Source organism: Poecile atricapillus, chromosome 17 (assembly GCF_030490865.1).
Source record: "Poecile atricapillus isolate bPoeAtr1 chromosome 17, bPoeAtr1.hap1, whole genome shotgun sequence".
Lineage (NCBI taxonomy): Eukaryota > Metazoa > Chordata > Aves > Passeriformes > Paridae > Poecile > Poecile atricapillus.
Window position 1 is genome coordinate 3224856 of NC_081265.1, and position 104835 is coordinate 3329690.

The 104835-nt window shown below is 40.3% G+C and overlaps 2 protein-coding genes across 8 annotated transcripts; one reads left to right on the plus strand and one right to left on the minus strand.

Moving 5' to 3' along the window:
- The first annotated feature begins 2723 nt into the window (after positions 1 to 2723).
- Positions 2724 to 11959, plus strand: CACNG1 (calcium voltage-gated channel auxiliary subunit gamma 1). Its single transcript, XM_058852576.1, has 4 exons — positions 2724 to 3163; positions 7991 to 8065; positions 10166 to 10303; positions 11007 to 11959. The coding sequence occupies exons 1-4, from the start codon at positions 2923 to 2925 to the stop codon at positions 11231 to 11233; spliced, it is 681 nt and encodes a 226-aa protein (XP_058708559.1). The 5' UTR covers positions 2724 to 2922; the 3' UTR covers positions 11234 to 11959.
- A 7291-nt stretch (positions 11960 to 19250) lies between these two features.
- HELZ (helicase with zinc finger) lies at positions 19251 to 103803 on the minus strand. Of its 7 annotated transcripts, none has more exons than XM_058852082.1 (31): positions 103739 to 103803; positions 86491 to 86718; positions 84703 to 84739; positions 81293 to 81417; positions 79099 to 79155; positions 78224 to 78272; positions 77729 to 77804; positions 74774 to 74972; positions 73639 to 73746; positions 73038 to 73335; positions 69611 to 69878; positions 64749 to 65082; positions 60901 to 61031; positions 58453 to 58632; positions 57852 to 57953; positions 51104 to 51282; positions 49431 to 49549; positions 47865 to 48010; positions 45263 to 45410; positions 42764 to 42947; positions 41581 to 41809; positions 38249 to 38453; positions 34203 to 34254; positions 33197 to 33390; positions 30611 to 30818; positions 30069 to 30145; positions 29282 to 29867; positions 28667 to 28907; positions 26993 to 27506; positions 23979 to 24228; positions 19251 to 20880 (listed from the first exon to the last, which is right to left on the minus strand). In XM_058852082.1, the coding sequence occupies exons 2-31, from the start codon at positions 86698 to 86700 to the stop codon at positions 20549 to 20551; spliced, it is 5838 nt and encodes a 1945-aa protein (XP_058708065.1). In that variant the 5' UTR covers positions 86701 to 86718; positions 103739 to 103803; the 3' UTR covers positions 19251 to 20548. The 7 variants fall into 7 exon arrangements, with proteins under 7 accessions (XP_058708065.1, XP_058708067.1, XP_058708062.1 ...); XM_058852084.1 differs by having other exon boundaries at positions 30611 to 30725; positions 57852 to 57956; XM_058852079.1 differs by having other exon boundaries at positions 57852 to 57956.
- Between the last annotated feature and the right edge of the window lie 1032 nt (positions 103804 to 104835).

The window sequence follows — 104835 nt, forward strand, 5'->3', positions numbered from 1 at the left end:
GAGCACAGAGCTGTGGGTCAGTCACAGGGGCAGCAGGGAAGGCCAGAAACACACAGCAGGGTGGGAGTCTACTGAAAAATAAAACAGCCAGCCAAAACACACACATTTAGCTCTTGCATCCCATGATTTCCACCCCACAATCGGGGAGTTCTCAGGACACCATCAGAGGCATTCCCAGGTTTTGGCTGTGCAGACCCCACCCGATCTCACCACACCTGGGCAATGTGGGTTGGGGAGCCCAAATATTACTGAGGAGACCCTGTTTGAAGAAAACTCTTTGCTGAACTCACATTTGAGGTGCTGCCTGCCCCTCCCTGGGTTGTTCTGACCTGGGAAGGGTTTTCTGCAGAGCATTGTTCTGCAAGCAGGGAACCACAGAGTGAGGTTAACCTGATTGTGGTAAATGCTGAGGCTGGTCTGAAAGAAATACAGAGGAGTACAAGTGCTGGGGAGCAGAGCCAAGTCACCACCTCTGCCAGGGAAAAAAAAAAACCAACAAAGTAGATGAGCTTCAGACGCCTCCTCTGACATTTTCTCCAGAAGAGAAACAGAATTGTGTCCCTCACTCGCTGCTGCTAAAGTGCAACTAATTGCAGCCCTCCCTGCCTTCCAACAGGTCCTCATTAATAGTCTGTTTATATTTCATGTGATATTGATTTTTAAATGTGAATATTTACCAGCTGTCACAGGGAGGCTGCAGGAACCATTCCCAGAGGATTAGATACCATGGTGTTCTGGATGTGCAGAAAACTTCCAGGGTTTGCTTTCGTCCTGCGCTCCTCCAGAAATCTGTTTTGTTTCTGCATTTTACAAATACCCCACAAATACCCCACAAATCCCTTTTTCTCCCATGGGCTGCCAGTTTGAGGTGGTTTTGGGGGGCTGGGGGGAGTTTTTCACCTCAGCTGCAGCTCTGTGAGCTTGGGAAGCGACTGCTGCCCATGCTGGGGCTCATCAAAGCCTGTTCACACCCCCAGCTCCAATCAGCCGTAGGGAAGGATCCATTATTCACTTCTGATTTCACTTCAGCTGTTTCCTGGGAATTAGGGAAACTCAAAGCCAAACCAAACCCATAGAACTCCAGAAAGAAGGATCTAAATGAGAACAAAAAGTGTGATTCTTGCCAGCACTGGAAGAGGCACAAAGACCAACACCAGGGAAAAAAATTAATGAGTTCCCACCCCTGCAGTCCTTGTAGGTTGTAATTAGTCTAAAGCAGGATCATTAGCACTTGATGCCTCAGCAACCAGAGCCTTGCTTTGTGCCCACATTTGCAAACACACGTTCACTTCCCTCTGCTCCACCTGTGGAGTTTGTAGCATCAAGGAATCAAAGTTGAGATGCAGCTCCTGAGATTGACTGATGTCTAGTGAAATTTAACAAGAGTCTGCTTCAAAGGAAAAGGCATTACATCTTTAATGCATTTCTTTTCTGCCTTAAAGTCTGCTCGCTTTAGGCCTTTCTGCTTTCATGACAGCTCTTGGTTCTGGTTTAAACGGAAGCCTCTAATATCTCTGTCAGCCCCATCCCTGGTCTCTGCCTTGCTCCATGTCCCCACTGCCCTCCCTGCTCCCCTTCCCCTCCAATTCTGCACCAGGTGCCTTCACTCCTGCCCACAGTTCCCACATCCCAGCAAGAAGGGGGCTCCAGATGCCATCCTGGGTGCCCACATGCCCCTCTGCTCCACAGGGTGCCTAACCCATCCCTGTCACACATCAAGGAGAGTAATGACCCCTCTAAGTCATACTTCAATTACAGTTATTTTAAACCAATATTTTTTAACTCAGACTTTATTTTCTCCTTCTTTCCCATGCTCTCCCTACACTTTAATTCCTTGCTCCACATCGTCCTCATCAACTTGAGCTGACACCTCTGCACCTTTATTTTGACATCAAGCTGGGGTGTTAATAAAGCAGGACTGGAGTAGCTCTGACATTATCTTGACACAATGATATTTGCAGCTTTCCACTGGCACTTTTTTAACCATTCTTTTAACATTCAGGTACTGGCACCTTCCTCAGTTTGACATCACAATTGTAATGTCACCTCCACAGTGGCCTCTGCATTGACATTGCCATCAAATTGGCTTTACAATCAGCTGAAATATCAAAGGGAAGGAGAGAGGCTGGCCCAGCCCCAGCAATCTGGGCTTTAGGCAAGAGAAGTCACTTCTGGAGAAAGGAATGGATGTGTTGAGTGGCTGTTGGAGTTACTGCAAGCATCAAGGGGAATCCAGTTGATAGGAAAGCAAACAAGTATTTGAGAGATATTGCATTAGAAAAAGAAAAAAAAACAGACACAGAAAAACCTAACAACAAAAACAAAACAAAACTAAACATCAAAAAAAACAGACAGTACAAAAAACCCCCAACTACTCACAACAGTTCAGAGTAAATAAAACGTACTGTAATAAAAGCTTGAAATAAAAATAGCTATAATAAAAATAAATAATAAAATAAACTAGTTGGCTTATTTTATCACTTTCTGCCACAGTTGTGGGCTCTGGAGACACGTCCACCTCTGAGCTCCTGTGAGGCATGGGGTGAGAGGGCTCCAGGGCTATTAAACTGTTTAGGATCAGTCTGAGCCCAGGCCCAGCACTATTATAAACACAGATGTTTTTATAACCTCGCTGAAAAGTTAATCATCCTATTAATGCCTATTTCTGGGCATGCTGCAAGTCAAGAGATCTCAGCCCCTGCGCAGCGGCTGCGGCCGCTCCGGCAAGCGCCCGCCTGGCCGGGCGTGGGAATCCAAAACAACCCGGGTGGGACGGGGCCGAAAGCTGAGCTGAGCATTGGGATCCTCCTGACACAGCCCAGCAGCTGCCTGCAGCCCCGGGACTGACATTTCCAGGCACTCGGATGAGCCAGGATTTCGGGAGCCCTCGCGAATCCCCCGCGAGCGCCGGTCCGGAGCGAGATGGACGAGAGCAAACCCCTGAAGGTCCGGCTGACGTTCTCCGTCATCCTGGTGGGCATCTCGCTGCTCTTCGCAGCCGTAGTGACTGACCACTGGGCCGTGCTCAGCCCCAGCCTGGAGAAAAACACCACCACCTGCGAGGCAGCTCATTTCGGGCTCTGGAGACTCTGCACCAAGCGGATTTTCATGCAGGAGCAAGGTGCCAAAGAGAGGAGCTGTGGGCCCATCAGCCTGCCAGGAGGTACGTGAGCATGCACGGGAGAAAGCACCAGGACTCTCAGCTGGCTTTGCTTAGGAGGTTGGAGGACACGGCGAAGGAAAATAGGCTCCAGGTCCCCCACAGCAGAAGGAAAACAGGCACAGAGGTGGGGATGGGGCGCACGGGGCTGTGCTCTGTTGGTGTGCAAACACCTCGTTGCCATCCCTCCCGCTGGGGCTGCTTTGCTGTGTTGTCCTGGTCTGTTTGTGACCATATTTGAGTCTCCCGTGCGGCAGCAACCGTGGGGAGAAGGGGAGGAGGATGGGGGAATCACAAAGGGAGATTGGGATGGAGGGAATCCTGCTGAACCCCAGCCAAGGGTCCTACAGGCATGTTGACAGCAGCAGGCAAGAGAGAGAATTTACGGGTCCACCAAGCAGAGCTGGATCTTTAGGATTTCCAGATCCATATAACCCCAGAGGAACAGCCCATCCACAGCACTGCTGTGTTGAGCTGCCATTCCTCAGGGCAGGGCAGGGAGAGGGACCTGCAGGATGGTTTGTCAGCTTCCAGAAAAAGAGTCGTAAACGGAGTTTAAATCAATTTCTCAAGGACTTAGGGAGCCTCCTCACCTCTGACCAGAGGCACCTGCTCCCACACACGTCTCCACCTCCAGTTCAATCGATGGGGAGGGCAGTGGGCACGGCAGCTTTCCGGGAAGGCTGCTCCATTCCCGTGGTTAAAGGAGCTCATTATGTTTTTGCTGATTGCCAAGTCAGCAACATCCATGCCGTTTGCACTAATACACTGCCTCTGTGACTGAGCCACGCTGCTTTTTTAGAAGGCTTATAGGGTACTGGAAGCTTTCCAGAACAGAAATAACAGGATTGCCTTCGTGTTAGACTCACTGCTTGAAATGAAATATATGTTAACACATATTTGAAAATTTCCTGTGAAAAATCTTCCTGCTTGGGCTGACGGTATATTGCCTGTATTACTGCAATTCTTTATCTCTTTGGCCAAATTACATGTTGTGAAGAGAGGAGCTGAGCCTCAGCATGTGGATCTGCCTCTAACCAAACTTGGGAGTGTGTCATCCATATGCTTAATGTCTCTCAGGAAGGTACTTACGTGCCTGGAGACGTATTCCTCGCTGCACGCCTTCCCCCGCGCACAGAGAACTCCCACAAAAGGAAAAACAATAGAAATTAGTGGATAAACAGCAAAACTGCACGGCCCTGGGGTAAATATAAAACTCATAAATATCCAGCTGTCTGCACAAAGCAGATTCGCAGGCAGGGCACAGGAAAGCAGCCACTATCTTTGACAGACATCAGCATGTGCTTGCACGGACGTTGAATCACATCCCAGCGCCGCATTCCACCAGGCACAGAATAACTGGGAATTGTGGAGGGGCTGGACTGTCCCCCACACCAGAGCTGGTTCATCCAGGTTTTAAAGGTATTTGGGAATTCGGATGACAGCTTGGTCATAATCACGTTCCAAAGGGTGAAATTCGCACCTCAATTATAACATAAATACCTTCATCCCTGTTTTAGCTGGGAAAGGATCAGAGCAAGGGGAGGGAGCAGAGCCCTGGGGCTGGGGCTGCTGAGTGAGGCTGTGGCCACAAGGCTCCTGTTAGATTGATTTCACACTTCTGGGAAGGGATGTCGGCAGGGAAACACCAGGGTTGTGAAAGCTGCAGCAGCCGAGAAAATGTGAATGAACAAACGCGCAGTAAAAGAGCAGATGCAGGCGCTGCTTTTCCTGAAAATCATGAGATATAACCAGACATTACTGCCAGGACTGGGAAAGAGGCATCAGAATTTATCACTGAATTAATAACCATTTACCAGTCGCTCCCTGTGGAGGAAATGGATGGCATGATTAACGTTATTTATTAGGTTTTGAGCTCAGCACAGCGCAGAATGGGGAGGATGACTTGGCTTGCAGTCCACAAAGCAGGCTGTGATTTAGGCAGAGCTTTAAAATTTTACAGCACCCATCCAAGGGTGTTGACAAATTGAAGAGGGTTCAGCATCCTGCTGTAACAAATAAAAAAATCAGGGAGATGGTTGTTAAAACCAGACAAATTCAGATTAATACTGAGACATTTTTAACTGTGGTCAGTGGGCACCGGAGCATTTTACTACCAGCTGTAAACGGAGTTTAGCATCACTGCCCGTAACTCTGGTGCTGGTGCTGTCCTGAAAAGTGGCTGCTGTGATCTGGGCAGCAGCAGGGATGTTCAACAGCTTAAGAAGGTCCTTGTAAATACAGGAACCTGAGTGCAGGCAACTGGAGAGGAGAAGTGCTCAAGCAAATGGGTTGTCAGCAGGGCTGTCTGTTCCGTGTTTCAGGGGACTCACCCTGCAAGGCAGCTGTGAAATTGAACTGCTTGGAGAGACCATCTCCAAAACTCTGTGTGTATCAAAGAGCTCAGGGCCTGGCCCCCTCCATGGCTCAGCCCTCACCTCAACATCTCCTCTAAGGTCCTGTCTCCCAAACTCATCACAAGGGGAAACACCACGCTAAAAGCCAGGATTTTCCAAAACCACCAACCCACTTGTGTGCTGACCCCTTTTATCATACATTGGCAGAGCTTTGCTAAGGGCCACAAGGGACAGAGGCAGCTCCATCTCCTGCAGACAAGTCCACTCTGGAAGGTTTATGGGGATGGAGGGTGGACTGGAGTGGTTTGGTCCCCTGCAGTGGACACAGAGCTGTGCTGTGCTCCCCACCACACCAAGTCTGGATGCCTCCACATTTGTACTGCACACCTGGGGGCTCCTTTGAGTTCAGGCTTTTTAGAGAATTAATGAAAAGCTGAACCAAACAATCCCAAAATAAAGTGTCCCAGACACAATGCTCAGCCTCAGCCACCGCTCAGTCACTGGTGGAGGCACACAACCACTACTTTGAGGCTCAAAATCCACAATTAGAGTCACAGAGGGCTGAGATCAAATGTGTTTCTTCCAGTCATTTGCAAGGATAATAAAGAACAGGTCAGGAGATGCCAGAGCTGAACATTAACCTTCTCTCCAGCAAGGAGAACCTGCAGATGAAATAAAAGTCAGCTTATAAACTTAAGCAGATAAGAGTGTCTCGAAGGAATCTTCCCCTAACAGGCCCAAAACCGCTGCTTTGCAATTACCTATCTCCTGGGAGAGGGAAAATAAATCCTCCCTGAGTCACTAACTCCAGCAGCCACCATTTACATGACGGAAAAAAACCCACAAGAACCAACAGGTAGAACACAGGGATCTTCTGCCAGAGAAATTAATGCTGCAAGGAACCACTGAAATGCTCACAGGCAGAAACCCACAGCAGACCCTGCATGGCCCTGCAGCAGGCCTGGCTCAGGCTTCACCCTGTGCTGGAGCAACCTGTCCCAGCCTGGATGTGGAGAGGGCCACAACTTCTCCCAGGCTTCTTCCCAGCATCTTCTGGAAGCTGGTGCTAACTCCGTTATTTAACAAAGAGATGCCCCTAAGGGAAGGGACCCCTATTTTTGTGTTTCAGGCAGCCTTGGCTCTGTTTCCTGGCCCCTTGGGAGCCCCCTGGGTGCTGCAGGGATGCTGGGGCAGGTGCTGAGTGTGTCCCCCCAGCTCAGCAGTCAGGGCTGGAGCTCAGCACGTCCCCACCAGTGCACCCTTCCAGCCAAATTCCTGGCGAGCAACTGTTCTCCCAGCTCCACACCCCTTCAAACCCTCAATTAAATCAGTTATAAATAGCAAGAACACCCTCCACCCTTACCCTGCTGCTGCTGCCAAAGCTCCGAGTCAGCAGGTCCTCACCAGACCCTTCCCATCCCGCTGGGAGGCCGAGGCTGGAGTCTCCTGTGGGTCTGCTGACAGCAGTGACATTGCTCCCCCGGGTCACCCTCACCAGGCAGAGAAGAAAAAGGATCGTGGCCATCAGCTAACAACTTCCCTCATCTCCATCTCCTCCTGTCCCACAATCCTGATCCTTCTCAACCCCCCTACAAGCACCCCGTGCCTGGCACAGTGCTCATGTGAGGTCCAGACAGAGGAACTTCATAAAGCTCCCTCTATCTAACTCTGCTGTCTTATCAAATTAACTTAATAGACTGCTCTGATGGGATCAAACTTGGACAAAGCCCTGCATGAGAACCTCTTTGCCCTTGTCTCATACGGCCTTCCCTTCCCTGGGCAACTGCTTGGGCTTCAAAAAGCTTTGGTCTTCTTTGCTTTGTTCCTTTTTTACTGACAGCCAAAAAAAAAAACCAAGCTCTTAGCATTCCTATTTTAGTAAAACACCATGTGCTTTGCTGCATTGCAGCAGCCTCATCTCTGGGACCCCCAGATCAGCAAACCTCCTGCTGCAGCAAATCCCCCCCACTGCCACACAGGGATCTGGGAGCTGCAGAAGGGAAGAGCCAGGAGGGAAAGGTGGATGAGGACACTCCATCCTCCCTGTTTGCACTCCAAGGTCACCAAACCCCGCTGGGGTGATGCCACTGTGGGTGGGTTGGAGCTGCCAGCTCAGCTGTGGGCACAGCAGGTCCCATCCCCAGGAAATGCTGCAACACCGAGAGACAGAAACGTGACATGGCCAAAGACAGAACGAGAAAAATCATCTGTAATTTATATTTTAAACAGAAGAGCAATCAGCTCTGAGGGGGATACAAAAGGTATCAGAGGGACTTCAGCTTTGGCTGGAGCCTGGAGTCCTCATCTGCTCCCAGGAAAATCAGATCCAACTCCAGTTCCTCAGTATCACCAAGTGTAGGGAGCCTCAAAACCACTGCAAGTTTGGTACATCAATAAAAAGTTAATTCAGTTTTACTACATTTTATCAGAGGCTTCCAAGAGCACAAAATTGATTTTTTTTTTTCACTTTCAGACCACAACTGCTCCTACTTCAAGCACTTCACTCCAGGAGAGACCTCAGAGATATTTGAAGTAACCACCCAGAAAGGTAAGAATGATTCCAAAATATTTTCCTAATGTTATATGAAGAGATGAGCACACAAGATCTAATGGAAAGGGGTCACCAAAATAAGAGGTTCAGCCCTGGTTCCACTGAAAGCAGCAGAATTTCTAACAGGCACCATCAGCTGGGAAAAATGTGGAAAATGCCCTGGACAAGGTCAAATCCCAGCATCCTGGGGACAATTATTTTTATATATGATCACACCCATAAACATGATTTTACATAAGTTGTCCCACAAATATATAACAATGTCAATACCCAGGAAAACTGAAAAAAGTCCTTCCAGCATAAAAATGGCTTTACAACATCGGCACTATCTGTGACACTCAGCCTTTGCCACTGAAAAAAAAGATATTAATAAAACCTAAATGAATAAATCATACCCCAAGCAGCATCTTGACCCTGAAAAGAAGTGCAGAGGCTCTCTGAAGACCATTAGGAATTTTATGCTTCATATTGATTTTATATGAAAGTCATGTAAAAAACAGAGCGATCGATGAATGGAAGGAACAGGGATCCTACAAAGACATGAACTGTCAGTGTTTACAGCAAAATTGTCTTTCATGGACAAATCTCATATTTTTAATAAGTCCAAATATTTTGAGGGCTCCCCTAACACGCTCCTCTCTCTTTCTCATCCTCTCTTTGGGGACAAACCCCTTCATAGTTTGCAACACAACATTTTTACAACATATGAGCCATTGAATACATTACATGTATTAATCTGCTTTGCTTCTAGTGGAAATTGCAATGGTGGAAAACCCTGAAGATAGGTTCCCTAAAAAAGTTGCTTCCTAAGACAGGAAAGAAAGGAATTTTAACTGGATAGAAAAGCAGATATCTGAGTCACTTGCTTTTGCTCACTTTTCTGCTATCTGATCCAGCCACCTGATCTTCAAAATGCACCCAATGCCTTCAGGGCAATGCAGGAAAAAAATCAGGAAGAACTTCTTCAGAAAAAAAAAATATAAATCAGGAAGAACTTCTTTTCTTTGGGGCAAAAAGAAAATTCTTAAGCCCGGCAAAAGATTTTACAATGAAATGAACACTTTCAGGCAGTTCCAGCACAGAGAAAAAAGAAACATTTAGAAAATTATAATAAAACAGTGATATGAAAAGCACTGAGAACAAAGAGTGATCTGCTGTTCCCCTTCACAGAAATAGCTCATTTGGATGGGAGCTAATTAGTAACAGGCAAAAAAATTCTTCATGATTTTGCCTGGGAGATATTTTTTTTTAATGGCTTGAAAGGCAAATATCATCAGGCAGTGTGATGTTCATGCATGGCTACATGTGTTAAATATTAAACTAATCTGAAAACGAACACAACATGCAAATGAAGGCTTGAATTACTCAATTAGCAACTCTCCCCCTCCACCCAGGCACTGAGCAGTGCTGGGCTGGGGGAAGAGTCCAGCACATGGCTTAGCAAAGACCAGGACTTTTGAGGAGGGTTTAATCCCGTGCCCTGAAGAATCTGGCTTTTCACAGAGCTGGAAATCACTGTTGTAAAGGCAAAGGAATAAAAATGAGCTGTGCAAACCCTTCTCCCCCAGCCTGCTGTGCCCGCTCGGGGGCTGAGCCCACGCAGCACTCAGCTCTCCAGGCACTGGGACAGCACCAGCACGGGCCAGGGCCCTGCAGAAAGGGTGGAATAAAAGTAGCAGAGAAATGTCTATTTACTCTGGGAGCAGAGGGTGGGGTGATGGAAGGGATGAGAGCACGGAGCCCAGCAAGGCTTTGACAATAACATTTCCATGGCAGAGCCAAAGTGGCTCCAGCCCAGCACTCCAGCAGCCACATACAGGTGGGCTGATGAGCAAAGGTGCTCTGGGCTATCTCAGGGGGTGTTCAGAAAGCATTTTCCCCTTCCTGCTCTGCTTTTATACCCTTAACATTCAAAAGCTACTTGGCCAATACTTTCCCCTGTTTTTGCTTGAGGGAAATAATTCACCAAAGCCACTTCTCTCCCAGCATCAGGGGTGCAGTTCTCAGAGTGAGCTACTGCAATGTCCCCACAGCTGATGGCAGGGGCTCAGAATGTGCACACCATGTCACTTTTGGTGATTTTTGTTCCTTTGGCAGAGTACAGCATTTCAGCTGCAGCCATTGCCATCTTCAGCGTTGGCTTTGCGATCATCGGGACGATCTGCGTCCTCCTGTCCTTCAGGAAGAAGAGGGATTATCTGCTGAAGCCAGCATCCATGTTCTACACCTTCGCAGGTACGAGGAGGGCTGCTCACATTTCTGCACTTGGTTCATAGGACAACACAGAGAAACTTAAGATAGAGCCCAAGGGGACAGAGACACTTCTAAAAAATGCCCTGAATGCATTTTCTTCCTGGCCTCAAGACTACAGGTCCCTGTGTGGTGTGGGAATGTCTTGTTCAGCAGCTGGTCTGTGTTTTCTCCAACCCCCTTTAAGAGTATATTCACTCCCTTCTAGTCTGAACCAGGGACACACAATATTCTATCTCATTTATTAAGTTTCAAACCAACAAAACCTGGCTAAATCAGTCCCAAAATACACAACTGTCTCCCCAACACACAAAGACTGCACTTGTACATGAACCAGGAATACTCTGACATGCCACAATGAGCAAAAGACAGAGGTGCAAATTGTCACCTCGATACAAAACCTTCCTCAACCTCTGAAAAAGCTCCCCAGGGAATGCAATTATTCCTCCTCCACTTTGAATTTCCCATCCAAGCCTGCCTAAAAGATCCCACTCAACAAGTGTGGCTGACCTCAGTTATGGCAGAGCTCCTGGCAGTTCTGAGCACTGGTTCCTTCAAACCCTGAAGTCAGTGACTCACCTGTGAATCTCACTGCAGCTCCTGTATGCAAAACAACAGATGAGGCGGTTAATTAGGGATGAAAAATTGACAGCTGGTTATTCAACCCACTGCTCCTATCTTCCTTCAGGTCTCTGCATCATCATCTCTGTTGAAGTCATGAGACAATCCGTGAAGAGGATGATTGACAGCAAGGAGACAGCCTGGATCAAGTACAGTTACTCCTGGTCCTTCGCCTGTGCCTGCGCCTCCTTCGTGCTGCTCTTCGTCTGCGGCATCGCTCTCCTCCTCATCGCGCTGCCCCGCTTCCCCCAGAACCCCTGGGAGACCTGCATGGATGCAGAACCGGAGCACTGATGTTCCCTGCACCCATAAAAAATACCCAGAAAGTGCTCTGAAAAGATTTGTATTTTTTAAAATGTCCAGGTCTCTCTACACAATGCGTGCTCCATCACGTGAGGCATTACTGAACCAAGGTCCGATTGCAATCGTTGCTTTCTTTTTCTTTTCCTCTCTTTTTTCCCTTTCTCTTTTTTGATTCTTTTTTTTCTTTTTTTAAGAAAGCAGAAAGACCACTCAACACCATCATGGGTGTGTGTGAATGGTGCTGCTCTGTGCCCTGTGCTGATGCAGTTGAGGGGAAATCTGTGTCTGAGACAGCTCAGGCCACAGAAGAGACAGTTTTGTTATGGAGAAGATGTTTGGTGTAGTTGGGCATAGATCCATGAGGGATATCAGGCTTTTATACCTTACTTGGTCAGAGAGACACTCTCTGGGGAGTCAATGTCCCCATTTATGCCTCTCCTTCCCTCAGAGGGGTTAGCTTGTTCCCCCAGGGTAAGTTGGAGATCCTTATGCTCATCTATGAAAATGTTAGCATTTGATAAAAAACAGAACTTTGAGTAGCATTGGGATAAAAATCCCCCCTCCAAATTTACACCCTGCAGTTCCATCCGTTTAAATCAAGCGTGAAACCCCACAAAACAGAGTCTTGTGTTTTGCTTAAACTTCAGTGGTGAAGCCAAGAAGTACTGAACATGAAGAGTGATATTTTCCTTTAATAAAAACCATCATCTTCCGGTAGCACGATTTTCTGGAAAATTATTTTGATGGATGAATCACTTGGCCCATCAGACTCTGCCAGGTCCACGATGGCAGCAGGGCTGGCTGGTGGCTGCTGCACCGAGCTCTCATTTGCTCCCCGTGAGGGGATTTTTAAGAGCACCCTGCTTTGCTCACTGCACGTGTGTTCACAAAGCTGCATCTCAGGGAAAATCCTCCGAAGCAGCTGCTGAGAGGGAAAGGATTCTGGGTGGAAGAGCTGGGAGAGGCAGCCCTGAGAGCGCCTCGCCGGTGCCTCACTGCTGCTGCTGCTGCAGAATCGCAGAGCCCAGGCAGTGCTGGGGGATGCTGCAGGTGCTGCTTTGCTGCTCAGATCCTGCAGGGCTCAGCCTGAAGCACTTTGGGGGCCGGGGGTCCCCCAATCCAACCATCAGCAGCACTGGGGGTCCCCCAATCCAACCATCAGCAGCACTGGAACTCCCCCAGTCCAACCATCAGCAGCACTGGGGGTCCCCCAGCTGCACATGCTCCCCCAGCCCCTCCAGCCAAACCCTTTTCACCCTCACAGTGCCCCAGCACCAAGAGGTGGGAGGTTTCTTCTTTTTTTTTCTTTTGTTTTTTACAGTTCAGTTTTCAGAATCTGCTCAGCATTTTTCCCCCAAGCAGGAAAAAGTATGTGGCTTACAGGGTACTCTTTTCACCCTGTAATTTAAAAATCAGGAGAAAGGGGAACCAAAGTGCTCTTCCCTCTGTGCTTATATGTCCACAACCCTAAAGAAAAACAGAATTCCTAACAGAAGACTCTCTGGTCAGTTGGAAGAGGTCTGAAATCATGGCATGTTCAAACATTTGCAGAAATTCTGCAGCAGTTCCATGCAGGCTCGAGGGGCTGCCCTTGGCCCCACTGTCGAGGCTGAGCCCCAGCCAGACTCAGGCTCATCTCCATTTTCCCCATCAGCAGAGTGGCAGCGAGAACAGAAGCCTTTTGTGAAGTTGCATTAATGTTTTCCAAGCTCTTTGAAGTTGAAAAGCACTACAAATAACACATATATTATAAAGTTTTGGGATAAAACACTCATTTGGTGCTCAGATCTGAGTGTGAGCTGAGGAGCTCTGCCTGTCTCTCATCATGAGAGACAACTGCAAGTCTTCACGTTGTCACAGAACCACTCTGAAATGCTAAATGGTTTTGAAACCTTATTTTTGGGTACAGAGCTGACATCCTGAATTTGCATTTTCATTGTTCAGGAAAACAGAGGCTAGTTTCTAGGGAGAACCTTTACATGCAACAACAGGAAGAAAAGTAGTCAGTGTGACCACTGGGGTGGCAGATCCTGGGTTGGGACATCCAAACCAACACAGCAAATATTAAACAGAACAGCTGGCAGGAACAACAGCATTCCCAGCTCAGCCATCATCATCATCATCACCTCAGATCATCATCAGACATGCCATGGGTTGAGATAAGCAAGGTTTGGGGACAGAGGTCTGAGCTCATCACCCCACACGGAGCAGTGGCACATCCTGCATCCCTGGGAAGCCCTTCACCCATCCACATCTTTCCTGAAGTGCCATCCCTCTCTTTCAGTACCTCTGCTGGGAGAAAGTCATTTCTAGCTGGGTTCTTACGCTGATGGGCCAACTTTTTACCCAGCCAAGATGCTGCTTAGTTCCATTCCTGATATTCAAGAGCAAGACGTGCACATTTCAGATAAACACACCCTGGAAGGTCTCACCCATCTCCTGCACACTCCTGACACGCTTCATCCAAGCCCCAGTGAGGGCAGTGGAAAGATTCCTGGTGAGTGCTGGGCCTTGGCCTGGACCCAAGGTTTTACAGCCTCTCTGAGATCACTTTACTCACGAGGCAGAGAAAACACACAGCTCACAGCATCGAGATCCTACACCCACAGCCAGATGCCTCCTAAAGCCCTTAAGACTCAGAGTTTATTCTCTTTCTGCTCCAGGCTGAGGCTTTGTGATCATTCCCTGTTCTGTATGATCCCTGCCAGACTGAGAAGCACGTGGGTAACTTCATTTTTCTTCTTCCAGATATTAAGAACTGCTGAAGAGGGACCCATCCATTAAATCGGTCATTGGTATTCACGGTGGGAAGGGCTCTGCTCCTGCAGCAGGTTTGTTCTGCCAGAGAGCTGATAATGTGTTTTAAGAGAGTTAATAAAAGTAATTGGCCTTCATAAAGGAAAAGGAATATAATGTTAGAGGGGGGAGCTGTAACCAGTTTCAGTTTTCATTCTCTCAGCTGAGCAAACAGCAAGGAAGAGCCACCAGAACCTCAGGAATTGAGAATGTGAAGGAAATGTCCTCACCAGCAGGGAGTCACCAGAGCCAAACAGGGATGGGAACCTGGCTGCTACACATCCAACAGGAGCACTCCTGGGTTTGGGACACAGCCAAAGAACTGAGTGGGAAACAGGCACCAGAGAGAGGGAGAGGCAAATCCATTTGCAGAATAAGGAACAACTACCAGCCACCAGGAGATCCTGAGTGTTGGCCCTGTCACAGACAGACCCACGGACACCTTCAGTCACAGGCACCCCCTGATCCAACACCAGTGCCTGTCCCCTCCCCAGACAGCCACAGAGAGGTGCCCCAGGGCACTGCCCAAGCCAAGTGCTGAGATTTGGGCTGCTCCACTCTGCCCAAGTGTTAAATCACAGTCAACGCAACAGAAGACGTGAAGGTTTTTTGTTTATGTAAGATTTGCTGTGAGGCGTGGAGAGAATCTGCTTCCCTTGTTTTTAAATGCTGTGCTGTGTGAATTTAATGTGCAGAAAAGGTGTCAGACAAGCAACCCTGAAGAAGAAAACTGCGTGTTTAGCAGCAAGCTGAGCTCCTGAACACCCTTCATCTACTACCAGGTTCTGCAGGCACAGCCCAGCACCAGCGGGTGGGGGGAGAGGAGCTCAGCACACAAGGCAGCACAGATGGGTGCATGAGAGAGGATTTCACCCCAAAATCCTGGCACACACCCCTATTTCTCCTTTAGTCCAAGCACATGCAGGAAACTCAGGTGTTTGATCACCCTAACATAGTTTACAAAGGCACAAGTATTTATTAATTTACTTTGGTTTTCACTGATCCCTTTCTACTCTGTGACTTCCTTGTGGCCATCACCTTTTTCTCCTCACCCTGACAGCTGTGGAAATGATTTCCAGGAAGTCCCAAAGATCTGGAAATTTCCCCCCCACAATGAGATCCCTGAGGGACACCTCCTCATGGGCCTGACAGCTCTTGAGGAACACACCTGACACAGGAGTCAGGAGAAGTTCGCAGCTCTGCCAGCCCTGGGGGAGCCCTGGGCTCCATCCAGAGCTGCAGCTGGGCAGTCACATGCCAGCAACCTGGCCATGGCCAGACACTGTTAGAGAATAAACCTCAGCCTGAACTTAATTTAAAATGTCCTCCACAGTAGTAGTACCCCTCAGAACACTGCATTACTTTATAACTTAACTACAGGAGTATTAGGCTGCTCTGTACCATAAAACACACACAGCAGTGGGACCTGCTCTAAAAGCATCCATTCCAATTATTTCCCCTTTCCACTGTCACCAAGGGACAAGAAAACAGCGTCACAACTTCGTTTTGACTGAAGTAGAGGATGAGATTGTCATTGTTTTGTCACACTTGATCGATGCTCAGGCTCCATTGAAGCTATGGAACATAAATTCAAGGCATGCAGACACCACAGATTCCCACTCTGCATCAGACACTGAGCTGCTTTCTTCAAAAAAATGCAGAGAAGGGAATGAACTCGGAATTCTGGACTTTTTTCTGTGTAACAGAACCAGCAGCACAATTCTGTCTGGCAAGGCTGCACCCCAGGCTGTGGCTCAGCTTCGTGCCCAGTATCACCAGTCTCACTGGGAGCACCTCAGTGGCTTTACAGCTGGTCTTGTTGAGGTATTTACCCTCCAGCAGGAAGCCAAGTCTTCTGGAAAAGGGACTGACAACATCTTTTAACCAGTCTTGGATAATTCATATCACCGAGCGTTCTGTAATTTGTCAGAAGCATCTATTAATCCTTAATGAGGTAAGAACTCCTCAACATTTCTCAGCTAAAGTTGCCAAAAAACCCCCACACCGAACTGACATTTCCATTGCTGCTGCTGCAAATCCTGTTACTTCTCTTGAATGGAAGAAAAAGAAACAAATTTAGAAGGATTCAGCCCTTGCTCCCTGATACAGCCAGCAAAAAGAGACTGGCTCAAGTATTGCTACACCAACAGAAATAGCCCATATTTCATGTCAAGGAATACGATGTGCAAATTTTTATAGGCACCATAGATCATCACCATCTGTCTTGACAAGTTAATTGTCTGCAGTTTTTCTAGGAAAACCAGAACCTTTAAAAACTAACAAAACAAATGAGTTGAAGGATGATATGGGCAGGGCACGAAGCATCGTGGGCTCACTGCCCTGGAAATGTGCAGGTTCTGATATGCCCGAGCTCAGTCTAAAAAGAAAATTTGGAGTGGTCAAACACTGCTCTTGGTGCTACTTATAGCACTGAGGTACTACATACATAGCAAAAGAACTGCTTATAGAGCACGTTCTCGGCAAAAAAAACAGCTGAACTTGACAAATCTGGGAACAAAACATTAATTAATCAAAGTAGGGAACGGCACTCACAGGGTTCGCAGTCAGCGGCAGGACTCACATCCTGCAAAGGGCCAGCAACACCACAGCCCATACAATTAAAAATCCAGGACAATCTGTATTAGATGACAACCTCCAGGAGAAAATATGGATGCTGGGGCCTTGGTTCTAACCTGCCAGCTTTATGCAAAACAGCAATTTCTGAGCTGTCTTGTGGAAATATTCAATATGCCACGTGAGCACCAAGGGGGATGGAGGGGAACTGTCCCTACGACTCACGCAGGGCTCTGAGGAGCCTGGCACTGCTGAGACACACTGAAGCCATCCTGGGGACACCCTGTGCACTGCAGGGTGATTCAGAGGACACCAGCACAGCGTGGAGGGTCCCCAGCAGCCACAGCACTGCCAAGGAGAGACAGGGACGTGCCACCAAACCTCTGCCCGAGCCTGCCAGGTCCTTCAGGCTGCAGGGCCAGGAGCAATCCAGGCTGGGGACAAGCACAGCCACGTGCCATGGCACAGCCCAGATGAGGCAGGACAGCAGGGGCAGCTCCTGCAGCCTCAGGAGCTGTGAATTTTACCTCACAATCAGCTCCAGGTCAGGCTGAGCTCACTGTGGAGTGGCAGCACCTCCGGCTGCTCCTGACCTAGGATGGCCAAGTGGAAAGCTCACGGTTTCATAAGAACTCAGTCCTCAACTACACCCAGAAAAACATGCCAGCTGCATTCACTGTGTCTTTTTAAAGGGTGAAGGCTGTAACTGAATTGCAAAAAAAAAAATTATTTTTTCTTAGAATCCAAATAATTTATTTCTTTAAATCTTTCCCTTCATTCTTCATTAGTTCTTATCACCACCCTGACAACCTCCCATGAGGCATCCAGATTTTTCTCACCAAAAATTGGAATTAAAGAAAACAAAACCAGAAATTATTCTTGTTATCAAATACAAGGTTACTAAATTTAGATCTGTCATTCAAATTCTCCACAGACAACAATGGGGAGTTTATTTCTGGACAAGGAGCATGGGATTTGGCACTAACTGAAGCATAGAAATGTCAAGGAACCACATACCTAGTTGGTGCATATGCCCCAGCCTCCACTCATTTCCCCCAGATTGAGATAATTTACATAAACTCAATTTTGAATTTTCCCTGTAATTGCAACAGGTCCATATTTACAGTGCAGCCTGAGCAGTGCCCACTGGAGCCATCTGTAAGGCTTAATTTCATTTTAATAAGAGTTTGACTGAAGCCCTAGGAGAGTTGAAAATACAGTTTTGGGTTTTCTAAACATGACTTCAATAAACAATGGATAATCTGCTCCAAAAACCAAAGATCTCACTCAGGGTTGTATACGTGACATACAATTGTCAGACAAAACATTTCAAAAAAGTATAAAATTTTCAAAAAAAACTAAGAAATCCAAATGATTCACATTAAAGCTGTTAAGTCAGATCATCTCTATCATCCTCAAATTCCTGGGTGAGAGCACTTATGAAAATTTAGCACCAAAACCAGCTGGGGTTTTCACAAAATTAAAGAACTGAAATTCTAACTCAAGAGAGAAAATGGGATTTTATCTGTAATATTTTCAGTGTAGATAAAATACCAGTGTAAAATAGAATAAAATGTGGTGAGATGCAACCATCTCCCCCCTTAACTGATTGACAGATAGCAGTAAATTAACAAGTGATGTTTATTAGTTTAATATTCAATATTAAATGGTGAACAGAATCAAAAGGCTGCTCCATAGAACTGAGTGACTTTGAAACCCCTGAAATTACAAAATGCTGACTTGGGGATGTGAAGTGCTTTGGATCCCCAGCTCTGCTCTGCCAGTCCTGCTCCTCCCTCCACTGGATGCCCACCTCAGCTCTGCCAGTGAATTTCCCAGGGACTGATTCCTGCAGCCAGCATCTTGGCAAAAACCCATTTAACAGCAGCTTTGCTTGATTCAAGGTTGCAGAATTTGGCCTCTCCTCGTTTTGGGGTCATCTGGGTTCCATGCCCTGTGCTGAAGTGCTGAGCAGAACTTGGCAGGGGCTGTCTCCTCCCCAGCATTGTTTGTTTGGTATAACATTAGGAAATAAATTAAGGAGTTACATGAGCTTTGCTTTACAGCAAAAAATAAGGAAAAAGTTTTTCAGATAAGTTTCTGACTCATAAACCAGCAAAGATTTATAATAAAAAATTCATATGCAAACCTCTGCAGTGTACTGAGTTTAAATCAACCCCATTACATAATGACCCTTGCCTTAACACATGAAGCCAAATGCAAAAAAAAATGAACCTGATTGATTGTAAATAGAGCAAAAATCTGATTGAACAGAGCAGCAGCCACTGCTCCCCAGTAAGGTGTCCCATGGACAGCTGTAAAATTCTGAGATCGCCCTCTCACAGCTCTAAAATTTCAATTCTTGCAGGTAATAAGTGGAGGAATTCTGAACTACACCCAGCTCATCCCTGTAAACCAGTTCTCAGATTTAAAGTTATTTCAAGTGTAAAAGGAGGATTAAGGAGAAATAAAGGAGAAACTCTACAACCTCCCACTGGAGCTCCCCAGTCACAAAGCAGGGACAGTGTGCAAGACCAGAAATCTTTAGCCACAAAATTTTTATCCTCTGAATTTTCATTCACATTTGTTTCTTTAATTATTATTTTTTTTTAAATATCCCATAATTAATTTTTCGGACTGGATTCCTTAAGGACCAGGTTCATGGAGATAAATAACCTGGTAACCACTCTGATCCCCAGAAGATTTAGATTAATTTGGATACAGCTTTGACAAACATTAAATCTCTTCTTTAATGATGTTCCTCAAACAAAACAGTTAGCAAAATATCTGAATTTCCTTGTATAATGTCACATTTTAATGTAAACATCAAATAATGTACCAAAAGTTTTACCGGAAAAAAAAAAAAAAAAAATTAAAGCGGCACAATTCTTTATACCACTGGAGAAGAGGGGAGGAAAAAGCCAGATTACAAACATTTACACATGCATAGTGGAAAAAAAAATTAAACAAACAAACAAAAAAGTATTTTACTAAATTCACGCATTTTTTTTAAAATAGTTATTAAATCTACTAAGCACCAACATACCTAAAAATTTATTTTCAGCTTCATGATTCATTTAAAAAACCTATCAAATTAACTTTTCAAACAAGCTTATATTATTAGCTTGTCCAAAAATAAAATGTAGAGTTTTTTTGGGTTTTTTTGTTAATTTTTTTCTACTTTTTTCGATTTTTTTTTATTATTTTTTTAAAGTATACCAATACTTTTATCTGAATGTTTCCAAACAATGGCATAGGTGTCTGCAAAGAATGCCTTTACTTTACCCTACAGTGGATGGAAAATACAATACCACATCATACAGAATCTAAAACTATAAAAGTCTGAGAATGCAGCATCCCTTCACAAAAAAGCTGATAAAACTGAAATTATTTAGAAGATGCTGCACCTTTATTAAAAAAAAAAAAAATTAAATGAATTTAAGCAGAAATAACATACATTTTTACATTAACTGGCCATTTCTGGTACAGAAACCCAGCATAGTATGCTAATGTTATTGAATAAATGTAAATGCTACTTACAATCTTCTTAAATACAATTTAGACAAACTTTTTTTTTCCTTTTTTTTCTTTTTCCTTTTTTTTTTTTCCTTTTTTTTCAAGTTGTACAGGTAATCTCTCAGCTGCTAGTTTAATGCAACATATCATTAACATTACACAAATTAAAAAATAACACGTGTGTGTCTTCCTACAGAAAAGCTTCCAAAAACCCGACCCACATCAAAAAATGCAAAATAATGGAATATAATTAAAAAAAAAAAAAAAAATTAGTTGCAAGTCTAGCAGCAAAGCAATTAAGTGAGGATATATTTACCAATATAAACAAAGGGAATATTTGCAACTACAGGTGAAGCTCCAACTATCTTAGATCTACCGACACAAATAAAAATTAAATTCTCTCTAAAAAAAATAATCTGATTATTTAAAATAGGAGTAAAAGCCATTGCTACCTGATGAACTACCTAGGCTAAGTTCCTGAAACAAGGACAGGGGGTCGCTGTTCTTTTTTGTCTGCTCAGGAGGAGGTTTGGGCTTGGGGGGAGCCCGCAGAGCGCTGGCGTAGGACATGACGGGTTTGGTGCCGCCCGCGGGCTGGGGGCTGCTGCTGTTGGACTCCACCAGCTGCTTGTTGGGCATCAGAGGGGGGAACTGGCCCAGATGCTGGAGCACGTTGTAGTTGAAGGAGTTGGAGAGCTGGATGTTCTCACCCTTCAGGTGTTCCTCCGGGGGCTTGGCAGCCTTCGGCGGAGCTGCGAAGGAGAAACCAGAGTTGGAGCAAACGAAGGGCTCTGACTCAGCCAATCCACCTGCAGCAAGCCCAAAGGCAGAGCTGCCACCACCCCTCTGGTAACCTCCTCCCACACCACCCATCTGCCGTGGTTAGTCACTGCAAACGAAGCTCACAGAATGACACAATCCCAGGATGGGTTGGGTTGGAAGGGATCTTAAAGCTCATCCCGCTCCATTCCCTGCCACAGGCAGAGAACCTTCCACTAGACCAGCACGCTCCAAGCCCCGTCCAACCTGGCCTTGAAGTGATCCAACTTCATTCCCAACTCTTGGATCACTCAGCAGCAGCACAAGACTGACATTGCTAAACAAATCCTCCGTGTGTTTGCACCCTAGAGCTGAAACCCCAAACCGGCAATTCCGCACAGCGGATTCTCCGGGTGCGCTGAAGGGAGGCCGCTCCCAAATGGGATCTACTCTAATTTAAGCACTTTATCCACTGAGACAGCACAAAGAGTATTTCATTCTTCTTGCTTTACAGCTTAATAGGCTAAAATTAAAATTTACAGCACCATATATAATTCATTCTCCAACAGCAATTCAGAGTCCTGAATGCCAACCAACTAATTATTGGTATTTCAGGCTGAATGCATTCCTGCTAATTGATATGTTCTTGCTCCACATTTAACAACTCCTGTAACTATCAGAAAAAATGGTGCTTTAAACCATAGGTATAAAACTGCTTTCAAGTGAATTTCCTGAATCCTAATGAGGTCCCTTACTTTTGTCTGGAGAATTCTACTGTCTTGCACAGCTAGAGAGACACTACACTGAAACACAGCTCCATGTTCTATCTGAAATAGTCTAGGAACTGGGCAACAGATATATCCTGTAATTATTTCAGTCTTTAATCATATAATGTTACTTTTAAAGTGCATGTACAAAAATGTACCACCAAATGACTGCAAAAGTAGAAAAAGGAAGTTTCTCCCTGGAAGGGTCACACACAGGCTTCTGCTTTTTATAGAGCACTTAAAAAAAAAAACCAAAAAAAAAACCCAGAACCAACCCATAGAAGAATGGGTCTGGAAAGAACACAAGTAAAGCAATTTTGCTAGGGTTGCTATGATTCAACAAAAAACAAACAACCCAGAACACGAGCAAAAAAACCTCCCAAAATAACCACAGCACTCAAGAGAAGACAAGTAATGACAAGCAGGACCAGAGGTGAAAGCTGTGTGTGGTAGAGGTGTCTAACAGAAGGAAAAATACGAAATACACATCTTGAATAAGAACCTAAATCATTTTCTTTCCATCAACAGAAAAAGCAATGCATATCAAATTCCAATTTTGGGAAGTGCCTGCATAGAACAACCCTGAGCAATTGACAGCAGCTCTCCCTGTGCTCCATAAATCCCTCCTGATCCAACCCAACACCGGTGCCACAGGCACTCCTGATGTGCAGGAGAGCCCTTGAACAGTCTGGAGTCAGGGCCACTCCCTCCCAAGCAACAAAAACAGGCACAGGACTTTCACAGCATCACATTCCCACGGGGTTTTATTTCACAGATAAAAACCAACAGTAACGAGAACACTGCAGTTACTGGTCATTAACCCTTAGCTCTATAAAACACACTTGGGCTGTAAATATGATCACAGGCAGCGAGCTGTAAATGTGGAAAGCCACTGCAGCCATAAAATGGAGATGTGTTTGCATGAACCATTAGATACAGGGCTCTGTTTCATATACATGTATTGACAAAACAGAAACCATGCTTAACTACAATAAAAAACATTTCATTGCAAATGCAGTTACCAATGAGAACTTGATATTTTCGCTTAGAATTTAGTATTTGACAGCAAATGTGTGTATATGGTACTTTTTACATGCACATCTGCTCTTGATGAGGACTTTACTCAAAAACTGGTTCTCAAGCTTTTCATTAAAGCAAAGAAATGTGGAACTGGCTGATCCCAACATAAACATGCCAGAGCTCCTGAGCTCCTCTCAGATAACCACAGAGTCTGTAGAGCAACTCTGTGTGAGCAATTCAGTGATGAATGTCACATAAATACTGTGCATTCAGCTCCTTGATTTTCAGTAAAAATAGAAATAGATTGAAGGAGGTGCCCTGAGCTTGAAGTTTTGAACTTTGCATGAAAGATGCTGCCATAAATACGGGTTTCCAAAATAACATTTTCACATTTTGGAAATTAAAAGGCACATTAGGAATTTCATTCTTGAGTGCTGTCACTGATATAAAGAGATTTTCTCATTCATTCTACACTGCATGTTCCTACTTCAGAATTACTATGAAATTACAAGATGTTTCACGTTTATGAAGTTTGGTGAAAAGCAATTAAATCTTTAAAGGCCAATAAAACCAGCTTATAAATATTTTTCCACATTATTAGGTGGTTTTAATATCAACACTGGAATACTGTTTGCATTTTTGTTCATTTTGTTTTTAAATTACCACTGCAAATTCTTAAAGCAAAATCACAGGGAGGAAACTGTACTATCCTGGTAATTTTGTTTTTCATAAACACAAGAAATACGGAGAACAGAAGAAGAGTAGTTGGACTGCTCCAGTTCTCTCCTTGCAGCTTTTTGTCATCCCTGAAAAGTTAATTTAGTTTCTGTCTGCTCAATCAATCAGCACTGCTGCTACCACCAGGGAAGCCACATTCCACTGAGATTCTTCCACGGTGAGAGAGAATTTAAACCCGTCACTCCTTTGATGAAGTACCAGAATTTACTAGAGAAACGCTGAGAGCACTAATTCAGTTTATGTGTTGCTCCCTCAGACTGTAATACCAACACAAAATATCACTGATTCTGGAAACAAATAATCTATCTTGCAAATAAATCCTACCAGTCACCTTAGCTCCCCCTCCAGCACAAATTCAGGTGCACTTGAAGCCACTGCAAGAGACTGGGCTTAGTGGAGCTTTTGGAGAAGACTAAGAAGCAGCATTGCTTTTTTTAGCTGAAGAGCAGGATGTTAACAAGAAATGGGATTATTCCAAGCAAACCTGTAACAAGTGAAGCAACAAATACTTCAAAAATCTTTGCTTAAACTGGTTTTGGGAAAGAAGCAGCTGCAGCTGTACCCACCTAGCAGCTCCCGGGGTGGAACGGCTCTGCTGGCTCCGTTGCATGGAATGTTTGGGTACGGGGCAGAGGAGGAGTTCACCCACAGCTCAGGGGAGGAGTAGTTGAACGATGACTGGTTACTGTGGTCCTGAAGCTCTTTACACTGACCAAGACTGTCTTGAGGAGTGTTTAATTCTTCAGAACAAGCCTGGACTGAACTAGAGGAAATTCTTCTTTGGTACAACGGCCTGCCTGGTCCTCTTGGTTCATACTGTGAACAAAAAAAAAAAACAAACTATAAAATAGCCTTTTGCTCTTTTGATTCAACTGTATGAATCCAATACTATTTTCCCATTCAATACTTTCCCTGAAATGTCCTACCAAAAAAACCCCTAGTTCTTCACATTTACAAAAAACCTAACACATTTCAAGTTATATGTTGTATATTGCAGTCACTGATAATGTATTTTCATCACGTAAAATAGAGAATTTCCAAGAAAGTGCAAAGAACATCACCTGAGATGTCTTAATTCTTATCAACCTTTACATCTCCCACTCCTACATGGGAGTTTGATCACACAGTGAGGAGGAAGGTACCCAGCATTTACACATGAAGAAAAGGAAGCACAGAAACACAAAAGCAAGAAAAGAATGTTCTTACAACGCAGTCAGGAAAAAAATGGCTTTTCCTTTTCCAAAGGATAAGTTAGTGACTTGTACACCAGGATCTGGGGAAGCAGGATACATTTGTATACTGGATTTTGTACATACAAAACAAATGCTCTGGAGAAGAGAGTGCCCTCAGGAGAAATAATGCAGAGAATTTTATCTGAAGCCACAGAAATTACTTGCTTCCATAAACCCTGTAGATCATGTAGATGAAAATGGCAGGAGCTCCATCAATTAACCTGTGGGCTTCAAGAGTTCAGATTTAAGGGCCCTCTAAGCTCTCTCAAGATTCAAAGCAAGTCTGTTTTATTACAGTTTATTTTTAACAATAAATACAGTATTTACTCCCATCTGCACTGACTAACAAGAGCACCAATAACAGAAAAGTCATTCAGGTAAATCTAGACTTGGTAAACAGGAAAAAAAAACATTCTAATGAAATGTCACAAGAAATTAGCTGAACAAACATCAAATAACTTGCTTGCAGAGTCCAACTATTGTTAATATATCATCTACAAAAAATAGGGAAAAAAGTGATGAAAGGAAACTGTTATATCTTATTTCAGTCACCACACTAAAGGGATCAACACTTGGATATCCTGACAATCCACTCCCCTGAGAAAATTCAACAACAACAAAAACAAACAAACAAAATTCATAAATTAATGCCCAAATCAACCCAAAAAGTATACATTCACTGAGTTTAAAAGGGCTATTTTGGTAAGCAATCAGGAATTTATCAGAGTTCTGGACACTTGCAAGTAGAGAACCAGACAGAATAACTCCAGTATTCCCTTTGATGTGCAGTTCAGATCTGGTTTGACTAAACACATGCAAAAGCTTTCAAGTATCAAGTCAATTAACAGCTTTATAAATAGTGATTGAGGATTTAGTAAGGATACCAAAAGTCAAGAAATCTGCCCTGACAGGTGCCTTGTCTGAGGGACGTCTATTAAAAATACACCTAAAACCCCCTCTTGATTTCTTTGTGCATTCAGTTCTACCTACCAGCTGCAGCAGCAGTTTTGGAAAGTTTATAAGCAAGTCTCTGTCTTGTAACACTTTTACTGCATTTGGCATTTCTGTCACATATTTTGAAAGGAAGAAGAAATAAGAACTAAACTGAATTTGCGCTAATTACATAAAGGCTCACTCTATTTGTCTTCAGATAGCAGGAGCTGTCACAAGCTCTATAGGAATATTTATTGGTTTATTACTGCTGAAAAGCCATTGTTCCCACGTCCTGCTGTACTGACAGTATTAACTGTTGTCACAAAGTATTAGATTTTATACAGGATGGTATGACTTAATGGACTGAGACATCAAATTTCTAAATGTCTATAAACCCAAACCTTACTACAGCTCTGGCTGGGCCTGAGGACTCCATTAACCTCTCTGGATCTGTGTAAAACAGAAATTTGTAAAATGCACTAGAATTCAATTTTACTTATTTTTCTCAGGCTCATATACTAAATATTTTCTGTTTTCAGAAGTTGAAAGACAAATTAAATATGTATTGTGTGAGACAGCGATGAGCAAGGCTCCCTCCCCAGCTTCTGTAAAAACCTTAATAGAAATGCATCACAGAACAAGCCACTTATGTACAAATATTGGATTACATGCAGTCAGTGAGAATATTAATTCTCACGTTCCTGAAATGCAACCTGGCTTCAGAATACTCCATGTTTACACATCATACACTCCTTAGAACCTCAGATTCCAGCAGGGATTAAAACCTCCTGTTCAAAACATGACCTGTCCTGGCTGTATGTGCTGGCACAGTCTGCATCTCACAGCACACCCCTGAGAGCCCAGCACAAGAGGGACAGAGCCAGCTCTGTGTGCTGCAGCCAGCCTCAGCTGGATGTCCCTGATTTCCAACACACAAAGCGATGGCTTTGTATCAAATTAATGCAGGCAGGGTGGGATTGTGAAATCAGGTTTTGGACCATGTTGGAACAACTGTACAGCTCTGGTCTCCAATGAGAAGTAACTCGAGCACATTCACAGCTCAACACCGAATCAATTGGCTGGGTCATCCCAGCTGGCTGTCCAGAGCTTCCACCTGTGGTTGATTTTCACTGCAGATGAATGACATGCAGACACAGAACAATGACTGCATGAAAACCCAGAGTAACATTCCAAAAGCCAAGGCTTCCCATTTAGCAGAGAAAATGTTACACCTGCGGCGACAAGAGCCACGCATCTGCTCAGGGTGAACAGCAGAGACACAGAGAACAATTCCACCTCACAGAAATTCCCACTGTGAGCTTTTAACGCGTGAGGTGTTTTGCTTGCATGACCACTTCACAACATAATTTGATATTAAAATGACAGGACAAGTGCAGAGCAGACAGAACACCCACCTCTTCTAAGCTGTGGAGCGAAGAAGCAGAAACTGCTCGAGATGCGAGTGGATGAAATGGCTCCTGACCGACTGCGTGCTGATGATTCTGGATTTGTATAAAAGGGCTCTGCTGTGACCTGTGGGGCAGTGGAGGTATTCCATAGTGAAAGCCCTGCCCCAAGAGGTGGTTCTGCTGTAGGTTGGTGTAAGTCCAGGAGCCATCAGGTTGCAGGTATTTCAAGGGAGACGGGGTTATGTGTTCGGATGGCATTGAGAAAGGGGGGTTGTACATTTGGGGTAAATGCTGCTGAAATGCTGGGTTAGTGGGCAGTTCAATGTCTCTGCTGTTGTCAGTGAAGTTGGGGAAGTGGGCGCTGTGGTTGGAGTTGCAGGAAGGAGAAGGGAGTGCTGGTGGGCTTCGGGGCTGGACTTGTCTGTATTGCAACAGTCTGGACTGGGGGGGTGGCATTTCGGCTACGTCCCGGCTCTCGCTTGGATCGCGGTGCGACAGCTCCCGGAGCAAGTCCTGGAATCTGCATCGACACAAGAAATGTAGCAAGGAAAGAGAAAAAAGGGAAAAAAAAAAAAATGGTTTTGCTGAAATCTCGCTCTTTTTGAGGTGCAGAAAATTCAGAACAGAACACTGAATTTAAATATTCTCATCTTTGCACTTACTGACCCTAACTTCAAAGGATGCGACTGAGCAAAAATTAGGCACAAGAGGATTAATTGAATGAAATACCCACCTGAATCATCTCAAAGTTTTAATAACTCTTGAGATTTCCTTTCCAGTAAGAAGAATCAATTTTTCGTTATCTCTTAAGAGACAACTAAAGGTAAGGATTTCCTGCTTTACTACACAAAGTAAAAAGTTCACATAGTTAAAGAAAACTTTAACCCCTGTCAAGGCAAGAGCCAGAAAAATCAGGGACTCCCCTTTGCTTGCACAATGTACTTTAAACTTCTTCAAAAGGCCAATTCAATTCAGCACTTCAGAGTCAGCTAAGAGGGCGTTTAGATGCTTTACCATGTCTATAACAAACCAGATGGAAAAGAAAGCATAGTGGGAGATGACAGTAAACAGAGGCAATTTAAAAATCCAGCCTTTACAATATACATGATTAAAGTTGATGACCACTGGAACCATTTTTCTGTTGATGTTCAACAGCTTCCTTTCTTGCCCCCTAAAGCTCCATCTTAAATACAGGCATTTTTTAAAAAAAATCTGCTTTTAAAAGCAAAGGTTTTTTGAAAAGGAAGACAAGTTTAGGTTTCACTGGGGAGCAGTGTTTAGGGAGGGGCTGCTTTGTTTCTTTTCAAGCACACCAATCTCAGACTGCAACTTCAAACTGAAGAATTTACAACTTAAATAGGCCTTAACTACACTCAGACACCTCTTTCATAAAAACACAAGGTTGTTACTCTCTATCCATTCCTTATTCCATAAATACAGCACTGAAAAGCTCCATAAAAATATTTTTCCACTACAGCTTTACTACCCAATATACTAACAGAATAAAGCATAACACATAATAAAAGCATAGTTGTAAGTCAGCCTGCCAACTATTTTAACCTTCATAATAACAGCAGCAAAAAGCAATACCTTTAAGTGCCTTGCACTTGATCACAGTGTTACAGATAGGTGCCCACTGCTCAATTTTACACAAGCTCTGATGACTCAGTAAACAAATACCTTGAATATGTTGCCTCTGTTTCATCTTCTGTATTACTGGCAAGTTTCCAGTTTGCCCTAACTTGCTGCTGTTGATGTAATCCAATTGGTTGCTGAGGAAGATGTGGTAGATGAGGATGGTGATGGTGTTGATATGGAATAGTGCCTTGACTGAGATAGGCATTATGTTCATTCCATTGCTGTAACCTGGCTTGTTGTTGCTGCCTTATTGTTTCCAAAGCTACATTTCCATGCATACGATCTATAAAAATAGTTTTAAAAAAAAATTTTATCTAATGCCCCCTTTTAAAGACCTTTATGTCAGAAAAAAAAAATAAAATAATACTTTTTATACAGTTTATTCCAGGGTCTATTATACACTAACTGCATTGCAGTGCATAACCTGGTTATTTAAATCATATGGAAAATCATATAAACATGAATTTTCTAATAAAGTGCTGAATATTCAAACATGCCTCAAGCAGCAAATTATGCTCAATGACATTACTTATGGAAACTAACCCAACAATGACCCAATTCAGAGCAATATGCCTGAAAAAGGTAAATACCTCCTTCATTTTCACTTCAATGTAGTTATAATTGCACACTGAATTTAAATAAAGAAAAGTCACCTACCTAAAGCGTCCCCTAAGGGCATTCCTGACGGATTCTCTTCAATGAAGTTGTTCAAGTGGGTTGGCAGAACAGGGTTGTGCTGTGCAATAGGCCTCAAAGGATTATTGACTTCTTGTAACAGAGGTGGGGGGTGTTGTTCTGAAATCACAGCATCTACAGCAGGAGAATGTGGTCGGTGGGGAATGGGATTATTAAAAAAGGACTGGCTGGGGCCTGCCTGGAAAGCAGGGGAAAGCTGCGAAGGTGGTGGAGGCTGCTGATTCAAGTGATTATGCTGCTGAACTACCTGGCTCTGCTGGGGTGGCATTTGGTTGGGTTGTTCAGGCAAGTGATTTTGCTGTTGACTTAACAGGTTTTGCTGCTGCTGCTGCTGCTGCTGCTGCTGCAGAGGGTACGGCTGCCTCGGGATCTGGGAGAGGTGCTGGAAGTGGCGATTGGGAACTGCGAACTGGGAGTGGGGCGGGGTCAGGTGCAGGTTCAGCTGCCTGGGGTTGGGGTTGTCTTTGCGATGGAATTTGGCATTGGGGTAACCAACACTGGAACGGGACTCTGGGCTTCTCTGCTGAGGGTTTGCTTCTAAATCGACCTACAAAAGGAGAGTAGAAAGTTGGGAGAATTCGCATTTTAAAAGCTGAAATAAAAGCATTTCGGTTTGACTAAATGAATGACTAAAAGTAATGATCAAATTCATTAAGAGATAGTATGAAATAAAAAACAAACAAACAAAAATACCCAAATCCCCAAAAAATAAACAAACAAACCAGAAATGCAGACAAGAGGAACCCACCTGCTTGGATTCCAGAGGTTTCTTCTCGGGTGTTCGAATTTTACTGATTTCAGGTCCAGCAGTGTTTTCACTTTTACCTAAAAACATTTACAAAATTATTTAGCTTCAATAGAAAAATTATTATTTTGGGATATTTTTTCCCCAGACACAGGAAAATTGACTTATTAATATGGCATTTACAGCACCACAGACATTTAGTATCATCTACCTAAATAAGACTTTCCCTTTAATCTCTACACTTTGTTCATTAACCACTAAGTATAGTCATTCCAACTTGCAAATAACATCAGTGGTACTGCTGAAAGGAGATGGAACAATTACACCTCCCTCCCCAACTCCTTCTGAATCTCACAGCATCCCAGTTATTCTGTCTGTAATGGGAAATCCCAGGTTCTTTCCCCCATCTGTGGATCCCTCAAACAGGGAGGAAAGGGTGAAGGATAGAAAGGATGGAGGATGCAAAGTCCTTCCCACAGCCCCCTGTGTGAAGCACAAAGGCTCCCCAGAGCAGAGCAGTTTGCAGAGGCATCCCAAGCACTGACCATTGCGAGTTTGTTCGTGCTGCTCCTTGTCCTGGTGCGGGAGCTGCTGCTGTCCTAAGCTAACGGGGGAGTGGTGGCCCAGGCCATACGGGATCGGAGACCCTCGCCCATGTGCCTGTAACAGGTTCATGTTATATGCCATGGCTGCTTGGTGAGTAATGAGTCGAGGGTCGACTGCAAACCTACCCTGATACCCCGTCCATGGTACCTATGTGGTAAACAAAAGTAAAAGTAAAAATAAAAATTAAATAAATAAAAATTAAAAAAAAAATAAAAGAGAGAGATGTGATCCGTTAAGGTACGTTAAATTAAAGGCAGTGATAATGAGCATGCTGATATTAGGTCAGTGACAAGAGGTTTTCATGTACCAGATGACCTGACACACACACAACTACAGTTGGTGCTGGAAGGGGAGAGCTCTAAGGGCAGGTAAAACAAGATTTTCAAGGAGAACCCTGGGCAAAAATTCTTCTATCAAAACCCATTCTTGTTTCAGTGGTTTTGAAGTTCAGAGAGAAAAGACTGATAGAAAAATTGTAGTTTAACAAACTTCAGATTAATCTCTTCTCTTATTAAATAGAAATGGGTGAAGTTCAAGCAAATACAAAGCCCTTTCTCCTGGCAGCTACAAGACATGGGGCTGTGGCTCAGGGGGGACAGAGAGAGAAGCCTCAAAGGTGAGGATCAGACCTTGCAGCACCCTTGCTGGGATTCTGGGCCAGAGCAGGAGGGGCTGTGCCCACCTCTGCACCCACAGACACCCAGTGAAGTTCCCAGGACTATTGGTGGAACCCAGAGAGTGCCCAGAGCTGAGCAGTGACAGGGAATGACACTCCAAAGTGTCTGTGCTACATGACACGTGTATTGCAGAGTCAATGCAAAATCCACCTCCTGAAAGCAGGTAAAAAGTCAGGATTTTTTACAATGGCTTCAATTTTATTCCTAAAAGGAATGCTAAGGAAGACAGCTCTGCATCAAATGAGTACAAACTCGTCCTGTAGGGAATTTATTAAAAGAAGGGAAATATATGAAGAAGAAGAGAGTGCAGGGAAAGTCGTCCCCACCGCTCAGGCTGCCAAAGCATCCTTTAGTGATGGCAGCAGACAACCTCCTCCAGCTTTTACCTTGGCTATGGAAACTGCATTAAACAAAGACATCATTTTATCTTCCACCAACATAAACACATTTTACTTCAGTCCCTGCTTGTTTCAAGTGTAACAACTTTCATCCAATTCTTTTTTTAAATTACTATTTGCCCTTGAAATGTGCCCTTTGAACTTCAGCTTTAGGCTGCTATTGCATCTGTACAACCCCAAATCACCTCCAAGCTTCTTTTCAAAAGTAGCAGTCTCATTAGTACCTCAGTCTTCCCACTTAATTATTTAAAAATCCATCCTCAGGGAAGGTGAGTTCAAAATACTTGTTTTTAATACATTTCTTTTGATTGGAAACACATAAAAAATACATTAACCTTGGAACAATAAGACAGAGCTTTTTAAATTACCTTGGTTTGATATTAATATAATGTGAGCAAGCATGACAAAGATACAGCTGCTGGCCTTCTCATTGCATTTAAATTTATCCATCAAATGCAGATTTCTAGTAAGCTTGGAAAACGGAAAATTCCTTGGCCTAGCAAAGAAAACCGATTTACAGCTGCCAGCTAATCTAAGACACAAAACTGAAACTACAGCAAGTCCCCTATTCAGCATCCATAACCCAAATTACAACAGAGGACTCATAATTATTGAAAAAAACCAAATTAGCTGTATTCCAACATTTAGCATTATGAATGGAATTAAACACATCTGCATGTGTGGGTTCCACATCCTTGCCACGATGTTCAGGAGTTGTGAACAACACAGACATGTTACTCCACAAGCTTCTGCAGCCTTTGTTCTTTCCTTGCATTTTCCTCCTGGAATATGTTGACTGAAGGGTAAAAATAAAGCAGAGACTGCTTCTTTAATGTGTGTAAATTTTGGTGGGACAGTTTTATTTGTAATCCAAAATTCCATGCATAAATGTAGCCTAGAAGACCTGATTAGAGATCTTCATTCTGCTCCCAAATGTCATTAAGGGAAGGGATTGAAGAGGAAACTGGTTCACTACGAGGTTCTGGAAGGGAAAAACATCCCATTATGCTTATTTTTCTTATCACTTCACTTCAGACACCTTGCACTGCAAACATCCAAAACTTGTAATTTAGGCTGTGTGACGCCAATAAACAGACTTGGTGTGAATCACTGAGGTCTCTCCAATGATTAAGAACTGAACCAGGCAAATAATTCAGAGGAAGGTGTCTCAAGTCAGATGAGACAGATTCCACTGATGTGCCTAAAACACACCAAATTACACGAACATGAAATTGCTTTTAGCCTGCCCGGAGTTATTTGGGGGAGCAAAGCTTTCAGGTCTTTATTTTCTGGTGCTTCTCTGCACTGCCACTCCTAAAGCCAGCAAAACCCACAGATTTGGAGTGCTGAAAAAAACCTGCAAGAAATTCACTCTCTGATTTTGCCATATATTTATGTGCATGCAATAACTGAGGTGGGGAGAGGGGAGAAACAGAAAATGAATTCTTACAGGCAAAGGCACAGACATGACCATATTTCCTCCATAGACAGCAGGTACATATAGAATACTTGTCCCAGTGTGTGGATCTATCCTTTGAACAGGACTTGGAGATTTCCCCAGGTTGGGGTGAGGTCCCAGAGGAGGAGGGGGAGGAGTATATGCTCGGATAGGATTTCCAATCAGAACAGAAGGATTGGGCTGAACTGAAAATAAAGATAAAAATAAAAGATATATACATACAAAAAAAAAAAGAAGATATATATACACAAAAATAACATGAAGATGACTATTTCTTTGTTTGTTCATCCAAACAGCATCTATCTTTATAAAATATGTGTGCAACTCTCTAAGAGCACAGGTCTGATACACCAAGAGAAAGCATTAATCAAATACTGTATTCCATTTCAAAAATTTGAAGAGGCAGAAAATACAACCTGAGATACAGTAGCTGGTAAGTGCATTAATGAAAAAATGTCCCAAACCAATTAAATATGCTGACAGTCAGAGCAGCTGTTAAGCACTGCATCAAAAACTGAAATAACCCTCCTTTCTTTAGCATGGAAGACAAGCTCTAAACTAATGCTTTTCCAAATTAATAACACATTTATTCAGCTGTTGCATGCTACCTTGCAAAAGTATGATCAGTAATATCTGGATGTATGACAGCACAATTTAACTTCAAAGTACCTCAGAAAACAGTGCATGCAAAATAATGTCCAAACCTTTTAGTGCAAATACCCTGGTACTGTACATGATGAATTTCAAACACAGCTATTTCTCAAAGGCCAACAACTGTGTTTGTGTTAAGGTTTTAAAATAAGTGCACACAACACCTATAAAGGGAGAGCCTCGGAAATATCAAATGTCCACTTAATAACCTAAGATCTGATTCCCACATGCAAACAACAAGTAAATGGCTCTCAAACAGAGAAGAGACCAGATATTCAATGTATGTCAAACTACTGTCAGCTTCACTGGGCTCAGGAATTCCCCCAGGAACTGCAGAGGCACTCACCAATTCCATCAGGTGGGAAATGGTCATTCTGGTTATGATGATGGACCTTGCCCTTTAAAGGAAAAAAAAAACAATAGTAATCTTTGCATTCTTACACAAACCAGAGCTTTTTATTTCAAGTGAACATGATAATTAAATATAAAACAGACTTTGAAAGGAGTCAGCCCAACAGTTTATTCTTACACATTCAACCATCCAGTTCCACCACCTGACTATGAATTCACAAAGCTGGACATAAAACACCACTAATTCAATTAACCAGTGGGTCATAACAACTCCCTCTGGGAAAACTTTCTCCCAAGTTTTCTGCCTGTTTTCAGATGCAAAGAGAGTTACAGCAGACATTTCAAGTTTCCCTTCTCACCATTTTATTTCCCACTGTCCCACATCTTTCAGGAGCAGCACCCAGGACGAGTATAATCCTCAGTACTCCTCTGCCATGGCAGCTTTAGAGGAAGCAAGATCCATTTTCTGCTCCAGATTCCAGCTCAATGATGTTGGAGGCAAAGGAGCTGCCCCCAGTTTTACTCAGCTGCTCACCCAGCCCCATGAGATGTTGTCTCCCTGCCCCATCTCATTTGTCAGCTTCTGGGCTCTGGCTCCTCTGTGAATGCTCCCCAAAAGTGCAACACAGGAGAGTAAAGAAGCCCAGTGCTTGGGGAAACTGTTCTTCCTTAGTGAACTGTACATTAGCAAAGGATTTTAACAGATCTGACTTATCCCTTCTACTTTCTCATGAGTTTGCAGCATCAACTAATTAGTTAATATTCATAAACTGTGAGCACATATTCCATTGCCAGTATGCTCTCAAGTCCTTTGCAGCACAGAAATACTTTACTTAATCTGGACCTAAGTACATTCACAAATTTAAAATAAATCTAAAAACGCTTTGATGCTGCAAAACTTTTCTTGCCAGGAGATAAGTCTAGGCAGTTTTCCAGCACTCTGAGCAAATTAGTCAGGGTACAAAGACAGGTTGTTTGACAATGTTGACTCATGCATAAACCAGATTAAAGAACTGGTCTCCAAATTTTCCTCTCATTTGAAAAATGAATTATGGAAAAATAAAATAATAATTGCTTTTCATTGCAGCACTTAAACAAAGGAAGCCTGTTTATTCAACAGAGAAAGATTCAATCTAAAAACATGGAGGAGCTACAGCCTTAATCACTCATGGACAGCACACAGCATTTCTGTATCTGTTACAATGTCAGAGGCAAGCAGCGTGTGCAGAGGTCTGACAAACCTCTCCTCTAAACCATCAGACCTGTATTTTATAGGTGCCATATTCTTCAAACTGAAATACCAAATAATTACCTCAATTTGCAAGAAAATAATAATGTGAGTTTGTAAGAGGAGCTGTCCTGCTCACTGGGAGCTTCAGTATGTCCCTGTATCAGACTGGTAAATAAAAGTCACCAGGGGTCACCAGGAAGTTGGGGAAGGGAGCTGCTGCCTTTCTTTTTCCTTTTTCTCTTCACAGTTTTGAAGACTTATCTAAAAAGTTATGAAAGTCTGTTATGAATTCAATTGTTACCATTTCTCAAAGATTTTGACACCAAGGCTCATGTCCCCACCCATCTCCAAATACCTAAACCTACCCTAGAACTGACGGTGACTGACAACACTGGAGCACAAATACACTCAGCTTCCTCTAAAAACTCGCTCCACCTTTGGAATATAAAAATCCACATTACATAAAGGCTCTCAGAGGAAGCCCAGACCGAGATTTGGGTGACTGCAGGCAGTTAACAGCCTCGTCATTCCTCGGATCCCCCTTCAGTCAACAAACGGGAGTAGAGAGAGCTCTCCAGAGATTTATTCCGACCTGTGGTCCCTCACTGACTGCAGGAAATGGCTGGGATGATGATGCACCCTGATTTAAGTGCCTGAATCCAGACCAAAAGCTGGCAGGCAGCGAGTGGGAGGTAGGAAAGTTGTAAACTCAGAGCTTAATTTACTGTACGTGAACTACCCCGAGGGAAGCTCCGAGTTCTGGAATCTTTCCCTTTCCACATCATCACCTTCAATAAAGGCTGTCCCCATCCAGCTCCCACGCTCCTTCCCCACTCCCCTGCCTGGCCAAGCCACACGAACACAAGGCACTGCCCTCACAGCTCCATGCTGCCTCTTGGCCTCTCACACACACAAAAAACATTTTTTTCCTTCTTTAAAATCTAAACAGCAAAGAGATTTTTAATGTACCTACATAAATCCAGGAGCAATTCTGCTGAGTAAGAAGTGCTGTTTGTACAAAACCACTTTTCAGCACGTGTGAAAGACAAGCCCTGGCTTGCACAAAATCCATAAACTCACCACAAAACATGGATTGGAGATGGTTTGGGTTTTTTTTGCTACAAAATACACCAGCTCTAGGTTTTAATCCTTCATTTTTAATGTTAAATACTGTGCTTAGGATTTCTAAAATAAGCAAAACCAACCATCTGCTTTTAAAACTTGAGCGAAGGGAAATGTATCCCTGATCCCAGCTGTGTTCTCCAAGTATTTGATTATTACCTGCTCACTGCTCTGCTGTTACTGCACAAACTCACTACCTGTCAATGGCATTCACAGGGAAGATTTTATTTAGACTTGTGACATAGGTGGTTTAAACACTTCAGATCTTAAGCTGAAAATAGAGTGCTGGCAGTTTGAACAGCACAAGGGCTTAGTTTACCAACAAACTAAAGCAAAATAAACAGAGCTGTCTACTTACAAGGCTCTCACTTTCCCCGACACGCACTCCCCCTTTTTTCCTAAATGTACTATACCTGCATTTTCAAGTACTTTTTCTTTTTATTTAGGAAACTAAAAGCATTACTAATTATGTTCTATTATTAAGGAGAAGACTGAAGAGCTCATGAAAAATGAGAATACAGCAGTGGCTTTTAAAGACAATTTTGTAATTTCTGGTTTTCTGTAGGCCCAGTGTTTTGACACATGACTAGAAGCTTTAGAAATCTGGTGTTTGTTTCAGAAAGTAATGCATGCATCTTGATAAAGAAACCAAATGTTCTCACTTGCAAGCTCCCTTTTGGGAAGGACTGCCAAAGGGAAGGCTTTCCTTTTTGTATTAAAAAAACCTGTTGTAAAAATTTCATTTCAATGATACAGCCTGGAACAGAAATGCAAAGCTATGGGAAATATGTGCAGTTCCTCCTTCCTGTACACTGAGTTCATCACAAAGCTGACAACCTGCATTCCAGTTCCATCTCTAAATGCAGTTTAATTAAATTACAACCCAAAATTATTTTAATATAAACTACAAAGAATTATTAAAATAAAATTCATTACTAATATATCACCCCCAAAAGAAAGCTCTAAAATTTAGTATCGTTCTTCATCATCCTAAAGAAGCAATTGTATTTTCATCACTTCTTCACCTGCTTTTATAAAAAGAGCCGATGAAACTACCACTCAGAGGTAATTTTATTTCTCTGCCCTCTTGATGCTAATGAAATCTGGTCTTCTGAAGGACATTATCACTGAGCTAATCTGTGCAATAAACCAGTTTACAACATATTTTTAATTACATCAAAAATTATCTTACATAACTTAAGTCCCTGATTTTTAAATGTGATTTTTAGACCAAACCAAATCCCTTTCGGCTATTATTTTGTTGGCTTCTTTTACTCCTTGTCACTGCCTGTATCAACCTGTTGTTGCTTGGGGTACAATCACAGCACAGCTTGGGACTGGCTCTTGCTCAGAGGTTTTAATCTGGTTTATCTAAATATTGAGTTTCCATGGCTGAAGTGTTCCAGGGTCACTGCAAAACCATCAATGAACATGCCAGAGTGAGCCAAGGTGTGTTTTAGTAAGGAAACGAGGCTTGGACAACCCCAAGCTGTATTGCTAAGAATTTCATGATAATACAAGCCTAGAGCTTTCACTTGAAAATGCTGAGGATCCCTCTGGAATTTGCATTCATATCTGATTGCACTGATGCAATTTTAAAACAAACAGCTTGTTCCATAAACCTTTCATGCTATTTCTCTACACTCACATCCAGTTTCTGACAGAAGCCATCACCAGTAACACTTTACCTTTGGAGGTGACTGCTGCTGTTTGGTGGGATTGGCTGAGTGCTGATGCCGCAGAGCTCGGGGGATGAACTCGGGGGCCAGAGGGTTCAACACGTAGGTTTTCTTTAACTCCAGAGCTTCCAGCTGAGCTTTGATCTGCTCAAATGTGATGCCATGAAGACTTTCATTCTCGTGGCACAGGGCAATAAACCTTTCCCAGAATTTCCTATGGAAATGATTTTTAGAAACAGTAAGGAAGGCTCACTGTTTTTATTAAAACAAAAACAGATTGAATGTAACTGAGGGACATTTTTATTTTTTGTGTGTGCTCATTTTACACACCAATCCATCCACCCTGAACCTGCTCCCTGCAGCTGAACCCCACAGCACAGAGCAAAGCTCCCCAGCCATTCCAAATGGACACACAGCTCTGTCCATGTGCTTCAGGTCACACATTTAATATTAATGCCATGGACAGCTCCAACTCAGAACTTCTTCCTAGAAAACCAGAAACAGTAAACTCAATGCTTAAAATTCTGGAATGTATGCGATTTAAGGCATTTGTTGAAGCTGAAACAGTCACAGGAATGACACAGACTCTCAGTTCCAGAAGATGTCAAGAACACTCTCTGAATTTAGGCAGATCCCTCAGTGTAACAAATACTAAAGCTAACAAAAAACAAATACAAAGGGCTTTGAGATATGCCCTCAAAACCACTCTCGGGAAACACTTCAGAGGCACATGAAAATATTTTTAGGAGTTTCCAGAGATTCTTTGAGATCCTCTAGTGGAAAACAAACAAAACCATAAATTTTAGTGCGTGTCAGATTTTTCTATAACATATAGAATTTTTGAGCTAGGAAAACAACCATCAGATGATGCATGACTTGTTTAGGAAATTTCTGTTTCCAACTTTTTGGAGGATGGGGGGATTATTTAAACCACATAATAAAAGAACATTAAGAACATTCCTCCCTGTCTTCTGCTTTCTCATGACATGTCTTTCTACTGCTTTATTAAAAAAAAGTCTTTTTTTTTGGTTAACATCCACAGCAGGATCTATACAAAATTTTACACTTATGAATTTTATTTTTTTTTTTAACCCTCAAAGGAACTTTTTGGGTGAAGTTACTGAAGCTTAAAAGATATTTAAATAAGGTCTGAAGATGTCAGTTTAAAGAAAAACCAAAAAACCTGACTGAGCTGTCTCTTTCAAAAATATCAAGAGTAAAGGTGTGCCTGACTATAACTCCTGCTTGTTCACCCTTCAGAAATAAGGTCTGGCCTAACAGCAAGCACTGTGCTTTCCCCAAAACCTGCAGAATGAGAGATTTCTGCACACTAATCGTACCAGCAATGTCACATTTTGCTGAGTAGCTGACTTTATGAGAAAGAACAAATGTCTGTCTTGCAAGAATGCTGTGGTACTAGTGATGTTTTTAAGAATTCAAAATAGTTTTCCATAAAAGCCCATTTCTAGTGTGATTTTATAGAGGCAAGAAATGCTCTTTTAAAATTTAGGATGCAAGCTGGCCCTTTTTCTGCATTTTGCTCTAAGGCAAACAGATCTTGCAAAGTTTTAAATGAGAATTAAAAACCAAAATTAAATGCATCACCGGGATGCTTTAATGATGGAATTCCCTCTGATTAATCAATTCAGTCACCAAACCTACTGCCAAGTACCCCAAATCCACTGAGACCCATCCACTTTTGCTGAGAATGCTGAGAATGCCCCAAGCAGTCTCTCTACACATGGAACACTTGTTCTGGGCTGTAAGAACAGAGAATAAAACCCTGCAGTCTCCGAGTGTGCTCGAGAGTTTAAAGGGGGTGTCTGCCAAAACAGCCCTGTCTAGTCCAGTTGGAGCACACAGGAATGCAATGATTACCCTGGGCATACTTCACAAAGCTCTCTACAACTATCATTACAGTCTTGACTCATTTTGACAGGTATTAGAATATTTATAAAATTCAAGTACACTCTCAACTTTTTTGAGGTCTGTTTTTCCTAACGAAATGTCACTTCTTTCTGACTTCTCTACTCCTGTTGTACTAAAAAAGAACCATCTTCCCAGCAGCCTCCCTGAGCCCCTCCAGCACTATTTTCAAAGAGTGAATGTTCAATTATTCAGTGAAACAAGACAATGGTGTATTAAAGGGAAAGCTCAAGATACATCTTAATAAAGTTTCAGTGCTCCTTGTTTCTTAATTATCTTTCAGTTTTATAATTTGGAACAGCTCTACGTCTACAAACAGCTGCTGGTCATCAAAATGGAAACTCAATCATTAACTGCCAGCACTGTAATTTATTTACCACTGACAGACTGTATTTTGATTTTATTAAGTTTTTGCCTGCTTTATTTCAGATATTTTGAAAGAGCACTCAGGAGGCACAGGGGCTCATTACATAAACCAGCCCATGACTAAAAAAACACAACCAGGTAAAGGGAAAAGTGAACTAAACCCACAATAATTATTTCTCTGGCAGTAAGATGTTACAAGCCATTTAAAGCAGATCACTGCATTCATGTACAGATACTCCTGATGTGGCCCCAGCAGGGAAGTGGCAAAATTCAGGTTATATCTCATAAATACAGTAAACAAAGGTTTGGGTCCCATTTGCCTTTTTTCAACTCTAATCTTTGAAAACCACATCCCTTTTCAATACAGTAGAAGAAGCATTGCTCAGGAAAGTAGAACACAACACAGATATAACAACTAACATGTATTTTTAGCTTTATTTTAATAATGTAGTCAGTGCACTGTTTCCTCTCTTCGAGAATAAGCTGCAGGGTTTATCTCTGATCATCTCAAAATTTCAGCTCTTCCATTGGAAAAAAAGCCTTTGAAGAACAAGAACTTGGAATCTTTAACACAAGTGTTTACATATCTCAGCATTTTTCACATTTCTTCATTTAGGTCTATAAAATGTAAATTCACTCAAATCTTAGTGAGTTTTTTCCTAGTGTCACGAAGACCTATCAAAACATAAATAATGTTTTTCAAGTCTTCTACTGTCCTACAACTGCCATAATATTCAACTTCTAAATACCACATTACATCACAATTTGAAACTCCAAATCACTTATTACTTTTATTTGTATATAAAATTGTAACAGGTATACAAAAACCCCTACTAGAAAGTAAAATGAAGCATGTTCAATTGTTAGTGTGAAGTGAAAATCTGAGCAATATAAATACATGAAAAGACAGGTTATCAATGGCCAGGTATCTTGTATTTTTCCCTGCTGTACTTGGTGACAACCATCACTTTTCCACACCCACCAGTCACAGAAAAACAAGTTTACCAGTACCCCCAGCCCTAATTAACCAAGGAACATAAAGAAATTACCTGCATCTTCCAATGGAACATAAAGCAATAGGATCTCCCACCACAGCTACCAAGGATTGTGCTCTTGTAATGGCAGTGTTGAGAAGTTTGTAATTAGACAGAAAACCATAATCCAAGTCTTCTGTTGAATCCTCCAGTAACTGCTCTTTCCTTTTAATTGGAGTTTGCTTATGTTTGCATGTGTGCCGTGTTCGTACTGTGCTGAGGAACAAAACTCTGAACTGTTTTCCTAAAATGAAACAAAAAACATCTCTGAGATAATTGTTGCTATTTCTGCTCATACCATGGCCAGACCACTGCCCTTGCCAGCCAAATTTCACACCTAGATGTTCTGAACTCATAACTACCCTTCACATGAAGAGCTTTATGCAAGAATAATAAGATTTAAAAATTTTAAAAGATGCACTATAAATAGCATATTCCATTACAAGAATATTTCCTCTTTAAAAAACTTACTTTTTCACCTTGATATTAATCAATCCTGAACTTTCTGAAATGTTAATTATCTTTACAGCATTGCCTATCAGTCAATAACAAATCTTGAATTTATTTATTCTACCTTAAAAATAAATTCTGGACACTCTTGATTCAGATTTTTAAATTTCTCAAATACATGAATATCCACCATGAAAAAACAGAGCAAACCACTCACTGTCACTCAGTTACTTTATCATCTGCCTTTGTTTATTACTGACTAGAAGTGCAACCTAGCAACAGGCTATGCCTACACAAAATCCTTGTTATCAATGTGATTTCAGGAAGAAACACCTAAATTTTTAGGCTCCTTGCAGTTTATTCCACAGATGGAAATGAAATCAGTAAAACATTCTGATAAAGCTCTCTTACATTTGTATTTGGAACTCTAAAACCTATCAGTTTGTTAAAAACGTTTGATTTATCTTTAAAATCTATCAGTTTCCACAATTTTCACTCAACTTATTTTTTAAGTAAGGTTGAACTAAATTTTGAGAAAAGGTAAAGATATCTTTTTAAGAAAAGATAAATCTCACATCCACGAGTTTACAGTCAACGCTGGAGCAACATCTGCACCGCAGCTCTCCTTTTGCTGCCACGACTTTAGGGTAATTTTAGTAAATGATAAGGTCATTTTATGAAGTTATTATTGCAGCAGACACATTTCCCCCTGCCCAGCCCAGCTCTGGGCCCCAGCCCTGCTCCTCACCCTGCACGTTGAGCACCCTCTCCACGCTGACGTCGGACAGGCGCTTCTTGCGCAGCTCGGCGCGGATGCGGAACACCTGGTCAGCGTACGGGGTCACCACCCCGATGCTGCCATCGTCCAGCTTGCCCCAGGCCACGGGCCACTTCCTCCTCAGCTCCTCCACACGCTCCACCACTTCAAACACCTTGGAAGAAAGGCAGGATTCTTAAAAGCCGTGCCCCACTGAGCATCACTCTTTGATATGGGAAGGGAATTTGAGCTTTAAAGCTCTGAAACACTTACATGACACAGTGCTACACAAGCAATGATACTACTGCATCCTACAGTGATCCTCTAAAGTATCCTGGATTAAAACAAGTATTCACCATACAGAACCCTTTTTCATCTTGAAATAAGTTTTCTCACAAAAGCCGCAGTTAAAATTGCAAACTTCAAAATTACATTAATAATCTTAATTTTCATTCTTAGGTTCTTACAAAAATGTCAAGAAGTATGGCATTTCTTGTCATACTTCAACTTATTTCTGTAAGTAAATGTACTGCCTAAATAGATATAATTTAATTTTTATTCTGGATTTGATATATGTCATCTTAGAGTCTGATAACTCCAGACACAGAGTCCGTATACCAGAGCAGTCATCTTCTATTCCAAAGGATACCATTGGGAGTTTCAGATTATTCATCAATTGCTAGTTCCTCTCTGTGAAATACTATGAAATGTGCTACCTGAGAAGACTAATGTGTAATAAAACCTGAAAACCTCCCCCTGTGAGGAGACAGCCTCCAAGTAACCTCCTGCCTGAGCAGCTCATTTTAACACACCAGAGGTACTGCACTGCACAAGGTATTTCTGAGTAACTTTATAGAAGGTGATTGTGATTCCTTTTTTTTTTATTTTTATTTTTAATTTACATTCAATAAATATTTCTCCAGCTATTTAAAGCATGGTAATTCATGATGCTGTTTTCCTACAGCATCACAAATGCAAGCTCAGCCTCCAAAAGGAAAAAAAAAATATCTGTCATTCCTTAAAAAGTCACAAATAGTTTATTTTTGGCAATTTCAGAGGACAGTGAAAATATGGGACTGTTTTTAAGCAAGTCCTGAATGTTTTTGTGACATCAATTCTTGCATTTAAAAGCCAGCTCTACTGACAAAGGATATTAGAATAAACTTTGATATCTATAAAAACCGTAGCACGAAAATAATAATCCTTTGTAGGTATTTTGGCAAGATTCTCTGAAAGTATATAGCTTCTGGGTATGTATTTAGAATTAATACCACATAGGGAAATTTTAAAATGAAGACCAACAAGGAAAAGTGTATTTCCCTCACATATTAATATTAAGAATAATTCTTAATATAGGCATCAATGAACCACAAGATGCCCCAATGCAAATTAAGGGTCAAACAAAAAAATCTCCCTCATCATCTAATTTCACTTTTTCCTGCTGGTGTTTAAGGAGCCGTTGTCCTTCATTTCTGCCTGTGGCCATTAATGACTCACAGTTTTCAGACAGTTACTTGGCCACTGAAGATATTTTTAGGTCTTTTACAACTTTTTTTAAATGGCAAAGCAATCCAAGTAGATTAATAAAAGCAGTCAGGTGTCCAGAAGTCATTGGAGCTTCTTATTTCAGAAGATATTTTAACGCAGCAAAGAATGTTTAACAAATGCAGCACAACAACAACAAACAGGTTTCAGATTGTGCAGCAGATGAACCCCACCATGATCAACAAGGGGAAACAGGCAGCTCTGCAGTGCTTTGTAACAAGCTCTAACCAGAAATTCCTCCTAAGCTTATGAAAATTACTGTTATTTCTTTGATTTTTCTCTCTCTCCCCTAACTGGAGGTGACTGGGAAAAGGCACCTTCCACTATGAAAAGCATTATCAAGTCAGGTGGGAGGTGGGTGCTGCTGCATGTGTTTGTTCTTGTGGGCTCAGGTTGTTTGGTACTTTTAAACACAAGGGAAGGAATCAGAATGAAAGTCATTTTTGAAGAATACAAATAAATCTATGTGAAACAAACACATGGAGAATAAGTTCTCACCTAAAAGAATCTCATCTGCGCATTATCAGTTAGACACTGATCCTAAACATATTAAAGGAAATGTGAAATGTTACTCCAGAGGACTCTTATCTGAGTGGGAACATTTCTACAACAGTCAAAGAAATCTAAGTTTTACTTCAAATTGCAGTTACTCTCAGTTGCTAAGATACATCCATCAGAATGTCACATAAATTATCAGGAAAGACATCCTGAAGAATGAGCCTGGGAGAATGAGATGTGGCTTATAATTTGCAGAGAAAAAAGAAGGTAAATTAGTGGAAATGTTTACTACAATTGCAATTTTCATTACATCATGTTTAGCGAACTCCATGTTCCCCTTTCCTAGTAGAGGACAATTTATGTCTTCCACCCACACTGGGCATAAACCAGTAAATTTGGGAGAGTGGAGCTTTAAGAAAACAATCAACAGTAAAAGCAAAGAGTTACCTCTGCATTATTGTAAAAAGCTGTACTATTTTTTTCTTGCACATCTTCTCCACGTGCTGTGAAGAAAGTCAAAGGGTAGAAATCTTTGTGTGCTGGCTGCTTTCCACTTGCCATCAATTTGCCTTCATAGAAAAGTTCGGATGTGTAACTGTAACAAGGCAAAACAGGGTAAAATGTGGAGTCTACACATGAGCTCACTGATAAAATATGCAAATCTCCCTGATGAAATATGCAACCACAAAATACTTCATAAGGAAAACAGAACCGCTGATTACTATTCAGCATCTTCAAATGATTTCTCTGAACTGATATTTCCCTACTACAGACACAGCAGAAGGTACTAAAAATATGCTTCTCCAACACTTTTTCTACAAAGGCTGTTTTTCCTTCTTATCTAAAGCTCGACAAAGTTATGAACATCCTCACTGATGCTTCACTCAGAAGTTCTGATGGCTGAAAACTGGGCAAAAGAACACTTGCTGTCTGGCACTGGTTATTCCCCAGGCTGGACAATGAGCTTGCTCATGTCAGTTAAGAGTTATTGAACATGGAAGATAAATTTACTACAGATTTTGTGTGCAATGAGCACGACGCAGGCCAAGCGTTCAGCTGTCAACCAAGCTTTTCTTCTGTGACTTCTACTCCAGGCTGATCTATGTTGCTAGAGACCAGAAACACAACCACAATAGAGCTCCTCTGCTGGCAGCAGCCATTCCAGCAGCTGGCTGACTGAAAAAGAAATGAGGCAAGAACTACTTCATGGTGAAATGTAGGAGGGAAAAAGGCAAACTGAATGGAATGAGACAAAAAGGCAGCAAGGAGAGACTGCAGAGAGCTGCAAATGCTGTATTGCTATTGCACAGTAGAGCTAAATGAATGCACTGACTTCCAGTAATTAGTGAATTTTGGTACCATCTCACTTTCAATGCTCAGCCTCCAACCTTAACCTTCTTTGGATATCACTCAGAGGCTGCAGTAACCTCAGTACAGCCTGACATGAAGACAAGCAAAGCAGGAGACTGTGCAGCTCAGGTAGGTCCATTGAGTTCTTCCAGGATTCCAGAACTGCAGCTTAAGATGGAAACAGCTGCTCATGGAAAAGGCACAGAAACTTTCCTGCTACCAAATCACCATCAAAGCACTGCAGCCCACCCCTGACCTGAACTGGCTTACCCTGGACAACCTTGAAGAACACTGGGCTCCAATCTGGGTTGGGTTGTCACACCACAGCAGCCAGGGGGCAAAATTAACCATCTCTTCTGCAAATTAACTTTTAGTAATGAGATCTCATTAAACAACTAAACTTTTCTGTATGGGCTGTTTTTTCCAATTACAGCTCCAAAGTCAGGCTGAACTAATGGCTCGTTCTTTCCTCAATTTCTCATGGTGTCTCTGCTTCAGTGAGGTAGAGATGATTAATGAGCCCTTCATCTTCCTACACTTCTGTCCTAAGTGTCATGGTCCCATTTGTTAAGGGAAATTCCATATTATACAAAAAAAGAGACTTGAGACATCTCCTAAAGGGCCCACCAGGAGAGTGTTGAGCTGTTTTCACCTCACACAGCAACACCTCCCAGTGGAACTGGGCACACTGGACTTTCACCAGGGAAACAACCAGTCCCAGTGGTGTTTCTGCATCCTCACCTCGGTGTTCAACACAGTGAATCTTTCTTGGAACTCCCTGTCTGAACTCCAGCTGCTGAAGTGAATTTTCATGATCTTTCTGAGGCAAATGACATGGAAGTGATCTCTAAAGAAAAGCTGAAATGATCCCTTCCTTTACAGATGTTCTCTCATTTCAAACTCAGAAACTCAAAAAATGGGTAAGAAATTTAGCAGCACTCAGCCTATAATTACAAAGCCCATAAAGTGAAGACAGATCAAGCTATGTAAAAAAGTATTTTAGATTCTCACTTTTGATTCCCCAGAGCACTTAAATATTTCTGTTTTCGCTTTGAACACAGTCATAACCTAATTAGTATGACTGGATACCAACATAATATTCCTCAGTACATATTTGAGCCAGGATTTAAACTTTAGCATTTTTCCCCATGATTGCACTTACTCTTTCCAGCACAGCTCGTGGATGAGCTCATTACACTGGCAGCCATTAGTTTATCACAGCATAAAAATGCAAACCCACTGATTAATGTGTCTTGAAAGAAGTAAAAAAAGATGTCAACAGTAAAGAAACATGCTCAAAATTTGACCTATTTTTTCCATTCACAGTTGCATATCCATATGTTCCTTACATTGCCCACAGCTTACCATTCCAAGATAATTCATCCCAGTAAATCTAAAATTCTGAAATGGTTCAAAGAAGCACAGAGCCTGTATAATATACTGCTGGATGGTTAAAAAGGGAAAGTTGGCTCTTCTTTGGTTTAGTGTGCAAGCAGCCAAAGCACCCCCACCTGAATGAGGGTTCTGTCCCACAGCCCCGGCAGCTGCTCTAGGAGACCAAATTACAACACAGAATTACTAATTAACTTTGAAACAAATAAGATTTCATGACAGAAACACTTCAGCTGTGCTTGGCTCTTTTGCTTACTTGCAAGCAGTCAGAAGAAGCACATGATACAGTGAAAAAGTTCACACCTACTTGATGATTGCTTCATGGGAGCGATAGTTCTCACACAGCAGGATCCTGCACGGGAATTCTGCAGGGTAGTGCTCGTAGAGCCGGTCGAGCAAGGAAACATGAAGGTTTCTCTCCCTGGCAAATTCACTGTAGACAAAAGGACTGAGCTGTAATAGACACACACACACAAAGAAAATGTAACTAAATGGGTGGACTTGGAATTTCATGCTCCCAGCATATGTATTTGCATCGTTTTTGCATCAAATCAAAAATGAAACCTCCCTTTTACTGGACATTCATCATAGGAAATAAAAACCACGGCTATTCCACAGAAATGCTCCTTCCTACCAGAAAAGTAACAAAAAAAGACCAGCATGGACTTAAAGGAACAATAAAATATTCAATAACTATGCAGAGCCCTTCTATCTAAGTTTAACACTCAAAACTGTGTTTAGAATACACCATTATTCTGACAACCATTTTTACAATTAAGTTATTACCACAAATAGTACAAATCAGAAAATAAAGACATTTTAGTACCATTTAAAAAGTTAAATAGAAATGTTGTTGAAAAAACAAAAACCCAGTGACCTATTTACTATTACACTAGACTCCTAGGGGCCTGTTTAACAATAAAACCACCGTCTATTATAGCAGGAAAACCAGAACCAAAGATGATAAAAATGAGATTTTTAAAATACAATTTCCAAGTGTAGAAACGAAGCCAATGTATTTTGTCATTCTGAATTCATATGATTCAGACTCTGAGCTTCACTTCAGCTAAATATCAGTTTTTGAAATTTAAATACTGGACACCTGATAGAGGATCTCCTGTAAGATCCTGAGCTATAGAGCAGCCTGAGACACACAGGGAAGACTTCACCCACCCAGCTGGGCTGATGAGATCAAGCCTGAAGTAAGAATTCCAAGCTCTTGAAAAGCATTTTGAGAGCATTATATAAAAAGCTCTACCCCAGTCCTTGACATTACTAATATCATTGAAATTATCCAGTAGCATTAAATCATAGGTGGCAACACCATTCTGAGTTTGTTACTGTACCAAAGCAAATATCCTCTCTACTGCTACTGGGAGATGCAAAGAGAATTAAAGGCAAATCTATAAAAACAAATAAATCTGGCCTAAATCAATAAAGCAAGTAAAGCTGACTTTTCCAAGCATGCTTTCTCATGCCTACAGGCTGCAAAATGACAGCCATAATCAGTGTTTTAAACTCTCCAAACCAAGCAGCTCCCAGGCACTTTGCAAAAACATAAAAGCACTGGCTAGTTTCAGTTTCCCACTTCTCACTTGTTCAAATCTTCACCAGATTAGATGTTTCTAATGAAAATTTAAAGTTCTGTCAATCCTAATTCTCCATACTCTTGAATTCTTTTAAAAATCAACAGGCAATACCAGTCATGAACTCCTGACTTTAACAAATATCCTCATATCTTACTCAAATAACATCCCTGGAATTCTCCTTGGATTCCCCATCTATTATATGATTATGCAGATAAATAACTGAAATAGATAAATACAAATACTCTACATATGCACTTCATACTCAAAAATTGCATAGCTCTTACCTGCATATGGTCTCCAGCCAAGACAATTCTTGTGTTTTTATTAGCTAATGCTAGAGGCATAATCGTTTCACACTCCATAGCTTGAGCAGCTTCATCTAAGAGAATGTGTGTAAAAAACCCTGTAAAACAGAGATATCAGCAAATAAATGAAACTTGAAATATGATAAAATTAATATTAATAACAAAACAAGAGCTTGAACTTAACGTCCTGTATTCTGATAGCAACCAAAACTAGAATTAAAAAAAAATATGGCTCACACAAATTAATTTCTAGCAACTACTGAAAACCACACAATTTTCAAACCCATCAAATGACCAACAAATGTCACCTGGTTGCCAGTGACATTAGCAGGAGCCCCCAGGTCTGCCTCTTTCTTGTGATACTCATGAAACTAAACACGAGTTTTATCTGAGCCCTCCTTGAACCAAGAAGAAATATCTCTTGGCAGACCATCCCTCAAGAGGTTCTCAAATCTGAAAGTCATTTCACCACCATGAAAGTTGAAAAGTTTTGGACAGTGACAATGACAAGGAATTCCTCATGTATTTGAGCCCTAATAACTATTTTATATACTAAATTTCCCATTAAAATTGCACACATACCTGAGCATTTTGCTGGTTATGGGCTTAAAGGAATGTTGGGGGGGAAAAAAGGAACAGAAGTTGAAGGAAAATTTAAATTCAATCTTATGATAATATTGGACCAAAGGTTTGATGGGAATCTACACACTGGAGAACATGCACTTGAAAAAAAAACTTGGCCACTGTAGACTTACATTTTATGAAATCTAAACTCAGGATAGGTATAGAAGTGGTTTTATGCATTGATGTCTGTGATATATTAAGGTTTAAAACAAAGTATTAGAGGACTTAGTGCACCATCCAATTCAGATTACATACATAAAAATGTAGTAATTTTCTTTGGAAAACATGAATTTCACACAGCTGCACACACATTGCTATGGCATCACTGTACACAGCCCACTGCCAAACAAAGCAGCTATTTCTGCCTAAAGACCCAAAAATATTTACCATAAATTACATATTAGTTTTCTCTGTTGCAACAAATGCTTAAATGTAGCCATAAAAAACTAACCTTAAGAACTTCTGTAAAGAAATTCCATGTTCTCCAAAAATCAGATTATTTAATTTGGAGATCAGGAAAATAATAAACCCTAAGCAGCCTCTGCCCCCAAAAAATCAGTCTAATATATTTCAGCTTATCATGTATCATGTTAACCAAGACAGGGCTTGTATGTGTGGGAGTTGTCTACAAAACTAAACAATTCTCAAAACAAGGGAAAAGAGCTCTCTGTTATTTATGCTTACATGCTCCACTGAGTAATGACCTTAATGAGCATAATACTCAAAGTCAGAATCTCAAAAAGAATTTTCCCTCTTGGACCTCAGAAACACCAGATCATAGATAGTACTGCTTCTTTATTTAATTTTTTTTTTTAAAGAAGGAAAAAGAAGAACAAGCAAAAGGTTAATCAGAATGCCAGCAGTTTACAGCTTTGTAATAAACATTTGTTCATAAGAAAAACAAAAGAGCATTTTAAGATTATCACTGTTTATTTTTTAACAGTTCCAAGAATTGGGTAAGGGAGCAACACTGGCAAGAGGAAGATATTCCTCAAGCATGGACACTTCTTGTCTAGAAATTATCTTACCTGGTTCAAGATCCAGCTGACATAGATACTGTGATGTATTTAAAGTAACAACTACTACTCGTTGCTTAAGGATGTCCTCTTTTTGTGGCATCTGAAAGGTGGAATGTGTGCTTGATATCAAACAGTACTGATGCACAACTGGGTGAACAGTCTTTACCCAGCGATTTCGGAAATATACCCTAGGAAAGAAAAATGGGTTTATTTTCCACGAGCTCTGGACACAGCAACAGCCTAGTAGTTCAAATATTTCAAATACTAATATTCTGTTTTCTGCTAAATAAATGTCATTTTCAAGAAGTAAAATGCCACAACTGTGCAGAATTATATGCTAAAATATCTTGGATTCACCTTCTATTATTGCAGTGCAGTTTTACATACATGAACTAAAGTTAGCAGGTTTCAATTCACATATAGAAATCTGTAAATGCTTCAAAAATTTGTCCTGTAATGCCTATTTAATTTTAAACTTACAATAAACTCATTTTAAAGAAGTATTTCCTGACCTGAAATGTAACTATAGCCCAGAGTATGGAACTGACAGTGGTCTGCACATCTCAGCCACTGCAGCTGATATATGAAATATATTCAAATCCTGTTGTTCCTTCCACCCATCCCGTGTGTTGTCTGAATTCTACAAACCAAACATGAGGTGGATTCATCTTTTTATCATACTATTTTACCATAACTGTCATATTCTGGTTAAATAATGAGAAAACAGTGCTAGAAGTTTGGCTGGAGTCTAAAATATAAAAACACTGACTTCATTGACAAGGACTTCAGACACCCTCCCATGATGTTGGGCCATTATAACCATGGGATCAGTGAATTTTTCCCAGGAGGGGATGACTTGTTACAGCCAGTTCAGCCACATGGAAGAGGAACAGAGAGGAGAAAAGGCTGTGTACAGAGTACAAATAACCCCACAGGGTGAACACATCCAGCAAGGAGCTGGATAAAGGTGCCTCGTGACACCTCCATCAGGTGTTCCTCACCACTGTAATCTCTATCAAGAACTATAAATCTGAAGCAGAACCTTTAAACTACAAGAAATTATTGTATAGAAATTAAAGTTTGAAATTTAAATTTTTTAAATTTATTTCCAAAGCAAATTAAGATGAAATTAATTAAATTCAGTTCTAAAAATGGGATTTAATGCTGTTCGGTTTAGCTATTCATTATTTTATTTTTCTTGCACCCATAGTTCAAATCCTAAATTATTAATAAAGTGCTTGGAAAAGTGTAATTATGCACCTAATTGCAGAGCATGAGTGCACTGGCTGGACTCTGGATTATCACATGTCCACCCACGTCTGAAAATTACAGCTGAGCTCCGTGTAATGTGAGAGAAACGAGTACCAGGATTAGAATAAATCTGGTTTGTGAGAATACAATGTGCATTTTGGACAAAATGAAATGCAAAGGCACTTCAGTACCCTGAATGACTTTTTATTCAACAACACAACCAAGGCAAATCCACATTTGGAGACCAAAGGTAACTCCAGGTAACTTCAGTGCAGGAACAACCCCCACAGTCCTGAGTCATCCTCAGAACAAGAGGATTCTAATGTTACCCTCACATATTTATTTCTTCTCAGCTATCAAACGGATGAGCTTTATTTGATAAACTGTTATTACACCAAGTCATGGCCTAACAGCTACAACAAGGGAGTGAGATAACCCCTGCTCCACCTATCCCAGCTTTTTTATCCTCAGCTTTTGTGTGCTTCACTTTCCCAACCTTAACTGGGTAATACTTACCCACCACCTCACAGGAGTACTGTGAGCAGTACTGAGTTTATTGGGAGTTTATGTTTGTAAAGCACTTTGAGATTCTTGGATGAAAGGTGCTATTGAAATGCAAAATATTATGGTTATTAGACATTATTATACCATGCACTGTCTTTTCTTACAAAAATTCAACTGTGGGTGACTCACAGATTGGCTGACAGCATTTCAAACTGCATTGCTGCTTACCCATTAATTTCTTTTATTTTGATGTGAGATCAAATAGGTATCCCAGAGCTATTATTCACCACTGGCATAAAAACACCTGACAGATGTGACTACTTCGAAAATGTCATGAGAGAAGTTAAGCCTCACTGAACAAGGACTTTCTTTCTCAGGTGCAACTCGGGCTAATAAAATCACCCATAATTTCATTATTAGGTGTTTTTCTCTCAAAGCTGGAAGAACCAATTACAAAAATGGGGTTTACCAGCTTAACACAAATCATAACATTTCACCCTGCAACATGCCCTTAACTTCTGATTAAACAACTAAACTTTTAAAATGTTTAGTCTTGAACCTGCATAAGCAGAGTCCCTTAACTCCACCAGTCAGATAGTTACTAATCAAAACACTCATTAGTACCCACAACACATTTTATTATTATTTGGGTACAAACTGGGCAAAAGCTGCAGCCACAGAACCCAATCCCAGCCACAGTTTACAAGAGAGATTTTTTTTTTCCCCATCACATGCCTCATATCAAGGCTTTAATTCTGGAGAAATGAAAACCTTGCAGGGTAAGGTTTACCCAAACCACAGGCAGTGAAATTACTGGCACATACACGGAGCTTTGCCTCAAAATGGAAATCCCAGGTTATAAATTAGGACTCGATCTTCTGCAAACAAAGGCACTGAATATATCCATTGTATTTAATGCTTGGTTAACATACAAGGGAACTGCATTTCCTGTGGAAATCCAGCTCACCTTTATTTCTAAGTTGGCATCTGGACACCCACAAGAGAAGCCTTGATGTCTGTGCATCTCCAGCCAATGAGCCCAAGAATTCCACAAGCTGGCAGCTGACCTGCCTGTGTTTCCATCATCTTCCCTGCCATGACATCAGAAAGGAAATTTTCCCCAACTATTTCAACTAAGTGTCAGTCAAATCAAGTAGTTCCAGGCTGGGATTGCTTCTAGCCACTTAAAATACACTTGTAAAATTTAATAAAGAGGGAGTTTGGAGTCAGAACCTCTGAGGGAGGCTAAAAAGAGTTTCATTTGTACTCCTGTCCAACAACACTAACTTCTTCTGGTGACTCCTTACAACAGAGTGAGTGGGGACTCAGCTTCAGCTCTTCAAAACTTCTTTTCCCTGTTCTGAACTTGACTCCTCTCAGTTCAGAATAGAAAGGCCAGGACTCTCCCCTTCAGGCTGTGTTCCAATAAACCCTTCTTGGATACATCCCACCTCCTCAGCTTTTGTGCTGTGACTTCTCACTTGAAATCCCTCAAGTAAAAAGAGCACAGAAACTCAGAGGGAAAGGAATCTAGCAGGCTAATTTCATGTCTCTGTTAACAGACCATTAAAAAAAAAAAAATCTAACTAGTCCCAAGAAGCCTAAAGAAAACTTTAAAAGAACCTGATTTCCCTCCTCCATTTCTTTATATCTCCAAAGAGAGGCTCATTCTCACAAACAATTTTCTTCCTTGGGATGCAGAAAACATGTGAAAAACCTGTCCTACAACTTTAAAGTTCTCTTTTTTCAATCTCTTTTTCCTTTAAGGATGGATAAAATGGAAGCTAGAGTTTCAGGAAAAAAGCAATTGGCAGAAGTGTCATTTATTTTCCAAACCAACGTTTGATAAGATGAATTAATTCCATTTTCAGTACAAGAACTTAGGAAAAAGGGGCAATGGTTTCTTAAAACCTGCAGGGGGTTTTTGGTCTGGGTTGCTGTTTGCTTTCTTTTTTACTTCAACTCTGGCTCCTATGGATTAGTTTTTGTAACCTGGATAATTTTTAGCTAACAGCCACATACTACAGCTACCTGGTTCCAGGATATATGTAAGACTTACACATGGATGGTATGATCAAAGTAGTAAAAAAATGAACTGAAGGGGTTTCAGTGAGATATTTTTAACAGAACCAACTTCTTTTTTGACACTGCTGAACTGAAGATATTAGTTTCATTTACTCCTAAGCAAGAACACGCTTAGGAACAAATAAAAATATTCAATATACAGATGAAGGCTCTGTCAATCTCTTTCCTTTTCCCTTAGTATTCCATATAAAACCAGCGTATGGAAACAACTCAATCTGAAATATGCAAGTAAAATAATACTCAATTAATATTATAACAATACCTCAATCACTGCCCAGCAACATGCAGAGGAACTGCTGCTCTCTGCTTGCTGGAGTTTTTAGGAGAGGAATTCTGCTACAGCACTCTCCTAGCTCAGCACCCACCTCCAGAAGGTTCCAGCAGCCGATGGAGACAGGCACAGAGTAAAATAATATACAAATTAGGAGCCAATTACTCCCTCTTACAGCTCTGACTCACCATCTGAAGGTGCCTGGCTGCTCCTGCACACTAAAAATCAGGTGTCTCACCATCAAACAGAAGCACTTAATTGAGGCTCTCTCCTCCCAGCTGTAGCTTGGGTTTGGGTTTCATTCCTTCAGAAACATTTCTGCATTCATTTACATGAGTGTATGAAATTGTTTCAGTGTCAAGTTTCTCCAGTAAAAGGCAGGTTTTGCAGTGTGCCCCTAATACAGTTGACTCATCTAATCAAACCCAGGGGCACAGTTTTTTTCTGGGTAATAATTTGTTTATGGGCATCAGGACTAGGAGAATTTGGCCTTCAGGCTTCACTGGTATTTCATTTAGGTGCAGAAGTTAGATTTAATATAAATTCTCACTGTTCACTCTGACTTTGTATTTTCCAAAGGGCATAGAAGGCTATTTTATTAAGAGAAAATACAAATTTGTAACATGATATTTAAACAAAAAGCCCTACAAACCCTACTTTTCAAACTTTTATGTCACATCACTGACAGGATAATTTATTTAATGTACATCTTACTCACAGAAATATCTACATGGTTTTCAGTACAATATGTTAAATAATTTAGCCTTTTTTAAAAACAACATAAATATTATAAAATGTTATGTTGCTCCCTACTAAGCCAACTCATCACTTGTAGAGTAAATAAGGGATAAAATCTACAGCAAAGTGTTCAGTTATTTAGAAACACAACGAACTCTGCAAGCAGCACATCTACCTTGAATAATTAACAGCTTCTGCTCCACTTGATGCTTCCTTTAAAACACTGTGAGAGGCTCAGATTCCCTTGTTTAATCTAACAGTAATGATTTTAATTTGAAAATACACCCTTACAACAGTCAATAAGGGAGGTACATACATAAATAATTTTGAACTGGGAGTCTCACACAACTCCAGTTTGGATTCAGAAAAATTGACCTTTAACTCCTGCCAGAGCAGGTTAATGCCCCTTGTGCTCAAACAGCAATTATCTGTCAGATTTTTTATTTGAACCATACATACTTATGAATCCATTAACATGTAAACACAACACCAGAGGTGGCTCCATTTTCTTAAACTTCAATTTTTTATAGAAGTGTCCTGACTATTTGAACAGCATCAGACAGCAGCACTTTCTGAAGGCTTGATAACAAATACTACAATGATTAAACTTAAATTCAAACATTCAGTGACTTTTAAATTACATGCTGTGATTGTCCTGGCAAATAGGCACATAAATTTAACCATAAGAAAAATAACACTTTTTATGTTTTTCATATTTCTGAGACTGGACTACACAGTTGAAAACTAGGCAGCAAAAAGCTGGCAACAATAAAACTGTATTTAACAGTTTTAATATTTGAAGTGTTAAATCACACTTCAATATTCCCAAAAAGGGTCGATTACACACATTTTTTCCCTTCAGAAAATAAAGACCCCCATAATGTTTTTCATCCCAAAGTGCTTTACAAATCACCTTAAGACAATCTATGTTAAAACACAACCAGATCAAAGGTATCTTTTAAAAAATAACACTGCCCTCTTTCCCTTGGCCAGACCCTCAGTGTCTGTAAAATGTCACATGGCAACCAAAGCCAACAAACCTAAGAGAATTTACACCTGTTGCAAATGTAGCCCTTTCACATAACTTCACTGGCTTTACTGACATTGCATAAAATATAAGTCCAGGATGGCTTTTAATAGCTAGCAAGTAAACACAGAGTCATTTTCTTAGTAATATTATCAATTCACCCACTGGCATTGAGAAAATGACGCCCATAATTTAAACTCTATATATACACCATGTTAGCAGTATGAAGTATACATTGTGATTACTGGGCAAAATGTTCTCAGGAGCAGATTTATGCCCATAAATAAATCCTCCTTAACTATTTCCATGCAAGTTTACCCTCCTTGCTCTTCAGATTCTGCTTTGCTTTTTTTTTTTTCCCCTAAACCAATTTCCCCAAAACACCCATGGTAAGTACATCTCAACACATAAACAATCACTTCACACTGATTTATCAGAAGAGGCCAAACTACTTTCACATGATTCTCTAAGGAAGTAGCTCCTGTGATACCAAAATGTTTCTTCAAGAAGACAGGTGAGGAGCCCCAGTTTCCAAATTAGCCTTGTAATTGTGAGTCAAATTTTTCAGAAATTAAAATACAATTAAAGTCCATTTTATTTTATCATAGTAGCTTTTAGAGGAGCATATCGAAAGCTTGCTCATTAGGAAAGACACATTTATCAACAGAATAATAAAAGCTTAAAAAAGGATGTCTATTTTTATTTAACAAATGACCAAAAATTATGTTACAATATTTCAGGTTCCTTTTAGGCTGTTTTTAAAAGCACTGCTGCTAATGCCAATATACTTATATGTTTTAAAAGTTCTTTAACCTTTTTTTATAGACACCTTTTCTTAAGAATAATATTTTATAGATACATAATAAGCCTTAAAAAAATACCTGAGAGGTCTTGCCTGGGGATTGCCTGCTTCTACATATGGATGTAAATAATCCTTTATGTAGAGATCAGCAGCACTATTAGAATGGGTGCAAATGAGAATCCTGCTGGAATAAATGGATGCAAATAAAAAAGCAATGAAGAAACAGAAAACAAGTCAAAGCAGTAGAATACAAAAAAAAGGAAACAGTGGCCATCTTCTCATGGAACTACTCACTGACCTACTGCACTTCCCATGATTCAGCCCTCAGCTCAAACCCTTCAGTTATCAAACAGTTTTTCAATAATCATTTTGCAATTATTAATCTAGACTTGATTTTAAAGACCAACTTTTGTTATCTACCATTCTGCAAAACTTCCCATGCTGAGAAAATCACAGCCATTATACATAAATTCCATTTTAATTAGTTTTGTTCTAAATGGCAAATACAGGCCAAGATTATAAAATTACTTTATCATCCCAAACGATGATGGATGGCTTGGGTTTTTTGGTTTCTAAGCTGGGTGGAAACTCTGTATTTCTATCTTTGACTTGAATTTTAGCAAAAAATCACATCCTCCCTGCTAGTGGGGTGCTGCTGTGTGTTCAGTGCCCACTCTCACCTGGTGTCCTGCTGCTGGAGGATGTGCTTGACTGCCTGAGCCAGAGTGAAGGTTTTTCCTGTCCCATAGGGACCGATGATAAGAACAGGAGGCAGTTGTATGGAGAGTGGGGTGGTGATAGCCAGAACAGCCTCTTTCTGCTTCGCGTTCAGCCGAGGGTCCAACTGCTCATCCCATTGTCTGGGAAAAGGAGGCCACAGAGGTTACAAACAGGAGCCCTCACAACCCACTGGCAGGCAGAAATTAAATCAGGGATGATTTCAAAGGTGTTAAAGGAACTGAAGAGCCTTTACAGAGCTGCTGTATGGACTGTGTCACATGAAACAAATCAACAGATCTGGCAAAACAATCACATGCTTTAATCCTAAAAATTTGCTATTTGCAATAAATCACTTGGGGGTTGCTTTCAACTTATTCTCAATTTACATCATCCCACCTCACAAGAGTTAACCTACAGAGCACACATTTTAGAAGAAGGACATACTGCACCATTCCCTGATAACAAAGGTAGGTAAACATATAATGATTTTTGTACTCTTATCATTCAAATAATGGTTCCATTAGTTATGTTCTTTCCCTGCAGCATTTACACTGCCAAGTTTAAAAGTAAGCAGTTACACAACCCCAGGGCTTGGTAGAAGTTATCTAGAATCAAATTTTAAAACTACTGCCTACCAATTAACTACAAACTTCTTTTTTTTTTTTAAGATCATCAGGGCACATACCTCTAATGGGAAAGCAGTATAAAAAAAGGATTTTTGTTGTAAGCAGTCAGTGATGCCAGCATTGGGAGGAAGATGCTTTCAAAAAATTCCAGCAAGCATAAGAAGTTGAAGATTTCTAGACAGAGTTTTTAATATTCCCACTGACAGATTTAAAAGTAGACGTGCATAGTAAAAAACACCTGTCACTGCTGCACATATGGCCATACTTTAGTAATGTGATCTGCTTTGGTACAAGCACCACACTTCTTACAGACTGGGAAAGTTCCTGTTCAGAAGTAGTTAGCAACAGGGAGCAAGATCAAGAGGGAATTGACTGAATTTTAACTTTTAAGATGACTATGAACATCAAGCTGGCAAGAGACTAAGAAATACAGGAAAGGAACAGAAGAAAAACAAGAAAGTTTGGAGTTAATTTGATTCTTAAGGAAGGACAAATCAAGCTACCAGCTGGAACTGACTTAAACTGAACTATAATCATTGTCTTTTATTTATGTAACCAAAAAATACAAAACGTTATACCAAAATATCGGCTACAACTGGTATGTACATAGAAGATAAAAGTTCTATCCTACTTGACTTGCCTCCTTTTTACTGAAATCACTGCTTACTTCCAAACTATTCTTAAACACTATTTCCTTGTAAGAATCACTCAAAACCTAATTAAGTCACTGAACAGATTGTCACTGCCCTCTATTAGCTTTGCAGTAGCTCTAAACAGAACCTATTCCCTTCTTCCTCTCAGTACTGTCAAAGCTCTGATGCACACAGTGATCATCCATCCCAAAACACTGATCCCACCCTCGTACTGGATTTCTTCTTACACTTCCAGAAACAAAACTACAATTTTTTTCAGTGTTTTTTTGTGTTGCAGTATCTCACTGTCTCAGCTTTCTGACAGATTGTTTTCCTTTTAATGCTTGGGCTATCTCTGGATTTGTCCTGCACCACAATCACGCTCCTAATTCTCACCTTCAAGGCCCCACACGACTCCTCCCAAGCTGTTCAGACTATCAGTTCCACATTCCTCTCATTTTCCTGGTCTCCAAGCACAGAAAGCTCATGCCTCTTTTATCAAGAGCAAGAATACTGACCATATTCCTTGAGCCACACAGCCTCACATTCCTCCTCCCTGAGCTTCCTCTTCCAGACAAACTATTTTCACTGCATCATTTCTTTAGAAGTATTTATATAACACAGGGGTTTATAATTTCATAAAGAAAGCTGTGAGATATGTATAGAAAGAATATCTGAGCTGCTTGTAAGAGCAAGGCTGGTCCTATAAGAGTCACTGCCACACCTTCCATAACCACACCCTCTGGGATATATCCAAAAACAATTATTAATGGATCAGCCCTTACAAACAGGACTCTGCACACTTGGGACCCTGCACAAACCTCTTGGAGCTGGCACTGACATTCCTATAAAGTACAATGTTTCCAGAGGAGGATGGCAGCACAGAAATTAGCAGCAGGTTTGTTTTCTGCAGCCACAGTAGAACTGTGATGCCTCCAAACCCCCAGGGAAGCCCCACTCAGTGGGTTCTGGCCCTGGGAGGATCATTGCTCTTGTTTTATTTAGCACAGTTTCACTCCCTCCTCTGAACGCCTCAGCACTAATGAGGAGCGTGGCTTGTTTCCTGTTGGAGGACAGATTTCAGCCATCTGCTGTGAGAAATTCAGCGCTGCATTCCCCCCCAGCCTTTGATTTTAAAGTGTTTGTGTACCTGTTGGGACTCCAGGGTATGGTGGGAGTCATGCTGACATCTGGAAACAAAATGCTGTTGTCCTTAATCCTGTCCAAGGCATAATGCATTTCACAGAGGGGTAAGCGGTTCAACTGGAACTGAAGTTCAACCTGCACAACAAACCAATGAAGAAACAGAGAGGTGAACAAAAAGGATTTGTTTAGAAAATGCTCATTAGACTTTCCTGTACGTGATACATTTTTATCTTCCTGCACACCTCTGGCTCTCAGAAGAAAACAGCAAACAGCATTCAATTCAAATGTGACAAATGTTTATCTGTGATAAAACTAACTTGCTTTTTTTTGCTCTTGTTTTGAATCAAAGATAAATAAAGCATTTTCTCTAATTTGATTTTGTTGTTTGACTTTTAAGATTAGATTCCACTGTACTTTCAGAAAAAAAAATAAAGGGAAAGCATTCTTGGGAATTTTTGGGTTTTTTAATACAAAAAACACTCCTGGAAAATATTATTGTCCTAATACATTGTTTTTACAAATGTCAGCTTTCATCTGTTATTTTAAGAACAACCTCAAAAAAATGTCAGGCCAGAAATTTTACCAGATCAACAGACGACATAAATCAACAAAGGTAAACCCCACACATTATTTCTAGTCAAATGCTTTGGAATGGCATAACTTTTCAGTTTTATTAGGACTGCCCAAAAGTTAATTTCTAACAATTAGCTGCTCACCAATACATTGTTTTTGTTCTCTCAATTACAGGTGTTTCAATGCTAGTAAATAAAAGATATTGACAACATAAATTCTGGTACAAAGCCAGAAACATCACACAGAGCACTTAACAATCCTGATTCAATTCAGAACAGAACAATGGATAGTGAAAGTAGTTGACACATAAACACACACTGAAAGGGTAAAGAGAAAAGTACATTCTAAATTTGAACAAGAGATAAAAGCAGCTCCTGGGGAAATTACTCATAAAAACAGTTCACTCAGATTATCATTTACACGTATTTGAATTTGCAGTAATTAATCTCTCCAGAAACAAATTAATCTGATCAGAGTATTATGCCGAAGAACTCCACATTCACAACAAAACAGAAGCCTTTTGACAAAATTTGACACAGCTCTGCACTTATAAAAACCAGCATAAAAACACCAAAAGCTGCTGAAAAACTTCAAGGGACTAATACACATTTTTAGGTTTATTTCCAAAGCACTGCTGTCACTGTATATTTATAGAAATACTGTGCTACAAGTCTAATAAGCATTTTTGATTAAATAGGAGTAAATGAGTTTCTCTCTGAGATTTACAGTGAATGTGAACATGTTACCAACAGCAGCCACATTACTGCAACCTGTAATAATCACCTGCCATAATCCTCCTGAGGGAAAAGCACCCCTCATTTACCTGGAAATATCAATTATTTAACAATTTCTATGGCCATCTGTACTGAGAGATTTCACAACCACCTGACAGAAGCTGTTTCTTTCCTTTAGGAAAGGAGAGGAGAAGAAGAGAACCAGAGCAAAGATGAGCTGAATGTGGTCCATCAGCACCATCCCAACTGAAGGTGCAGCCTCCCATGGCATCCTAGAGAAAAGCCATGGAGCTGGCAGTCATTCCAAATGTAACCCCATGCCCACAGCAACAATCTGCTCTGGTAATTTTCTCTTCTAGCTGGTTTAATGTTAGCCCATTCTTACTTAATTACACTTTATCTCATAGTAATTGGTGCTACCAACCAGAAAGTTCAACCAACACAAAGCAATATTAGAATATATTTTTACGATTCTCTTTTTTGACACTTTATATAAAACCTTAAGAAGTCCTTGACAGTTAAAAAGGAAGGACAGAAGGAAGGAAAAGTGATCACTTCTCTTTCAAAGCTATATAAACTTCTCTCAGGATCCTTCTCCTACAGAGGAGAATTCCTCACACAGAGGAATAATTTATCCTTTTAGATTTAACTACTTGTTGTACCTGACATTTCCTTATCTGCCCACAAAGCCCCTTCCCACCACAGGGATCACTCTGGTGTACCAGTAATCTCCTTCAAAAGCCTTTGTAAATCAGCATTTTCTTTTTCCTACTCTTATTTCAGTATTACAGTGTTCGTATCATTATGTAGCATGTAAAATCACTAGCTTTACTGTAAATAAACAATGTTTGTTTGTATCCCTGCAGAGTGTAGCCATTAACTTTCCATCTCTGGCAGATATAGAGACATTAAATATTCATCTTGACTATCACATTTTACAGCAAGACGTACAACCATAAGTCTGAAGACAAGGGCAGCAACAAATCTGACAGCGTTAAGCATGGAGCTCACAGAGGTGTTTGGAACTGCTAAGAAAACTTTTTTTAAATAGGACACAAGAAAATTCAAGAATTCTTTTTCCACCTTGTGCAATTTGTGCCACCCTGCCCCTCAGCCCCATTCTGCACAACAGGGTTGCACTCCTCAGGAGTGAGAGCACAGCTCATCCTGCCCTCGAGCTCCTCCCCAAGCTCTGTCCTACCCATCCCTCCCCAGCCACATCCTGCAGATGTTTGGGAAAGATTCACATGGCAACGGTCCCACACTCATGGTTTGATCTATCCTGGGAAAATATCTTTGCCCAGACAGACCCAAGGCTGACAAAAGACCACACAACCTAATGTGGGCAATTTAAATGCAGAAAAACTGTGATGCTCATCTGGGTGACACTTTAACAGCCCCTTCTGGGATTCCAAGCAAGGTGCCTGGCATTAAATACCTCCTATTATCTACCTGCATTCACTACTTTCTTAACAGCTTGTGATTTGTTTTGCTTTTAATGCTACTTGGATGGAATCAAATAGTTCTATTTGTTGTTGCAGAGTACTGAATGAGGCCATCTGGGAAGGAGAGGCATGTAACCTGCTTTAATATACATTCCACAATCAGAAAACAGTGGGAAAGGAAGTTAATCCATTGCCAGGTTCACAAAGCAGGACACAGAGCAGAGGAACCACTCCAAAAATAAGAGTGGCAGCAGCCACGGTGCTCTAAAGTTCACCTCACCTTTATGAACAGTTTACCTGATAAAAGCAAAACAAGGAACCTCCAAGTAACTGAGGCTAATTGTAAGAGAAAAAGGAATGAAACTACTCAACTTATCCAAAATCCACAGAAAGCAAAGCAGTTTTATCAGTATTTGAGAACCACATAGGGAATATCAACTCTACTGAAGAGAGCAGCAAAACCTCCAGCATCTTTAACAAGAACTGTACATGTCAATTACAACCTCCTCAGTTCTAAAGTGAACATTGCTTTCCAAAATTTCAGTTAATACTTATTCATAAAAAAAATTCCTCATAATTAAAATTCATTCAAATATAGGTAATGCTTGAAGGATCTGACCACCAATTCAGTGATAAACATATAAAGTACTAAATGATTTTACAAACAACTTTAGGACCCAATTTCTAATGCAGAATACATCTACTGCCTTGGGCCAAGATTTATAAGACACTCAAGGAAAAATGAGCCAGTTCCTGAAGCCTCAGCTCATTTTGCATTCCAGTCAAGTTTCAAATACAATCAATTAGTAAGTTTAATTATTGTTTTAAGAAAACAAACACAAAACCTAGAGCTCAGAACGACATAAGCCTTCCCACACCAATTATCCATGTTAAATTAAGACATTAGGATTCTTGCATATGTTTCCCCAAAACAAAATAAATGGGATGAGATAAACCTTGGGTGAAAATGCATTCATTCCAGGCAATTCCAGTGACTGCAATCTGAGGTTATTTCTGTTTGGTAAGCACATCAATTATGGAGGCAAAGCAAACACAAGGCCAAGAGCTCTGAGAGCACAACCACCTCCACCCAGACCCACCTGCATTTCACAATCTGCCCGAAGATTCAGCTCCTCGCAGCACTCCCTGGATACCCTCAAGAAGATATAATCCTTCGTCTTCTCCTCAATAGCTGCTTCATAAACCTTCTCTTTGGTTCCTTGGGTCTGTGCTGACTTTTCTTTAGTGACAGGCAATAAATAAACAGCATTGACTTTGGTCATCACCAGCCGTCCAGCCAAAGTGTCTTCAGAAAGCGTCTCAGTGAGCTTAAAGCGGCCAAAAAGTTGTCCATTTTGGGCATATTTTGCACCTCCAGAAACACCAGTGAGCATGAAGCTTGCTACAATCTGCAATTGCACTTTTATGTTGAACCTGAGCAAGAAAACATCGAGTCAGTGCACAAAAATGCTCACAGATTCTGAAATTACAGGTGTTCAGAGTGAAGATTCACTTCATTAATTAAATTTTAAGTATGAACAAGTACAGTCAAACTGGCCCTTTGTAAATATGCAAACATCAATTATCCATACTTCTTCCTTTTGACTGTAGCCTATAAAGTATACATTTTAAAGAATCAACATATATGAAATTTTAAAAAAAGAAACCTCACAAGAGAGAAACAAATACTAGACAATAATAAAAGTTTAGAGTGAATGAATTACATGTCCTAAAGCAGCAAAAATATTTATCTAAATAGTCTGTATTCTTATGGTGAGTATGCAAGGGGAGACTAGCAGGCAAATAACAGAGCAAGATTCATATTTATCCCATCTGTCTCTTCCAGGCTGCACACCAAAGAGAGCAATCTCCATCTTAAAAATGGTCTTATACCTATAATTCAGAGGAATTGATTAAAATGCATTGAAACAAATCAGATTGTAGGCATTAAAATGATGTAATTTTATTTGAAATGAGAGGGTGGCATCACAGACTCAGCCCTATAAACCATCTATCCACAGAATTCCCATTAGCAGCAGCTTTCTCCTGTAATCAGAGATGCAAGAAATTCATCCTTTGCAGTTATCATTTTCCACAAGTCACATGCACAAAACATTAAAGTGACTTATTAGCATGCTTTATTGACCTCTCACCAATAGAAAGTAATCTCTTCCTAGTGTATTGGGGTTTTTAAAACACATTGCTTCAACCTGGTTTTAAAAATAACAAAGGGGGAAAAAAGTCTGACAACAGCGTAACAATATTCAGTTCTTTTCTCAACCACAGCTTTTTCCTAAATTTGCAACAAGTTACAGAAAAAAAGTAAAACCCATTCATAAATGAAATAAAACCTCTTTGAAAAATACAGTCTTTTCTTATAATACTTTTCATATTCAAACTGGTTTTATTAGGTCTGTTCTTCTTATAATTTGTATTTTAACCTAATAAAGTGGTAATTGCTCATTTAAGCCCTGCAGTATCAATAATCATAAGTCACTTACAATAAAACCCAACATTTTAGCTTGGTAATTAAACATCTACCAAACCAATCAAATATATTTTTTCAGACCTGGCAAATCACGAATCTTGCACAAAAACTGCAAGTTTGCCCCCATGTGGTAACAGCTGCTTTTTCACAGAGCGTGGGCATTGTCAGATCTGAATTTCCCAGTTCTCCAAAAGCAAGGGAAGTTTTCTTACCTAACAAGGATCTGCTTGGTTATCACTGACCACAAAGGTTACTGCACAAGCTACAGTGAAAGCATTCAGCCAATCCCTCCCTTTCCACATCACACATCAATAAAAACCCCATAACAAAAAACCCATAACAAAAACCCAAGCTTTCTTCTATTGAAGTGCTGCACTATTCCAAAGGAGCTATCAGCAAGTCAGCAACATCTGTAACAGTTCATACCTCCTTGTTAAAACACTATATAAAACATTTAACTGAGTAACAAGGGCTGGGAATTCTTACTAAGATACAATAATTTGCTACTGTGAATTTATTTTATTGAAACTTCCCTAAAGTTGATCCCTATGCTGCTGAATATGTATCAGCTGAAATTCAGATTTATAAAAACATGCTGCAAAACAGTTTTATTGCATTTCTGAGACAAGGCAGAGGTTAGTGTTTTCATAAATGACTGAACTGCATCTGCTGTGCGAATCTCAAGTTTAGATTACCAAGCAATTTCCATTGAGCAAGCTGACACCTTCTGGCAAGCTACAAAACTACAAAATCCTCTCAGGATTTGATTTTTTAAAAATCAGAAGTTGCTTCTTTCATCCATTTCTCACCCTTGCTTTGCAGGGTTAGACAAAATAAGGTTTTCAGCAAGTTTTTAAAAAAAAAAAATATAAAAAAACCCTTTTATTTCTTCCTAAGCCCTGCAAATGCCAGCCTACCTGCAGTGTTCATGAAGCAGCTACAAGAAAACCTGTTGTTCATATTTAAAACCACAGAATAATTATGAAGAATGACTTCATAAATCATTAATCATCCAGTACCAATGCAAACAATAAATTCCCCAAAGGCAAACAAACCCATTCTGGCCAAAGCCCCAGGTGTCACTTTGCAAAAGCACATTCAGCACATTTGCTGTGACACTGACACCTGCAGGGTTCAGGGTGTGCTCTGGGACACCTGCCTGGGGAGTGATCAATGGAACACACAGTAATGACAAAAGCAAATTTATTTTCCATCAGAGCCAGTACTTGATGTGTTGAAGCCTTGAGGATAAATCTGCTCTGTATTTCTGGGAGCATGGAAGGAACTGTCTGTCACCTCACAGCCTTTAATGCTCATACAAGAAAATGTTCTAGTCACTCTAACAAGTCTATAGTGCTTTTCTCTTCAGTATGCAAGAGAGAAAGGAAGAGTTTTAAAACCATGAAAGGATATTTACACTTTCCAAAACCCAACTACTATCAAGATGGGAACATTGCTTTACTTTTCCTCAAAAACAGTGTGTTTGCACTTGGAAATTCGACAGCAGTGACCCCCTTCTTATTCTGTGATACTCATGTGGAGTAACTTGTATAAATGTCTCTTGAAATATTAAAATAAACACAATTTAGAAGTAAAGTTCTTTGAGACTGTCCAGATCTCCCTTATAACTGAATTCAAGGTATGTTCAAGGCACTGCAACTTTCACCCAGTGCTGTCCAGTTCCACTCAGGTGATTCCATATAGTCTGAAGCAGTGCTTTCCTAGGAAATGAGAAACCATCAACATCCCTAAAACCCCACTTGGATCTGGACTGCAGCCACTTGTGTTACTCCAGTGCTGTCAGAAGACCACGCTGCCAATCCCACTACTTCTACAAAATACATTCACAAAGCCTTCAAAGTGCAACAGCTCATCAACACTGTCACAGTGGCACCACTTCAGAGGTGTTACAACCCACTTGCATCTGGATTTCTCAGCCCATTTCCAGGCTTGCAACCCTGACACTCTGCTAGAGAATACCAAGTGTGTGATCTTAGCCACAGAGGAGTGGAAATGTCTGATGGTTTGAGCCTTGTTGCAATAAAGTGGGTCAGCTACAAGATCAAAAGAATATTTGTCATCAACACTATCAAAACACAAGATTTCAAGAACATTATTAACACTTACTTATAACTTATCAAGCAATAAATTGCTGCTGCACCAAATAGTCCAAAGGGGAAGCATTGCATACAAGATACATTTATTTTTCTTTCCGTTCTCCAGGTTTACTGCTCTTTGGTTTCCTACGAGGCACAAGAGTGCAACTCCCAAGGTGAAAATTCTATCAGTAGAAATACTGCTCATGTTTTAATGGTATTTCATAATATTTACTTTAAATCCACTTTTATTTCAAAAGGCCTTAGAGGAGTCAACCTGTTTATAAATATGTATGATGAAGAATATTTCTGTAAGCTGGAAACAGTGTTCAAGCATGAATCCTCCATGTGTTAAGACTTCAGCTCAAGAGCAGAGTGCAGAAGTGATAAAAGATAAGAAACAGCTCAAATACTGCCCTTCAGCTGAGATTTAAAAAGAAATTGAATTATTTTTCTGCTTTAAAAGCAATGGCAATACAATTACTCATAGTATTTTCTTCCTAAGTTCTAGAGGGTTGGTTCAACTGAATCTCTGTAGCTCCAGGAATGGTTCTTCATCTTAAAAAAGACTTCCTGATTTGGAACTTCAAGTAATTGATAAAACTAAATTTGCTACCAAATTAAGCTAAAATGATGTTCTATATTTTGGACTTTCCATTCTGAATAGTGACAAAATTCTAAAACTCTTTAGTACCACATGAATGCAGGGAAAATTTTTGACCACAAATATTAAACTACAGAAAAAAAGTCCACGTGAAGGTCTGTAAGTGTGAATTTCATATCTTCTTCCTAAATTCGTATTTTTCAAGCATCTACACCAGTTGGGTAATTTGTACATAACACCTAAAGACACAACAAACCAAACAATGTATATTATATGCCTTTTATTAGGAACTTTTACTCCTAAAATTATTATTTCAACTATAGGTTGAAACTGGGTGTCAACCTATTTAGGAAATAAATAAAATCAGCTGCCACATCATCACAAGATCGTCTGATCCACCCACAATTCAACCCTTTTTACAAAGATTTTATATATTCCTTTGCTATAACCTACTTTCACACAGGAATAAAAATGTAACTATTATTAATATATTGTTGTATAGACAGACAAAAAACTAGAAAGAAAAATAATTAACAAAACCACGTCCAACAGCTGCTTAGTGCCTGCAACTGACTGATACACACAGCTTGTTTTCAATGAATTAGCAGGAATTTATATTTAAGTGCTAGTGACCTTTACCAAACATTACTATCCCCAGACTGGTTCAGTTCAAAGAAACAGGAAACCTCAGTATGTTAAAAGAGCAGGTAGCTTTAATGAAAAAAGCTGTCACCCTCATTTTAATAGGAATATTTCTATAAAGGAATCACTTACTTGCTGACTTCCTTATACTGTGCTATTTCCTCAATATAAAGGAGGTCGTGGAGCCGTGACTGATAGTTGGTCTTGGTCAATGATTTGTCCAGGACAGATTGTGTGAATAGCTGGTCAGCAGACAGAGGGATTTGGTATCTGGTGAGAAGGCTCTTCTCCAATTCAGTAGTTTCATTAGGCTCAAACTCGACAATAGTCTTGGACGTGGAATCCCAGCGCTTGGCTGTGGTCAGGAGCTGTTGCCGCGCGTGCATCAGGTATTCAAGGTCTGCATGGGCACACACAGCAGGGAAGGTGAGCTTTGTTTTCACAAACCCCAGCTGGATTGGTTTTATTTCCAAAACAAAAAAACAATCAAACAAAACCCACTAGTAAAGCCAATCTCCCCAGAGATACCCACACATAGGCAGAGTCTCCTCCGCCCAGGAGTTCACTGCTGGTATTCACTATCCCTGCTTTTCAGGTGTGCACAGAGAGCAAACAGGCTCTCCAAGAGTATCAGCAAATAAGAGATTCTATAGGAAGCAATTAGAATTAATAAAGACAAAAACATCACTTTTATTTAAATAATCACCAACAGCTTTGAAGGACTTGGCACTGTGATACGCTTTAAAACCCAACTGCAACATCCGCCCATTTGAAAAATATTAAATAGTGAGGAACCCCACAATGTACATTATGAAATTCAGAAGGTCATAAAAACAAGTTGAAAAATCAGCTGGTAAGGAATCATTACAATTGCAATACTGTGAAAGCCTTTTAAAAAGTTCTATGGCCCCCTAATCTGGGTGTGGTGCAGACAGTTACATAAAGTAACTAAAGCTATTTCACTAAGCAAAACTTGGGAAATTCAACCTAACGTGATATAAAATTAGAAAATTCAGAGGAAATTAGTTTTTCAGCATGCCCTGATTTCAGGGACCACATAGCTTAGATGAGAAACAAAAGACCATGCACTTGTCTACAGCCACCCAGAATATATCCATTAATACCACAAAACCACTATGACAACAGTGAATCAGTTAAATTGCAGGGCTGAAAATATTTGGCATTTATAGTCAAGCTATGCTATCTTAATGTATAATATCTGAGTAAGATTTAACATAGGTATCCAGGATATCACACCAACGCTGAAAATGTGCAAAAAAGACATTTTCAAATTCAAATTAAATGCTTAACATCATCTTGACTGTCTTTAGTCTAAATAAGAAAAAAACGCAGCATTTCAGCAAAAGTAATCTCCGTTCAGCTTGACTGTGACTACAGGAACATGGCTTATCTTACTCACTGATCTCATGTGTTCACTAAGAAGATGCATTTAAATATATCCCTCAAGCCTGAACCATACCAGTAGCTACAGTTGTACAGCAAGAAAAAGTCCAAGTTTGTGTGGTTTGTGTGTCTGAAATAACATCACCATAAATGAAGCTTTGTCTGCTACAAATCAAACCTCAGATCCCAAAAGCTCAGTAATTATGCTGGACTGACTCCTTGCTCACTGGAACAACAGCCATTTAATTCCCAGCACTGGAGAGGCTTTCCCTGGAAGCCTGACATAAACAGCTCCTAACACAGACTGCACACACAGTGACACTTTCTTAAAGATCAATTAGTACATAATCAGTGCACAAAAAACTTCCTACAGCCCCCTTTTTCTGTTGTAAATAAAGATTTCAAAATGCAGAATGGAGGCTCCTCTATTAAAATATTTTCATGTTGACCTTTCATTCCTGCCTGAACATCTCATCAGGGCCCTGAATTATATGTAAACGTAGAGATCTTGGGCATCTTTCTGTTAGAAAAGCACTTCCACAAGATCTCAATTCATACATACCAAAAAGTAAAAATTACAGAATTGGACACAGATCTGATGTAGTTATCCCTTTCCCTTGCCTATTACACACCTTCTCAGATGACACAGCAAAAAGGCCAGGATTCTATAGTTACAATTATCTAAAAAGCTCTTAACACTCTTTCCTTTTGAAGTAAGTACTAGTGATGATCTGCCTGAAGACCTCAGTGTCCCTGTGCACACAGACAGGCAGCATGAGAAGGAAACAGCAGCACCTGATGCTGGGGGCTGCTACCTCCAGCTCATCCATCACCTCCAAGTGCAGTTGAACTGGCTGTTCCTGGGATCCCTGTGCTTAGGACTTGGTTTAAACCCCCAGAGCACAGATTGGTTTGACAGCAACTCTGACTCTGTGAGTAACTCATGGCTCAGTTCCCTACAAAGCAAGGACAGCTCTGCACAGGCCCAGTGGTTTAGGAAATCTGTGATTACCCCCATGGTCCATGGAGATCATGGAACAGCTCCCACTCCCTGGCAGTGCCACACCCTCTGCCCCCAGGGATGCTACAAGCACTTGGGGTCATCTCCAAAGATCATGATCTTTGGTAATTGCTATTTACAGCTTTGTTCCGTGAATGCTGCAGATGTTAATCTGTTATATGGAAATAAAGGCCAGGAATAGAGAACTGCTATTTTCTCAGCTTCATCTTTTTTCCTTCTTTTTCCTTTTTCTTCTTCTTCCTGCTTAAATCTCAGGGCTACAATTCTGTTTCGCTGGTGTTTTTATCTCTCAAATTTTCATTAAAAATTAAGATCCTGTATCCCACCCAATGGCTTACTGCCAAGTGATATAGTGACCTATATTTAGCTCTCTTACACCATAAATCAAAGTGCTTCCTTCTTTTTTTTATTTTGCACCTTTTCAGACATCTTTCCTTTTTCTGACATTTTTCTCATACTGGCATTATTTCAGGTTTGAATTGAGAGACACAGAGCAGTTTAAGAAACAGATTAAACACAGTAACCTGTAGCTCATTTTTTTACTTAAAGACACAAAAGTAGTTACACTTTCTTTACATTTTCAAAATTCATGTCAGCAGCAAATTATTGAGTTACAAGCCTATACTCAGCCTCTTGCCTTTGACAGTCCTAGTCTGGTATTGCAAGAGAAGGAAAAAATACAAACCAGCTTCTCAGATAATCTGTTTTAATTACTGGGTTTATTACCCCATGTATTCTTATACACAAACACTTCATTTCTCTAACGACCTTTTCTGACATATTTAATGTCTTCATCAATATAAGAATGTTTATAAAAACATAAATATGTTTTTATAAAGGCAGAACTTCCAGTGCTGCACCCAGACACACACCAAACCAGAAATTCCCAGCATTTTAATCATACTTAGGGGCCATATCCTGACACAGAGTAAGTCATATTCCATTTATCTGCCTGATTTACACCCTCCAAAGCTTTTGCCCACTATTTCTGTTTGTATCTATGAAGAACATAACATACAGTACTAAACATTTCTGAGCAGTTGACAGAGATGCTCTTCTGCCCAAAACTGAAAAGGAAAGAGATGGCATGAAAGATCTCCACTATACAAAAAAATAGAAGTTTTAGAACATTACCTTCAGTTGAAGCAGCATCAATCATCACTCGTTGCATGAGGACTGGTTCTAATCCAAAGTCAAACACCACAGTTTGGCGAAAAGTCCCAAAGATTTCTGTGTTGAAGGCTATACTGACTTTGTATATATAGTGATCTATTCCATTCTGGACCATCTTTCCTCCTATCCATTCCTGACAGTTCTCTGGAACTTCTTGTGATACCTGGGTAGTGCTGTCTCCAGCAGATATTGCAACGATACTAAAGTGTGGTCGATGGGCATCATAAAGCAATGCCACTCGATACAGCATTCTTGCAGGCTGGAAAAGAAATGCAAAGGCTGAAATACTGAAATTATTCTGAGAATATCTTCATTTGCAATCAGATAAAGAGGGTTAATAAGAACTATGAGTTTCTCAGAGCAGGTACAGGTCCTGCCTGATTTCCAGAAATTGGGCAGTTGACAAATAATCACCAGAGCTGCTGGGAAAAAAGAGAGAGAAGGGATGGTGCTAGGAAATTTCTCCGTTTTAAGCATGATGCTACTGAAATCTCAATTGCAAAAGGTTACGGGCTGCATTCTAGTTATTACTGACTCACTTTTAAAAAATAAGTAGTCCTACCTTACATGTGAGAGCAAATGTCCATGTCTGGTGAGACTTTTTGGTGGTGACAGTTACCGAGAGCTCAGGATTATGTTCTACTCTCACTCCTTCTACACATTCACTAAGCTAGATTAAAAGAAAAGGAAGGTAACATTAAACTTCTACAGGCAGTATCAAAACACAAGCACTCAGGAAAAGGTAGCATTTTGTCTAATAGAAAGAGGAAAGAATGGTTTCCCAGACTGTGCAGGATTGATGCAAGTCTCACTCAGGAATTAATGTAAAGATGTGCTAATGCAGAGAGACAAGCAAGTTAAATCTACCAGATCACACTGTGTAAGTGAATAGAACCATTTAGGACAATTAACAACAAGACTTGATTTTCAATATACAACTTAATTGTAAATGCTTAAAGTAGAACAGAACTTCATTTGGAAAAAAGGATCTATGATACAATGAGGCCCAGAAGACCCCAGATCTTACTGACATCAACAAGACTATTGAGACAACAGGAAATGAGAATCAGGCTTTCTACTCATCAATGTACTTTGCATAATGTCCACTTTAACCAGATTTTAATCAACAATAGATGGACCAAAAACTCCTTCGGGTCAGTGGTAAACAGAGCTGAGACAAAAAATGTTCTTTCTAATTCCAAAGAGATGCTAACTTTGATCATATCCATATCCCACACCCCTTGGTACTCAAACACTTTTGAGTATTTGGTGGATTGGCTGCTCCTCATACCAGTGCCTGCAGCTGCAGGCAGAGAAAAGGAGCCACACACAAGTAAGAGTATTCCCCAGTAAGCTGTGAAGCCTTTACCATTTATTCTCCAGCTTAAGAAGTTCTGCCATCTAGTCAGGGAACTGGAACAATACCATGGAACTTGCCTGGCCCATGCTACACTGGGAATGGTGAATAGGCAAAATGAACAAGCTGTGATTAACCCACAAATCAGCCTAAGTCTCTTTGCAAGAAGACCTAGGGCAGGATGGAAAAGGGAGCAAATTGGTTGGAAAATTTCTTGTCTTGATTCAAGACAAGACTCAAGAATTCTCTTGATTCGACCAGCTCTGATAGCCAGGGCCAAAACCTGGCTCATGTTAGTTTTAAACATGAGCACACAGAGAAGCAGGATGTTTTTCCTTACCACTTTCTCAGGAGATAACGAATTCATCCATTTCTCTATCAGGGTTTCCATGTAACTGCCTGAGCACTGTTTGTTCTCCTTCTGCTGTTTCAATCGGATCAAGCGGGAAGCGTATCGTTTCTGCCATTCTGTCAGCTCTTCCTGGGAATGTGCTGAAGTACATTGGGCACCATACCTGCAGATCCCTTGCTCTAAAAATCTACAGAAAATAGAAAAAAAGTTACACCTTGAACTTTTCAACCTCCAATTAAAAATAAATAAAAAAAAAGAAAGAAAAAAAAGAAAAAAAAAGAAAGAATAAATTTATCAAAATTTTACTTGTAAAGCCAGAAGGACATTTGGGCATTCTTTAAGTTTCTCTCACAAAACTACAGGCAGTTTAGTCCATGTGAACTAATTTGGAAATACATATTTTCCTACAGCATTTTCAAAGAGAGGCAGCAGCTTCTCTCATTGCAAAGCCCAGAAATGTGTATCAAATTTCTTAGAAATACAGGGGATGGAAGTCTTAAGAAATTTCCAGCTTTAAAGAAAACAGAATCAAGTGTTGTACAGCAATTAACACAAGGAGATCACAGAGCATCCCTGAAATGACTAGGCACTGTATTAATATGCACAAAGCCCCCTGTTAATCAAGGGCAAAGGAAAGATGTAGCATAATTTCTTCCAGTGATTACATTATTAGATGATAAATACTCAATCAGCAGCTTTTCCTGGAGCAACAGTGACATCACATGGTCCCTTCTACTAAATACACCTACACAGAAACCTCTAGGAAAAGGTTTTATCCTCTTCTTTGGAAAGGGTGTATTAGTCTAAAAGGATCTATTCTTGCACACACTAAGAATTTCTTAAAGAAATATATTTTCCACTTAATGGCATGTGCTTATGCATCAAATTAATACTATTCCAAAAGCCTGTATACAATTGAAGCATTCTAGTTCTCAGAATTTACTGCAAGTCTGGGCAAATGCCTGTATAACTTGGGAATTATTTTTATAATTTAACTTTGTATTAATTAAAAACCACAAGGCAGTAGCTGCAGCTCCATCGTTTTTCAAAACTGAAGCACTTAAAAAATAGATGACAAAATGAAAATGAAAGAGGGGAGACGCTTAAGTTCTGAAGCTACCAGGAAAGCATTGGTTATACAGAACAAAATTAGGCCAGGAGACCATTTTGTTTGTTTGTTTTGCAAAACAAAGCTATAAAAAGTTTTAAAAAGTGATGTTCAAATTATTTCCACAATACATGTGTTCTATAATGCAATTTAAACAGTGAACTTTGAGCTGTGAGACAAAACCAAGCCACACCTGACTGTGACATGAACACCTTGCAGCACAAGTACCTGCACATCTGGGTCACACTTGCATCAGCAGCTATAATTTGATTTAGCATACACTTTTCCTTTTAGAAATGCACTTGAAAGTTTGCATGCCCAAATTGTAAACAAAATAAACATGATATATAACACCATGCCAGTAAAGGCCTTCTCAAGGTATGTTTCTTAATATATTTTAAATTAATATGTTTTTCTTTGCAGTCAATTTCAGTATTCTTACTGTCAATTTTCCAATTCAGCACTGCATTAGAATGCTAAAGTACAATTACGATTTTCACTTCCTAAAGTAAATGGAGTGCATGCATAAAAAATTGCTGACCTGTTCTTATAACCTACATAGCAGATTTAAAATCAAGTGAGCTTCCTTTTCATTATTTAACAGGAAAGCATATTACTTTAAAATTTCTCAGCATTTATACAGTTTTTCCAAAATCCCATTGTTCATATTTTTAACAGTTTTTTTCCCCTCAATTTTAATTTCTTATTTAATATCTCCTGCAATTCCATAGCTTCATTATCTAGAATAAATATGCTACACTCCTACTGCTTTATGGCACACAGGGGAAAAATAAACCAGAGCTTCAAAAATTCATATTCAGTACCTGCAACTGCCTCCTCATAAGGAACTAAAATCTTCAGTCCCTGGACAGAATGATGCTGTTCACAGGGATTTGCTGAGCAAGGCACATCCTTCTTACTGGAAGGGTTAACAGTGAGCATAAAGCTCATTACAGTTTCAGTAGAAAAATATTTCAGAGCAATGGTTGGAAACACGGGATAGATGTTACTCAACAAAAGATCACCACAAGCTAAAAATTGTAAATATCTGCTTTTTTTAAATTGCTGAATAAGCACCAGACATGATTAAGAGTCAAGAAGAGTTGCCAAGATTTAGCATCTCTAGAAAACCATGCCAAAAGTAGCTCAAAATCAGCAATTCAGTCATGTCATTTAAAAAGCAGGTCAGAGCTTTTGAAAATAATTTGCATTAGTTACATAAACGGCAGAATCAAGTGCATAATGATGGTTCCTCCCCATATGTATTAATACAGTTTTATGTAGAGCAATGACAATTAACAATACAAAGTACAGGCAATATTGACCAGATGACTGGAAGAGACAAGGAGAAAGACCAATACAAGCCATTGGATCTTCTCTGTGTATCTGAGTTTATGCAAAAGGGAAAAGAATGAGATCTGAGGGAAATTCTACTTTTTTTATCTGAAGACAAAGCCCATCTATCAACAAAGTTCATTTTTAAGAAGGCAGCACTGTAACCTGGCTTCAGTCTGCTTACACTGCTGCCTGGGGAACTTTTCACATCTCTGAAATTATCCAAATTCAAAAAGGTAGGGGAGAAAGATGCTGACCTGCCACTAGAAAAATACCCATCAAACCACTGTATTATGAAAACTGAGTTAGTAATTCCATTCTACAAACTGAAGTGCTGCTGGATAAACTGACCCTTCCAAAAACCTGTGAACAGGTCAACCAACTCCTGTTCTAACAAGCACCTTCACTTTCCTGGCCCCTTAATCATTCTGTCAGCAGATAAATCAAAGAGGAACCATTCTGCTCCCCTGGAGGGGGTTAGGATGAAGCAAAGAGTTTACCTTTTACAGAGTGTGTATTCCTCACTGCTCGTGACGCCCCTGGGAGGGGGGCGGAAGTGCCAACCATCCCGTGACCCTGCCGGGACACAACCGCGGTTATTTCTCAATTCTCCGTTTTCCAGTCACACAGCAACTGCTCAGAGATCCACATCCCTAAGCATCAACCCAAGGTGTATCTGAACACAAGCAAAATTACCCCACACCCCCCCCAAACTGATTTACAGTCCATGACAAACTCATTTAGAGCAAAGGTCATGAAGGAGAATTTCAAACCATCTGCAGAACAGTGCAGGCTCTGATACAGCCCCCTGGTCAATAAACAGAAACTTCTGCCTCCAAATTCAGTCAACACTGAGATAATTCCACCTCACTGGGGCTCATTACAACAGTCAAGCCCCTTTCTTGCTTTTTTGCCTGCAATGCAGCACTGAGCATTCAGCAGGCTCCGAGTCTTCTCTCTAGGAAATTATGTAGCTTTAAAATTGAGTTACATACCTTCTTCTAAATCTTCTACATGATATCCTGATGGTACTTTACCAGCTGCCTACAATTATATAAAAAAGCCCACAGTTATAAAGGAACACAAAACAATTTCATCAACAAGAACTGCTGTCAAAATGGGTTTTAGAACAACTATTACAAAAATATCAATCATAAGTTGAAATTACTTCCAGCCACAAGCCCTGCTGATAACAGGGATTCTAATAATAACAGGAATTCTGACAGGAACACGGAATCAATTGATTAGAAAAAATTTTTAGAGATTTTTACAAGACCAAATTCCACCCTGCAATCAGCTTAACATGGACTGCAGTGAATTTCTGAAACACCAAAAACTAAACTGCATTGATAAGTCTTTCATCTTTCAATTTACATCAAACATAAAGCTCAAATAAATAAATAAGCATAAGGAAAAAAAAGAGAGGGGATAATTTAATCAGCAGACATGAGAGTTTGACCTTCAGCATAAAAAAAAGAGAAAAAGGTGATTGAGAATGTACTTATATTCCTCAAAATTTTCTGAAGTCATGTTTATTACTTCAGACTAATTTCCAACAGAGAAAAATGCGACAGATAAATAAATAAATAAATAAATACTGCAGATCTAAGTGCTTGGAATTCTTTCTACTTGCTACTTCAGGAACCAACATCCTATTATCATCATTTTTTATTTTCTCATACATCCTGCAAGACTGTGATGAAAAGTTCCTGAAGAGGTTGGTGGGTAAAGACCAACACACCAGCAGGAACAATCATTTTTGAACCAGTCTGTTCCTGGTGAGCCTGGATCTTCTGGGACACATGGAAAGCAGTCCTGCAGGTGCTTCAGGTACTGCTCATTATTTTCCCAATAATATCCTCATTATTACCTCTGTTTCAGCAAGAAGTGTTTTCAGTCGTGTGAGATCTTTAGTTACCATCCCGTTCTGGGGGCAGAAAGAATATTAATTATTGAACACATAAACTTTCATTATGTGCATTAAACCACAGCAACCAAGTTCAGTTCCCCCCTCAACACCAGAAGGAAAAATGAGTTTGACTTACAACACCAATTTTAAATGACACTAAATAAAACTGAGTAAACATTGTGGTGAGGAAGGGAATTCTACACTGGCCAAAACCAGCACTAGACTTACAGCAATTATCAATACAGGACAATTCAGGAAAGCACCATATTAAGAACAACTTGAGGAAAAAAATATACCATGGTTACTGCAACACTTCAGCTCTGAAGAATTAATATAACAATCTTTCACTGCTGTTGCAGTGATGGATTCATTTCTTTTTAAGGATCTGCTTTACAGATCGCTAATTTCTGCAGCTCCATAACTCTTCCTGCTCTGATGTAGACCGTAATTTTTGGAGTTTTCCCTCAAAAGCAAAGATTAGCCATGTGACAAACTGCATAGTCAAGTACAACTGAAGTAAAAATCTTTCAAAACTGAATTTATGTGAAATACATAGGTATTTGTAACAATTTCACACTCTTGTAAGACAAAATGTTGATTAAAGGAATCTAGACCTGTGGGGTTTATTTCAATAATCTCTTGCAAAAATTTAATTAAGTGCTACAACATTTGTTAGACTACTCCACATTCTGACTGTGCTACTGAGCACGAGAAATTACTCTTTGCTAAAAACTTACACACTTAACAAAACCCACATTTAGGCTTTCTCCAAAATGATTTTTCACTTTTTCAGCAGAAGGCTGAAAATTGAACTTGTTGAGCTTAAATGTATTAGAACAAAAAAATGTTACCAAGAATCGTGCTCTTAAGCCACTGGGGAGGAAACTGGATGGATTCCAACTCTTCAATAAATTCATTCCAAAACTTTGTTTCACTTCTTTCAGACAATGGCACAGTCAGTAAATCAGTTGCTGATTTTAATATTCCTACTGAAAACAACTGCGCCTAACAACCTAAAGCTTGTAAAAACCTCTCAAACCCTGCTTTGGGATGACACTCTGGAACTCCATACAAAGGTACCTTTATTTGCACAACAACAGCTCAAAACAAGAGCACTCCACATTCCCTGCAATAAGACCATTTTACTAATTTTTCCTGAAGGCAAGTTTCCTTCAACCTCACCAGGAATTTTTCAATGAAACATTTTTTCATTAGAAAACAGCTAAACAAAGAAAAAAACCCCTTTATGTAAAAATAGCCAATGGCCAGGGGGAAGGGAATTCAGGATACAAACCAGACAGACAAACAGAACTCACAAAAACAACCTACTAATTCAGTTAAGCACCAAAACACAGGAGACAGGATCCAACCTCAAGGTAAGAGGTTCTCCTGCAAGTTTCTGATGCCACACATTCCCCTCAGTCTGACCAAGCTATGACCATGTTTCTGGGTGCATTAAAACCAGCAGTTCATGCTGATGAACTGCATATTTAATCCAGATTACAGAAATTAAAAGGGCACTATCCTTTAGAGACTTATATATGTCCCTAATTTTCCCATATAAGTAGTCACATGAAAGTCAGAAGTTACTTACATGTCTGGGCTGTAAAGCATCTTCACAAGTTTTAACAGTTCAAGGGTAATTTAGAAGCTTTGAACTCAAACCTTTATTGTCATCTTGAAATGCAAAGCTTTTTTTCTTTTCCTGAAAAGCTTTTTATGCTGTCTTACAACTTATCATGGGCCAGTTATTCAAAAGTTCAATCAATACTTTTTCTGCTTTAATGGATAGAATTCCTGAAGTCCATAAAAAATGGGGTCAGGTACAATTTAGAATAAGCAAGCGAAAGTTTGAGATTTATATTATTCCTGTCAATCACACGAATATACAAATTTATCTTACATTCCCTGAGGATTCAGGGCCAACAGTGAAAAAACTTCAAAATCACGACAACTCTGAAACATTGGTTATGCAACAACCTGGCATCCTGATAACATATGTGTGCCCATATATTTATCTTTTCCACACCAATCATTTTTGTTGCAACCTGCCAGTGAAACATATGTTGGAAGTTTGTTATTAAACAGATTCTTTAAAAGAAGGAAATACAAAACTGATTTTTTAAACCATTTAGATTGTAGCAAACCCACTTACCAGTGATTCCCCCATCAGTGATTTGGAAAGAACATTAGACACAATTTGCAGCTTCCCTTTGAGATGCATGCAGCAGAGCACTGCCCGGAGAGATCCATCGCCCTTGGCCAGCCCCTCTCCCAGAACTGCAACACAAATCAGCCACTATTACCCTCAGCACACCATCCATTTAAGTCATATATACAGTTTTCCTTCACACTTAACAAGAAAACAAAGTCTGAAGCTCAGGTTAAATCTATGGCTTGTTGGATGTGAATATAATGCGCTGTTGTCTAACATTAACTTGGATCTTGTCTCCCACCAGCTAATAAATGCTGCACAAGCTGAAGAAAGGCTGTCATGTTTACATGCTAAAATAGACATAAATTAAACATGGGAAGGGTAAATTCAAATATCTGACACAGACACAAAGGACCTCCTCTCATGGAAAGGGTAAAAAAGAAATAGCAACCAACACAACCTCTCGGTAACACAAACATGCTCAGGAAGATCCATTCATGCTCACAAAACACATGCCCTGTCGTTTCCAAAAATAGCCAACCTCCTTATGGGCAATTCCTTCTCCTCTAAAAGGGCTTTTATTTACTTATGCTGCAAAGTGTGGCATACAGGAACGATTGTCTGAGCCCAGTAATTTACAGGCTCCCTGTAACAGAAAACTTTCTGAATATTCCTAGCACAGGATCAGCAGTGAGCAGTGCCAAACAGACACTTTGTGAACACTTCCAGCACGGACAGGATTTATTTCATGATGCAGACGTGCTTCAGACAAGCTGCAACAACACTTAATCACATGTATTACCTGTCCAGAAAACAAAATGCCAGAGTGACTAAAAAGCTTAGCAAGCTAAGTGTGTGAATTGAAAAGAAGGCTGGACAGTTGTTTAAAATTAAGGAATTATAAAATAACTGTTATTGCAAGCAACATCAACATCTGTGTTTATACTGCTACTCATGCAGATGCAAACAGCCCCTCTTAGTGCTAACAGGAATTTCACATTCACCACAACTTCAGGATTACATTTTAGAATAATAAATCAAAACTTCTCACTCAACATTCACGTCATTAACAGAAACTGCATGAAAGACTCAATAAATAAATAGTCCCACAAAACATTTAAATAAAAACAACTAGGAATCCCTTCAAACTGCAATGGTAACTAAATCCATTTTTATAAAGTGCCTCAAAGATTGGTCTGAATTCACCACTCTGATAGGACAGACCACATTGCCAAAAATAGAACTTACTTCCCAAATCAGAAGCAGAAGCACCAAAAATAGCTTTAACATGTCTGACAGCTTGCTATTTTAATCTCAAAGATTAAATCTCCAATTATTATATCTCATATCATTATCTGCATAGTATCACCAACCTAAAACATACAGTTGCACAGAAAAAGTTGCAACACATTAATCACTATCTCTTGGGAAAGATTTGTGGAATAATTTAACAGATTTTAAGTTATCATCATTCCCAGTAACACTGCAAGCAGCATACTATAAAGAACACGTAAAGCTATTCCAGAATACACTGATCATTCAGGTTCAAATAAACCCATCATAGCTGTGCAACATGTCAAGTCTTGTAAAAAGGCAGAACAGCAGCTTGAATAAAGCTTTTCCCATTACAAAAAGCCTGTGAGAATCAAGTAGTCCATGCTAAGGCTGTTTCTGCCCAACAATAACCCAACCATAAAATAAAAACTAAGACCTTCTGGAATCATCAATGCAGATACTCTAAATGTCAGGTGCTGGGCTACAATTGATAACCACACATCACAGAGAACCAAATCATTCATTCTTATAGTCATAAAAATATGGGGGGGGTGTGTGCATATGTATATATATATATATATTTATAAATACATACTCAGTATTTTTATATATACACATAAATATGGCATTAGTAAGTTAATTTTTTTTTTATATCTGGAAAATAATATGTGCAGAATATACTGGCATGAATGAAGTAAATTAACATTAATCTGGGTGCTATTTCTTTGTTAATTCATACACATTTAAAGGCTGTTTTTTCTATTTAATTTTTAAAAAGATGACAGAGATCAATGGTCCTATTCCACCCACTTCTATGCCTGTCCAGTGAGAGATGACAAGCAGTTCCCATGACAGTTCCTTTGAGATACTGATAACTGACACACACACCCCAAGAGAAAGTTCCACAGATAAAAGTCACCCCTGTCCCCTATGACAAACCCATCAGAGCTCATAGATGAGAACACTGTTCATTAAAAACAGCATTCTCCCTCCCACCCCTTTAACCATCTTTCAGCTTTCCATATGTCTCTTGCTTTTATTTGCCATCATGAAAGACAACTCTGAAGTTAGAATATTACACCCCTCAATAAGCATACATCAATAAGGTAAAAGAATTTTTTTTTAAATATTAGACTATTTCAAGACTGGTACTGATTAAGCGACAAACAGACTTTTTTAAGGTATTAAACTTTAATTTTACACCTACAGAAAGCAAGTTTATTTATCTTGGTCGATTTTTACAGACCTTTACAAGCAGGCTGCAGAGCCCCACAAATTCCCCAAACTACGACTTGACTATCAGTGAAGACAAACCCATTAAAAAAAAAAATCTGAAACAATATAAAACCCACAAACCCAGAAAGGAACAATTTAAAGATTATCATTGCTAGCACAGGAAGGTCAGAAGAGTAGATCACAGACTGTGTAACAAAACTGTCACCTGAAAAAACTTCCTTTAACATTCAGGAGTTGTTAAAGAATTAAATTCAAAAGGTGGGATCTACCCCCCTTTTCCTTCCAAATCTAACTGATAAACTCTGTTCCAAACTCAGTGAGTTCTCAATGAATTCTGAATAATTTGCATTATAGATGAACAACAGAGGATTAGGAGAGATGGTTAATTCCTTCAAAAATACCCCAACTGAACAAGCAGTGACACATGAAAGGCTCGACTTTAATGTGACACAGGCACATTTGGAAGCTTTAACAAATGTGCATCATCTTGATTTTCTCTGAACTAAGTCCCAAATGCAAAGCAAACTATCCACCATGTCCCTGGGAAGAAAGGCGGAACAATCAGCTGTCTTTTGTCTTTACCTTTGTGAGAATCCTGACATTATCAACTCTTCCTACATTTGTGCACTAAAATAACTATTAAGCCAAATAGCACCACTGAGCCAAAGGCATGAGCCCTGGTACTTGAGCTGAAAAATAGTGAGATCTCTCTTTAAAGAAAAAGAAAAAAAAAGAAAACAAAAAAAAAAGCAGAAAAAGTATTATAAAGCAGATACATAATTTTAAATAAGAAAAAAAACCACTGTTAGCAAACTAACAAATCTGGGCATCAGTTTTAAAAATTCAGACAACTGACTGCAATTCATAACACTATGTAATAAAAAAAGAAATAAGCATACCATGCCTACAGTCTTCATCTGCTTGCCCATACTTTTTCTGAAAGGTAAAACATGAAAAGTTTAAAAATAGCATTATTCCAGTTAGCATAAACAACTACATGCTTGAATTACAAGTTTTTTAAAACTTTTTAGAAACCATTACCTTGTCTTTTCCTGGGTGGAACATGTAAAGAACATAAGTCACATGTCAATTAGAATATAATTAATTCTTAGATTAATTCTTAATTGCTGACACTTTTCTCAAATTCTCAGTACATGGATATTTTAAAAGAGGAGCCTGAATGGGCAAAGGTGTGTGTGTTATATGTTTGTGGCTGGCTCACAACACCTAGAAAAAAATATAAAACTTAACTTTTCGAGACACTGTTTGTTTTTTAATCTTGCACCAATATAGTTAAGCTGAAATTTTAAGATTTGCACATTATTTTACTGTCTTTTCAGTAGTGATTTTAAAGATTATTTTGTTTAGTAAAACAAGAAGGAAAATTTGGATTGTTTTCCTAAGACTTCACGTATCTATATAATTCAAGTCTTTACTGGAAGGTTTTGATTTCAAGTATTTTTCCAAAGTCCCTGCAGACTCACTGCAATAATATCACTATGATGAACATCCAGATAGGTGCCTCAGAGGATTTTAAAAGAGTGATGTCAGAAATGTATTAAATAATCCAAGCACCAATCTGCATATTGCCTTATGGAAGTAATTTTGAGAGGTCAAGTCTGTGGTAACACAACTTCTATTAGAAAAACCAACCTCACTTATTTGTGAATCTCTTCCCCTGCAGAGCCAAAAGATAGGTCACTTCTTCATCTAAGAGGTTTCCCAATTCTTGTTTTGCACACTGAATAGTCCAATCCAGATATTTATTTAAAGAATATTTAAAAACACTCCCTCAATCAGATGGGCAGATTTATCTTAAAGTTGCCCAGCAAGGTCTTGCGACTTGGCCAGACTTTTTCCACCTGAGATGAAATTTCTCCTACTCAATACATGAAGATTTGGAGTGGACAAGACCCCTGTAAATCTGTAATAGCATTTCAGAAAGGTAAGAAAAAGCAGGTTGTAGGTTTATTCTTAAGCACTGAAATGTCCTTCCCTTTAAGAAACTGTAGCTCTGATGCTTTAAAGGAAGGACACAACTTTGGCAATGGGGTCACCTGTAATTCAGGGTTATGCCTCTTGCTTTGCATTTATGAACCTTTACAAGACCCATATTCACCTTTCCACTAAATATTTGCCAGAGTCTAGAAGTTACATCTTTCACCAAATATTCTCTAGTCAAGCCCTGGAAAGCTGGGATTAAGCATTGAAAGACTAATTTTAGGCCTCTGCAAATGGAGGTAAAGCATGTATGAACAAGCTACCTAGATTTTGGCATTTCTTAACTTTGTTTTTTGAGTATTTTTATTTGTGGAAACTTTAATTTCATGCTCTTAAAAGATAAGGTAATTTGGTATGTAATTCAGCATATGTACCCTACTCCCAGTATTTTGCCTTCCTGGAATATTTTTTATTTTTTTAATTTTTTTTTTTTCTAATATGTTCAAAGTATTTTTCCTTATTTGTTTAGAAAACTGTGATTGAGACCCAAACCAAGAGGTTCCAATCCTGAAAAATAAATGGATCAGGGAGAGCTACAAGACAGAAGCCTCATAGATGCTATAGCAAGATGGATTCTGTGGGCAGAGCAACATGCCAAAAATTCTGAGTTGTATTTAAATCTTGACAATACAAGATATTTGACTTTTCTTTCCAGTTCACTAGATACTATAAAGAGTCACACTCACAAGTTGTAAAAAGGAAGCAATTCTATACAGAAGAGTCTCGATTTTGATGCGGTCGAGTTCTGCCTGGCAGGGCTCCGGGAGGTGAGCTGGGGGGTACTGGCTGAGGGAAAGGAGAGCCTCTGTGCAATGCTTCACTGCCACTTCATAATCCTGCTGCTTAAGGGATTCACATGCTTGTTCACATGCCTTCTCTGGTCTTCTGTCTGCCATGACTCAGGGACAGAAATCCTAGAGCGGGGGCAGAGGGGACGATAAAACGTTGGTTAGCTGTGGAATGGCACTGACAACTTGCCAACCAACTTCCATTCCCGTCTCAAGGTGCTGCATCACATCCCCCTCGTGCTAGGCCAGTCACATTTCCTAAACCAAGCTTCTCACTAACTAATTTCTTCCCAGGCTTTTCTCCATCACTCCCAGCTCTCGGTTTTGATTCTAATTCAAGAAGGTACTTAAAGCCCACGACAGATTGTAAGAATGTAAGTAGGGGTTTCAAATTTTAAAGTCAGCATGGATTTAAGCAGAGGCTTTTGGGTCTTCAGTGGCAGCACAACCTTTGCTTTGGAAGGAACCAACTCATCCCTTAAGTGCTGTCTCTGAGCCTGCAGCCACGTACTCCTCACCACCTTCTCTTCCAAGCACTTCTCACCTACACTCGGCAGGAGGAGACGCTTCCTCGGGGTGAAGAACAAGGATGGACAGGGAAGGACACCAAAGACCTGGGAGTCAACAGCAAACAAACCTCTTGTCTCTTCTTTCTGCTGGCTTAGCTACACTTATGGCTGAGAAAGTCTAGATACTCCTGCCATAACAACACCCTAGTGTTGGTTCTTAAATCATTTTGTAGTAAATATTTCAGGGAGACTGAGACAGTTATAAAAAAAAAATCTGTCCATAGATTACATTACCTGCCAATAAACTAAGACAATTGGATATCCACATCTGAACCACCAGAAGAGCAAAGCACTTCTATAATCCCTGCCCACATTCTCCCTTCACTGACATTTAAATACATGATACACATCCCTAGAGACCCTGAACATTAAAGCTGACTTCACAAAAATAGGTTCTGATACCTGAAAGAGGAAAAATCTTAAGAGTTCTCAATTTTGCTTTTAGCAAGCAGCATATTGTCAATATTTGTGATTAGAGATCAACTATCACAATTGTCTCAAATAACTACTTCTAGTCCACTTTAAAAATTCACTGTTAAAAGCTTTTTTTATACTTGGTATTTCAGATTTTCAACCAAAGGTAAAGTAACTTCAAGAATGTAAAGTCAAATAAATGCATTTTCCTCATGAAAAATAATCCATTATCCCACTTTTCCCATTAACACATGCCTAAGCCAACATTAAGAAGAAATGTAAACAAGTCTTTTCATATATTATACAACATAGTGTTCTATTCTTAAATTTCCATTCAGTATCAAAATAATTACATAAAGGAATACTGATTTTTTTAAGATTTAAACCAGCTTCCCTTTCACAAAACTAATATAAAAAATTATCATATACAACAACAACAAAAAAAATCTTCTCTAAAATGAAGGAATATAAGCATGAATATTTTGCAGTTATCCTGGTACAAATCTGTGACGTGTGCCTCTTTCTTAATAACAGCCTTATAAAATATTACCTCATTCATCCAGATAATTCTTTTTCTGCTAAAAATAAGTCCACATTTTCAAACAATAGGAAGAGGCAAGTAGGTTTTGCATTTCCATACATATGAGTAAATTCATTCATGAGGTAATTCTATTAAAGATTCAGCTGGATCACTTAAGCACGTATTTTCAATTACATAAATGTTAGGTATTCTTCAGCTGTGTATGCAAGGATCTTTTCTAGATACAACTAAAAATTGCACTGGTTTCCACTTCACTACCATTTTAGGCCACCGTGTATTTCACAAATCTAGGATCTGCTTCCACAGTGACACAACAGTTAATTGATGTTTTTCTCATGTACATTCTGTTTTCTTCCTAAGGGACTGAAAATAGAGGACTCCATGAACTCTGCTGTACTTTTGATTTCCTCACTTCCTGGCTGACATATAACCAAAATTCCTTTGACCAAAAGGCTGAGCAGAGCTTCTGTGTGTTTCTTCCCAAAGAGCTGATTAAACACAGATCCCATCCTAAGTGACCTGGCCAGCACAGCTGACAGATCTGAAAGCTCTTCTCCCCCAACATGGCACCACGTAAAAGACAAAGATGTTCTTTATCAATTGCCTTTTGCTGACTGGTGGAGAAATACAGAACTCATCTGTTTGAGAAGCTGGGTTTTACACACCCAGCAGAGCCCACACAATTTCTTTGGTCAATTTGAAGACTCCAGAGCACTTACGAGGACATAACTGACCATGAGCAAAATCCTGTGAATTAAATGGAAGCAAGAGCATTAAGGACCAAGCTGCTGGATAACTGGCTAAAGTGAATCACACCAATGACATTTCAGAGTGTAAAAAATCCACCAAAATCACAGTGCTGGGGACACACTGATAGATAAGGAGGCACTGCAGTGTAATTTGTTTGGAAAAAAAAACAAATTATAACAAACAAAACCAGTATGTGGACAACACATGGAAAATGATGCACTCGGGCTCTCAGATTTCATTTCAGTCCCATCTATAGCCATACCTGCAGCTTCAAACATACACATTTATATTTGTGCCATTTACTTCAGACTCCAATCCAGCTCTGGACTATTCCTTGGAGACACCTGACTTTTCCTGCTGACTTCAGAAACGTTTTTTCCTAGTTTTGGTTCCCTAAATCAGCAATTGAGATTTGTGAATGTGAATTACAACCACCTGACTTCCCTACATTTAAAATGGTTCAGAGCAGTTCCCAAGTCCCAGCAGGAGCAGGAAGGTGAAAGTTCCCCTGTGCTGGGCACTGCTGCTGCCTCACCTCAAGGCCAGTGTCCAGTTCTGGGCTCCTCCCTTCAAGGGCACAAATCCCAAAGAGGGGAACAGAGCTGGGGAAGGGGCTGGAGTGATCAGGAGCAGCCGAGGGAGCTGTTGGGGCTCAGCCTGGAGAAAAGGAGGCTCAGGGGGACCTTCTCAATCCCTACAATTGTCTGAAAGGAGGTTGTGACCAGGTGGGGGTCAAGCTCTGCTCCCTGGGAAGAAGTGACAGGACAAGTGGAACCAGCCTCAAACTGCACCAAGAGAGGTTTGGGTTGAACAGGAGGAAAAATTTCTCCACTGGAAGAGTGGTTAAGCACTGGAATGTGCTACCCAGGGAAGTGATGGAGTCACCATCCCTGGAAGTGCTCAAAATACAAGTGCACTTCACAAAACAGTTTAGTTGTCACAGTGGTATTTGGTCAAAGGTTGGACTCTACGTTCGAGGTCTTTTCCAACCTTAATGTATTCATAGAATACTTCATTAACATTCATTAACAGCCAACGAGCGAAGGTACTTGTCAAAAGAAATTTATTTTCTGTTCTACACAGATCTTTATTTTCAAGATTTCAGGTATAAAATAGGAATTTCTACATTCGCTCTAAAAGTAGAATTTATTACAGATTAGAACTGAAAGATGAAGTGTCACAAGCCCTGTACTATATTCCCAACTCTCTTTGCAAAACTGAGCAAATTACTTATGGGCTTCACTTCTGTCTCCAAAACTGAACTTAAAACACTAACATGTAACAGAACAAACATCAGGATTATTAATTTTCTCAAACAGACCTGGAAAACCACACGCCAAAAGAGTTCTAAATTCAATTCTGAGAAATAATTTATCCTCTACTGAAGTTTAATACATCTTCAAAATATTGAAGAACCAGTAAAGAGGCATATTCTCACTGTCTAAAGCTGCATATCTAAAATGGGTAGACATACCTAAGAAATTATATATATAAATATATAATCTGGCATCATACTTTGTATCTCAATGAAACTCCTACCCTCAAGTACAAGAGAACTTACTGAACTTGCATTTCATTGAAAGCCAAATTTTACTCAGCTTATCTTCCACAAAATATTATTTCAAAGACCTGGTTAGTTCCAACTGGTGTAACTTAAACCTTGGTGGCTTTTACAACTAACCATGACAACTTTTTTTTTCCTCCTACAACTAATGATTTTCAGGCTCAATATTCCTAATGAGTATTCCACCTTCTTGCCAAAGGGGTTTTGTAAACAAACATGGAAAGAGTAACTAAAATCCAATCTCCAAATAAAGCTGCACATTTCCCCTCCAGAGCTGCAGAGGGGGCTGGAAAAGGCAGAAGGGACAGCTTGAGAAGGAAGAGTGATAAACAACGTGATCCACACAGTCATTTATTTCCAAGTAAACACTACGCCTGCTTGGTGCACAGGAGGCTCTGAAGAGCTACTCCACAGTCTGATGAGTCCAACTTCAAATTAAAATCGATGTAGGAGGAGAGAACATCATGAACTAAAATTCCAGCGTTTCACGGCAGTTTAACTCATGACTGTGCGCTTCCATGCTCCACATCTTGCTGATGTGTTTCATGGAATCAAAGGGTCCATACACTAAGATAATAATAAGTTAAAGCATGTGACAGTTCCTAAAAAAATTTCAAACAGATGCTTTTTCAATTCACTGTAAAGCATCTAGCCAGATAACTCTCGCTGTACTTCATAAACAAACAGATTAGAGGGCACAATGCTGTTCCTATTAATGTTACTGGCAAAATTCCCAATGTCTGCCAAGACAGAAGGATCAGATCCAAGGTCTCGCATGCCAAGCTGACAAACAGTAGACAAGTCAGTAAATATTTGCATATTTTAACCAAACATTAACATCTCTTGTAAAGATTTATGCTAAAGCAATGATGTTCAACTTGCAGTCCTACAGTGAGACTGGTAGGGATTTACTGTCAATTGAATTTACTTCAAGAGCCACATCCTGGGAATCGCAGAGTGAAGCAAATGAATGAGACCCATTGCCATGGGGAACATGCAGGGGAAGAGCCTCTCCAGCTGCCTCCCATTACAATCCATAAGCCTTCAAACAGTTCTGCTGAGGGAAATAAGCTCAAAATATTCCTTGCCAAGGCCATTCAGCCGTGTCCTCCTGTTAGCAGCCCGCTGTCCTGCGGGAAAGGAAAGCAGGAGATGGATTTGCCCTTCTATTGCCTATTGTGGTCAAGCTGGTGCAGGCTCCAAGAGAGAGCAGGGCAGGAATTCCACTCATCCTGCCCCTCTCTACAGAAATGCAAGCTCTCTGTTTCCCAATCCTTTGGGATTTTTCAGCCCATCTCACAGACTGGAAAGGCTGGCCACCAAATTGGAGAGAAGTTTTAAACATGTAATGAATTCAGGCAATACTCAAGAAAAGACAGCTGGTTTATCAGAATTTCCCAGCAATTCCTTTTTTAAGAGCAAGAAGAGACCTACTAGATTTATTTACGAGGCTGATTGCTCTGTCCTTCCTCAGTAACTTCTGAGCTTCAAGTCAATTGGAACTGAATTCTCCAGAAGTCTGAAGGGTCTTGAAGATGCTGCAGGTTTCATGAAAAATGTGTAACAAGACAGATAACAGACCCAGGGAAAGGTTAAGTTATAACTCAGCCTCTTATTGATACCAAGACATCAGTTACCCCATCAATTACTGCCACATGCTGCCATTTACCATCAAGAGCTGTAGCAAAGTGTCACTGGCCAGTGAAAGAAAAGTCTTATTTATTTTTCTTGCCCATAACAGTCAATGCCATAGGCTGCATTCATCAGTTTAACTGCTCCAGGATCCATCCAATAGTCTCCAGGCTTCACTAAAGCAGTTTCCAAAATTTTTAGATTACAGACCCAAGCAGTGCACATCCCATCCCCTTCTCAAAGCTGTTACTGGTAAACTGAGATGTAAGTAATTCACACATCAAAAATTTGTTATTTCCATAATATATTCAAGTAATATTTGGGAATTCACAAAGTTGGTATGGTTACAATCCCTGTGATTAATGGTTTCCCTCTCATTCAAAATTATCAAGAAAAAAGTGACAATGTCCTTGAGTTTATACAGGTATGGAAAGATCCAGGGTTTAATCTGAATTAATATATTGAATATGACACAATAAAAAAGCTAGCTACTCTGAACATGCCAACATTACAGTTAGAAATCACAGGCCACTGGAATTCAACTATCAAAACTCTGCAAATAAACTGCATGTGAGGCCACACACTATAATAGGGAATGGTACATCTGTCCATATTATAAAGTTGCTCTGGCATCTCTTGTGATCCCATCTTAAGGCAGGCCTGCATCTCTGCATGTCAACTGGTTTTGTATTATTACCAAATACCACTCAAATACCTTTAGATCAGTAAAATAAAATTAGATATCCATTTATTTTCCTTATCTATTGTGGAAAAATAACCCAATCTATGCCTTGAGACAAAAAATAGAATAAAAACCCAAACCCCCTTTATTCAGCCATCCAGGATGGAATAAAATAGAGCTGCACAAAATACAGAAATTACTTACAGAGACATACAGAAAAAAAAAAAAAAATGCACTTTCCTAGTGTCATGACATACTCATCAAAAATAATCCAAGTCTAAAAATTCATTTAATGAGAGTTGATAACAACAGTGCACTGTACCAACATAACAGAGAGGAAAAGGATGGTGCAACTTTCATACACAGAGTGCAAGAAAGAATTATATGAAAGGTGCTTTTGGCTTTCTTTTTTCTTTTAAGAAAAACATAACAGCAGAGACTCACGCACTCATTTATTGTAATTATGGCTGAAGTCTGTAATAGCAGTTAAGAAGTTCTCAGAAATGCACTGCACACCTTACAGAACAAATACAAAAGCCTCCACCCTTGAGAGAGGACAATCTAATCAGTTTTCTGAAGTAACTGAATTACTTTGGCTAATGTTGTACAACTCCAGGCAAAATGACCCTACTTTCAATTCCAAAAATGATGTTAAATCTGAAATGGAGCATACAGAATGAGGCAAGCACATTTCAAGGTTTTATTCTATAGCATAACAGCAGCAAGAATCCTGCTCCAAGGCCTCTGAGGAACATGATATGTCTGTTTGGGGAAGGGAAAAAGGGGAAAGAAGAGGTTCACCATGCCCCTGATCATTAAATGCTTAGACTGTCCTTCCACATTGAAAAATCAGAGACAGCACCATTAATGAGGAGGGCAAGTGATCTCTGGGCACATAAATGAGGATCCGAGTGATCCTGTAAACCTGAAGTATAAAATAAACACAACCACGTTTATTGAAAAAGGAACAAGAGCCTGTGGATGGTTTATCACTCACACAACGACACAGGCAATTGAGATTAAGAGCAAATGCCTTCTGCATCTGGAGCCTCTGCAGTCTTTAAACCACTTTACATACATCACAGATAGTAACAAGTTACATTTTTTTGCATGCCAGTTATGACTTCAGTACAGACTACTAAGTGATTATTAACGCTTTATTACCTTTACTAATCTCTTTTATTTTCATTTTGGAAATAGCAGCAAAAGGACAATCTGTGCACCCAGCAGCAGCAACACTCAGACATGGACAGACTGGCTATCTTTGGCTCAAAATCTGGAAATAACTCATGGCCTCAACACTTGCAACCAACCCATCCACCAACCATCCCTAATACCTTTACATCCTGCCTTTAAAAAGATCTTTTTTTCACACAGCTGTCTGAAAACATCACCTGTCCTGATGAAACTAAGCTAAATACTTGGCAAGTCAAAGCACAGCATCTACGTGACATGTGCTGGTGCTGCCTGAAAGCCATTCACAGCCAACAGATACAAGGTTCCTATTTAAACAAAGCAAATATATACATATATTGCATTCATTAACTTCACAGAACAAATATTGGGTTGTAAAGTTCAATACTCTGAGGTTGTGTGAGGACAAGAGCATCTGTACAAGCTTATGCTGGCCTCCTGTGTGCCTGCATTATTAGGATATTGCCTTTAACTGTGTTAGTCACAGAGCACATTTTCCAAGGGCTACCTGGCAGAATGAGAGGGCAGAACGGAGGCTGCTGCTTAATGGACATCCAGTGAAATACTTCAGCACAGGGCTGAGGCCTCATTTACTGCATGCTCCTCAAATCTCACTCAAATGATAGCATTTGAATGTTTTCATTTACTATTCAATAATGCCTACAGTACTGCAACCAAGTACTTCATAAGAATTTAAAAAATATCTTTATCGTTCTGACGATATTCCCATTTTACAGAGAATTAAGGTAAGAACACACAAGGCAAAAGTTTCTTACTTTTATAAGAAACTTATATAAACTTCTTATATTTACATTAAAAGATCTAGAAGTGATTTCTCCCCCTTATGCTCTGCCTGTACTATACAGCCCTTTTACATGTCCAACACAGAGCACCTGGTGTCTGCAGAGTGACTTCGGAGTATCCAGCATTCCTCTACATCACAACATGGGAAAATTCATTAGAAATACAGAAAATTAAGTGTAGCAAAGATAGGGCTTAAGTAGGATTTGCCTTCTCCCTTTTTGCTATTCCCTACTCCATTTCAGTGACACTTTCTAATTTATGCAGATAGCAAAACTGTATTCCACCAAACAACAGTATTAGCATTATAAAATAAATCATATGTACCCACACTGCACAACCTCCCTTCTATTTATTTTGAATACTAATATTTTTCAATCTCCTTCTCCTCATTCAACCACCCCCATCTCTACATTTATTGTACATAATTCTGAAAAAATATCCATTTTGCACCTTCTGTTTAAATCCAGTCACTGCTTCCTCTGTGATGCAGGAAGGTAGAGCTGGGAGGAAAGAGGAACTTGGTATCAGGAGAACAGAAAGGGAATTTTCTGTGTTCTCATTTTTGTCCAAAATCACACCAGGGAGGAACACAGGAGCCCCAGCATTCAAATTACAGAGAAATCCCGTTTAGCTGAGGCTGAAGCATGTACACTGCAGGGATTATCTTTTACATTTGTACTTAATGCTGATTTGACCAACACTGAGAAGATTTTCACAAGGTTGATCACAAGTACATCCTTGGCAGAAACATTATACAATAATACATCTCAACTTTTCACAAAGCAGCACTATAGGTCATTAGATTATTTCTTTTCTAATTTATCATGATCACAATAAAATATTTTGCCCAACTTCTAGAAAAGATGGAATCATATTGGCAGAACCTTTCTCTCCTCAACAGCACCCAAAAAGTAAGACTGTGAAAGACACCTACCATGGGAAATTTCAACCCAAATAATTAAAATCTGGCAAGCAATAACCAAGTGAAATGAAGAGTATGTCATAGTAGGCATCAGGTAACATAATAATAGGTGGTGCTTCTGCCCCACCTTAAGTTTTTGGCTCCTTCATAGAAAATCTTTACGTAAACAATATTTCATAATAACTGGTTAACAACAGGAATTTGTACACCATATAACTCTGTGTTCACACTGCTTTTTGAGAATAGAGTTTCTCACACTTACCCAAGTTGAGGGCATTTTAATTGAAATATTGTCCCATGGTTACCATTTTATCCCCATAACAACATCACCAATTACTTACTTTTAAAAAATGCATTAGAAAAGTAATTTAATCTTTGCTTCTCTTAATGAAATTTGCCAGAGAAAAACAAAGGGAAGACTCAGCACTGCATGACCAGCCAGCTCTCCATAGAGTAGCACCAACCTACAGGACTCAAACCCAAACACATTTCTCAGAATAATATCCATATGCTAAAAGCTGGTTTAAACATCATAATCCACAGCTTTCCAAACTATGCCTTACTTGTGTCACAACCTCCCTTCTCAATACTTGAATAAAAGAACACAGCCTTGTTCCTGCCTCTACACTAGTGTTTAGTAATAATTTTGACCAAAAAATGAACACTACTCATCTTAAGGACTTACCCAGTCCTTCAATTCCTAATATTGTTCTCCACTGAGTCATAAGGTAGTGCCAGAAGTCCTCTCTGAGAAATGTCTGCTCTGTGATATACTCACATCTGTATCAGTGTGACTAAACATGTGTCACCTCATTTTCAAAATGCCAAGCAAGTGCCAAACTGTGTTCCCAAGGAATGCAAAGGGGAGTCAAAGAAGATTCCCAAGCATCATTTCAACACAGGACACATATCACTAGATTTACAAATATATTTCAGAAGTTTAAATGCAAAAACACATCACAAATTTTCCAGTGCTCACAGAACCTGCCACTCATGCAGCACTGTCTGCAGAGAACACTTGACCATAGTTCATTTGCCAAATTCACCAATTTAATCAGTCTCAGAGACAGAATCAAAATTAGCAGTTCCTAACCCTCAGTCCCATGTTCAATTCACAGCTTCATTTAATACAGCTGTATTTGGATTTCAGAAATAAAAGTGTCTTTAAACTAGGAAATTATTTATCACAGCACATTCCCATGTCAAAAACCAGGCAAACTCTTCCCCACCCCCAGCAGCTCAGCAGTGCCAAAGCTCAGTGGTTCAATCCACATTTTCTCTTCTTAACAGGATATTGTAGCAATGCTGAAACAGTCTTCCCTCAAATGCCAAACTTTCACTTTCACACAAGAACTTCTCCACTCCTGACATGCCCTGGATACTGCAAGGCAACACCCTCCTGGGAGCAGATCTAGGTGAAAAGCACAGCTTTGATCTCCAGGGCAAGTGCAGATGCTACAGGTATCTATCACAGTTTTACTGTTGGAAAAAATGGGGAAAAAATAAAAGCCCCACAAGTTCATTTGCTGTTTGAGATTCAAAATATGAATCACTCTTTCAATTTGCTCAAAAGCAAAAGATTGTAAAAAATCTTCATGCTGAATACCGGGTACATTGCACAGGTCACAAACTGAGCACAGGAATCAGCCAGAACATTGTGCCACAAAACAGGAAAAATTTCTTTCAATATACCTTAGCCTTCGTTGCAGCTTTATAATGAACTTTAATTTATTATAGTAGTGAATAATACTGTGACTGAGTTTTTTGTTACGCATTTACACAGTGCTTAGCACAAAAGGGTCCTACCGTAACAGATTTAATAACACAATCATGCCACCCACAGATCCTCCAAACACATCTTTCCCCAAACCATGTCTATTATGTAACTGTACATGGTATTTTTGTGCACAGTTTTGAAAGTTCAAAGCAGCAACTAACCCTCCACCTCTAAGAACTGCTATCTTTGTTGTAAATTACCTTTGAAATTCATTTTTACATGACCGTGCTTCAAATAGCTCAGTATAATATAGCTAAGCCTAGTCTGGGGAGTTGTCTTTTAACTCTGTATTTTCATTACTTAACCCTTCTGCATATGGATAATGCTTTTATCATGTCCCTGTTTCCTCTCCTCAAATGCCTGACCATGGTAGGACCAACAGCTTCAATTTTTAGACTCTTTCAGAAATAGAATACGGATTCCCAAGTTCTCCCCTCACAGCAAACCCTACACCACAATGTGTATCCAGAACACATTTCCCAATAAAACTCACCCTCCTCATTCCTTTTGAAACAAACATTAGTGATTCAGTCACGTATTTGAAACTCCACTCAAAGAACTGCATCAGCAGGAATGAGCAACGATCCTGCTGTGGTTAACAGCATAATCCTGACAAAACTTGGGAAGCAGAGGACGGGTGTCTAGCCCAGCCAAACAAATATAAACAAAGCTACAGCCAAGTAATATCAGTCAGTTCAAACGACAAAACAAATGTCCTGCACCATTCCAAATGTGTGAGTGTCTCAAGATATGGCCAGAGCACAGTTACCTCAAAACCATTAGCACAAACAACTATAATCAAAAACATCACTGGAATAAAAGACCCACAGCACTGCGTTAGCACAGATTCCAAAATATGCAAAAAACATTCCCCTTAATGACCTCCCCATGCAGATAATGAGAGAAATCCAACAAATTCTGGCTCCCAAGATAGCAGAGGAGTAGATGCAAGGCAGCTATCGTGGCTGGTCCAACACCATTTGGGAATCCCAGCTGAGGGAGAATTTAGTTGAAACTCATGAAGGAACATTACCTGGGAACAGAGGCCAACTGCCCATCCCTGTCCCTCCAAAATTACCCCTGGATAAAATTAAATTTTCACTTAAAAAGAAGAGATTACCATACATGAAGTGAAAAGATACATAGGGAAGAAGCGTTACTTTACATGCTGCCAAAACCACTACACTTTTCATTTGTGGCATTCTTCATTTATGATGTCCACAAAGATTTGTTACCTTCTTGGTTTGCTGAACCACTAAACATTTTCCACCAAATTAAACACTCGTGCTGCATTACTAACAACCAAGATTCTCAAAAACAGCTCATGTTACAGATTTCCTTCTTGCCAGTGAGGTCTGAAGGGCTATGAAAGACCTTTTAAGCATATTTAAGCACTATAATTTTTAGTGTTTTGATGAATACAGTATTTTTGCTATATATAACTATGGGGGGGAAAAAAACCAGACCGTGAAATTCACAGACTGAAAGATCATTTCTAAGTAACACTTACCCTAACTACCATAAAACCAGCTCAGACGACTCCACACAGTGCTCACATTTCTATCCTTCACTTCCTGCCACTGCAACATTCAAAATTTCACACCAAACACAAACCTACTGTTCTTTTTCTTCCAATATTTCATCATTACAGCCCCAAGAATCAGTAGCCTTGCTACTGCTTACTAACAGAAGTATGAAACTTATTTCCCCAAACCACACATAAGCCAAAGATTCAAAACATTCACCTCAGACACATCATTCCTCATGCAAGTGATATTTCCCAGGACTAACAGCAACAAATGGCAAAACAGCTCCCAGTTACATCTCCAAAACATATCTCCACATAACATCACCCTCAAAACTTCTTGCTACCAGCTTGGCAGCACTGTGTATCCACTGCTGCTTGGAAAACCTGTGTAGTTCAGTGCTATTAATTCTGAATTACCTTCCTGCTAAGGTTCAAGCCTTCTAACATCTGACAAGGACTCCATGCCACTCAGAAAATCTCATAGTTGGTACTCATCCGGATGTAGGATGGGGCCACAGTCACCACTCAAACTTTGTAGTCATGAAATGGATCCTCTCAGTGTAGTAAAACTACATTTAAGGAGGAAAATGATTGAAATCTATCATTTCTTATCTGGCTTTCCTGTAACAAGCCTAATTTGGTAATATGGAGGACTCTGAGAAAAAATAACCAGAAAATAACCAGTCCATTTCTAATTTACAACCAGGAATTTGCATATAAAATTACAGAGGAATATTTGGGTATTACGTTATAGCCTCATTAAGTATCCTTTAACTTCAACTGGCAGTGCAATAGAAATGCAACAGAAAAACAAATTCTCACCCATGGGTAATCACAATATCGTTGCTTAAATTCCCCATCCCTTCTTTTCCTACAGTAATATTCACTTTTCTGTGTTTCTCAGACATGAGTGTTGCTTCTCTTGGAAGCCTCATGTTGTAAACATTCGTGTGAAGAGAAAAGCTCAGTAAGCAAAACTGTTTTGGAATAAGGAACCTGAGTCACATATCAGTGTCACCATAATGAAATCCCCAGAAGCTGGCCTGTTCCTGTGGAGCAGCCTCTGACCTTGCAGACTCCAAATTTCCCTGTCTATGAAGCTTAGTTACTTTCTCCCACCCCAAAAAAATTGGGAAAAAAAATGTTTATTTTCCCAGTCAGTATCTCCAGAAGACTAAGCATTCCTTCAGAATTTTTTTTTTAATTCCATACCAATGCTGTGTGGAGACTTTTGAAAAACCAGCCTCTTTTAAAACATTCTCTCTTCTTTGTTGAAAAAGGATGGCAACCACAGAAGTCTGCACTAAGGGGAGGAAAAAAATCCAACATATAAAGTACCATGTCTTTAAATATATGTCATTGATACATACAAACACAAGTGCTGCCTTGCTGCCAAAGGCCATGGAAGAGAGAGCAAGACAAACAAGAATGAAAAAGGAAGGTCTTGTTTGTTCTGAAAATCTAACTCATAATCTTTCCATTTATGGGGTAAAAAATACATGTACCATATACTGAAAATGAGATTTTACCACAGCATCTCAGCAAAAGAAGTGAGGAAGGATTCAACAGCTGCAATATGAGCAGGAGGGAGGGTTGAGATTACAAAATGTGGAATTTCCCCCCCCATGATGAGCCACTGGCAGTGCTGCACAGAGAGAACACAGAGAGATCTGCTTCCTTCCAGGAAGAAAGCTTCAGCAATGCCAGCAGAAACGTCAGGACAGGATTGAAGCTCACTGGGATTCTTGGCCTACTGATCCCCCAGGCAGGGGAATTCCAGCTGTCCAACCACTCTATCCCTAAGCTAGAGCATGTCACACCACCCTTCCTTCTCCTGCTCCAAGCCAGCTCCCACAACTTTCCCCAGTTACTGTCAGGCTGTACACAGAGGATGGATTTAAATTAATTCCAAAGACTTTTTAATTTAGATTTCACTCCTGCTACCAGACCTGTGAGGTCCCACTGACCTCAGGAGGGGATGCCAGTGAGGTGAGAGATTCAAAGGCTTTAATAACCTGAATTGCTTCAGCAATTGTTTCTGCCATTACTAAAATGAAAACACCAAGAATAATGTTCAGTAGCAAATATAAGATGGTAGTAAATAACAAATAAAAACAAACCAACACACTAAAAGTCAGAAAGAATATCCAGCTATAAATGCAAAGGGTATTTTACTAACAAAAACAATTGCCAACAATGGAGAAAAATGGTTCATCAGACTACTAAATTAACAGAGTTGGAAAGCATGAGTAGTATTATTGCCCAGTTCCTACATGGGCTCTTTCATCCACAGGCATCAGAACTCCTTACAAGTCAGTAAGATTCACTATCCCTGTTTTAAATTCCTTCAAAAGGAAATACAAACAGGTGAAGTGATTTGCATCAGGCTCTCCACATCTCTCAAGCACTAGACCCGTACCTTATTCACCTGGGAATATCCCCTCTTCAGGCTTTCCAGACACTCTGACTCACATCTTTTGAGATGTGAATCTCTCTACAAATCCAGCCTCTGAGCAGAAGTTCTCTCCAAACCACAGCCCTTCTTCTACAACCAGATCTGCTCACACTGATCCCAAAGCCCAGGAGGAACTTCTCTGAAACCAGTGAGATTTCACAAAGGAAAAGGATCATCCATGACACATCAAGAAGCAGAACTGGGACAAATTAGAGAATAAGATGATGCTTCCACATCTCCCTTTAAGTTTTAGTCTGATGGGAAGAGGTAAAAACAACCCAAACAAGCAAACAAAAAAAATCCCAAAATAGACAAAAATACCCCAACAAAATCAGCAATTACAACCTTTCAAGCCTTTAAGCCTTTACTTTAACAAGCCTCTACTACAATAAATTCATCTGGCTCACCTAAAAAGGCACAGTGCCTGTATGAATTAGAAGAGGAAAAATGCACACTGTACATTTCGTAAGTCAAAAAAAATCAGAGGTGAAGAGTGATAAAGGAAATGTCATTTCAGCTAGGAAAAATAAAGAAGTAATTTCTGCTTTCAGAACAAATTACAAAGAGAACTCAAGTTATCAGTAGTAACACATAAAATGTTCCTTCACTTACCAATAAACTGCTCTGCTAATTAAAGTTCAACAAAAAAAAGCTTAACTCAGCTTCTGCCACTCACAATTTCTGAGCTGTAAAAGCCAAGGCTACCAAAGTCTGATTCCCTGGGTCTGCACCCCAAGGAGGTGGAGGGAATGTGGTGGCCCCTCGTACACTTTCACTCCTCTAAGTTTTAACTGAATGTTCAAAATCAGCTCCTCCCTATAGCCTGCCCAGCACTCCCAGACAGTCCCCATCACAAAAGCTTTGCCATTAAAAAAAAAGAAAAGGAAAAAAATTGAGTTTTCATTCACAATCTGCTATGGCTCAAAAATACTGAAACAACCAAATTTAACACACATTATTTTAAAGCCTCCCTGTTCTACCTATTAGTCTTGGAAAATAATGTATACTTTCCAAGAATCACTTGCTTATTTTTTTATTTTCTAGAAAGGAACATGTCTTTTCTTATATAAAGGATGGCACGTAACATATTTTATCCTTTGCCTTGCTTCAAATACACTAATTATTAAGAACAACATCAGACAATGTCAACAATCCAAACCATCCCAAATAGAACCAGCCGTGATGATACATACACTCAATCTGTCAATGGGGATATCCATTTTCAGGGTATTTTTCTGTCTCACAACTGAATTCTTTTATTTTTTCAATGAAAAGTGAAATGTGATATTTTAAAACTTCCTGTCAAGCTCACTGTACCTTTGATACAATGCAAAAATCCTGTTACCTTGTTAACTCTTACTCATTTTGTCATTATCTGGGAAGCAGCCTTGCAACTGTTTCCCCCAGTTATTTCTTAATTTCCATCAATGATATGTTTAATCATGTTGCTCTAATCAAACAACAATTGCCTAACAAAGCACTGAAGCCAAAACAACTGCACTCCTTTGGTAATTAACAAAAGGACACCTTCCACCGCAGGAGGGGTAACAGATCCTTCTCCTGCCTGGGGATTTGCCCTAAAAAGATACATATAAGTGTCTGCTGGAAGGGCTGTATTGCAATGTGCAGTGGAAACTCTCCTGTTTTCAGTTTCAGAGCTGATCCAGGGTATAAAAGCTGCTCTCAGGACCTGTGTTAAAACTCCCGACTTCACTCCACTCTCCCTGCCAAAGCCTCCTGCAGAAAACAAAAACATAAGCTCATCTGCCCACCCTTCAACCGCTCCGAGGGGGTAATTTTACAACAGCTGTTAAATTCCTCCAATTTGTTTTTCCATCCCTCAGCAAACCCTACCTACCCCATTTTTTTCACTTCTATTTCACCATTGTTATTTCCTGGCCGTCTCTCCCGTCCCCTCCCGCCCCGCCCGGTACAAAAACAAAGCTGCCTCCCACACCCCCTGCATCCCCCCCGGAGCACCCCCGGCTCGTGCGAGGCATCCCCGGCTCTCCGGCCCGGTCCCTGGGCCCGGCCGGGCGCGGGGCCGCTCCGCCCGCCCGCGGGCCCCGGGAAGCGCGGCGGCGCCGGGGTCCGGCCGAGCGCCCCGTAAACACCCCGCGAGCGGCGGCCGCCGCAGGCCCTCCGCGGACACAGGGCCCGCTCCCGCCGGCACCGCGCGGCCCCCGCGCCCCGCACCGCCCGCCCCGCCGGCCGCGGGGCCCCGCGGGTCCCCCGAGGGCGCGGCGGGGCCGCGGGCGGCCGGTGCGGGCCGCGCTCGGTGCCCGCGGGGGCGGACGGGGAAGTCCCGACTTACCTGTCATTACTTTCTACGCCATCTTGGATCCACTTGTCAACGTCCCACAAAGCATTGTGGGAAAGGCCGGCCCTCCCCGCGGCCCGGAAGGCGGAGGGCGGCGGTGTGAGGGGACGGGACGGGACAGGGACGAGAATGGGATCGGCGGCGGCACGGGGATTGGGACGGGGACAGGAATGGGATCCGGGTGGGGCCCAGAACCGGGACGGAACGGCGATGGGGACAGGGTCGCGCTCCGGGATAGGGGATGAGGATGAGGATGGGGACCGGGACCCGATATCCCCTCAGCCCGGCGGCCGCTGAAGCGCAGCCCGGGATCCCCTCACGGAACAGCGTCCGGGGCCACCTCCGCGCCACCCGCGCTAGAAACCGACTACTTCGAGGGGGGTTTCTGTATTTTCTTTATTTTTTTCTCTTTTTTTCCCCTCCCCTTCCCTGGGCTCGGAGCGCGGCTGCGGAGCCCGAGGGTCGCTGGCGGGACCGGTACCGGCAGGCGGGGGGGCCGACCAGAGCCGGACACGGAGCCCACCCCTGAAAAAATCTTAGAAATTACTCTTTCTCATGGTTTTTCTACTGCATGAGTTGGATTTTTTTTTTTTTTTTGTCTGTTTGGTTTGGGGTTTTTTGGGGTTTTTTTAATTTTTTTTTAAATTATTTTCCTGTGGCTTTTTAAAGTTCTTCCCTCAAAGAAATTTGGGGGAGGCCGGGTGCGGGTTCCGAGGCTGCCCAGGAGCAGCTCACGCTGTCACCGTGTTTTCCAAACCCATCCGCCTGTGCTGAAGGACTGCTCATGAATCCAGAAACTGCTTTGCATAACAGTTTTATTTTCATGGAGTAATCTTCCCTGTTAGTTGTGTTTTCAGACTCTTTGGCAATCAGTTCTCAATACCTACGCTGTTTTGCAGACTGGCTTTTCCAAGGTGTTACTGGCTCAGCTGCCGTGGATGGGTGCCCTGTGCTCTGTATAGGCTGTTGTGCTTTAGGGCAAAGTGGACAAGAAATTGGAGGAAAGCAGCTTACTTCAGAATGTTAGGAAAGTTTATCACCAAAACAGAATTCCACTTTTTTTTAAAAACTTTTCCTTCTCCTTTAATTCA

What these genes read in the sequence shown, in the direction of transcription:
- CACNG1 (XM_058852576.1), top strand. Translation starts at nt 2,923, where the DNA reads ATGGACGAGAGCAAACCCCTGAAGGTCCGGCTGACGTTCTCCGTCATC. An exon ending in GCCCATCAGCCTGCCAGGAG is followed by an intron (nt 3,164 to 7,990) that starts GTACGTGAGCAT and finishes TTTCACTTTCAG; the next exon opens with ACCACAACTGCTCCTACTTC. An exon ending in TGAAGTAACCACCCAGAAAG is followed by an intron (nt 8,066 to 10,165) that starts GTAAGAATGATT and finishes TTCCTTTGGCAG; the next exon opens with AGTACAGCATTTCAGCTGCA.
- HELZ (XM_058852079.1), bottom strand. Translation starts at nt 86,700, where the DNA reads ATGGCAGACAGAAGACCAGAGAAGGCATGTGAACAAGCATGTGAATCC. An exon ending in TGTAGAAGATTTAGAAGAAG is followed by an intron (nt 77,805 to 78,223) that starts GTATGTAACTCA and finishes GTGTCCCGGCAG; the next exon opens with GGTCACGGGATGGTTGGCAC. An exon ending in TGTTCCATTGGAAGATGCAG is followed by an intron (nt 38,454 to 41,580) that starts GTAATTTCTTTA and finishes TCATTTCCATAG; the next exon opens with GAAATTCTGGGAAAGGTTTA.